At 36.9% G+C, this 144,179-nt stretch overlaps 4 protein-coding genes across 8 annotated transcripts; all 4 read left to right on the forward strand.

Moving 5' to 3' along the window:
* The first annotated feature begins 35,814 nt into the window (after positions 1–35,814).
* On the forward strand, positions 35,815–36,840 carry LOC108997998 (protein FAR1-RELATED SEQUENCE 3-like). The gene is made up of 3 exons (XM_018974409.2): positions 35,815–35,961; positions 36,052–36,209; positions 36,528–36,840. The coding sequence occupies exons 1-3, from the start codon at positions 35,815–35,817 to the stop codon at positions 36,838–36,840; spliced, it is 618 nt and encodes a 205-aa protein (XP_018829954.2).
* A 542-nt stretch (positions 36,841–37,382) lies between these two features.
* LOC118347661 (protein FAR-RED IMPAIRED RESPONSE 1-like) lies at positions 37,383–38,699 on the forward strand. The gene is made up of 2 exons (XM_035687675.1): positions 37,383–38,126; positions 38,355–38,699. Exons 1-2 carry the CDS (start codon positions 37,383–37,385, stop codon positions 38,697–38,699), a joined length of 1,089 nt encoding a protein of 362 aa, XP_035543568.1.
* A 9,136-nt stretch (positions 38,700–47,835) lies between these two features.
* LOC108998007 (molybdenum cofactor sulfurase) lies at positions 47,836–119,100 on the forward strand. 5 transcript variants are annotated; one of them, XM_018974416.2, is made up of 22 exons: positions 47,836–48,021; positions 48,190–48,288; positions 60,462–60,520; positions 60,801–60,961; positions 61,965–62,119; positions 62,876–63,002; positions 74,389–74,491; positions 74,575–74,620; positions 78,452–78,490; positions 78,567–78,723; positions 80,969–81,071; positions 93,296–93,412; positions 95,477–95,554; positions 95,681–95,782; positions 95,994–96,090; positions 99,774–99,881; positions 101,502–101,566; positions 103,478–103,632; positions 116,087–116,313; positions 117,736–117,872; positions 118,436–118,546; positions 118,629–119,100. In XM_018974416.2, exons 1-22 carry the CDS (start codon positions 47,910–47,912, stop codon positions 118,737–118,739), a joined length of 2,469 nt encoding a protein of 822 aa, XP_018829961.2. In that variant the 5' UTR covers positions 47,836–47,909; the 3' UTR covers positions 118,740–119,100. The 5 variants fall into 5 exon arrangements, with proteins under 5 accessions (XP_018829961.2, XP_018829962.2, XP_035543419.1 ...); XM_018974417.2 differs by having other exon boundaries at positions 117,766–117,872; positions 118,629–119,099; XM_035687527.1 differs by lacking the exon at positions 47,836–48,021 and having other exon boundaries at positions 48,245–48,288; positions 60,462–60,580; positions 118,629–119,099.
* A 12,982-nt stretch (positions 119,101–132,082) lies between these two features.
* Positions 132,083–133,992, forward strand: LOC108987166 (transcription factor JUNGBRUNNEN 1-like). The gene is made up of 3 exons (XM_018960036.2): positions 132,083–132,349; positions 132,972–133,300; positions 133,427–133,992. The coding sequence occupies exons 1-3, from the start codon at positions 132,151–132,153 to the stop codon at positions 133,880–133,882; spliced, it is 984 nt and encodes a 327-aa protein (XP_018815581.2). The 5' UTR covers positions 132,083–132,150; the 3' UTR covers positions 133,883–133,992.
* The last annotated feature ends 10,187 nt before the right edge of the window (positions 133,993–144,179 follow it).

Raw genomic sequence — 144,179 nt, forward strand, 5'->3', positions numbered from 1 at the left:
TCAAGCCAGTCGGGCATGAAGAGCTACCACCTTCGGCTGAAGACTGACCATTGATGTTGTAATGACTATGTAAATTATCAATATCACATTTAAACGATCTAATAAACTGATTAGCGTCCTCATCACTAAGAACGTCCCTAATCCAAACTTCTACAATCTCCAACTTATATAGGGGGTCAATGATCGCAACCACAAATAATAATCTATTTATCTTCTCCACATTCCTCAATATTTGTTATATTTGTATTTTATCCTCATAATCATTGCATTGAACAAATCCATACTATCAGCACAACTTTGTTGCAAGTGATCATAAAGTCCCGAGAGCTCCTCAAAGTACATGTTCATAGTAGGATATTTTATCCTAGATATCTGCATAGTTATGTCATAAAATAACTTTAAAAATTGAACAAAATATCTTATATTGACCCAATCAGTTGTGTCCAGCACACTGAGACCCTTTCTCCCCCCCAATTGACTCCAACAAAGCATAGCTCATGCCCCCATCCTCGATCACCATCCGCTCGAACACTATTTGGTACTTCTACGCTACATCCAACATCATGTATGTAGAGTTTCATCGAGTCAGAATGTCCATTTGTAACATACTGAAAGATGGGATCTCAAGTTGTTTGGCTATTGCCTTAAACTAGCAGAGCCATTGGGGGAAGCCCTCACATATCTCACAAGGTTCTAGACTTTAATAATGAAATCATCAGCCTCCTTGAACGCCTAAAAAACTACAAGGTTGATGATATAGGCACAACATTAAACATGGATAAACTAATTCTCATGAATGATATCCTCATTTACCGTTGTATTCTGCCTGAACCAATCAATGGCAATGTATTCACACTAGCATTGTTAACCATGATAGAAAACACTTTTCTGATCCCCCAATACTTTATACAATCATCCATATCCTTGCCAATGAATGACCCCTTGTGATCAACAATTTCTTTGAAACTGATAATACGCTTCTACAATGTCCACTCACTATCAATAAAGTGGGTTGTGATACACATGTAGCCCACATTCTATATGGAGGTCCATATATCAGTCGTAAATGATACTCTCTGACCAGTGGCGACAAACATTTCCTTCATTGCTGCCTTCTCCTTGGCATTCCTCTACAAACAATCGCGCATCACAGTATACTGTGAAGGCATGGGAAATCGTGGCACTAAAGTGTGCACAAATTTACGGAAGCCTGCCTTGTCAATCATGGTAAAAGGCATCTCATCAGTGATGATCATCCCAAGAACATCTCTCAACATATTCTCATTGTATTGAGGGATTGATAACTTCTTAATCTGCGTGCCATCAGTGGTCGTATAAGTCTCGTAACTCAGTTTTGTCTAATTAGTTGCCACCAAGCTTTTGTGTATCTTATACCACTGGCAGCTCTTAAGATGTGTTATTAATACTGACATGCATTGCTTCTTCGAATCACAACCGCATAGTTGCCCACAATAGTGGCACCGAGCCTGCGGGCTCTCATGATCACCGAGATCTTTGGTGAAATGTTCCCATATTTACAAACTTTTTTTACTAGGTCGTGCTGGTGGATACACCTCAACATTTATCAAATCCTCCTCCTCATTAAGCAAATCAACGTCTTATAGATTTATTGGGACTCGACTATTTGCACAGAGGGTTGCTGCTCTAGATGGGGTCTATGGCCCAAAGTACCTGCCGGTGATGCCAACGGATGTGTCATCCGCTTGTGGAGAATTGCGGAAAGATGGTATAGCATCCATAATTTGAACAAATAACTTGAAATAATTAACAAACAATAGTCATTTAACATTTTATGAAAATTATCTACAAATTGAAAACACATTAAAAAGGAAAAATATATGTGTCTATTCGTGTTTGTGATTTTAAAAATAAATAAAACACAAAAAAATGAATGCTTGCTCGAGCCACACTCGAGCGAATAATCTGTGTGATATTTGTTCAAGCCACACTTGAGCGAAGGTTCGACGAACAATTTGTGTGATGTTCGCTCGAGCCACACTCAAGCAAAGGCTCAATCGAAAAATCAGTGTGATATTCATTCGAGTCACTCCGAATTCAACCGACTCAGACTTCGTTGGAGTCAGAGCCTCGTCAGAATTCAATCGAAGTTAGAATCTCAAAAGTTTTGCCCAACCCTAGTCTAGTTTTAGTAGGAATATTCTTTTCAAAAAAATCTTTAACATAAGGCAGATCAACAATATATTTCTTCATATGCCAGAAAGCATTAAGAAGATCATAACAAACATCATCAACAAGTTTTTTTATTCCAACTATCAATTTTTTAATGCAACAATTTACTACATAATTGTTCAACGAGTTTTTTGTATTTGATTTCTTGTTGTAGAAAATTCAAATATTTAGTCGTAGCAGAAATTAAAGCATTTAAACCTTTATCAGTATCAATATCAAACTTTGAAGCAAACTTGAGCTTTACTTTCTACCCAAAAGGGTTAGTAGTAATGTCATCATGTTCAATAAGAAAATGATATAAAAAGAAGATGTAAAAGGCATACCTAGAATTACCTTATCAGTCATACTTTTAACAAGAATGTAAGGAATTTTAAAATAGACATTGTCTTGGCAAACATGAGTATTATTCAGTTCAAATTTAATTTTCATTTGAGAACCATTAGTAGAAAATAAATTTTCAATGGACTTTTCATAGTATTTACTAGGAATTATGCCATCTTGGATACAATTCATATTAGCTCCTGAATCAATCAAAGCAACAACCTTGAACTCAAATTCATGGCAAACAACAATCTTTACTTTGAAAAATCATTTTAAAGGAATGATGCGTTTAATTAAACACACTTTATCAGTATCATAAATAGGTTCTTGATGACTAGGACCTGCACCATCATCTTGCTCATCAGTATCATAAATATTATGCTGATCAAATTGTTTTTAACTTTCAAAAGTAGTAACTCCTATTTAAGAGAGTTATTATCAGTTTTAATATTGTTCAACTCATTTTTGAGTTCAACAATTTCTTTTTTAATAAAAACAACTCACTCTTGGGTTTAACAATTTTCTCTTGGTGTTCTTCACCATGGTTTTCTTGAGCTTTTGGAGGTATTCTTCCTTAAACTCAAGGTTGGTAATTTGGCTAATCAAAATAATCAAAAGCTTTTCTTGTTCTTCACTCCTGGTGAGAACATTAATGGTTTTGCAACAAGAGTCTTTACAACCAAATGTAATAGTAGGAAAATAAGACTCAATTAGCAGAGTGATAGCCAGAATCACGTGTACTAAATTCATCGATACCAAATGATTAAGAAGATCTTGATTCCAAAATGCGAACTAGTTCTTCTTTAACATTGTTATCAATGTTTAGCTGATTTATCCTCTTTTTCATCTTGCTAGGTTTTCTAGTACAGTCTTTACTAACGTGATCATACTTACTCATCATGTTTTTCTCTAATCCTTGTTGCATTTCGTAAGACATACCCTAATTGAGGGGATATCGCTCATGACTTATACTCTAAACGGGACTTATTGTTTGGTGGTCGGAATTCACTTTACAACTAGGGTGGCACCAATAGTGACAAGAAATAGATAGACACAATATAGTAAATGGTGAGGATAGGGAAATAGAAGATAAGAAATAAACAGAAAGAATAGCAACAATTCAACTATCACCAGCCAAATCGAGTTGGCTCGGATACTAGAAAGGAGCAGAAGTAAGTATAAATGTGAAAGAAGGTAACCAAAAAACTGGAGTTCAGGTAACCAAATGATTGAAGTTCAAAGGAACCAAATAACTAGAGTTAGAAGACCAAATAACTAGAGTGATAGTGCATGTAAGTAAATAAAAGTAAGTAAGCAAGTAAATAATTAAATGCTTGGACCAGATAACTAGAGTCCAAAGGGACCAAATGACTGGATTGTAAGTTGTAAGTAATGAATAATTGAAGTAGAAAGAAAGTAAGCAAAATAAAATCCTCAAAATACTCACAAATTAACAATTAAAATAGTTGTAGTTCTCATATTAACATCAATACATGAAAATATTTAAGAATTACAAGGGAGGAGCAAGAAAGTAGGAGAAGAGAAGGGTGATTCATTTCTTTGGTTATGATATCCATGAAGGAAAAATTCGCCCTATCAATAGATCCATCCAATTTGCTGATAAATTTCATGATGTCATCACTGATAAAATCCAATTACAAAGATTCCTTGGTTCATTAAATTATGATGTTGAGTTCTACAAAGACCTCAGGAAACACTATAAACCATTATTTTAGAGGTTACAGTCCAATCCACCTCCCTGGTCAAATATTCATGCTTCCCTTGTTAAGCAAATTAAAACTTATATTTATATATATATATATATATACACACTTTGCAAAATATCGTTTTGCTTGCATCAAACACTTTGAAATGTATGATCATGGCTAGTCATATAACATGCTTTTACAACCTATTCTATGCCACGCAACATATGTCCATCTAGCTCTTTTTAGGCCCCTATATCATGCTTAATCTGCTATATCATGGCATATACATCTTTACATTCAATCTTCAACAATCATTTTATGGATGATTTAATCTATACCTTGATGTCTTATTGCATAATTCAATCATGTAGATTTCATGACATTCAAGCCTAATCTATGTATGCAATTCAATAACCATGTAGGGAAGAGATATACCTTGAAGGATAGAGGACAAAGTGAAGGTTGTAGTGTCACAAGGTAATTGTTATGGGTGATAGTTTGAGTTGCTTCAATTTGCTTCAACTATGGTATAAAGGGTTAGTGTATAGCAAGATAGGAAGAGAGAAAGAGAGAGAGCTATTTTTCTTAGGAGCATGTGCTTTTAAGTGCATGGAGATGGAAGATGAGTAGATGGAGTTTGACTAGAGAGGTGTTTTGGCTAGGATTATGGTGTCCTCTTGAGTTGAAGTGTTTGAGTGTATAGGGATGCTTGTCGCCTTGTGGACCAACTTCTTCCTTTGGTAAGATTACAATTTTAATGCATAGAGAAGACTTGTGAAAGAAGGTGTTTAACTAGGGATCGGTCTCTTTGGTAGTTTTTTAGTTGAGTTGAGGAGTTGAAGTGTTTGAAAAAACTTGGAGTGTGCTAGGCATAAAGGAGATGAGCCTTTGATGAAGGAAATGTTTGATTTACTTACAAGAAGGTTGCTTGGAGTAGAACTCCAATGGTAGTCATGTTGTAGTAGGATGCTTGAAGTAGGAAACCGTAGTGTGCAAAGGACATTGCATAGGGAAAGGACTCTAGCATGCCCAAATTACAGGGGGTGTTTTGAGGTGTTTAGTGCATATGTTTTAGAGTTGGATACCATTGGGTCAAAAGAGATTGTTTTGGCATAAAGTAGGCAATGCCCATGGTAGTTCATTCTTGGTAGAAGTGAGTTGGGTTACTTGGTTAACTATGAAGTGTCCAAGGGGATAACTAGTTTGGTTTTGGTCGTACTTGAAGAAGTATTGTGCACATGAAGTCCTTGAATGATCAATCACTAGAGTATTGGCTAATGTGGGTAATGGGCTAGGCCCCATGTGTGTGGACCGCGCCAGCGATAGGGTTCAAACCACCTTCCAAAAGCAAAAGCAATGCAAAGAAGAGAGCATATCCTTGTCGAGTGGAAGGCAAAGATGACCATTCCTCGCGGTTTGGGTAGAAAACGAGGCAGTGGTCTGCATGATGCAACTTGACTAATAGGAGGGTGAGAAGCACTTAGGCAAGAACGAGGAGTTGAAGAGCTCCTAGTTCTGGAAAAGCTACCTAACGTACAAAGGCAAAGAAAAAGTTGAAGGTGAGCAAGCAACGGTCAAGGACAAGACCATATTTGACACGTATGAACTTTCTCGAACTACATGGAAACGCAGGTGGCAGTGTTGTAAGCAGTAGCCAACACTCCATCTGAAGAGTCACATTCATAGTGGGTCTACTAAAAGGATTGTGACTCGATAGATCATATTGTTTGACCCAAAGGTATGGTCTAATGTCACGTGGGAGAACCTCAGTCGGAGAGTCATTGAGGATTGGATATAAGGAAGACCATAAGGACATACAGACCATGCCCTACCAGTTTGTCTCTATCATCCTACAATGGGACGACCGAGACTAAAGGGCTACTATTCAATCACATCTAAAGTCAGAATGACACCTGACGAACTTGTGCTACAAAAGGCTTAAGGCAAAAGCCAAGATCTCACTTCTGAGATTGTAAACACATGAGAGCCTTGGAGTTAGAATCTTCTGAATGAGCGAGCAACTTTAGAGGAGACCAAGAGAGGAACAGTGCAGTGCCGCCGTAAGTCAGTGAGATAGGTTAGCTTCTGAAACAGTGTTGAGAAATTGGGGGTAAATATTATGTGAGAATGTTATGGAATTTTGGCTCATGTAATCTATAAGTGAGAGTCGATCTGTGTTAGGGTATAGGCAAGTTGACGTGCACCATGTTGGTCGGGTGGGAGAGATTCCTCGATTTCAAAAGATGGAGCAGCTCATCCCCTGTTGTCCCATCAAGCGACGTATGTCTGTGTGACAAATATCTATGTGATAACAGTGAACGATTGTGTGATTGGTGTTATGGACTTTATGAGCTTGAGAAGAGGGTGATTCCTCATCTTGGCAACATACATAACTATATATATATATATATATATTAATGTTTGCGAAGAGAGTAACTCCTTAGAGGTAGATTCTGTGTCATGCACTAATATATGCATTCACCCCTTGTTTATACCACATAAAACTACTTATACGAGCATTGTTTCTCATTAGCAGTATTGTCATAATTGTCTAGCCTACCTATGGTTTTGGTATCAAAACCGTAGACTTTAATGCAAAAGTAGATTCCGGAGTAGTACCCGAGGAGGAAGAGCCCACTTAGCTCAAGCAATAGGCGAGTAGGCCGTTTCTTGTGTAGAATTTTAAATCGTTTGTAACTATTAGGCAAAAGACCATAAGTGTTCAGTCAGCCTTATTTTGGAGTTACAAATTAAATAACTAGTTATGTGTATGAACATTAAAGGACTAATGTGACTTCTGGATATTGTGAGAATATAATTATCGTGTTTAGACTCCTGGTACCATAACGTTTAGTTTTTCAACTAAACCTTTACTTTTTCACTTCCAATCATATATATTTTCCCTACATGTGCACATCCTAGCAAACGTTGCACATCTAAGCCGATTCAAACCTTCGGTGCTGTTATGCGATTAGCGCCCTTGGCACCACGGATCCTCGCTGGTCTCTTTACCGAAGAACAAGATGCCACAACTTGGAATCAAAGCATGTCTATATGGCTCTAGGTAAATCCATATTGTCACAGAGGAAGGGTACTATAAACATAGGATTGATCTTTAGTAGCAAGCTTGAGTCTTATACGTAATATGCATAAATTGTGTTTAAAGTGCGGAAGTTGGGTCGGGAAGTGATAAGTTTGGGTTTTGTGGCAAGGTCTGAGCATGGTGCGACTGATAGTTCTACGAGTGAGCTATCAGTAGTCGTGAGGGAGACTCACTAGGGGAAGAGAGAGATAATGAATTAGCAAGGACACTTAGTCGTATTTCGAACATACTGCAGCAACAACATGAACTTTACACTTGACATATGGTGTAACGACCCGATCTTATATTTAGGAATAAATTACAGATAAAATTCTTTTAATAAGTTAAAGCGAATTATCAGATGATTTTTTTTTTATTATTTAGAGTTAAGTCTCCATTATTATTATTTTATTTTATTTTTAGCTTTTATTCCAAGCACGTGTGTTAGAGTCCAACACTATTCCTACTCTTATTTTTCCTCTTCACGATAAAACTCCTATCTACCGAAAATTTCTTTTAGCAGCCATGCACGTACGCCTCTCAACTCCAAACCCGTACGTTTCTTCTCCTTCGTCACTAGGGTTTTCTTTGGTCTATATATAGAGCTAGACTCATTTCGTCCATCCGGAGCCAATTTCTTTTCCAGCGTGAGCAACCACACTCAGCCCCTTTAAACACAGCAAACTCACGATAACCCCAAGCAAACCCAGACATCAAGCCCTCGCCGCTGCCCACCCACACGAAACCGTAGCCCAGCAAAAGCCTCCGTCTGATAGCCACTGCCCAGCCCGTTGGTAAACTGTGAACCCCACGTAGCCCCACCGCTGCCTCTGTGTTACGACCCCTTAGCGCCGTCCCTTCACCCCAGTTTGTCGTCCAAAAGCCTCTGTTTTTCCTCTCCTAAAACAGAGTGCGATCTCCACCTTGAACCACGCAAACCAGTCAGCCTCCCCCTCGTCATCTCTGCCCGCACAGAGAGCGTCGCCTGACGCTGCACGCCACTCCAAGTTCGTCGTCCTCGCCTTGGTAAGCCACGCCGAACTCCCCCACTGTTTCTTTCCATCGCCCTCCCTCACGCAGTGCTCATCCTCCTCCCATAAATCTCTTTCTCTCACTGCATCGCACCACCATACTCAGTGGAGCCTTCGGTTGCGCCGTCGTGACCCCCTGCCAGCCACCCAGACTACCATCGCAGTGAGCTTCTTCATCCCTCGGTGAGTTTCGGACCATCGCAGAGTCAGTCTCAACTCTGTTTTTGCCTTAGTTTTGGTTAGCCATGTTTCGGGTTCTAGGAAGAACCCTTAGTTTCTGATGGGCCTTGGGCCTTAGGCCCGTATGAGGGTGAGATGGGCTTATTTTCATTTTTGTTTGGACTCAGGTAGTACAGTATTATATTTATGGGCTAGATTTCAACTCTTACAAAATTCTAATGATCTTTAAATAGACTTATATTTTTATTGGACTTGAGGTTAATTAGATTTGTATCATAGTGATAGAGTTGTATTTTTAAGTTCGGCATATAAACTCTAGATATACAGAATTGATGTCAATATTATGGAGTCAATGTGATTTTAGAGTTTGAAAGATCAAAGTTAATGAAAAATATAGATTAAGTTGGAATTTCTAGTTTAATTAAGAGGTATGTCTTTAAGTAGAAATTTACGTAAACTACGTGTCTATCTTATAGGAAATCAGTCGCGCCCGGAAATATTGGATTAGCGCTACGAGGTAAGTAGCATGATCATATCCTTACGCGTATGTACAGTGATCTGTTTGTCTTTTTATAAAAGATATTATGCATGTATGCCCTTTATTGGAAACCCCTTTTTACGTACCCAAAACATGATAAAATTATGAAAAAGTCATGATTTTATGTGAAAGATTATTCATGAAATTATTTATGAAATGCATGATTTTATGTGAAGATTATTCATAAAATTATTTATAAAATGCATGATTTTATGTGAAAGATTATTCATAAAATTATTTAAGAAATGCATGATTTTATAAGAGAGTTATTTCGTAAAATATTTATGAAAAATCATGATTTTATGCGATGAAACATGTATCACGATGTTTATGAAAGAATGCGATTTCGTTTGAAATCTATGATACGATATGACAAGTATGTATGTGATTTCTTTTGAAATCTATGATATGATATGTATGTGATTTCTTTTGAAATCTATGAAATGACAAGTATGCAAGTATGATTTGATAAAATATGTAACGGCCTATGTTATGATATGAAAACGGTACCTATGTTATGGGCATATTGCATTGCCAGGTCGTGCATGCTGGTAGTGCACCCAGTATTGTCTTCCTTATGTATGGATTCCACAACCCGCGGCCACGGGCGGAATCGGAATCTTTTTAGATTCGCTAACCCTAACTCACGGGGGTCAACAGTGGGTAACGGCCTATGATAAGTGAAAGATAAGTTAATGTTCATGCTCATGATTTTTATGCATGTATTTATGAATATGCACGCTTTTCAAGACACCTTATGTTTATTATGTTTACTGTATGATGTGTTGCTTATTGAGTATTCGACTCATTTTAGTTTGTTTCATGTTTTTAAACCCCCCCAGGTGATGACATTTATGAAGATGAGACTGCAGGACAGGACTTGACTCTGGGAGGCAAGGCTGAGGCCTAGACAGATTTTGCTATGATTATTTCTATGGTTTAAATAAATTATTTTGATAAGCACATAAGACTTCTGTATTTTTTAATAAATGCTTCCGCAGACTTTATTTTAAATTTTCAGTATTTATTGAAGTTTGTTATTTTAAGGAATTCTTTCGTATCTGGCGCGTTGTTAAAAAGGAAAAGCTTTTTATATTTAAGTTTAGTAGTAGCACACTGGCTCCTCGAAAATTCTATAATGTCTTTTCGGGAACGGGGTGTTACATATGGAGATCCAACAGGTTAATTCCCCTAGGGAGGAACGACGACGTTGTTCATACGAGCTATTCTTGGTTTATCGTTACTCGGGATTTTTAGGTAACAAGGGCCCAATGAAGGCTTAAAGGTGGATTACGTATATTGAAAGGACTTTCTTTCAAGGTGAGCAGATGCACCAAAAGTCAGAAAGTCCAATACGCGAGCTATTTGCTCCAAGTAGAAGAGGAACTGTGGTGGGGTGCCAAAAGGCAACTCCTTACTATGAAACTGGAAACCATGGAAAGGATCTAGTGGGAACAATTTATAATAAGGAGTTTGACGATCTTTACTTTCCCACTATTATAAGGCAACAAAAGTCGAATGATTTTACTAACTTGGTTCAAAGAAATATGTCTGTAGAGCAGTATGCTACAAAGTTTATGGAGTTAAGAGGTTTGTCCCACACCTTATTACATCGAGAGCTTGTGGGTGGAACAGTTTTAGGATGGGCTTTAGACACGAATTGAGACTCAAGTAGTGTGCCTAGATATTAACGGTTTCCAGAAACTGGTGCACAGGCCTCCATAGCTGATTGAGAGCAACATAATACGTTAGTCATGTCTACGAGCTTTAAGAGGAGGACATTTACTGGTGAGGGAAGCAGTTTGGGTGCCCCTCAAAACTTCATATTTAGGATGGGAGGACAACCGCCAACTACCCCTAGAACACGTATGGGAGGAAGAACACCAATATGCGGTAGTAGTCAAAGGGTTCATGAAGGGGAATGTCACCATATTCCAACCCAGTGTTATCGCTATAAGAGAACAGGATACTACGCAAGAGATTGCCCCATGCAATGTTGATGCAACAAGCAGGGTATGATGAAGGAAGTGGAGATCATAGACAAATGGTGCAAGCAAGAGTGTACACTCACTCCTGGAAAGTCAACTAGGATGCCCTAGAGACCCAGGAAGTTGGCATCATCACAAGTATGAGACCTCAACCCATGGTTGACTAGTCATATTTGTAGGAATGTTGGATAAAGTAGTAAGCTAGTTTTTCCTTTTAGCGCAAGTTTGGGTATCGAATTTCAATGCAAGTGCACTCATTGACTAGGGTGCATCCTAGTTGTTTGTATTTGCTGCATATTCTTGGTAGCCCAAGTGGAATGCATATGATTAGTTGTAAAAATGTGTGTGAGTATGCCATGGATGTTTCTACCTAAAATGCTAATGTTTGAGTATTGTTGATTTATAAAGTGCTATATAACTTATTTAAGCATTTCAAAAAAATGAATGACTGAAAGGGAAGGAAAGACAATTGAAAGATAAGGAAATAATTGAACTGATAGAATGGATATACGTGTAAAAGGTTGACTGTATGAAAACTTAAATGGAGGCCAAATAAGCTTATGGGGTTATGGTTCCAAATGATGAGGGGTGAATTACAATACCAAGATTGACTCACTAGGTGAACATAGCGATGACCATCTCAATAACTATTTTTCATCTATCAATACTAGGTGAAACCTTGGCACAAGTAATGCTAACCCTAACATATAGGGTGTAACAGTGTGCACTAGTCGATGAGAAAGTGAAAAATATTAATGTATATGTAGACGAATGTCATAGAATTGAATATTCTTTTATAAAGAAAAAATTTATTTAATGTATATAAGTTTCTTGTATGGTGTAGTCACTTAATGAGTATTATACTCATTTTGTGGTAAATGTTTTAAATGTCTTGAGTGAGGAGAAGAACGAAACTGTATAGCTAAGCACGACTTTTGGAAAAGAGATCGATACCTATAGCAATGGTGGTGCTAGTCATGTCTTTTGATATTTTCTTTGTTATTTTTGAAATTTCTCTATAAATGGTCTGTTTCTTGTTCCAGTTATAAACTATTCTTTTTTTGTAGAAAGTGTAAAGCTTTTGTCACCTTTATTCTAAACAAGAAGAAATTTTTGTTTTGTATGAAAATTGTCAATCCCTTTAATACTTTAGATTTTACAAAAATGTCATGAAAATAGCAACCCATTCTTTCTCTATGAATGGATTGTTATATTTTCTAATTTTTTTTCTTTGCACGTGGATAATATTCTAATAATAGAAAATAATATGGAGATGATCATTGCCACAAAAAATAAATAATTGTTCTCTACTTTTAACATGAAAGGACTGGATGAAGCAAAATGTTGCTTGGATTTAAAAGTTTGAGAAAATGATCTATGAAGTCTTTTGGTTTATATCAAGAGACTTACATTATGGAAATTTTAGAATAATTTCGTGTGCAAAACTCTATATCCATAGACACTCTAATGTGAATGGTTATACATTGAGCCATGGAAATTGCCCTATGAATGATAAGGAAAGGAAAAAGATGACAAAAAGCACAATTGTAAGTTTATTATATGCTAGTTGAATATATGACTTAACATTTGCTTCGTTAGTCGTTATCACATGAACCGACAGATGTTCATTGACTTCATATAAGAGGATTTTTCGATATCTTCATAGGATAATAGATCTTGTGCTTGGCTATCAAGATCGAGACATGAGATTAAAGGGTTATAATTATGTTGATTGGGTTAATGATAAAGATGGGTGTAAAGCCACAACAGGTTACACATTTCAACCTAGTTGTGGAGCTGTTTCTTGGTGTAGAATGAAAATAGTCATACATTATTTTATCCACGATAAATTCAGAGTATATTGTTCATTCAGTATCTATACAAGACATTATTTGAGTAAGGAGATTCTTTTAGTAGCTAGAAATAACAACTCTTGCAAATGAAACGATTAAGATATGCAATGATAGTATGAAAGCTTTGGCATATTCCAAAGATATAGGCATTTGATTTTAATACATTTGTGATATCACATGAGGAGAGGTGATTGTACAACATATCTCCACTAGCAAGATTGTAATTGATTCTCTTATCAAAGGTATTCCTAGAAATGTATTTCAAACTCATATTAGAAATTTGGTACTTCGTCAAATTTGATATATTTTATACTAAGGATACCTTGTTAACTTGTTGAAAAATTGGAACAATTAGTATCTATTGCATTAATAAGACTTTTTTTTTCTCATACTATGAGTTAATTGACATTATGTGAAAACTACACATTACAATATGTCCCAAGCTAAGATCAGTCTACTCACATGAACGATCACCTTGAAGCTTTAAGACAAAGTGATTACTTTGGCACTGAAAGCCAGTAAACATCTTGATACTTTTGGAGAGATAAATTTAAAGAATGTCAACATAACTTGACTAAGATTAGATTTACAAGAGACACATGAATATTTATACAACGTCATGAATCCTAATTAAAATTAAATGTGAGATTTTAGACAAGAGTTAGATTGAGTGGTTGTACTAAACATCTCAAGTTATGGCAAGTTTATGGTGACTTGACCAAGATTCCTATGACTTAGGAATCTGAAAAGCCTAGTTAAATGGGAGTTCTACTGTGTCATACAATTTATATTGTGTGAGAGCTTATCCGAGCGTTGGGAGGAACCTCCTTACACAACAGCCACATAATAGCATCAACCCTTGCAACTATGGACAAGCAACTGAGAGCCTCAGGTTGGGAAAGGCTTAGGCAAACTGGAATAAGTAAACATGTCACTCAGGCCAGTAAATATTTAAGTGAGCAAAAATAAATAAGTAACGTGTGGGTAAGTAACATAAGTAATACGACATTTTGGGCAAAGCGATAAACGTGAGCGACAAAAGAATGGTCATGTACAATGCAGTGCAGGCAAAAGATATACAACGAGTGAGCAAAGTGCAGAACTAACACAAAAAAGGGGCGAGCAATGATTAATTAAGCAAGTGAATGAGAAAGTTCCAAATAATCCGATACGAGTCCAGGCAAGTGTTCAGAAACATTTTCCTGTCCTACTAAGAGATCGGACTAGTGCTTGAACATGTTACACTCACTGAAATTCGATTTTAAACAAGTGCCCGAAAACTTAGGGTGCCCAAAAGCAATGTGGGGGCACTTAGAAGTGATAAAGTGGCCTCACAAGCCCCTTGTTTCCATCTAAACGACATCACAACAAGAAGAGTCACGAAATCACTATCCATCCGACCATATGCAAGGACTTTATCACCACGTGGATGAAATTCAACTACGGCAAATTGAGAGACCAACCTAGTTTGAGGAGCTCACCTCTCCTTGGCAGAACTTCTGGAATGCGACAGAGCTCGCCATTACAACTATTGTCATCTCCTACAATCTAGCATACACTTGGAAAGCTAGGAACTCACAGAATAATGGACCCCGTAAATGGTGGCAGAAGACCTGTGACATCTTTATTTTCCTTTTTATTCTCAACGACAACCATATCTTTCCCTCGTCTTCCTTTTGAAAACATAGTCTTTCTCTGTCTCTTTCTCTCTCTCGTTCACTCCAGCCTTCATTTCAGAAAAGGAACCCAACTTCCCTAAGACTTAAGCTCACTCACATTAGGATGCTTGAGGTTGTCCACGGACTAACTAGGAAGGCCAACTCAACAACGACCAACCTTAGGGAAAATTTTCTGCATTTAGGTAAGTGTCTACCATGAAGATACTTACCAAATGTGTGGGTGATTGTGAAGTATGCATGTCTTACGTGCATGTTAAGAAGAGACCTCATTATTTAGCATTTCCTCATGCCACTTCTATGTTCTACATGCTATCTTGCTCTTACAATGCCCATGCAAAGGTCGTTCAATCATTTTATAACTTTCCTACTTGTATTTATGGAATAGTTTTCCCATACATTTTACTTAGATTCTACAAAACCTTGTAGTATTATATCTCAGTTTTCTATTGATGTTTGAAAGAGGTATATTCATTGTTTTTAATAGACGGGTGTGTGTGCGTGTGTGTCTCACGACCCCAAGCTGAGATTGGGCATTATTTTAGTAGAGCTCCCTTGGTCACTTAGGAGTGTGTAATAAGGAAGTAACATCCCCTGGATTGACGATGAGCGATCAATAGGCTCAATCAAGATGGAAATGCTTACGAATTGCAATGATTGTCTCTCTATTGGTAGAGGCTAGATAATGCTTTGGTGAAGGAGGGATATGTGAAGCCAAGCATTGCTTGTTACGAAATCATACATGCGATCATTACCCGCGGTCTAATGAAGAGAGCTAGGGCATTGTAACGTCCCTAAAGAAATTCGATAAACCTTAGAAGAATTTATTTAGACCTTAGAAACATCATGAAAATCCGAAAGGGTTTCATGAATCAAGCGATCAATTTGATTTTAATCCGTTAACGTAATCCGATTATGATCACCTACAAAGATGAATTGTCTTTTTATTTATTTGAAGTGCTTAGGAGTCTAATTTGGCTAAAAAAATTTCACAATTAGACTCGTATGAATATTTATGATTTTATGGTGTAATAAAAAGTTTAGAATTTTTCAGGTGAATAGTAAACCCTCAAGAGAGGGCCACATGACATCTAATTCAAACAGCTGCCAAATTGCCATGTAGGATGTCCAAATCAACTTAGGATCACTAGAAAACCTTTTTGGACATATGGAATCATTACAACCATCCATTTTGGAGATCCACTTGACACTTGTCAAGAGGAGTACAAATGTGTAATGCGAGTGGAGTGAAAACCAAGCAAGTCAACATACTTCTTACACAATTTATTATTCCATCAATTCGAGCACTTTTTAACCAACCACAAAGAGGGTTTTAACCGTAATGAAATCTTAAAATTGATGGTAAAATCCAAAATTTCAAATGCTTAGGGTCACCAAAGCCCTAAATCTCCAAACTCTCAACATTGTAACCGATTTTGACTAAGTGTTTCACTCTTGGTTTAAACCACTTCCACAAATAGACAACCACTCAAATACACTCTCTTATACCCTCATCCACTCCTTTACAAGTTGGTACTTTAACTTGACCAAGAAAATTGGATGTGGATTGAAACCCTATCAGAAACCCTATCTAAACCCTAAATGCATGCCATTCGGTTTACTCCATTTAGTTCTAGCCGAAAGCCATAGTTTCCCCAAAGCTTCTCACACAAGCTTCTCCCACTTACATGACCATTCCATGACTAACATTACACCTCATTTTCAGCCCCAAATAGTGTCATTTATGTAAGGTCAAACAAGCAACATATCACTCCTTAAAATCACCATCTCCGTAGCACAAAATCAATCCCCTTTGCAATAGATGTCTTTCTCCTCTTGCACAAGCCACCCTCACATCTTGTGTCATAGAACTCCCCCACTCCAAGTCACATCCTATACCCCCATGCCACCCCTCTCATTTCCCCCACACTTTCATTTTTTCATCCATTTTCCTAAAGAGAAACTGAGTGAGCATTGGAGGAAAACAAAGTTATAGTCATTTGCTTCTTGTGTTCTAGCCCTTGTAAGTTTATTTTCCTAACTCAAATATCTTATATTTTGTTAATATTTGAGTCTTGAATGTGTGAGAGAGGGTTGGTTAATTTTATTAGAGGTTTGAAGGGTGAATGTTGGTATTTTGGTGTTATGATGTTTAGTTTTGGGAGTATGATGTTTAGCTTGGGAGTTTTTGTTGTTTTGTTGAAATGTTTTGTAAATCTCGGTTCCATGTTGTGTTGACATGATTTTTTTGCAAGTTTATGGTTTTATTGATAGCATATTAGGTTTTCATAAATTGGTTTTTGCTTGATCCACAAAGTGTTATAACCAAATCCTTTAAAATGTATTTTGTTGGTTTAGTATGTCTTTTTAGCCTTAGGATCTTGAATCTTTGGTTTCCATTTTTGTAAATTTTATTCTTAAATATTTGAGCTATGGAGTAAGTTGGATTTGTAAATTTTTATGGCTTAGGTCTTCATAGATGTTTTATAAACATTCAAAGAGTATGTTTGTAAGCATGATTTAGAGGCTCAGGCTCTCGGGTTTAGGTTTTGTTTTGTGAGATTATTTGCTATGATATGTTGGATTTGATGCTTAGATCAAGTTAGGACTTGAATGTGAGGTATACGGATGTATTGTTTCAAGCTTTTATGCATGTATATCAAGGATTTAGTCTCTATGTTCAAGGTCATGCATGCTAAGTTTTGGTTTCCATATTTTTCTATGCAAGCCGTTTATCATTTGATGTATAAGTGGATTTTTGTTGTTATTCAAGCATCTTATTTACTAGATTTGAATGATGAACATGTTAGAAGTGAGATTTGTGGACTTTTGGAGTCATTGGTGTTGAAATGCAAGTGATAGATAAACACTAAGATTAGGTTCACTTTGACCTAATCTTGATGTTTTTGTGTGATTCTTTGAAATTGTGATGATTTTTTATAATGCTTGATTTAGCATCTTGACATGATATTATAACTATGAATTTGATATTTGTGAGGTGTTAAATTCGGTTAAGCATGATGATGTGTTTAATGGCCAAATAGCAAGCAAAACATCATTTTTAGCCTAAGCCTAGAGGAGTTCATGTAGTAGGGCTTAGTTTTTGTAAATTCTAAGCCCATAAATGGACATAGCATTAAATTCACATGAGTTATGCAAGTTTTTATAAGTTTTTTAGCTTGTTTGCAATTTTCTTAAGTTGAGAGGCTAATTTGTAATTTTCTAAAAGTTAAGAGGAATTTTACAAATTAAGCCCAAATTTAGTGAATTCTGTTTTTGTTGGAATTAAGTGAGAAATTATAATCTTAGAACATCTCTCATTTCCGCACACACTATGCTTACTTTACAAATGAAAGTTTGTAAAGTAGCTTCTAACTTATGGTATGTTTATGTATGTAAGGTGATAAGGTGCATTAATTATATTCATGTTTTATCTATGCTTAGTTAATTAGTTTACAATATGCCATGCCATGTCATTTTAATATGTTATATGTCTTGAATGTCATGTCATAAGCATACAAGTATGTCACACAAGTATTTCTAAGTCATGCATGAGTCATTTTGTTTTATCACGAACCCAAATTCTAGGATAGGAGATTATCTTAGTGGAACTCCCTTATCCATTCTGGAGTATTCATGTTCATCAAGTATACATGTTATATTACTGTCATGCATGTTTATTTATACTGTTGGTAGCTTAGGAGCTTTAATTACTGAGATTTTATAAATCTCACCATGGTAGTTCAAACTACCATTCCCTTAAGATGATGTATCAGGGAGCGAAGGAACAGCGTGTGAACGACTGGACGAGGTTAAGTAGGATGAGTAGGAGCCTCGAGGAGCTCTTGAAGTCAATACTCCTATTCCTAGATATTATTTTGGAGCTTATAGCTGAACTGTGTGAGCGGCTTGGAGTTCAAATTGGATTTCTATTTTGGTCTATAGCCTTAGAGTTTTGCCTCCAATACTATGTTGTTTAGTTTATAGACTTGACAAATGATTTGACTTTTGATATATGAATATTAATGGAAAAGTATATATGTTTTAGGATTAGCATTCTAGTACATTGTGTATTGCTAAAAAAGATTATCCATTGCGTTTCCTACATATTGTTAGAAGCAAGCTAGGTGCATTACTTACTTAACTGTCATGAATGGGAGTATATGACCTCTTGTTATATGTCCCAACACTTCAAGTTTCGTCAAATCCCAAGCGGAGTTTGGAGGCTTCACTGGTGTGCATTATAGGGGAGGTTGTAGTGCATGTGTATTAAGGAAAATGAGTTGAGATATTTGACTTGGTTAAAGGGAGGGCCTAGGGTCCTCGGTTACTTTGGTTTATGGAGAACCTAGTGTTCTTGTGTTCATGAGTTTAGTGGATACCAGAAAAACTTTTATGGTGTTGGGAATTATATTGATTACATATGCTTAATGTTTTGAGATCATTATTAGTATATGCTCAGTTTCCTCGTTGATTTCAAATTTAAAATCATGCACATAACCATTTGTTCTTGTTGTTCAGGGTGCTACATACCCCGAAGTGAGTATTGGTTTCTAGGTTCCTTTCCTTGGTAAGTTGGTATCATTGCCCAAATTTCTAAATATTTCATTTTCTTCATACTTCTTGTCATCATATATGTTGTATGCCTTGTCTTAGCTCTTAACTTACTGAGATTTCTTAAAATCTCACCGTGGTAGTCCCACTACAGTTTCACTCATCGGAATCATAGACTTTGATGCACATCTAGACAACAAAAGTGGTTATGAGCAAGAAGACCTTCAGAGCTCGTCGGCTCAAAGAATGAGGTGGGACAGTTTGTATCTATAGCTAATTTCGTTGTCTTGATCCCAAGTGATTTGATGAAAAGTTTTACGGGTTGTAATAAGTTAGCAGCTTTGAAGTTAAAGTTTGGTGACTTATGGTGCTTTTAATATTATCTTCAATACTCTAAACTGATAGTTTTCATGACTTTGATATGTTCTCGTTGCGTTTATTTTACACACATGTGCTTAACAAATGACTAATGAGCATGTGAGATTCTCTTTTAAGAGAGATGAGGGATGTGACTTGTGCAGTATGCATCCTCAGCGTCACAATACCCCGCCGAAAAATAAGTGGGGGTTGGGGGCACCACATATTGTATGTGCTAGAGACAATCATATGAGGGAGTGATGGATGGATTCCTATTTCATCACTATTGTGAGCCCTAATGGATCAATGGATGATCTATCCCTATACCTTTGAACGTGAAACTATGTCATGAAAAGAAGTATGTGATTTTAGCATATTATCTAAAGGATATGATTAATGTAGTCTCATAGAGCATATATAAGAAAATGGTCAACTCTGAATGAGTTGACATGAGTGTCTAGGGGAGATTGTTTAAATCCTCAATGTTATTCTATAACTTATAATCCAAACGATTATGTTATTTTGTTTCGATCTAATCATGAGCATATTATATAATATGAGATAAAACATTGCTTTGAGCTTTAAATTCGTGGGGGATTAAAGATACTTGACCTAGTGTGATCAAATAGTTTGTGACATAGACAAGATCTCGTGAGTGGTGTACTATTTAAGTTGGATGGCAACTTAATGTAGTATTCCTACCATATGTCATCTCATTAGATTTCACGTTTCATTTTCTATTTGAGTGGATAATTGGTTGAGAGATTAATAAGAGATGAGAAATGATATTTGCAATCCTAGGGTGTACAAGTTTCATGCACTCATTTGAAAAACAAAACGAGTAAATATACCCACACAAAAAATAATTTTTTTTAATGGTAAACTTCACTACTTTTTTTCAAATAGAATGCATGAGACTTGCACACCTTAAAACTGTATATAGCATTACTCGATAGAATGTAATCTATGTGTATGACATCTATTATGGACAAGTGGGAGAAATTAGTACGTAGTTGGGTTAAAATCCATGGCCCATGGAGTTTTCATGACATGTATTAAGATGAATGGTGTTGTTACCCTAATAACTCCACGTTGGTTAAATAACTCTCCATTAGTAATTTAACTCATACTAGTTTAAAAGAATGAGCCTTATGTTAGTTTTTATATGTGTGAAAAAAAATGAATAGCCTCTCCTCTCTCTATGATTTTTCTAGAGCAATATCTCAATCTTGTGATCTTGAAGTGTATGATTAATTTGGAATACTCTAAGCCTCCCAAGTGATATAAAAGTAAAATCTTAACAATTGGACATGGGTTGTAAGATGAGCAAAAGATCTAACTTGTATGAATTTCAATTCACTTGAGGTGATACTAAGAAACTTCTTCTAACTGTTCAAATGAATGTTTTAGGTCGTGGTGGAGTGGCTTTCTCCCATCATAGCATTCGAAAAAGTGGTGAATTCATTAGATATTTTGATATCAAGGTTGATCTTCTAGATTCTGATTGTTGGATCTATCAAGATGAACTTGATGATTGTCACCTACTTCATGAATTGTCACCTACATCAACTTCGTTTCTTTTCTCACATGATCTTGATCCAACTCTCTCCCCTTGTGGGCCCTTTGTTTTTTGAGGTTTTCACACACCATATAATGTAGGAATAATGAGTCTGATAATTACAACATGACTGATCTTGAACTTAACATTGATGTTTTAATAGATTATTGTATCAAAGATTCTTTCAATCATATGAGCTTGTAAATATAAAAAATTATAGACATAAGCCTCACATTCCTGCATACCATTTAAAAATATGTGATTTTATTTTTTTATCTTCATATTTTTTAATATGTGAAATATAAAATATGAAGATAAAAATATAAAATCATATATTTTTAAATGATATATAGGAGTACAAAACTTCTGTATATCACATCCAATATACATCATTTATTCAAGTCGTTGTCAGCTTCCGGCGTTAGAGTGCAAAGAGTCGACGTACGCGCAGCCTCGTGGGGCTTGACTACTAGAAGTGGGCCAAATAGAGAAAAATGTCTAAATGAAGGTAATCAAACTGCAGCAGCAGATAGAGAGGTTTGTCTGTCATGCGTCGAATCATGGGCTTTATTATTTCTGTTGTCTCCATCCACCTTTAGTTGCAGTACACTGGAAGCAAATGCATGCATTTACCCAAAACTCTTGGCCATTGATATGATTATCATCACTAAAAAGATGTACCAGACAGCATGGACAAAGAGGCCGGGGACAAAAGAAAATGGCATGCATTTTCAACGATCTTGGCTTGACTCTTGTTCATAATTCTCATGTCTGGCAAAAATGTCACCATCATTATATTGGCCGTAACAATGAGAATTAAGTGCCAAGGAAAAGAATCAGGAAGTAGAAAATAATTAATATAATTTGTGTAGTTTTTTTTTTCTCTTCTTGAATGAAAAAATCATATAAATTAAAGAGAAGAAATTATAAATTATATATATATTTTTTAGAGAAATATTTGCTTCACAAAAAGATCTCAAAAAAAAAAAAATTTATACATTAATAGATCTACTTTATGATAAAAAAGAGTTTTACAATCTAATAGATCACATCAAGCTACAATAGTCTATGAGATTTATTTATGAACTTAACATTCTCTTTTTTATTTACATCCAAATTTTCCAATCTAATATAAACTAAGATACTATACGTTAGTGCAATTATGGGGCCTTAATAGAGGGTGCATGCATGCATGCATGTGGTTGACAAATTCTAATGTGACCAAGAAGGCTAGGACAAAACACGAGTTAAGATATCAATTAGCACAAAATTAGCTGAGTTATGATTTAGATGTGTATCTCATTTAACTCATTAATAGATGGCATTAATAGATGGAATTACATATACGTTCGAACACAATTTGACACAATCGAAATCCGAAACCCAAAATCCAAAATTTTTAACCACAACCCGTGAATTAGTTGATACAAACTCAAATAAAATTAGAATGTTAGTATTAAGGGATTTGACTCATTTAATTATATGTGTCAGGTCAGATTGATTCATATATAATTAGTTGTTTGAGGCTGCAAATTAAAGAGTGCAGTGCTGTTACTAATATACTTAAGAGTGAATTTTCCTAAAGAATAATAAATAAAACAAGAGTAACCATCATTAAAGAGTGCAGTGCTGTTATGGCTCGAGAAGGTGCTGGAGTGGAAGATTTCACATGGGAACCTTATTGGAAGCTTCAGCAGCAATTTCCTCACCTTGTGGGCAAGGTGCTTTAAAGGGGGAGGGTGTGTTATGGGTTGAGAAAGTGCTGAAGTGGAAGGATTGCGGTACTGGGGGATGGGAAGATTCTAGTGGGCAAGGTGCTACAATGTTGAGGCAGTTGTTGTGCTGCTGTGTTTGTGCTTGAAGAATAAAAAGGGAAAGGTTGTTGTGGCAGTTATATTCGAGAGGAAAGCTTGGAACAATGTCGTATTGATACATAATTAATTGGTCATGTCTTTAATAGTGCGTTGTCGTTTAATATGTTTTCTTCTTATTAAATGTAACGTGGTCGTTTTGGTTAATTCTGAAGTGTTAGTTGATGTTGTTAAAATGCTGCGTTTTGTAAAACATTCAGTATAAATAAAACAGTTGGAGGGAAAGTCCTCAACTGAAATTCAGTCATGCTACTGAACTCTCTCTTCTCTCTCGACTTCTATTCTCTTCCTCATTCCGTAACTTTTGAAGAGTGACTCTCTCGAACACGTCAATTTGGATCCATTACAAGTGCTCGATGCTTTGGCTAATTATTTAGGGACTCGATTTTTGCATTCAAAGTTGCATTATGGTATGTGAAAACAAAATTGGAATATTGAAAAGTTGTCAATTTTCACAGTCTAATTAAGAGTCGTACGTGTATTTCCGTGGCAATCGTTGGACTGCAAACCATACAAGTCAGGCGCCGTTTCCTTCATTTGATAAAGGAAGGATGACGCGAAGAGTGGGATTGAGAGACTTATTGAACCAATTCCCATCCTAATCATTTCCTTTTGACTTTGGTAAATTTAAAGAAAATTGACCTAATTATTAAGTGGAAAAGAGCACTCTTCCTGCAGCAAAGGTCATTGTCTTAACCATTATTACATCATGTTTATGATCTTGTACTTTAGACTTGTAAACCCACGCTTAATAATAAAGTTTTTATTTATTATTTTTCTTATTATCATTATTTAATTATTCCTCGACATGATATCAAATAATTAAATAATTATTTATTATGTTTTATTTATAATTTGATATCACGTTGGGAGATGATAAAAAGATAATAAATAGAAATTTTAATTTATATATATATTGATTAAAGAAACCTATACGTATGAATGTTCATCCGTTTTTTCCTGACCCGGAACATACCCGAGCCAGTACCCCCATGACTAAAACCAATTTCATCTGGTTCGGGTACCGGATTTTAAACCTAAAACCCGAATTTAAAACCCGGTACCCAGGTTTTTTTTAAAACCCCCATATCAAAATGACATAAGCTCAAAGCCCAAAGGGCAAAGAGTTGAAACCCTTCAGATTCTCGAATTCACTATAATCACTCCATATATATCTCTCTCTCTACAACTTGCGCCGATGTCCTCTCTCATTCTCACTCTCATGCTAAAACCTTAGCCTCATCTGCCTTCATCACCTTCGTTGCTCCATTGTCTCCATCTCTCTCTCTCTCTGATATGAACCCGTGGGAATGAAATCCCTTGAACCCACAATCAATTTGAAAACTCATCCAAAAAAGTCAAAATCAAGTCAATAGATAGAGAACCTAGACCCGTTGAGAACTCACTTCAATAATCTAGATTATATTAAAATCTAGACCCGTTGAAGAACTTGTCTCAAGAACCCAGATTACAAGGAGGAACGCCACAAAAGTTGTGATTTACCTTTGATAAGTTCAAAATTTCAATCAAGAACAAGAGGAGTAAACTCAACTCATAATGAATAAATTCATCAAATTTCATAAACTGATAAAACTAAGGCTACAAAGAGTATTTAAACCAAAACCTAATTAAAACCCTAGCAAAAATAAATCCACATCTTCCAAAAATACCCCTAAGTGAATGGTGTCGCACTACAATATTCGGCTACAGTAACTTACATATCTCGATCCCCCAAAAACCCTAGGTTAACATAAAATCATTTCTCAAAATACCCTTGAGCAAAATACAAGGCCTTCCCAAAAGAAACCCTAGCTGCAAATTAAAATAACTCCTAAACTACCCTTAAAAATTTCTCTTGAAACCCTAGTTCAACAAAATAATAATTTTTTCAATATGCCCTTGAATAGGCGCCCCCCTTAAGTCCTTCTTGTAATAAACTCAATTATTCTAAACTAATAAAATAAGTCTTTTAAATGAATTAAACAAGTTGAAAGTCTTCAAGTGCCCAAAGCCTTGAAGTCATGTTGTTGCCCTATTTCATAGCTTGTATCAAATGAATCAAAACTGAATCTTCACCCCTCAAGCCCATTTTGAATGTTGGACTCTTGCTAGACTCGTCCCAAGTGGATTGCACTAACGCTTGCATTGCCTCCTTCATCTTCTTCGCTCTTGATCTTGTAATTGGTCCATCTGAAACTTGCAAATGATCTTTAAGACTAGGTTCATGTTGGTGCCCATCATTCCCCCTCTCCTCAAAAGGATTCGACCTCAAATATTCACCTACATCAAAAGGAGAAAGGTCAGAAACATTAAAAGTAGTAAACACATTCTACTCACCTGGAGGATCCATTTTATATGTATTGTCATTAATTTTCGCAAGAATTTGAAATGGTTCATCTCCTCAAGGATGCAACTTAGTCCGTCTATGAGTTGGGAATCTTTCTTTGCACATGTGAACCCAAACCCAAACCCAATCTCCTGGTTCAAAGATGACACGCATTCACCCTTTATTGGCTTGAGAAGCAAACCTCTCATTCTTTTGGGTCATTTGAAGTCGTACCCTCTCATGAAGTGACTTCACTAATTCCGCCTTCTTTTTTCCATTCAAGCTACTACTGCCATCAACAAGTAAATGCATCAAATCTAAAGGAGTAAATTGATTAAGTTTATAAATAATTTCGAAAGGTGAAACTTTAACAGTAGCATGAACACTCCAATTATTTGTAAAGTCAATGAATGGCAAATGATACTCTCACAAATGTTCATACAACACGTCTAAAATCTTCTTTGCACCAAAATAACCACATCAATTATATACAAACTCAATAAAAGATAAATAATACTCCCGTAAATGTTCATGCAACAAGTCAATGAATGACAAATGATACCCCCACAAACGTTCATGCAACATGTCTAAAATCTTCTTTACACCAAAATGACCACTCCAATTATATGCAAACTCAATAAAAGGAAAATGATACTTCCATAAACATTCATGCAACAAGCCAATGAATGGAAAATGATACTTCCACAAACGTTAATATAACACGTCTAAAATCTTTTTTACACCAAAATGACCCAACAAGCCATATCCATGCACTAGCAGCTCATGCAAAGACTAGCAGGCTCACAAAGTTTATTCTCTCTAAACAAATATCAATTTAATCTATAGCACTTACCAAACGATATCTTCTCACACGCTCCATAAGCACTAGCAAAGTCATCATCATTAGAATGCAATTCCTTATCATATTCAAATCTCAATAATTTTGCATCTAAAATGAAAACAATGACATACCTTCTTGCTAAAACATCAACCACAAAATTTTCCTTACCTTGTGTGTATTTGATTAAAAGTTTCAATACAATCTTCCCACTTAGCATGCATTCTAGTCAACAAACTTACATTGTCCCTTGAAGTGTGTCAAGGACTCATGTTCCTTAAAGAAAGGTCGGGTAAGAATTGTCGCACTTGGCACAAAATCAATGCAGTGCTCTATCTCCCTAATAGGTGGCAATCCACTAAACACACAGCTAGAAAACACGACCTCATATCCCTGCAACAAAGAGATAACAACACTAGGCAAAGATACATCAAGTTCGTTAGTATTAATAAAATACATTCTCGACCTCACAATTATTTTTCAATTCATTCTCTCTTTTTCTTGAGGTCTCAGCCTTAGCCTCATCTTTTTTTCTCTCTCAGGTCTCACTATTTCTTTTTTTCTCAATCTCACATTCACTCTTGCTTTTCAGCTCAATCTCTTTTTCACTTTTTCTTTTTTGATCACTCTCACTTTCACTCTTTCTTTTTTTATCACTCTCATTTTCACTCTTTATTTTTTGAGCAACCTCACTTTTCAATTTCAGTTGGTCCCCATGGATCTATGTTGGAGTTAAAGGAGCAAATTTGATTTTTTTTTCATCATTTTCAAAACAGTACATGTTCCTTAACCCATCATGGATCACCTTCCTATCATACTGTCATGGCTTCCCCAACAAAATATGGCCAACATGCATAGGCACTACATCACAAAGCAACACGTCCTGATATTTCTCAATTGAAAAATAAACTAACACTTGTTTATTTACCCTAACCTCCCCACAATCATTCAACCACTACAACTTATTTGGTCTAGGGTGTTTCATAGTAGGTAAATTTAATTTCTCAACTAAAGTAGTGCTAGCCAAATTAATACAACTCCTCTCATCAATGATCATAAAAACATCCCTTGTTGTTGATGTGGCATTTAGTATGAAAAATGTTCCCTCTCTGCTGCTATGTATCATCCATCCTAATTTGTGCATTGAGAGTACGCCTGGCAACAAGAGACTCATCATACTCTTCATTCTTACATTTATGTTCAATGCTAGGCTCACGCCTCCTCCTATCTCTCCTACCTTGTAGATTTCTAATCACATTTTCTTGATAATCCATCATATCATTCACTTCACTCAACATAAAGTTCAACAGCTCAAACTGTTGTTGCATGGCTTGCAATACAAAGGATGAGTTATCTGTCATTCCCTTTGGTGATGAATCACTCTAATAAGACATCGTAATGTGCTGCACAAAAAGAATGTTAATTAAAAATCTTACACACTCTCTTACGTGTTTACACTCAAATAATGACACTTCACTCGTGTTTCACTCTTAATTGACTTTTTTCCGATAATAGTCTCACACTTTCTTGCATTTTACCTCAAGAGTTTTGCTGCTCAAGTTCTTTAAGAACTAGTTAAACTAAATCAAGAAAATACAACATCGTTTTATTTCAACCAGTAATATAGATACAAGAAACAAGAACAAGAAATAAGGAAAGAATAAAATGACATAAGACTCAAGGAATTTATACGAGAGAATGAGTAATTATAAAATAAAATATCAACTAGAAAGATGTATTCAGCTCTTTTGATGATAAAGCTCAATCAACAAATGTTTTTATTTCTCTTTGTTGTAACTATATAGCAACTTTTGAATATGCTACATTTTCTTCTTCATTTTTTTTGAATTTTCTTTTCTTTTTCTTTCTTTTCTCTAATTTTCCTTTCCTTTCCTTTCCTTTCTTTTCTTTTCCTTTCTTTTCTTTTCTTTTCTCTTCTTTTCTGTAATTCAAACACAAACAACAATATTCAATTGTGAAAATAAGCAATTGAATTCAAACACACAACAATTGACAATGAAGTAAAAGAGAATCAATGGAACGGCACTCCAAGCAATTGACAAACTTAGAGATAAAAGAAATCCTAGAATTTTGAAACCCTAGGTGATGCAAATTTTAGCCAAACCAAAAACCTAAGAATTTTGGCAGCCTACTTTTTTTTTCTTTTTTTGCAACCCTAGAACAATGAATCCCTAAATTAAAATTTAAAGATACAAGAATTAAAAGAAAGAATCATACTTGATTGGAAACCTGGCTCTGAATGCCAAATGATATGAACATATGGGAATGGAATCCCTTGAACTTACAATCAATTTGAAAACTCACCCAAGAAAGCCAAAATCAAGTCAATGGATGGAGAACCTAAACCCGTTGAGAACTCGTTTCAAAAACTTAGATTATATTAAAATCCAGACCCATTGAAGAACTTGTCTCAAGAATCCAGATTACAGGGAGGAACGCCACAAAGGTTGTGATTTATCTTTGATATGTTCAAAATCAATTAAGAACAAGAGGAGTAAACTCAACTCACAATGAATAAATTCATCAAATTTCATAAACTGATAAAACTAAGGTTACAAATAGTATTTAAACCAAAATCTAATTAAAACCTTAACCAAAATAAATCTCTATCTTTCAAAAATACCCCTTAGTGAATAATGCCGCACTACAGTACTTAACTACAGTAACTTACATATCTCAATCCCCCAAAAACCCTAGGTTAACATAAAATCTTTTTCCAAAATACCCTTGGGCGAAATACAAGGTCTTCCCAAAAGAAACCCTAGCTGCAAATTAAAATAACCCCTAAACTACCCTTCAAAACCTATCTTGAAATCCTAGTTTAACAAAATAATAACTTTCCCAACATGCTCTTGAATAGGTGCCCCCCTTAAGTCATTCTCATAATAAATCCAATTATTCTACTAATAAAATAAATCCATTAAATGCATTAAACAAGTTGAAAGCCATCAAGTGCCCAAAGTCTTGAAATCATGTTGTTGTCCTATTCCATAGCTTGTATCAAATGAATCAAAACTGAATCTTCATCTCTCAAGCCCATCTTGACTGTTGGGCTCTTGCTAGACTCGTCTCAAGTGAATTGCACTAATCATTGCATTGTCTCCTTCATCTTCTTGGCTCTTGACCTTGTAATTGGCCCATCTAGAACTTGCAAAGAATCTTTAAGACTAGGTTCATGTTGATACCCATCACTCTCTCTCTCTCTTCTCTCTCTCACTCTCTCTCGTCAGGGTCCCATTCCCGACCAAGTGAGGGAAATTTCGGTATTTTCTCTCATGGGTTTGAGTTTTAGACTGTTAAGTGCCGAAACCCTAGCTTTCTTCTGCTGAGTGCCGAAACCCTAATACTCTTAGATCTACTCTTAGATTTAAGAGATGGCTTTGAGTTGTTTTTGCTTTTTTTTTTCTAGATCTACTCTTAGATCTCATCCCAAAATTTGCATTATATTTTCTATTTATTTGTAGATCTTAGAATCCTTGATGTGCTCTGATATCTGGGTTGTTTTTTTTTTTTTTTTTTTGGGTTTCTTTTTTACTCATGGAGATCTGGTATATGACTTTGATGTTCTTAGAAAATCAGTTTCTTCCATTATTTCATGGAGATCTGCTTTTCAAACAAAAAAACCTAGTTTAAGAACATAATAATATGAGTTTTTTTCTGGTTGAATAAAGTATCTCCTTCACATGGGTGCTTGTTCTGTTTTTTTAATTTACAAGTGTTGGATTGATATTTGGATCTTATGATGGGTTTGCCCACACTTCTAGTTGGGGATTGCCATTAGAAACATCATATGTTTGATAAAATGGTAGTCTTTTTATAAATATTAAGATTAAATAGACAGCTATGCTTGTAAATAGATATATAAGGATATTAGTAGAAAATGTATATCTAATGTGTTCCCTTTGCCAACTAAGCATAGTAAGAAAGAAGGGTGAGGAGTGGCATGTGTTGGGGCTTCTCATACTTGACTTTCTTGCCTTCTTGTTATTTGGGTTAATTTGTTATGAAGTCCATGGAGTGCTACTATCAATGCTACTATCAAACTCTATATGTAAGAATGACCAGTGCTTAACATACTTCTTCCAATATGATCTTATTCTATCCTCAAGTTAGCTTATATTGAAAATCTTCGATTTCTTTCCCAAAAAAAAGTGATAGTGTAATTCAAAAAGTGAAATCAACATTTTCTTCTGATGCTTAAAAAAGCTGATGCAATATGCAAAAAGTGATAGTGTAACTCTGGTGCTGTTGATAATTTAAAAATAACTGGTAACATGCCTAGAATCAATATCACTTCTACCATCTAAAAACCAGTTAGATGTCATGAGTAATTTTGGACTACATATTTTTTCTCTAGCATGAAGTCATGAACAAAGTCAACAACAAAGCTAACTATGAGATAGCATATTTTTGTTTGTGCTTTTTTCTTTTCTTTTTTTTTTGTGTTTTTGTTTTTTTTTTTTTTGCTCAAAGGTAAGAATACATGAAGGTAGAAGATTTCATATTGTTCAAGCCTTTTGCTTTGTTTTTCTCTCTAAGAGTCTTTTCAGAGTGGATTGAGATTGAGTTTGGGGGATGTTGTGGGATTACAAGCTATTTATTTAACTAATTTCCATGTCTTTTGCTTTATATATATATATATATATATATTAATGGGCAAGGGGATGCCGTGGCATGCCTCTGGTTTCTAGAAGCTCGACATGCTTTGGAATTGTAATAGAAGCTCGACGTGCAAGGGAAGCAATGAAGGAGATCTGGCACCAAGTATTCTATAAGATCTTCCTGATTAAACTGAGGATGATCAATTATGGCTTGTAATTTTGTGTTTTGTAATATAATGTATAAAATATCAAATAATGTAATATGTAGTAGTGAGTTACATTATATGTTGCATGCATTTTATATGATAAATATTGAATTTCTTTTTTTTTATATGCATTTAGTTAAAAAGATAACTAGTTGTTTTATATATAAAAAATATGTTTTTCAAATTTTTTTCTTGAAAAAACTGTAATAGAATATAGGCTTCTAGATTAAAAAAAATTCTTCTCAACATTATCCTTTTATTAAAAAAATTTAATAATATAGCCTTTGTATATAAAATAAAAACTACCCGGGTACAGTCCGGAACCCAAATTTCCAGGTTGTAAAAACTCAGATACATCCGGGTTCCTGCCCAAGTCATAACCCGAGTACACCCGGTTCAGAATCCGACCCAAGTTTGAAATTCGGGTTCCAGGCCGGGTATACCCGAATATCCAATCTAAAACCCAGATGAACAGTCCTGCCTACACAAGTGAAAGATTATATGGGCTTGAAAATTTAAAGCCTTTCTTAGGAGATGTCTTGTTTGTGTAGAATCTTAGTGGGGGGATTGGCTTATGAAAGCCTTGAACTTGACTTATTGCTATTGGTCCTAAGTAGTATTGAAATATACATACATATATAAGGTTTAATTGGACTTGTAATTAAGTGTGCAGGTCGGTTCGTATGGGTGAAATAGGCTTAAGCGGACTTAATGGGCTTTAGGTGAAACGAGCTTGAAGGAGTTCTTGGACCTAAGTAGCTTAATGGGCTTTGTAGTTTAGAAGGAGCATTCGGCATAATAGATATCTATTTAAATAATAATAATATATCAAGAGTAAATTTATTTCTTACATTTTTATCATCATTCTCTTATCATCCCATGACTTATAGTACAAGATGTCGTGAACTCTTTGCATTAAGGCAAATCTTGTTTATTTTTAGTAATGAGTGATACAAGACTATTTTTTACTCTGTTATTAAGTGTTGTTAACGTTTTTATTCTAGAGGTTTTCTTTATATAAAGTACTATGATTTTATGAATTTTTATTATGCAATTATACATGGTGCTAAATTGAGATTTTCTTTTATAAGTAATAAGTGAATGTTATTGGTAAGTAAATAGGTATAGACCAACTTCACAAGAATAATACAAAAGAAAACACATAAATACAAGTTATTGAACTATAATAGGAAATAAACAAATCGTGAATATTATCTTCATTCAATACAAAGTATTAACTCAAAAACACGAACTACTAAAAAAAACTCTCTAAGTTCTCCCATCAAGCTTTCTCTATCTTCAAAGCACCACTCATTTCTTTCCAACCATAAGCACCACATCAAACATGAAGGCATCATTTTCCATATAGAAACAATACGATGACTCCCCTTAAAACCTTACCGACGTGCAAAAAGATACACCACTTGCTTAGGACTCAAGCAATTTTCATCCTATCAAAAGTCTCATCCCACAAAGTCTTGGTTACCTCACAATGAATAAATAGATGGTCAATAGATTCACCATTTTCTTATACATGAAGCATCAATCCACAACAAATAATCCATGTTTTCACAAATTATTCGTGGTCAAAATTTTTCCAAGAGACTCCAACCAGCAAAAAAATGCAACCTTAATAGGCACATTAGATCTCTAAATGCACTTCCTAAGAAGTTTATTAACACAATGACAAGTTAATGCCTTATAAAATGAGCGAACTAAAAATCTGGAATTTCCAGCTAAATCCACAACAAACTATCATCCATTCCTTGAACAATCTTCATATCATATAATCTTCCAAAAAAATCAGAAAGGACATTCACTTCTCAATCATACATATCTCTAATAATATATATATATATATATTCCACTGGAGATTGTTGTTTAAAAAAATAAAGGAATCAACCATTATAGCCTCTTGATCTCTTGCAAACCTAAAGAGGGAAGGATAAACATTCTTAAGAGTCATATCCCCCCACCAAATATCACGCAAAAAATTAACTCTTGTCCCATCACCCACCTTGTATTTAAAATGATTGGCAAATTCCCCTCAACACATCCGAATAGACATCCACAAACCCACCCCCATACACTCCTCTAACTTCATTAGAATACCAACTCCCCCACATCCTCTCATATTTAACATCAATAATATTTTTCCATAATGCGTCCCTCTCAAGGTGATACCGTCATAGCCATTTTCAAGTAGACCTTTGTTGAAATACCTCAAATTTCGAACCCTCAAACTGGGAAGCAACCAGTGAGCATACATTGTTCTAACTTAATAAGTGAAAGTTTATTTCCTCCCCATTACCACCCCATAAGAAATTTCAAAAAATTCTTTCAATTCTATTGGCCACCCTTGAAAAAGAGAAAGGAAATATGTTGAAAGATTAGAGAACTTACTTGTAATCAAAGTAATTTTTTCCCCTTTAGACAAATATATCATTTTCCAACTATCCAACCACCTCTCAAACTTCTCAATCACACCATCCCAAAAAATCAAAGATTTGTAAGCAGCGCCCAAAGAAAGACCAAGATATTTCATAGATAACGATGAGACCTTACAACTCAAGATATTAGCCAAATCCAAAATATTCAATACATAACATCATACTAGAACTATTTCAGACTTAGATAAGCTAACTCTAAGACTATAAACAACTTCAAAACATAACAAGAGTTCAAAGAACTATTCAATTGAGCTATTTTAAACTTAATATCATTCGGTTCCTCTAGATTTACAACCTTGGAGGGACAAAGTGTTCTAGAGGATGATAAAGGTGATAGTTATAAATTGGGATATATATATATATATATATAATATCCTATACTAGGTGTCAAAACAAATTTCCTTTAGGCCATATTTAGGATATGGTTGGATCAACCATTCTTTGGTGTTTCTTGATAAACTACTTAGATTAAAGAAGAAAAAAAGTCATCCGTTTATTAGTACTTAAATCTATATAGGCAGCGGTCCAACCCTTCTTGATCATCCAGAATTCGTTCCGTTCTTCTTTTGAGTTGATCAGTTAGCTTCCAACCGCCCAACCAATCATGTTGATCCTGACCTACAGAAAGGAGTGAATGAGGTAAAGGTTACAAGTAGAATGAAAATTTAGTTAAAAAGAACACAAGAGATGCGGCCTATATTAATACTCATATTTGTACATTAGTTGTAGTGCTTAAGCAGGCAGTCTTTATTTGTGTAGGAAATAAAACAGCTCTTAATTTTTTTTATGCGCAGATTCACATACTCTTAGCGTACGTTCGAATATTGAGATAAGAAGATAAAATTCTCAAAACTTCTTACAATTTATTTCTCAAACATCACTTAAATACAAAATACTTTTCAATTTCAAATTTTCAACTTTTTTTGCATTGGAAAGTAAAAGATAGCTGTAAATTTTCAAAAAATAGAAATTACATATTTAAAAAAAAAACAAACAAACAAACCAAAAGCTGAGAACGAACGTAAACGAGCGGGAGAAAGTGAGAAACATTTTGGGGAAAAAATTTCAGGAACTAGTACTCTTGTAAGCTGTCGACGGCAGTTCGAGCGGAAGGGGAAAACACCCAGTTGTGACCATCTGTCGTGAGTGACCATCTGCATTCCATCTGTCGTCTCTGGAAGGGGAAAATGCCCAGTTGCTGCAACTCATATCCATTTGAAACTGGTAATATACATATCCAGTTGTTGCAATCCATTTCCATCAAGTTACTTGTCATTTGAAAAAATGGAAAAAAGAAACTTATTTTATTTAGATCTTTCTATTTTTTTAGTCTATGTTTTCTTGTTGTTAAGTTTTAATAGAAAATGGTTAGCATTGTCCTGCATCTTGCATCTGAAAGGGAGATTTTTGTTCGAGATGAGCATTTGCATTCAGTTTGAAAAGTGCCCATCTTGATTGTAAAGATTTGCATTCAGTTTGTGTCAAAATATGCTGAGTGAAAAATATAGTAAAAAGTACCGTGAATATATATAAGTGCCCAACTAAATTATTTTTTCTTATTCAAGTATTTATTCAAAGATTTTTCATTTTACTTATATATTTGTAAAGATTGACTTCTCGTATAGAATAAAATTTTAATTTCAAAAGCATAGAATAAATTATGATGCTAAGCTAAGTCCTAAAGGGATATCTTGGTTACCATATATGTGTAATAGAAAAAAAAATATTTTTGTCAGATTGAAAGTCATTTCAATATAATATTGTAGGTGCGTGCATCTTGATTTCATTGTTGAGATAGATGGAAAAAGAGAAAGAAGATGCATCCCGCATAATAGTTCCTATCACCAATCCATCAATCCAGGTATTGTAAACATCTTTCAATAGTTGGTGTGTGTTTATTTTATGTGTAGTCCTTGTCCACTTGGATTGATTAACATTATGTTGTTATATGTTAGGACAACATATCAAGACCACTGTATCCAACTTTTTCAAATTACATGCCAAGTTACTACGGTCCAGTATCTCATGCGTGGTTACCACCTTTTGTGCCTCCTCTAAGTGCCAGTCCATATCTATGGAGCAACCAAGTGATCGTTGGATGGTAAAGCAGTTCATGTATTTTATTTTATGAACTTAAATATTTAGTCCAATTATTTATTTTTATTTTTTGTTGGAAAACTGCTGCAACACCCATGGAGCTCTACTGCCTCTACCACGTCAAGTACTGCTGCCTTGAGTAGTTCTGCTGCCTTGTATAGTTCTGCCATATCAATGATGAGACCTCCTCCAACTGCGTACCCATATCTATGGAACAATCAGATGATCATTTTTTAGAGTATGCCTTTGTAGTTAATGTTGTACTTGAATATTTGGTCTAACTATTTATATTTACATTTTTTTTGGAAAACTGAAGTAACACCCATAGATCTTTACTTCCGCTCCCATGTCTAGTTCTCCAAGTAGTGTCAACTCTAGTGTAGTTGCGAGTTCTAGTGTACAAACCAGCGCTAGCGTCGCTGCTAGCACTTGTTTAGCTTTACCAGCATTTGTTCCTCCAACTTCTATGAACCCATATCTGTGTGGCAGTGAGGTGATGTCTTTGATTCTCCACATGCAGTGTCTTTTACATTATCCAAAACATATTTTTTTTCATTCCATACTTTTTTCTCCTAATTAACAGGAAAATAAAGTGCAGCAAAGTAACTCTATTGAAGAAATTAGTGAGGCCACATCAGACTCAATAGAAGTTGAAGCGCAATCTACTGCCTCTTTAAGTAATACGGTTGATACCAAAGAGGCTAGCACTGAAGGGGTGATACCACTGAGGAGCCAAAGCCAGTGATGACCTTTGAGTCAGAGAATGAGTTGATGAATTACTATAAACATTACGGAAAACGATGTGATTTTGGCATAATGACACAAAGGAGTAAAAGGGAGAAAGGTGGGACTGTGAAATATGTCACTGTGGGATATGCTCGGGGTGGCAAGGCATGAAATAGGGCGTCAAACGTCTCCAAGTCTCAGCCAACAAGCAAGACAGACTGCAAGGCAAAGATGAATGTCATGTTAAAGGATGGGAAGCTATGTCTCATCCGTATTTAACACACACAATCATGGGCTTAGTCTAAGAAAATGCAGATTTTTCAAATGCAACAGAGAAGTTAATGAGTCTGTTAGGAGGGTGTTGGATACTAATGATGAGGTTGGCATACAGATGAATAAAAATTTCCATGCTCTTGTGACTGAGGCGGGTGGGTTTGAGAACGTACCATTTGGAGAAAAAGATTGTCGTAACTATATTGACAAGGCACGACACTTGCGCCTTGGTAAAGATGGTACTCAAGCGCTGTTTGAGTATTTTAGAAGGATGCAATACAAGAATGATGGTTTTTTCAGTCTCATGGAATTGGACGATGATGATAGACTGAAAAATGTGTTTTGGGCGGACGCCCGTAGTAGAGGGGCCTAGAACTACTTTGGAGATGTGGTAACATTCGATACCACATACCTGACAAATAGGTATGGAATGTCATTTGCACCTTTTGTGGGTGTAAACCATCATGGACAGTCAATCATGTTGGGTGCAGGCCTTATTTCAAGTGAGGATACATAATTGTTTGGTTATTTAAAACTTGGCTTGATTGCATGGATGGAAAAACGCCGAATACTATCATTACAGATCAAGATCGCGCAGTGAAAAATGCGATCGATATTTTCTTTCCCAACACGCGGCATAGATATTGCTTGTGACACATATTGCAAAAAGTGCATGAGAAGCTTGGTTCCCATGCTCATTACAAATGTGGCCTGAAAAGTAAGTTGCTATCTTGTGTCTATGGCTCTTTTACAATCGAGGAATTTGAGAATTCTTGGAACAGCCTCTAGGATACTTTCAATTTACATGTAAATGCATGGTTGCAAAGCTTATATGAGGAAAGAGAGTTTTGGGTGCCGGTATATTTAAAGAACTCGTTTTGGGCTAGAATGAGTACAACTTAATGCAATGAGAGTATGAATGCTTTCTTTGATAGTTACATGCATGACAAGACAAACCTTAAAGAGTTTGTTGATCAGTTCGACAATACATTGAAGAAAAAAATTGAGAACGAAAATCAAGCTGACTTCAATTCATTTAACTTCACCATTCCTTGCATATCACAGTTGGCTCTTGAGAAGAAGTTTCAAGATGTATACACAAATTTAAAATTTAGGGAGGTTCAACAAGAGATAATGGGAATGATATATTGTCATTGTCGTTTCGAGAAAATGGATGGAGTAATCGCAACTTACTCGGTCGATGATCAAGTTAAGGCTGAAGATTTCATCAAGAAGGTTACGTATACTCTTTACTTTAATGAGACCGAGTGTGAGGTGAAGTTTGTTTGTGGGTTGTTTGAGATGCGAGGGATAATATGTAGACATATTCTTGCCATCTTTTTAGCTAAGAAAGTTCATGAGTTGCCAGAAAAGTACATATTGGACCGGTGGAGAAAAGACATAAAACGTAAGTATACATTTATTTCGAGGAGTTATGACGTTGTTGATCAGAGACCTGAAACTGTTAGGTATAAACGTATATTGAAAACTTTCAATGTGGCAATAAAAAATACAGTTTCGTGCGATGGGCATACTGAGGAAATGATTTCGAAATTATATACAATGAATGAGGTATGGCGCAATTCGAAGCCCAAGGACATAGATTCCAATGTTAGAGGAAGTACCGTGAATGCATCCATGGAAGGAAGTTCCAAAAAGGTGCTAAGTCTCTATGTTGTCAGAGGTAAGGGAAGACCCCCGTGTAAGAGGAGGATGTCGACGATGGAGGAACAATTGAAGAAAATTAAAACTAAGGCTGCGAATAAAAAAAAAAAGATAAGGGAAAAAACAGACTGGTGAGAGCATAGTTACCTGATGATCATCTTTGAGTATTTGATAATATGCTATTATTTTCACTTGTAAACTAATTATTTTTTATGTTGTCAGAGACGTAAATTGGATACCGAACTATTGGAAAGCAGTGGAAACCAACTCGGGATATCGGGAATAAGGATGCAAGAAAATGTACAAACTCCCAAAATGTTGGATCAAGAAAATGGACAACAAGATATGATGGAGACACCAGAATGTGTACAAACTCCAGTGATAGGGACACAAGAAAGCGTACAATTACCACTTGAATTCATTTTATTGGTTAAACTCGTTATTTTTTATGTGGGTCTTACTTTGACTGCTATTATGTTCACAAATGAAATTAGAAATGGATGGGACACAGCCGGAAATGACAGATGGACTACAGCTGGAGACGGCAGATGGAACGCAGCCAAGTAGCTTCTTGTAGCAAGACATTATATATCCATTATGCCTACTTATGTTGTGTGTTAATAGTGATGATTTGTTGGAATTAGTGTTGGATGTGGTTTGTATGCATTTGTGTGTTAGGGGTGATTTGTAGGAATTTGTGTGTTGGTGTTGGTATGTTGGAGTAAGTATGTTATGTATTAGTGGTGCAAGCATACACTTTGTATCGTATCTTATTATTTGAGCCCACGTTTTGCATATTTTGTATCCAAGTACGCTATTTATGTGGCAGTGAGTTTGTATCCAAGTATTCAATTTATGTGGCAGTGAGTTTGTATCCAAGTACGCTATTTTATGTGGAAGTGAGTTTGTATCCAAGTATTCAATTTATGTGGCATTAGTTTATGAGTTGAGATTATACTGTATTTGATATTGCTTCTTATGTCCAGGTAAAAAAAAGCTAATCAATAAACCTATAATTTAGTCTTGTCAAATATTCTGACAAAATAATATCAGGCTAGTAAGTTATTTTCCCATCATATACATACTCTTTTAATAAGCAATGGCACATTAAAACAAAATAAAGTCTCGGGATTGAAGATCAAATACAAATCAGAATAAAGTCTCAAATATATAATTTTAAAGTCTCAACTTACAAACGCTAAGTTTTCTTAAAATACAGATACAAAGTCGTCAACCCAGTGAGAGTATCAAATACAAGTAAATAACTATGACTATTAGCTAAAATACACGAAATAGTTTGTGTGCATGCTGCATATCGGCTTCCTGAATGCGAAACTGGGCTTGATCATTATGGAGTGCCAACTCCCTTTTCTCAATCTCTTCTTCTCTCTTTTTAAGTTCTTCATGTTTTCTTAATACTTCTGCTTCTCTCTTTTTTAAGTTCTTCATCTTTCCTTAATTCTACTTCTCTATTTTTAAGTTCTTCATCTTTTCTTAATTATGCTTCTCTCTTTTTAAGTTCTTCATCTTTTCTTAATACTTCTGCTTCTCTCTTTTTAAGTTTTTCCTATTTCCTTAATACTTCTACTTCTCTCTTTACAAAGGCTTGCTCTTTGTATTCACTACTATCTGACCACTTGAAAAACTTGCAGTGCGGTAACCCCTGATTATACATAAATAAATGTAAAACTATGTCTAACGTCAAAATTTTGAATAAAACATTAATATGAAAACAAAAAATGGAACTACTATTAATTGCATCTACCTCTTTGTTGTAGAGTAGACACCTAAAGAATGCTTGTCCCTGATTTCTTCGAATATTTGATATTCTAAGTATAACTTGTTTCCCACAGCTACACATTGGGACGTCGCTCAATGTATGATTAAGCAACGATGTTGACGCAACTGATAACGAAATACAACAGCACCTCCAACAATATATTCAATGAGTTTGTATAAGGCTGTTACATATCACATCCAACAATATATTCTAACTACAATAGCACCTCCAGACCATCCATAAAATCCTCTCCAACATAGCAAGATACATAAAAGGCACTTTGTTTTCTAAGAAAGATACATATAAGGTCGTTACATAGCACATCCAACAATATATTCTAAGTACAAGAGCACCTCCAACAATACATTTTATGGAATTGGAAGGATCTAAATAGTACCAGTCTTTATTACTCTTTAGCGTGCAAAATATATAGCAGCTGGACCCTTTGTGAAACGTCGATATTCAGGCGAGGATTCATGGTTGCAGCTACCACATACTGGACTTAGTTAGAGGCAATCTTGTATGAAAGATACCATATATGTAAAAAGAGTTCTCAGAAGATGGAAGCATCCCTTTTTAATGGACTAGAGCATTGATGGCTCAATATTGATGCTATATCTAAATGAAGGGTCATCATCAAAGATACAACACTTTTAACAGTAAAAATACCAACACCAACAAGAATATATATTTAAGAGGTATTAATCAGCTTTCGAAGGTATTAATCAGCATCCTGTTGTTTATTTTGCTTGGGATACTTTGAGAAACAGGAGAGGGGAGGATTAGTCTCACAAGCATAGTAGCCCACCTGGGAGATTGGTCAATATTTGAAACCACCTATATAGCCAAGATCATAATTTACATTTATATGTAAATGTAGAAGTCTTACAAGCTTACTGAATCCACCAATATTTGTAGATTTTGGCCCAACTTTCTCTGCATGAAGAACATACTCGGCATTAATCAAAAGCCTGAAGCTATTCTCTCATTTTTCAAACTATAAGCATACAGAATTTATTATTATTATTATATATATATATATATTTTGTAGTGAGGAGAACGTATACTTCCTTTGCAAGAAATTATGCACTAGTGGAGTGGCAGACTTTGGGGGATCTAATCTTTTTGTCATTTTCATTTCCAATGAGAATAAACAGCCATGTATCTTATCCTGAATTTTCCCTTTCCTATTCCTCTGGATATGGTGGAATTGTACACTTAAGAACTATTTAAGGTGAGTTGAGACAAGACCTTAATCGTGAGTTCAAACTATGTACCCAAAAGATAACTTTGTTCCTTTCTTCAGGTACATAAAGAACTAGAATGGCTTTGATTTTTAAAAACATATCCACAACCTTCTTATAAGAAAATTTTCTGCATCTTGATTCTTAAACTAGGACATACGTGAATGTCATTCAATATATATGTCATTTCCACAACCTTCTTACACTAACATATCCACAACCTTCTTACACTAAAATATCCTGGATATATATATTAGAAATGGGAATGATATATTGATAGCTTTGATTTTTGCAAACATATCCAGGACATACGTGAATGACATTCAATATATATGTCATTTTCTAGATTCATAAAAAATTAAGGAATTACACTAATATATACCGGATAAATAATCGATTTATAGGGTTGGGAAATTTACCTAGGATGGCGCCGCTTGGTGGATAGCTGGAGTGCGAATCTTGCTCGGCATCGCACAACTGCGTTAGGGTTAGATTTAGGTTTGGGAGAGAGGTCGGGCAGGGGAGAGATTCCTGGAAGGAGAAACGAAGAGAAACAAAGAAGGAGAAAGGGGAAGAAAGATCGAGAAACCAAGAGAGAGGAAGAGAAACGAACCTACGATGAATTGAATCCGGGGAGAAACGAAGGAGAAGAGAGCTCTCTTGGGAAGGAGAACCAAAACCCAAAATTGATAAAAAAGTGTAAAACGGTGTGTTTTGGGTCGAAGGCATGCATATCAGTGGATTGAACAGCACCGTTTTATTTACTACAAAACGGTGCGTCTTGAGTCCACGTAGGAAGTCGTCCGCGGGGAGGCCCGAGCCATGCCTTCGTCTAGTATTTTTCATAGTAAAATTGTTTGTAAATAGTAATGAGATTATTTGAATTATGATGTTTAATTAGATTTTGAAAAAGTAAAGAGAAAAAGTTAAATAAAAATATTATAAATTTAAAATATTGTTAAAATATAATTTTTTTAATATTATATTTGTTTAGAGATTTGAAAAAGTTGATTTATTTTTTATATTTTGTCTGAAAATTTAGAAAAGTTGTAGTGATTAGATGAATAAATTTAATATCGAAAAGTATTTGTATTTAAATAATATTTAAGAATGAGATGAGATGAGATGAATTATTCCAAACAACTCTAACATTGCAATCTTGGGTTCAGATCTTTCCTTTTGTTATTCCATCCCACAACATTTGTGGATTTCAGCTTCCACAATATTACCACCGAGTGCGAGGTATGCGCATCATGACGAAAAGAAACTGATCAACCATGGAGTGATTTAAGAGGAGGTTAGGTGATGGAGTTATTTGCAAACTACAAGGAGAAATTAGGCACAGTCCATCAAACAAAGCACGAATGGAAGAAAATTAAACATCCCGGAGGCCCTTATATTCAGTTTGCCCTTTGCCGAACATTTAAACAAAAGAATTGATAATAAGATTTCTGTACTTCTCAAAAAACAAAAGCAAGAAAGATGATTCACTACAACGATCAAACCTTACTCTTACCTTGTCCCCAAACATAATACAACATCAACCATCTTGTAGTGCTTCTTAGCAACCTCATATGTTAACCCCTTTAGGAAAACAGAAGGAGGTCATGAGTAGTAGAGAAACGCCGGTGAAGGGAAGCAAAGCTCAGTGCCTTCCAATTATTTTCCTTGGTCCTTTCGGTCATTTTACTCTCTTCCATGTGGTAGGTGTGGACTATCCATTAAAATTAAGACTTCCTTTTAATAATGAGATAAAATGATATAACATATGAATAATAATAAAATAATTTGTTAATAATAATAAATAGGGGTGGGCAGTGGGGCCTTGCACCCCCGTCTGCCCTGCCCCCGCATGGGTGGGGCGGGGCTCTGTGCTGCAGATGCGGAGGGGGGTGGCCTCGCCCGCATCTGAGGCCTCCAGCAGAGGCTGGGGCCGGAGGGGCCCCAACCCCGCTTATATATATAATATATAAATAATTATATACGTATTTATATATATATATATATATATAAACTCAAGCATAAAACGACGTCGTTTTGTCAAAATGGCGTTGTTCTGGTCATATGTTAAGAGCCCCCCCTCCCCCGTGACTCCCCCACCCTTTGACCCTTTCTGTGAAAAATCTCTCTCTCTCTCTCTCATCTTTGTCGCTGTCCAACGTTGTTGTCGTATGCACTACGTCGTTTGTCTGCATCTCCATTGCCAAGGTAAGAATTGAATCTCAATCCTGGTAGCTCTCTGATTATGTTTATTTTATTTTTTGTTGAGTTATGGAATGGAGATTGGAGGAATGATGGGATTTAATCAGAGTTGGAGGATGGGTTTGTGTGTTTGTGAATTGTGTGCTGTGGAGACTCGATTGTGCATATGTTTTGATCATTGATGTGTGTTAATTTTTGTGCGTGAATCTATGATAGTGATTTTGTGGGTTTCAAAATTCGGATTAGGGTTTCAAAGATTGGAACTCTAAATTAGTTTATGATTCCAATCCAAAACCCTAAATTAATTTGGGATTTCAAAGACAAAGATTGAAACCCCTAAATTACTTTAGGGTTTCGGATTGGTGACATTGATCATGCTGATTTGTTTATCTTGAATTTCATACCATAATATATAATAAGGTACTCTATATACCTTTAATTTGTTCTTGGTCAAGACGTAGCTAGATCATGTAGTCATATTTTCCTTTTTACTTTTTCTAAAGTGCTTTCTAATCAAATATTGATAGTAGATTAGATAATTAAAAGGGAACTAGCTATAAGGAGTTTCCATTGTTTATCACTCCACTAGATCATATATTATTATATATCATGATCTACATTCTAATTAAAGTATTATTTGATCAACATTCTTCTCGTATTGATCACCTTTCCTTTGATAATGAAAAAATTACTTAGCAGTTTGACACTCAATATATTATAGCAAGTTAGCAATACTCTACATAGAGTGCAGATCGATATTGGTAGTTTCTTTGAATTAATAAATTTTTTATTTGTGATCGAAGGAAAACTTAAAGGTGTTTTCCCTCATTTAATATAGAACTATATATAAGTAACCATTATGAAAAGGAAAATCAATATATGTCATGATCAAAAATTAATTAAGATCAGACAATATCATGAAATATTTGTGGTTTATAACATTAATTTCCCCTATATTAATGATTGAAATCTTCACCTCCAGCATTGCACATAGTATTACAAAGAGCTTCAAATTCCCATGTTTCCACAGGAATTTGAAGTTAGCCTAAGTGACACTCTCCAAGGGAGACTCAAGTGGTTAAGGGACTAGGTTTTCGCCAACTTAGATATTTAAGAATTATATTTTATTTTCTCTCACAAATTCTTTTTTACTAATAATAATAGCTCACATTTGTGATGATATAAACTATAAAGTTTAGAACTTTTTTAATGAGTGATTGGTGTTGTGCAAGAGCCAACTAGCTTCATTCATTTTGAGAAGAGGTTCTGCCTAGGTTATGCAATTGGTGTAAGTTGCTGCTTTGCTGCTATTGATAGGACTGAAGTTTATGTGAAAAATGAGTGTGTTGCTATATGCATAGTTGCATTTACTCAAAATTGATCACTTATAACAAAAATTGTTCTGGTTTGACCCTTTTATTGCCAATAGAACTTTTAACTTCAAAGTTACAATGCTATAAATAAATAGGTGAAGGCTGGGTAAAAATTATTAAGTTCTTTATTGTTTTAATGGTTGAAACTACCCAGAAATTAACATATGAATAACATTTACATCATATTGTCATGCATATTGAAATAAAGAAAAAAAAATTATAAAAATTCAGAGTTGATTGTGTTATAGTTATTTGTGCATGCTTATAATATGATGTCTATTTTGATTGTGCATGTTTATTTTATAAAACAAATTATAATAATGAAAAGGTTAGTGTCATGTTTTGATTGTTGATACTTGATCCCTATGTGTTGATTGTTGTTAGTGGCATATTTTTGTTTTAATTTCAGATTTATTGCTTGTTTGGGAGAATGTCTTCCTCCACTTCTTCAGATTTTAGTGAAAGTTGTCCAACCCCAACACCTAACCCTACACCGAGCACTAACCCTAGTGACAGGTGTCTTGCCCCCAAGTCTACACAAATCAAGAAACCTATTTCCATAGTTTGGTCTCACTTTACCAAACTAGAGGGTGGTGATTCCAATAGCCCCAAGCAAAGTGTAACTACTATAGTAAACTCTATGGATGTCACTATAGGAAATATGGCACATCACAATTAAATGTACATTTAGAAGAAAAAGGCAAGAAAAGTTCAATATTAATATCCTTACAAGAGAAGAGTCAATCTAAACTAGAGATTGGACTAAAACAAATGGCGGATGGGAGTAGTAGTGAAGGTTCTACGTTGAAGGAGTATACTAAGTATAACCATGATGAGTGTAGAAGAAAGTTAACTTATACGATTATCATGGATGAGCTTCATTTTCAATTTGTAGAGATGAGATGGTTCCAAGAATATTCCAGTTGTTTGGAACCTAGGTTTAATATTCATTTTCTCCACACTATGACAAAAGATATTAAAAAACATTACCAAAATGAGAAGAATTTTTTGAGGGGCCAATTGGCTGGTCAAGTTGTAAGCTTCACTACCAATACTTAGACATCCATCTAAAATTTTAATTACAAGTCTTTGACTATGCATTTCATTGATTGTGATTGGACGCTACATAAGAAAATTGTGAAGTTTTGTCTAATTTCCTATCACAACGGTGAGACGATTGGAAAAGCCTTGGAGGCCACAATAAAGGAGTGGGGGTTGGCACGGGTTTTGACATTTTTAATTGATAATGCCTCATCTAACGATATCACATTGAGATATCTTAAGATCTATCTTAGATAGACAAATAAGAAAATTTTGAGTGGTAATTGTTTGCATGTTAGATGTGCTGAACATATTTTGAATTTAATTGTATCTGATGGCTTGAGATACAATCTACAAGACGATGCAATTTGGGAGATGGTCAGGGTTAATGTCTCTGTTCAAGGCTTCGACCTCCGATCGGAGTCAGAGTTGGAATGACAATTTTCCTCCGACTTTCGGAGTTAGAGTCAGAGTTAAAAAATAACTACTCCAACTCCGTCGAAGTAAAAACTTAGTCCTAAATGAGGCCGACAAGGAGGAGGGTGGTGATCAGACTGGATCTCGTAATCGTTGATTTCAATATTTCATTTTATTATTTTGATTTATTTTATTTATATTCATTTCATTGGTATTAATTTCAAATTTAATTGTTGTAGCTATACATGATACGACGTCTACCTTTGCTGCAGTATGATTTCACCATATTGAACCCTGACCCACCATTGCCATTATCCATAGATTTGTACAATTAGTATCGTCCCTTAATTTTTTTTCATATTTATATAATCTTTTGTATCTAATTGTTTTTATAATCTTACTGTTATATGCGCACCTCAAGCCTTAATCCTAATTCCAAGCCAAAATTCAAATGATATATTCTCAATATAGCATCTTGATCCCCATCTCATCTTGGTTAGTTCAATTTTAATTCGTAATTTTTTAATTTGTTTATTGTTTATAAGTCTAATTTATCTTTCTATTCAATTGTTAATGTTTTAGGTTTTATGATCTCACGACTCATAGCAGACAGTACTAAATTATATTTCCATCTTTGGCCACCTGCCCCAAATGTGAAAGTCAAAATTCAAAATTCCCCATTGTCACTTTTATAATTTATGTTCAATTGACAATTGTATTTAGATTTTACATACTCAATTCTTTGTAATATTGATAAAATCACAATGTCCATTTTATGTTTGTAATTTTATAATTGTTTTATCTTAATTTGTATTATTGTAATAATTTAGTTATTATAGTTTTATTATAAATTCTATTATTGTAAATTGTAATAGCTTAGGAGTTAGAACTTAGGAGTATTAGTAGTACTTCTTTAATTTTTTTCTCTTAATTTATATTTTTTTTATTGTAAATTCAATTTATTGTTATTTAAAAAATTTAAAATTATACATTTTTTTTTTTGCCCCAAAATGGGCCAGAAACATTGAAATAGACTAGAATGACTCAGAAACAGCTTCTGGGCTCATGACCCATTTGGGGTTGCAGGGGTGAATAAATAGGGTATCCACCTCCATAGCCTGGTACTTGGAAGGGGTATCCCGACCCCGCACCAATGGGGCGGGTGCCGGGTAGAAAAATCTCACCCCCGTCCCATGCGGGGTAAGGGGCGGGGAGGGGGAGCCCCAGTACCGTATAGTGCGGGTAGCATCCCTATAATAAATATTTGAATTAATTTGTTTAATGAGGCTTTAATATAATTTTTATTTTGAGATTTAAAAAGTTGAATTGTTTTTTATATTTTATTTAGATATTTAGAAAAGTTATAATGATTAGATAATGATTAAATAAAAGAATTGAATCTTTGAATTTGAAATTTTTTATATTTGTGGTTTTTGAATATTAAGATAAGATGACTTGAGAGGATTTTATTATCCAAACTAAGTTTAAAAGAAAGTATTACAAATACAGTACATATCTCTACTTAATTAATATATAATTTATTATTTTTATTTAAATATATATTATTTTTAATTAGAGGAAAAAAAATGAAAAATCACGTAAAGTGTACTATCTTAATGGCGGTAGAAGTTTCTAAAATTAGGCTAGAATATAATTTCTTCAAACTTTTCTCCCTGGCTCTCTTGCTGTCTGTCTCTCCCGCGCAGAAAATCTGAAGCACATGGATCCAGACAAGGAAGAGTTTCTCAAAGAATTCGGTGCGGATTACGGGTACCCAAACGGCCCCAAGACTATCGACGAAATCCGAGCTACTGAGTTCAAAAGATTAAATGGTCAGATTTTCTTTTTCTCGATTACAAGGAACACGATACTTTTCAAAGTTTCTCTGTTTTTTTTTTTGATTTGGTTAGTCTCTCTCAAGAAACTATAAACGATTAGTAGTGGTTGAGTATCTTGTTTGTTTATTTCGATTGTTTTGGTTTGAATTTTTGGAATGGTAGGTCTTGTATACCTGGATCATGCTGGGGCTACTCTGTACTCTGAGTTGCAGATGGAGGCAGTCTTTAAAGATCTCGCCACTAACGTTTATGGAAATCCTCGTATCCTGTTTAAGCCTTTGGTAGTGCTTGCTTAAATTTTGAAATTGATTCATGGCGTCTGAGATTCAGATGCGGTTCTTGCTTTGACAAGTAGCTTGAAGTCTCCCCATTTTGTTTTCCCACGTCTTTCCTACTCTTGCTTTGTCTCGTGTACTTGAATATAAAATTGACTTTAGGCTTCATTTGGATAGTGAGAAGAGATGTCGGCCGGTTTGGGTTGAAAAGTCTCCCAATTCATCTCAATTCATTTTATCTAATTATTACAATTTTCTCAAATTCTTATACAAAATATAATAAAAAATTCAAATTTTCAAATCTCAAAACAATAATAATATTAAAAAATAATATTTTATTCAACTTTCAACTTTTATCTCATCTTAACTCACTATCTAAATCTCCCCGAAATGATCTATGAATAGTAGTGAAATAGTTTGTGAATAGTAATGAAATGGTTTGAGTTAAGATATTTTTGGGATTTTGGGAAATGAAAGAGAAAAGTTAAATAAAAATATTATAAAGTTAAAATATTGTTAAAAATATAATTTTTTAATATAATTTTTATTTTGTAATTTGAAAAAATTGAATTGTTTGTTTGTGTTGTTTTTTTTTTTTAAAGTTTGGAAAAATTGTAGTGATTAAGGGGATGCTTGGGGAATGAGATGAGATGAAAATTTAATAAATAATAGTAAGGTAGTTTATGAACAGTAGTTAGATAGTTTGAGTTTAGTATTTATTGGGTTTTGGAAAAAGAGAGATAAAAAGTTGAATAAAAAATATTATAAAGTTAAAATACTGTTAGAATATAATCTTTTTAATATTATTTTTGTTTTGGAATTTGAAAAAGTTGAATTATTTTTTATTTTTTATTTAAAAGTTTGGAAAAGTTGCAATGATTAGTTTGAAAGTGTTTGTGTTTGAATGATGTTTGGAAAGAAAATGAGATGAGATGAGATGAGATGGGATGGGATGAGATGAAAATGTTTTCCAAACATCTCCCAAGTAATGATTAGATGAAAAAGCTGAAGGCTTGAAATTGAAAAGTGTTAATGTTTGTGGGTGTTTGGATATTGAGATGAGATAGGATGAGATGGGAAGAGAAGAGAGGATCTTGCTATCCAAACATGGCCTTATTGAATGTTTTTTTGGTTGCAAGAATAATGTAAAATCGCTAAATTTTTAAACTGCTGTTAAGCGCTTAAACAGTTTAGTTTCAAGTCTTGGGACTTTCAGTTACCATTGGAATTATATGGGTTGTGTTGGGATTTGATGGGCTAACTCTTATCAGTTGGAATGAAGGCTGGATTAGGAGATCATGGTATGGATTGGAGGGGCTTGAGTGCTTTTTTAATTTTTTTCAAAGGTGGTGTGTCAGTTCCTACTATAAGTAACCTGAATGATAACATCACATAAAGAATGGAATAATCCACACTCGCTGCTTTGCTACACATGAACACATTGCTCTTGTCAGGGTTATAAATATCATTGAAAATGACGTAGAACTAACTCTTTTGGGAAATGGATTTGGGATGACTACTTTCTTTTGGTAATTTTAAATGCAAATATTAATAGATTTCAAATCATCCATTTTTCTTACAAAGATAAAACAGATCGTACATTGTAAATCATTCACTTGAACTTTAGATTGGAATCCATTCTTCCCCAAATTATTGATCCAAGCACAAGGTTCCAAAGCTTGAGCTTCCTTTAGCGCAAAAAGTATTTTGAAAATGTTGATAATGGGATGCCTAATGCAGAGTGTAGTGTGTTCAATTTAAATACTGTAGTGGACTGGTTCACTTACTAAGAAATATCGTAATGCCTATAAGATTAGCTCCATCAGACATGTGCAGCATATTTTAGGGTGAAGCTGAGCATATGCAGGAAAATGACTAGTGTCAACTTGGGGAGTTAAAAGGGCAAGTGGATATCTTTGATTAGTAAATTTTCTTTTTCGAACTGACATTATTCGTTAGTCTATTACTTAGCCAAATCTCATATTTGAATAAGAATTTGCTTGGATTTCTCATTGCTAAGATATAACTTAAAGAATTTAGTTTATTTTTTTCCATTAGCATAAGCTTTTTAAGACAGCTATTGATTTAAAACTCATAATGTTGGCTTAAATTGCTAGAGTCACAAATGTTTAAATTAAATGTTTAACCCATAGGGGTTGGCTCAAGTGGTAAAGGCCTTGGACTTAAGGATATGCTCCCCCCAAGTCTAAGGTTCAAATCCCCTTGGTTGCAAACAATCTCTAGGGGCAATCGGACTGAGAGATTTTCTCCTTGAATTACCCGAGTGTACTTGTGGAAAACTCCTTGCCGATGGCCTATGCACTCTTGAGATTAGTTGAGATGCTGTTCCCGGACACCTGGCTCCAATCAAAGGAAAAAAAAGGTTGTTGGATCAAGCCCTTGACTTATGATGCACTCTTGACTTAAATTTAGGTTCCATGGAGACTTTTGAGTTAGTTTGGAAAGAATAGCGGTGTGGTACTCTTGCTCCTTTATCTCCTGTTTAATTCCCTATGATATTTATTGGTAAGTTATGCAAGCACTTGGTGGATCTAGAACATAAGACCTCATTCCCAAATTCATTTTTAGAGGGAGGGAGGGAGAGGTTCATTCGAATATGGAGCTGAAGCAGGTACTTTTGAAGGGCAAGAGAAAGTTCCATTTGAATCAGAATAATTGATTGTACCGATTGCTTTATGGGTTTGGAAAAAGTTTAAGAACAATTTTCGGTGCTCACCGATACCATGTGGTGGATTGGGGGTGCGTAATTTGAGGGTCTTCAACAAAACACTTTTGGGGAAATGATTGTGGAGATATCATAAGGAAAAGGGGAGGGGGTTTGTGGAGAGAATTCATAGATTCTAAATATGGGAGTATTTGGGGGGGCTAGTGTTCTAATGAAGTTAGGGGGACATATGGTGTGGAGTTGTGGAAAGATATTCGATCTGGATGGGAGAGATTCTCCAAGTTTTTCAGTTTTGCGATTGGAAGCGGTCATGGTGTTTATTTTTGGCATGATGTTTGGTGGGGTGAAAGGGCTCTAAAGCAGGTTTTTCCCCTGGTCTACCAAATTTCCAGTGACAAAGAGGCCATTGTGCCTGATTTATTGGTGTTTTCTAATGGTTATGTCCAGTGGAATGTTAGTTTTTCGAGAGCGACTCAATATTGGGAATTGGATATGTTTGCTGATTTCTTTGACTCGTTGTATGCTATGTCGTTTGACAACGTGTAGGATGATTTGGAATCCTGGTAGAAATAAAAAGTTCTCGGTGCGTTCCTTCTATGAGGCTCTCTCGGGTTTTCTAATGATCATTGTTTTCCTTGGAAGGCTATTTGGAACTGTAAGTTACCTCCTAAGATTGCTTTCTTTATATAGACTGCATCTCTTAGGAGAATTCTCACCATTGATAGTTTGAGGAAACAGGTCATATCATTATAGATTGGTACTTTTTGTGCAAGAAAGATGGGAGAATCAGTGAATCATCTTTTGCTACATTGTAAAGTGGCCTGGTGTTTATGGAATGAGATCCTTAATCGGATCGGGGTGGCAAGGGTTATGCCTAGAAGAGTTACGAATATTTTTAAGTGCTGGACAGGTATTAGGGGAAATGTCCACATTGTTGCTGTGTGGAGAATGATCCCTCATTGTATTATGTGGTGTTTGTGGATGGAGAGAAACAAGAGGTGCTTTGAAGACATGGAGCATTCTTTGGATGAGCTAAAGAGATTTTCTTACAATACTTTACTCCCTGTGTACTTGGGCTATGCCTTTTACTATTAATCAAATTTTACTTTACTTATAAAAAAAATTCGGTGCTCATTGGTGGTTAAATCAGATTACTTGGTTTTAAGGAATGAACTCCGATAACTAAAAAAAGGAGTATACAAATGTAATCAAGTTGTGGGGATGTTCTTGTCAAAAAGCAGTGTATGGGCAATAGAAACGACATACATATTTTCTAGTTTAGAATCTAAAGGATTTATTTATATCAAGCGATATTAAGATTGGCGTTGAAGGTGGTTTCCATGGATTTTTGATTGAGATCTAGATGATTGTTTTCTAGTTTTATATTTAAGGATGGGGTTTAGAAAGGTAGTCCTCATAGAAACGAAGTTGTTTGAGATAGTGCATGCAGGAAGTAGAGCATTACGTATCATTGAGAGGGGAAAAAAGGTGACTAAAGAGTTGGTAATCAGTTTTACCATTGCGAAATGGGTTGTGCAGTCTCTTGAAGGCTGTGGTCAAGTGGATGCCAAGAAGGATTACATTAAAACTTTTAGTTATGGCAGCAGTGCCTATATTGCTCAAAGATCCTCTAATGCTTTTGGTAGACATATGACCATTGTGGAATATAGAGGTGGTGGCAGGAGAAGCATCGTCAATGTCCCAGAAGATGTTGGAGGTCTAGGATGGAGATGGCTAGTGTTGGAGATCCGTGAGATGAGTGGTGGTGGGGTGAAAACTGTAGGGGAGAAGTATGGGAGGGAGGTCCCCAGTCATCTTCTTGTACAAAACAACACCTCTGCCAAGACCTATGTTGAGGCCGTAGTTGGTGTTGTTCCAGCCATGAGAGGCGCTGCCAGTAGTCCAGATTTTGAATTGAAGGGCAATGATGGAATTTTGAAGGAGAAGGGTAGAGTGGAAAACCATGGCAGAGATGTTTACACAAGAAGGGATGAAGGCTCTCTGATCAAGGGAGAGTAGCTGAGAAGGTTTCCTTACTTAGAATAAAGGAGGAATTGATAACCGAGAGGGAGATGCTCATTAAGTTAATTGACAGCATTGATTTGGATCTGGGCATGGACCAGGGGTCTGAAATAGTCTGTGGAGCCCCTAAGGGTTTGAGCACACAAGTGGCTGGGTCTAAGATTTCGGGCTCGTAGAAGGTCACGGGGGGAGTTGGTGTATCAGACAAGAATTGGGCTGGTCAGCATGCAGGCCCAGCAACGCATGAGGTTGGCCCGAGGAGCAGGCTTGGAGACGGAGGGGCCGAGAAGCAGACATGGAGATGGAGGGCCAAGCTTTCAACCCATCAACGTACGAGGTTGGGTCCTTGTCCGGTGGTTCTCTACTGGCAATGGACACCCACCGGACATGGCCACCACAGACTCAACGGGGGCAGGCGAACAGGTGGCTGGTTTCCCGGACGAGGGGGGAGTGACGGCGGCGCCATTGTCAAGCTTTAGGGAAATTGGTATGTTTCTCGAGGCAAAAAATGCTTGTGAATCTGGTCCAACAGTCACGGAGCCTCCACAGACCGTGCCGATGGCTGAAATGATGGCCTCTCGATATCGGAAATGGACCCTTCAGAGGTGAGGGGTGGTGAGGCTAACATGGAGGCAACGTGAAACCCTTTGGTGTTGGTTCCTTTCGATTCCTTTGGGACTAAAGGAGAGCCTGATAGTGTAGGGACAGCAGACACAGTCTCCTTGGAGTGTGAAGATGTTTGCTGCTGGGAAGACCCACTCCCACTGGTATCCCTACATCCGTTCAAGACCAGCAATTCTCAAGCTTCAAATTGGGTATTGAACATGGCAAAGGAGATGCAATTTAGTATGGGGATTTTATGCGATGGTTTTGAGGACCAGCTTATTGCCCTCTTTGTAGCTATAGAAGCTGGAAAGAACAGTTTGGGATCACCCAGGGAGTTCGCATCAACTAAGAAGCGAGCAAGAGAACTCTATAGACTTGATTGGACAGTAAATGATGGAGCAAGTGGAAAGAGCTCTAATCGGGGAAAAGTGAGGGGAAGGGTAAAGGATGTGGTTTTATGAAACCAAAGATTGTTTCTTGGAACGTCAGGGGGCTGAATGAGAAAGATAAACGCCTTATAGTTAGAAATCAGCTTCATAAATGGAAGGTGGACGTTGTATGTTTACAAGAAACGAAACTTGCAATTATTTCTCTGCGTATCATTAGAAGTTTGTGTGGTTGTTGTCAAGCGGGATGACATTATTTACCATCCATTGGAGCATCCGGGGGCATATTAGTAATGTGGGACATGAGAGTGGTGGAGAAAATGGAGGATTTTCTGGGAGATTACGTGGCAGCATGCTCGTTTAAGAATGTCATTGATGGGTATCAGTGGGCGTTCGCCAGAGTTTATGCGCCTAACCTTGATCGGTCCAGAAGTTTACTATGGGATGAGTTGGCCGGTATTGGTAGCGTATGGGACCTACCTAGGTGTATCAGTGGTGATTTCAACGTCACTCGTTTTCCGAGTGAAAGATCGGGTGGTTCGGGTTTCAACCCACCTATGGTAGATTTCTCTAACTTCATCTCTGAACAAAATTTACAGGATCTTCCTCTTGCAGGTGGCTCTTTCACTTGATCTAGCAACCGAGATCTTCCATCTTGGTCAAGGCTAGACAGATTTCTAATCTCACTGGATTGGGAGGCTCAGTATTCGGACCTCATTCAAAAGAGATTACCTAGTTTATGTTCAGACCACTTTCCCATCCTTTTGAACTATGGAGGCATTTGAAGAGGTCCAAGATACTTCAAATTTGAGAACATGTGGTTGAAGTCTGATGGTTTTCTGGACAAAATACGTTAGCGGTGGTCATCTTATCATTTTCATCGAAATTCTAGTTATATTCTGGCCTGTAAATTAAAGTCTTTGAAAAATGACTTGAAGGATGGAATACACAAGAGTTTGGTAATGTGGAAAGCGAAAATTTTTTTCTCTTGGAGGAGCTTAAGGGTTTGGAGGGTGTGGAAGATGAGAGGCTACTATCTGAAACTGAGTGGGCGTGCAAAACTCAAGTGACTGCGGACATTGAACGGATCTCTCTTTTGGAAGAAATATCTTGGCAACAAAAATCACGTGCTTTATGGTTGAAGGAAGGGGATAGATGCACCAAGTTTTTCCACCAGGTGGCCAATTCGCATAGGCGGAACAATGCTATTGAAACTCTAATGATAGACGGGGCGGCCTCATCCAACAAAACGGAGAACTCAAATTACATTGTCAATTACTATGATAAGTTGTTTTCGGAACAGTTTTCGTGGAGGCCAAGACTAATGGGCTGGCTTTTGATATGCTTGATCCACAGGCTTTGGAACAACTTGAAAGGCCGTTTGAGGAGGTAGAGGTCAAATTGGTAGTTAAAGGTATGGCGGGCAACAAAGCCCTAGGTCTTGATGGGTTTACCATGACCTTTTTTCAAACTTGTTGGGATGTACTTAAAGAAGATATCATGGGAGTTTTCCATGAATTTCATGGAAGTGGGCGGTTTGAAAAAAGTTTCAATGCAACCTTTTTAGTACTCATCCCTAAAAAGACTGGCGCAATAGAGGTGAAAGATTTTAGTCCTATTAGCCTAGTGAGTGGGTTATACAAAATTTTATCCAAAGTATTGGCGAACAGGCTAAACAAAGTGATGGAAAGTTTGATTTCGAAGCCTCAAAATGCCTTTGTTAAAGGTAGGCAAATCCTTGACTTCGTACTTATTGCCAATGAATGCTTGGAGAGTCGTATTAAGTCGGGCGAGCCGGGGCTTCTATGCAAGTTGGACATGGAGAAAGCTTTTGATCACGTCAATTGGAGATTCTTACTTTATATACTTGAGAGATGTGGCTTTGGCACTAAATGGCGTACTTGGATCCATTACTGTATCTCTACGACTTGTTTTTCTGTATTGGTGAATGGCACGTTAAAAGGCTTTTTCAAAAGCTCCTGAGGATTGCGACAAAGAGATCCTCTTTCTCCACTTCTCTTTGTTTTTCTGATGGAAGCTTTTAGTAAGATGATTGCAGGGGCAGTGGTGGGTGGTTTCTTATCAGGATTCTCAATTGGTGTGGTAGCCTCAGGTTCGCTCAACATCTCGCATCTTTTGGTTGCTGATGATACTCTAATCTTTTGTGATGCCAAACATGAGCAAATTTGAGCTTTGAGGGCTCTTTTATTATGCTTCGAGGCCGTGTCAGGGTTGAAGGTGAATTTGGCCAAATCTGAGGTAGTGCCATTGGAGCTTGTACCCAATGTGGAGAGTTTGGCGTCCATCTTGGCCTGCAAGATATCTCAGCTGCCCATGTAATATCTTGGTCTTCGATTGGGCGCGACTTTTAAATCAAAATCCATGTGGGATGATGTGCTAGAAAAAATGGAACGGAAATTAGCCAGTTGGAAGCGAATGTACTTATACAAAGGGGGTCAGGTGACTCTCTTCAAGAGCACTCTTTCTAACTTACCAACGTACTTCTCATTATTCCCGCTCCCCGCCAAAGTGGCTCATCGCATGGAGAAACTTCAACGTGATTTCCTTTGGAGAGTAATAAAGGATGGGTTTAAATTCCACTTGGTGAAATGGGCCACAATTTGTTCTCCCATCAAAGAAGGAGGCTTGGGTATTCGGAATTTGAAATCTTGCAATAACACTTTGCTAGGCAAATGGTTATGGAGATTCCACAATGAGCGGGAGGCCTTGTGGTGAACCGTCATTGCTTTGAGGCATGGAGAATCATGGGGAGGTTGGTGTTCCAATGAAGTGAGTGGACCTCATGGAGTTGGGCATTGGAAACATATTAGAAGAGGTTGGGACCCATATGCAGCACATACTTGTTTCAAAGTTGGAAATGGAGTGAAGGTAAAATTTTGGCATGATTTATAGTGTGGTGATCAGGCACTCAAGGAAGTTTTTCCTCAAGTTTATGGCTTAGCAAGAAGAAAAGAAGCATCAATAGCGGATTTAGTTCTCATCTCCAATGGCCTTCCACAATGGAACATTATTTTCCTTAGAGATGCACAAGATTGGGAAATGGATGAATTTTCGGTGTTCTTTGACCAGGTGTTCTCCACTTGGGTGTTGGGGGAGGTGAAGACAAGATATATTGGCGCCCTTCCAAGAAGGGAGTTTTCACAGCCCGTTCTTTCTACTGTTCTTTGACCATGCACACCTTAACCCGTTCTTTCCCATGGAAGAGCATCTAGAGGACAAAGGCGCCTTTAAAGGCATCCTTTTTTGTTTGGACAGCCTATTTGGGGAAGATTCTTACTATAGACAACCTAAGGAAATGTGAAATCATAGTTATGGACTGGTGTTATATGTGCAAGAAGAGGGGCGAGTCCACTGACCATCTCTTACTACATTGTGAGATTGCCATGATCTTGTGGAATGAAGTTTTTGCTTGATTGAGTTTAGCTTGGGTGATGCCGGAAAGGGTATGTGACTTTCTAGCCTCGTGGAGAGGTATTCGGGGCAACCCTCAAATTGCATCCATATGGAAACTGATACCTATATGTCTATGGTGGTGCATTTGGAGGGAGAGGAACGCAAGAAGCTTTGAAGATCAAGAGCGATCGATGGAAGAGCTTAGAAATTTGTTTTTCAATACCTTGCTTCATTGGTCGATTGTAATTGATTTCCATGGCATGTCTTTTCATGAATTCCTTGTATCTCTAAACTAGCACGCATAGGCGTTGCTCTTGTATATGTCCCGCGTACTTGGGCATTTTGCCTTCTTTTGATCAATAAAATTTTGTTTACCGATAAAAAAAAAAAGATAATAAATGTTTGAAGGCAATGGGTGAGACATGCTTGAAAGTGACATTTTTGTTATATTGGAACTGCTATTTGTAAGGAATGGAAGATTGCAACACCCCCTTCGTGTCATAACTGAGCACCTAGGATTTTGAAATTAGTGTTCCTATTTTTCTGGTTCAAATGATTTTGAATCTTATCTCAATTTTCCGAATTTCAGTTGCTGTTTGACTGTTTTAAAGAAAAATTTTCCAGAAAGGAGTTGATTTTTATTTGCACTGTTGTAGGAGGAAGAAACTTCCTTAAATAGGAATTCTCTAAATCTAAAATTCTTGATTAAAACCATCAAAGGAAACTTCCTGGAAGCCCTAAAACCCCTATTTTCGTCAGCCCTAATATAGCCCAAGAAAACCATAACTTTTCTTATCAAAAGGAACCTAAACCTCTTTATTTCAACTCAGCCGTAACTCTCCATTGATGCTGCTCCTTTTCAGTCCCTAAAACTCAAAGACTTCCATAAAATTGCAGCCCTTCTCTCACCTTAATATAAATCCTATTTGTTGGCCTCCCTTTGGTGATTTAGGGGAGTTTTACTTAAATTTAAATTTTTGAGTAGTTACGTATGAATAGAAAATCTAGAGCAAAAGTCACTGCCTGCCTTCCAGCAATTAAATCAGTGTGATAACCCTAAGTTTTTTGTCTTTTTTTTTGGCACTCCTATAGCACCTTTTCTAAGTGTGATAATCCCTAGGGGCTGCAACTCTTTGTGCAACCTCTAAGTGAATCCGAGGTAAGTTTTCTAAAGCAATCACCTTAGAACTCGAAATTCCCTATCTTTTACACACTTAACCTATTCCTCATTGTTTTTCTATGTCAAAACACAGAACCCTAAGCCTAGATCATGTAAGAGGCTGAATTTTGTCAAGGAAATGCAAGTGGACAGATACTGTCACTTTGTTTATCTTCACAGTTTACAGCTTTTGGAGGCTAGATAAAGGCTTGTTCATGTTTGATTTCTAACTTACAAGTATGATACTATGATAGCGTATTGGTACATTGCCTACAGAAGTGAGATTTTTGTTATTTCAGTGTTAGATTTTATTCATGCTGTCCAAGAATGAAGTGTTTTTATATGTGTTATAACCGTCTTACATTTAGTTAAAGGCAAGATATAATTAAACAAATTAGCAAACTAACATATCAAAATAAAACATCAGACACAAGTACACATGTATAACACAACTGACCTACTAAAAAGCGTGCATACTTAATACTTATACTAACATAAACATGTAACATGTACTACACACAACTCATTAAACTTATCTTTCCCTTTCTTTAATGGTCAGCACACCTTAACCCCCTTGTGTAGGGTTGTGCACCGATTCCATTGACTGTGGCGGGTAATCGCTTATTTTATCATAACATACTATGGTGGACCATACTTAGGTCCGTAGCTTGCACATCCACCCATAACTGCATTGGTACCATGCATCTCTTGTGGCCATTTTTTGTTTTTACAACACATCTCATCTCATCTCATCTAATCATTACAATTTTTCAAATTCTCACAAAATAAAATAATCAATTCAACATTTTCAAATCTCAAAACAATAATAATATTAAAAAATATATTCTAACAATATTTTTATTCAATTTTTAATTTTTATCTCAACTCATCTCATCTCATCTGCGAAAACAAACAATGCCTTAAAGTTTCTTTCATAACTTGTCTTTTATCTTTCTTACCATGATGCATATAGAATACATAATGACATAGCTTATAGTAATCCTAAATGAAACATATCACGATGCATGTAAAACATATAATAACATGACATTGGAACTCACTTTTATCATATCATAACTGGGTACGTAAAAAGTAGCTTTCAATAAAGGGCCGTACATACATAATACTTAAAAAAACATTATTTGCCATACATGTAAGGGTATGATCATGCTACTTACCTCTCTGGTTCTATTGATAACAAATGCATCAATAATCACCTACTTGAAGTTGCTGGGAAAGGGTTGGACTTAATAGGGTGAGGCTGGCTCTTTTTTCAATCTCCTGAAATTGCAGCAGTTATCTAGGGTTAGGGATTGGTTTTCTTGAAGAACATCACATGGGATTGCTATACAAACTTTCCAGACTCACAGCAGCCTCTGTTTTTTTCTAGTTTTCAGGCCATACAGTCCTTTTAAGGAGACCTGAAAAACCTAATAATAGGGCTGTACGAATTTAGCTCAGTTTGTTTTGGAAAGGGGTTCTAATAATCCTAATGGCTAGGAGTTCTATTCTTTTGATCCATTTAGGAGTCATAAATGGGGCTGGTTTCCACTTATCAGATGGGCTTTGGCTAGAAAATACTTGGCTTTTCCATCCATATATGGGCCTAATGGGCTGAACCTACTCCATTTTGAATCTAGATCCATAATTTCATATCCAATCGTATCTCCTCAATACTAGATCCTCAAATAATAAAGTCTAAAAAGATTGGGCCCATGCTCCAAATTTACAAAGCCAAAACAATTGGGTCTGGATGTTACACTTTTCCCCTTCTTCATTACTTTTCTATGTTATGAATTATCCTATTTTTAGAGGGATGGTATATTGGTATATTTGAATCTTTATGATTGCATTACATCAAGTGAGATGCCTTAATCTAAACCTAGATAGCCAAAGTGACTCCAGCTTTGCTACTTGTGACATTGTGAGGGAAGCCCGACAGCAGGTACCATATGTTATCTTAAGGAGCTTGTGATGCGTGTACATAAGGTTTTGGGAATATCAGGTTCCACCTTTATCTCTGCTTTATTTTAAAGGATCTTAAATTTTTTCTCAAAGTTCATTTTCGAAGTTATCTGCAAACATTACATATGGTTCTCAATGTTCTCAATTATTGGTGGTGACTGATATTATGTTTCCATGTTTCATTTGTATGCAACTGATACTTTGTTCCAAGTTTTAGATTTTCCACGAGTTGTTGACAGTCATGTGTGAGTGCCCAACAGGTCCTTGATTATTTCAATGCATCCCCAAAAGACTACAAATGCATATTCACTTCTGGGGCAACTGCAGCATTAAAGCTAGTTGGGGAGGCATTTCCATGGAGCCACCAGAGCTGTTTTATGTACACAATGGAAAATCACAATAGTGTACTTGGGATCAGAGAGTATCCTACCATTTAAGCTTTCTTGATCATCCTATTATTGGATGGGGCTAAGCACTCTTTTTGATCATTTTGAGTATTTTATGTGTAGTTATGCTTTGCATTTTGCTTAATATGGTAGCCTCTACTAGGAAGGTGACTGCTACCCCGAGCCACCACAAGTTGATATTATAAGCTGTCGGCAATACATGATTGGCTACTTGTAGAAATAAAGATGTGAAGGCAGTTACAAAACCACCAGTTCTCAAGTTTTACAGACACTGATAGCAGGAACCCAAGTTTTATGTTGCTTTGTGTGGGTGAATCGAAATGGAAAAGCTGAGGCATGAGCTTCTCCTACTAAAGTAAATTTGTTGACTAATGTACTGTTTTCTTGAGCTGTAAATGAGCTGAGCCATGTATGAGTAGGTAGAATCTTGGCTCAGTAAGAGCTCATATATTTTGTTTATTTTTGAAGTGGTCCTTGACAGACATTATTATTATTGCTATTATTGTTATTATTATTATTATAAAAAAATTATTATTATTATTATTATTATTATTATTATAATATATGTCAAATATACAAACAAATCTGTGTATATGTATAAAATCCATTTTTATGCATGTGTATTTGTATGTTAGGAATTCTGAAATAAAAGGGAATTACATTGTACGCGACTATTTTGTTAGAAGTTTAGGTGGTGCAATGTTAAAAGTTGTAGCATGTTGAACATATCAACAATCATGAAGTTGATGTTTAAAACTGAAGTAAACCTAGACAACTCACTTGACTCGCCTCTGAATGCTGTTAGAGCATGATATTCTTATGCATGCATATTACCTTGGATATAGTGCTAATCTGGTGATTTCTCTCATGTTTATCTTTTTGCAATGCCTTTGCTGTTGCATAAAACCTCGATTTTGTAGATGAAGTTTTTAATAGCAATGCCATAGTTTCTGAATGATCTCATACTATTTTTTTCTACTATATGCCATGGCTGTATAATCCTTATCAAAATTTTAGATATGCTCTCAGTCACGGTAGCGCAGCCTTTGCAATAGATATTGAAGAGTCTATGGATCATGAAGTATCTAGGGGCAATCTAATGTCTGTCAAGGTATCCCAGCACCAAATACAAAGGAGAAATGAAGCAAGATTCTTTGAAAAAGAGCCAACAGGTAACTCCAAGGTTAATAACGGACACATCTAGTGTTGTTCCATCTCACATCTTACTAAAAATTTTATATAAGCCATCGGCATAGATTATTACATGGTGATCATGATTTTAGTGGTCTTAAATGGATTTTGAATTATTGATGTAGTGATGAATATTTTGCTTCTTAAGGCAGTTCTAGATATCGAAATCATAATGTGCTCTTGTGAGCTTGGAACTTTGATGACTTGCATAAAACTGGCTACGCATTAGCTTTCAATGATTTTAGCTTGTGCCTCACTAAATTCTTAAATTTTTTATTTCGCTGATCATTTTGGTAATAATTCAATCTCTCTCTCATAATTTCCTCCTATATGCTTTACCTACATTGAAGTTCTTGGAGAATTATACATGATTTGCAGAATCTGATGGTTTAGTTATCTTTCCATCTGATCTTTAGTTTCAAAGACTTTCATGTTCATCTAATTTCTCTTCTTTCCTTAATATTTGCCCTTTCTGAAATAAACAGTGCTATTTGCCACTTCATTTACCATCTGCTGCAAACCCATGTGCAACTAACTCTAACAAGTCAGGGTCTTCAGCCCTAGCTTCTTCTCTCAGATTTCAAAAGTCTTCTACCTTTTCTGATAAATTTAAATAATTTGCAACCACAATTAGCATTTTGCACTTAAAAAATCTAAGCTAAGAGTGTATTTTATTATTGTTTTGGTTTTGTTTGGAGTCTTTGACACTATCTCACAATGTACTTTACCTATTGCAGGTGGTGCATATAACCTATTTGCCTTTCCCTCAGAGTGTAATTTCTCAGGATTAAGATTCAGCCTTGACTTGGTGAAGATTATTAAGGAAGATTCAGAAAGAATTTTGGAAGGCTCTCCATTTTGCAGGTATATAACTTGTACCATGTTATGTATTCTTTTTCCTACTTTATTGTCCACTTTTTTCAATGACATATCAGAGTGGTGTGGGCCAGACTCCCCTATAGCAAGTGGGCCTAACACACAAAATATTTAATTAATGGGGTGGAGTGTAGAGTCAGGGTTCGAACTTAGGACCTCTGCTTTGATATTATGTGAAATCACTACTTGTCCTAAAAGTTTAAGCTAATGGGAAGAGGTAGATTTAATTATTTATATCCTTAACAAACATCAACAACTGGAACTAATTCTGATTTTGTCAAGTTGATTTTCAACCTTGACATGGATTCAAAACATAGAAACAAGCTTCCCAAATTGCATAAGTGCTCACAAAAAATTAGTTTCATCTTCAAAAAGAATATAAGATATAAGTAGATTGTCTGTGTTCCTTTGCCAGACTTAAATGAATTCTGTTGTCTGGACATTCATCGGCAATTACGACTGAGTCTAAAATCTGTCTCCCTCTGTTGAATACATTTGGGGCTGACAATCACCTTTTACAATGCGGTTTTCATCCTGCTAGCCACGACTTCGTAATTATTCTCAGAAGGTTGATAAGTCGAAATTTCCTTATCTCCACAGCCTCTTCTTTTTTAGGAATAAGTGCTATAAAAGTGGCATTAAGACCTTGTTCGAATTTGCTTCAAGTCCCTCTGCTATAGGAGTTGTGTTATACTTCCTGCCACGGTGGAGTGGGCCACTGGCTGCTCGTTTACATCCCCAGTTCTGGAAGTATCTCTCATATTCATCACCTTATTGGCTATCTGTGATCTAAACATAGGAGAGCCAACTTCAGAGTCATTGTTGTTGACTTCTGAGCCTTTGGTAGCATCCACAACACAACTGGAGTCTATGGCAAGATCTGGCCTAGGTTCTGACGATCAGCATTATTGATAAACTCATGGTTCGTTTTGAAAGTAGTATGACTGACACACCCAACCCAAACCTGCTACTTTATTAGTCAGATTGAACATTAGAATATCCTTGATCTAAAATCCGGTCTTGGCCTAGGCGCAAAGGTCTTTTAGAACCCTGCCCACATCTTACATTTCACTGTAATGTGGGCTGGTTCTTAATATTGTTCCTTTAGTTTCTATTATGCTGGGCTGGACTTTTTTATAACCTTCACTGAAATAAAACTGCAGGAGCCGGAGGCCATTACAAATAACACCCATGTAAGCCCACCATACCTTGCTATGGCCTTATACTAGATGGATGCTTGAACAGAATTTGAAGATATATGCCTCACTTCCTACCCTGGTGGGCTTTGAAAATCCAGTTAATTCTTTCTTCTGAATGAGCTTCTGTTGTTAATTCAAACTACCATATAGGGCTGACAAAAATCCGAAAATCCGACTCCGACCCTAACTCCGCTCCGAGTCGGAGGTTTTTTCTCTTGAGAAGTCGGAGTCGGAGTTGGAGTCGGAGGTGGAGTTGAACTGACTCCGACTCCGCTCCGATCTGACTTTGATTTGCCGACTCCGACTTCGACTCTGACACTGATATTAAATATATTTTATAAATGTGTTTTTCTATATATTAATCATAAAAATTGTATATAATTATGTTTGATATAGTTAGTTAAACCCTATACTATACTAGCATGAGGTCATTATTATTAAATAATATATTTATAATATATTATATATAGACTAAATTGACTAATAATAATTTATATGTAAACATCATACTATTACAATATTACTACCATGTAACTATACATTACTAATATATAAATATAATAACATGTAATACTAATGTATAAACATTAAAATGCATAATAACATGTAATACTAATCAACTAAATTACTAATGTATAATAACATGTAATACAAATGGATAAACACTAATGACTAATATATAACTTTATAATAATATGTAATACTAATGTATAATAACTAAAGTATAATAACATGTAATAGTAATGTATAATAACTAAAGTATAAAAATATATAATATAATAATAGTATTGTATAATAACCAATGTTCCAATATATAATATATAATCACTAGTAACTAGTATAATAAGTTAAATATAGAATACTAAGTCTAGTATATAATTAAGTTAGAAATTAATATAATAATATGTAATACTTTAGTAGAACAATATGTAACTAACTACTAACGTATAAACACGTAATACTATTATACTAATATATAATACAAATTATACTTTAGCTATTAGTAGGAATAAGTTAGACACTAGTTATAGTAAAAGTATAATGAGTTAATAACTTGTAATTAAACACTTTTTATAAAAACTACAGTACAAGTCTATCGACGATAACATGTAGTTAATCACTATAGTACAAGTCTATAGACTATAACATGTAATTATTTAGTTTTATTTTTTGTTATGTTTTTAGTAAAATTGAAGCAAAAGTGAATTATTTACTTTAAATTTTAAATTTTGAAAAAATTTAACTTTAAAAGCTCACATAAAAAATTCCTTTTTAAAAAGTGTGACAAATATGAAGTTGAAAACAGCCAAATAAAAAAATCCGAAAAAAAGCCCAAAATCCAACTCCGCTCCGACAAGTCGGAGCCAGATTCGGAGTGGAGGATGAATATGTCGGAGTCAGAGGATGGACATGCCGACTCCGACTTGGTTGGTGCTCAGCCCTACTATCATACACCCCTCCTCGGTGCTAAACTCAAAAAGTTTCAATTCAATGATAACTCTGCTAAAAAAACAATCCTTGAACACTATGGTTATGTATTTTGTGAAAGTGAAAGAAAATTTAAGAATTTATGTTTGAACATCTGAGTTGTGTTTTGGTTGGGAAGAAAAATGGCTCTTGTGAAAGCTGTTGTCATTGAGCTAAAAACCTTTGAGGTAGCTAGGGAGGGCCGATGGTTGATTCTCACAGAAAGAGGATGGAAGTTTGTGAGAAACATGAGAATGGAGTTAGCCACTGCACGGTGGTTCAGCAAAGCCCTGGAGGATGGCAGGAGGAAAGGGTTTTATGCTAGTCATCGGGAAGGGGACAGGGATTCACTGTGCAGAGGTGTTCAAATATTCAAGGTACGTTCATGGCGCTGGAAGAGCGTCGAGGGGGCGGGCGTTGTAACTGTATCCTTGTTCTTGAAGACAGAGAAGGGAGGGGATGGTGGAAACTGGCAGAGATGTTAAGGGAGGCTGCTCATACAGGTGGGTAGGCACTACCAACGACAACGGCAACGACGCTTTTGAAAGCTTCGCTGTCGTATAAGGAGGCGCTTCAACAACAGAGGGATTTGGACTTGTCTATTCAACCTGTCAGGTTGCATGGCAGGGGTGTATCACTGCAAAGGCATGGAATAGCCGCGGTTTCTGGAAGGGTTTAGAGAGTAGAAAAGGATGACAGAGGGGAGGTCGGGCTAAATAAGGAAATGTTTCTAAGGGAGCTGAAGGTGATGAAGGGGCAATTGAACGAGATGCAAACTAATATGAACTGGATGATACGGTGCGTTGAAGGAGAAATAGAGATGGGGCTGGGTTTCGGTTTGAATGGAGGGCCGGTGCTGAGTAACTCACATGGACTGGGCCAAGTGAATGGCCGAATGTGGGTATCAAAAGGAAAGGCCCCATGGGCCAAGAGGTTGGGCTCCAACCATTAGGTAAGAAACCCATCTGGAAGAGACGACTCTCAGCTGAAGCAGGCCCATCGACAGAGGGGGCTCAGTCCTTACTGCCGGCGAAGGGTCAGGGGGCTCCGGCGACTGCTGTAGCAACATTCGACGAGGGCCAAGCAGCCAGAGATGACACCCACGAAGCTTCCAATATGCTTGGTCTCGGACGAAATCTCTGGAGTTCCTGCATCTAGAGCTTCGATTGGGTTTGAGGGGTCGGATTCAACACAGATCAAGCCGGCGAAGGTGGTAGCACCATCGACGGGGGCCAGCTTGCCAATATGGCACACGCAGAGAAGTTTTCAAGAATTGATGGGTCGGCAAGTTGTCTCGAGGATCCTGCGATCAGTACTCTTGAGCCGATGGCTCCATCCAAGGCTCAGCAAGTCCCGATTGTTTCTAAGGAAGCCTCAGGAGGGTTAGTGGTGGGGCTCTATGTGCAGGATTTTGAGGAAGGAGAATTGGTGAAAAGATCATTGGGAAAGACAGCCCCAGTGGCTTCTATGGGAAAGGAGATAAGGCTAGGGGATGAGGGTACTAGCCTGTTGAAACACTTGTTGAATTTTGAGGGCAGCAGACAGTCTTGGGAGGTGTCTACAGATTTTCATACAGAATCTGTAAAAGAAGTGGTAGATTCGGATCTACAGATGGAGGTATTTGTAGTAGACAGTGATGAGGAGGAGATGGGTAGTCCGTCACCGTTACATATGCTTCCCCCCCAGATTGCACCTAGAGCATCAGATTGGGTGTTAAAAAAAGTGGAGGAGCTTCAAGGTTGGGTGGGACTATCATGTGATGTCTATGAAGAACAATTCATGGCTCTTTTAGTAGCTTTAGAAGCTGGTCAATCCACGGCCATGAAGTTAGCAGTTCGAAAGGAGAGAGAGTTGAGACGGCTGCATTGCTCTATTAACTATGACAATAAGGAGGGAACTTCGAGGAGAGATAGAGCCAGAGGGAGGGAGTTTACTGTTGATAATGAAGTCTAAAATATTGTCTTGGAATGTAAGAGAGATCAATGACGTGAATAAATGTCTTCGCATTAGATCTCTTCTTCGTAGCTGGAAAATTGACATCGTTTGCTTGCAAGAGACCAAGTTGAGAGGTATTGATAGAAACATTATTCGTCGTTTGTGGGGGTGTTCATTTGTGGGATGGTGCTATTTAGCTTCATCATGGGCTTCAGGAGGTGTGTTGGTGATGTGGGATAAGAGAGTGGTGGAGATGGTAGAGGATTGTACCGGGTCTTATTCAATGGCTGTAATTTTTAGGAATATTGAGGATGGGTGGAGGTGGGCTTTTGCGGGGGTGTATGGGCCTAATGTGAATAGTGATAGAAGCTCTCTGTGGGAAGAGTTGGCAGGTCTATATTCCTTATGGGATTTACCTTGGATTTTTTGTGGGGATTTCAATATTGTTAGGTACCCTAGTGAGAGGGCAGGGGCATCTACGGTGACAGGAGCAATGGAAGACTTCTCAGAGCTGATTTTTTATCTAAATCTTGTGGATCTTCCTTTGGTTGGGAGGGACTATACTTGGTCCAACAATAGAGGGTGGTCAAGGTTGGATAGATTTTTAGTCTCTTCTTCGTGGGAGTCGCATTTTCCGGACCTATGCCAAAAAAGGTTGCCACGGGTATGTTCCGATCATTTTCCAATTTTGCTTGATTGCGGAGGAATTCATGGGGGTAGGCATCCTTTCAAATTTGAGAATATGTGGTTGGAAGTTGAAGGCTTTGTGGAAAAGGTAAGGGCTTGGTGGGAAGCTTATTCTTTTGAGGGTACCCCTATCTTCATAGTGGCGGGAAAACTTAAAGCTCTAAAGGCCAACGTAAAGAAGTGGAATGAGGAAGTCTTTAGACACAGAAGTGTAGAAAAATATTCTCTGGGATGAGTTGCAAGCATTGGAGGAAGGGGATGTTAATGAAGATTCTTTGTTTAGGAAGAATGTGGCGGTGACCAAAATTGAGAAAGTATTGTTGATGGAAGAAATATCTTGGAGGCAAAAATCAAGGGCGCTTAAAATATTCTCTGGGATAAGTTACAAGCATTGGAGGAAGGGGATGTTAATGAAGATTCTTTGTTAAGGAAGAATGTGGTGGTGACCGAAATTGAGAAAGTATTGTTGATGGAAGAAATATCTTGGGGGCAAAAATCAAGGGCACTTTGGTTGAAGGAAGGGGATAAATGCACTAAGTTCTTTCACAAGGTGGCCAATTCTCATAGGCGTAACAATGCTATTGAAGTACTTCACTCAGGTTCAAATGTGTTACATTCCCTTGAAGAGATCCAAGATCATACAGTGTAGTATTATGAGGATCTCTTAGCTGAAAAAATAGAGTGGCGTCCTAAACTTGACGGCTTAAGTTTTGACCAACTGGATCCAGATGTTGCAAGTTGGATGGAGAGACCGTTTGATGAAGGAGGAGGTGCATCCAGTGGTGAGAAGTATGTGCAAAGATAAGCCCCAGGTTCGGATGGCTTTTCTATGGCTTTCTTTTAAGAGTGTTGGGATATAGTGAAGGAGGAAGTGATGCAGATTTTCCATGCTTTTCATTTTAATTTTAGCTTTGAGAAGTCATTAAATGCTACTTTCATTGCACTCATCCCAAATATAGCTGGTGCCCATGACTTGAAAGACTTCCGGCCTATTTGCTTGGTAGGTGGGATCTACAAAATCATTTCAAAGGTATTAGCTAATCGTATGAGTTTGGTGATGGACACACTCATTTCCAAACCTCAAAATACTTTCGTTTGGGGTCAGCAAATTTTGGACTCAATTTTGATAGCAAATGAGTGTTTGGACAGCCGGTTAAGAGAAGGCCTTCCAGAAGTCCTTTGCAAGCTAGACATGGAAAAGGCTTTGGATCATGTTTGTTGGGACTTTCTTTTCTATATGCTTAGAAGATGTGGCTTTGGAGATAGGTGGTATGAATGGGTTAAACATTGTGTTTCGACTGCTCGGTTCTCTTTTAGCCGCATGGTGGAGGCTGTGGTAAGGGGGGGATTTCTTGCAAGTTTTTCGGTGGGAAACAATAGTAATGGTGTCAACTCCATCTCCCACTTACTTTTTGTAGATGATACACTCATCTTTTGTGATGCCGTTGGTGAACAAATTCAAGCTCTAAGGGCGGTTCTGTTGTGCTTTGAAGCGGTTTCGGGACTCAAGGTGAACTTGGGGAAGTTGGAGTTGGTACCGGTGGGGGATGAGTAATATTGCTTCTCTAGCAGAGTTCGGTTGTAAAATTGTCTCTCTTTCTATGAAATATCTTGGACTTTCTTTGGGGGCGTCATTCAAAGCAAAGAGCATTTGGGATGGGGTGGTAGAGAAGATTGAGAAAAGACACTATCGGGGTGGAAGCGGCTATATCTATCAAAAGGGGGGAGATTAACTCTTATCAAAAGTATCCTCTCCAATCTCCCCACTTACCATCTTTCTTTATTCCCATTACCGGTGTGTGTGGCAAACCGGATTAAAAAATTGTTTAGAGCATTCTTGTGGGGTGGCATGGGGGAGGAAACTAAATTTCACCTTGTAAGTTGGCTAAGGGTGAGCTGTCCGATTGCGAATGGTGGGCTAGGGGTGCGAAATTTGAGTACTTTTAATAAGACACTCCTAGGGAATGGTTGTGGAGGTATCAAATGGAAGAGAACTCATTGTGGAGAGCGGTTATTGATCACAAGTATGGTAGTGTGTGGGGTAGATGGTGCTCTAAGGAGGGTATGGGGTCTTATGGAGTAAGTTTATGGAAGTTTATTAGAAAGGGGTGGAACACTTTTGAAAAACATATGAAGTTTGAGGTGGGTGATGGAGTAAGAACCTGCTTTTCGGTGATAGAGTAAGAACCCGATTTTTTCAAGGTGTTTTTGGTGCTCTTCAGGTGTCGTCTCCGGTACTGGGCACCAGAATCGAGCTTGTTGTCATTCTCTGTGCACCCCAGCTAGTTTCTTGTCGTCATTGCCTGCTGGAAGGCCTGTTTGTCACCAGTGACGTCAAAGTCTCGGGGTGTTTGGTTGCAAGTCTCAACTATCCAATCCTTGAGTGCGTATGCCCCCCCAACTTTGAGTAAGAGCTTTTTCCTATCCGGAATAATACCCATTTGGTAATGAGAATACGGTAAACCTAGCTTCACTTATCCTCATTTAGGAGAACTTATTCCTTGTTTAAGGTTATTTTTGAAGCCAGTATCGGCGATACCCGATACAGGCCGGTTTAAGTCCGATACATCCCGGTTCAGACCCTAAACAACTCGGTTCAGACCCGATACAGGCCAATTCTGAGCCAATACGTGCCTGTTTCGACCGGCACAAGTTGATTCCACCCGATACAAATCCGAAATTTGGGTACTTAAGCTGGGTTTCTACTTTTTTAGATTGTGTTTCTTGGTTTTTCATCCAAGTTGTGTGGATTCTTTGTCTTCAAGTTGAATTGTGATATTTTTCTCCATGGCAATTAAATTTGAGTCATTGTCTCTTGCATCAAACTTTAATATGCCAATGACTTTAGTGAAGTTGAATGGAAAAAACTATATGTTGTGGTCAAAATCTGTTGAAATGTTTTTGAAAGGCAAGGGTCTTCGTATCCACTTAGTTTATCCAATGCCTGACTCAACTAGTTCTACATTTGCTCAATGGGAGCAAGAAGATGCTCAAATATTGTCCTAGATGTTGACCAGTATTGAGCCTAATATTTGCACTAGCTTAATACATTTTGACACCGCTCAAGAGTTGTGGAGGCATCTAAAAAATATGTATTCAGGTGTTGGGAACATAACCCTTATTTATGAGTTGTGTCAGCAATTCTTTGGGTTGGAACAAGGTGTTTTGGGTTTTGGAAGAGTATTATTTTCAAGTGTGAGCATATGTGAAGAACTCAAAATGTATCAACCTATCACTTCTGATTTTCAAGTATGCTACAACAATGTGAAGAGTTTAATGTTCGGTTTGTTGTTGGCTTAAAACCTGAGTATCAGTCGGTGTGTTCTCAAATTTTGGCAAGTCCACAACTTCCCTCATTTCTTGATGTGTTCTGCAAACTTCAACGAGCCACATTATCTGGACATGGATCTCTATTGTCTTCTGATTAGAGTAATGAGGGATCTACTTTAGTTGCCTCCTATGTTGCTCCTGGTGGGCGTGGAGGCCTGGGTAGTAGAGGTGCACGTGGGGGACATGATGCCAAAGGTAATCACACTTGAGGTCGTGAATCTCGTAAGTGCACCTATTGTGGTTGCACTACCCACTCAGTGGACTATTGTTGGGATCTACATGGTAGACCATCTCTCGGTCTGCTAATCAGGCCATTTGCCAAGATGTTACATCACCGTCAACGAGCTCCAACCTGACTCTAGAGATGATTAGCATATTGAAGGATGGGTATGATCAGATTTTGGGTCGCGCACGGGCGACTTCATCTTCCATAGCTACTCTTGCCCATTCAGGTACAGCGTATGCATGTCTTGTCTCATCTATTCAAGATCCATGGATTATCGATTCAAGAGCTAATGAACATCTGACTGGTTTGTCTTATTCCTTATCTAAGTTAGATACCATGACATCTCCAAAGAGTATTACTCTTGCTAATGGTTCTCTTGCAAAAGTTACTGGCATTGAATCCACTAAGCTCACTGATTCCATATCATTGTCATATGTTGTATACACTTCTAGTTTTCCCTTTAGTTTGTTGTCCATTAGTAAAATTACTCAAAAGCTTCACTGTTCTGTGACCTTTTATCCCTCTGTATGCATCTTTCATGATCTCAAGACAGGGAAGAAGATTGGTACGAGGAATGAAGCTGGTGGTCTGTATTACCTTGATGTCAAACAATCATCCACTCGAGCCCTCATATCCTCATCATCATCTGCTTTTGAATGGCATTGTTGTCTTAGACACCCATCTCTCTCTCTTTTGAAACGTCAAGTTAGGAATCTTGGAAATGTGTCTTCTTTTCCTTGTGAAGCCTGTTAGCTTAGCAAATACCATCGTATGGTCTTCATAGATGCCAAATATACCACTCGGTATTTCACCTACATAGTGATGCAGGTCATATCTTGTTGGTTGTATATGTGGATGACATTGTAATTATTGGGAGTGACTCAACTGGAATTGCTAGGCTGAAACAATGATCAGTTTCAGACAAAAGACTTGAGAAAACTTAGATACTTTCTTGGAATTGAAGTCGGTAGATTCTAGAAAAGGTATTAACTCATCTCAGAGAAAATATATACTTGACCTTCTGGAAGAAATTGGCATGTTGGGTGCACGGCCTATTGACATTCCTATGGACTCAAATCGTAAACTCTTGAAATAGAAAGGGGAGTAGGTTGGAGATCCAGGTAGGTATCGAAGACTTGTTGGGAAATTGAATTATCTTACTATCACTAGGCCTGATATCTCTTATGCAGTGAGTGTAGTGAGCCAATTTCTACAAATTCCTAGGGTCTCACATTGGGTTGCTGTAATCCATATTCTTCGTTATCTTAAGCGAGCTCCTGACCTTGGATTGTTGTATAGACCAATTGGAAATCTAAGAATTGAAGCATTTTCAGATACTGATTGGGCAGCATCTCCTTCAGATAGAATCTATTACTGGATATTGTACCTTTGTGGGAGGTAACTTGGTTATAAGGAAGAGTAAGAAGCAAATAGTAGTTGCTCGATCTAGTGCATAAACTAAATACAGAGCAATGGCTTACACTATTAGTGAGCTGACATGGTTGCGACACTTGGTTCAAGAGATTGGGTTTCCAACTCCTATCCTGCTTCAAATATTTTGTGATAATCAAGCTACAGTGCATATTGCGTCTAATCCTGTGCTCCATGAGAGGACAAAACACATTGAGATTGATTGTTACTTTGTTCGGGATATGATATTAAGGGTTGGTTTGGGGAGTGAGATGAGAATTTTGTGTTTTGTTTTGAAGTTTAAAATATTATGTTTTAATATTATTATTGTTTTGGGATTTGAAAAATGTGTATTGGGATTTGAAAAAATTGAATTGTTTATTATATTTTGTATGAAGATTTGAAAAATGTGTAATGATGAGATGAGATGAGATGAGATGAGAATTTTGTGTTTTATTTTGGTTACCAAACCTACCCTAAGTGGTGACATCTCTACACCCTTTGTGAAGTCTGTCTGCTGATCAACTTGCAAATATGTTTACCAAACCACTGTGTTATAGTCGGTTAAAGCTTATTTGTTCCATACTAGGTTTATATGATATATATGCCCCAGCTTGAGGGAGAGTGTTAGAGGACATAGTTGTAATTAGTGTAAAGAGGACATGGTTGTAATTAGTGTAACTTATGAGGGTATAATTATCATTTGTATGTAGTATGTATATGCTGTTGAACATCAATGAATAACAAGATGTATTCTATGTACAACTATAATTATAAAGAGACATAAAGGGGTGAAATAGTGAGATGAAGTTGACTGCTAGATTTAAGAAAATGAGATGACTTGACTTGCTGAGAATATGCATAATCTTGAAGAAATAAAATCTTCTGGCGGGCTTTAGCCACGAGTGTTCGTATGCCCTTTTGCAGAATCTTTGATCATGTTGTGCATGCCAATAAGTGCATGAAAGTTTGGTCTGAACTTTGATCGTTAGCATACTTTATTGTTGCTGTTGGTGCATCTAAAAGGATGGCTCTTTGCTAGTATTCTGTTTCCTGAAACTGATTTCAGTGTTTTGTATCATTTGATGAGTCCAAAATTTATCTTCTTATTTCACAACAGCGGACGCTGGATGGTATTAATTGATGCGGCAAAGGGTTGTGCAACACAAACACTTGATTTATCAAAGCATCCTGCGGACTTTGTTGTCATCTCCTTCTATAAAGTGTGTGAGTAGTTATGTAAATCAGCTATAAGAACTACTTCCTTCAGATATTGATCTTTTATCTCCATATTGATTTTTTAAAGCTATTTGGCTATCCAACTGGACTTGGAGCTCTTATCGCTCGAAATGGTAAGTGTTGATGCCAATAGATTGGTTTTTTTAAAATTATTATATTATGGTTGTCTAAGAGGTTTTTCATATACTGTGTGATTGCTTCCCATAGATAAAATTTGCACAGCACATCACATACACACAAGTATACATATGGCGTGAGAATGAGAGGGTATTCCATTAGTTCTTGTTTTATTTTTTATTTTTTTTGTTCACTTTTTACACCCATGATTCTTGCAAAATGTGCTATGCTCTTACAATTTCGATGCCTAGGTAAATGAACCATTGTTTACAAGTATTCACTTTAGTTGTGTCCTTTATGGATTTTATATAATGTAGTAACGATGAGGTCTATCAAGTCCATTGTGAATCAACTCTTGTAGCTCCAGAATTATCTTTGTGATATATATGATGGTTTTATGTATTTAAAACCCATAAGCTACGCACTACCATCTTGGTCACAACTTCCAATTTGTTTTCGCCCCACCATCCACTTCTTAAGTAAATTCTGAAACATCATTTGCTTCTCCTTTCCATTCAACCCTATCCACGACAAAATTCTTGACTTCATTTTAACACAGTTTTGGCCCTTACCCTTAGCTCTGCTCTCGTTTGCCCACTGCCTCCTCTGGTATCATAGTTTACAGAGCAAGTTAGGAGAAATTTCCAAACATTGTTCCTATGCTCGGCTAGCATCAATGGCAGTGAAGATAGCCAACACCTCATCATCAAACCCATCATTGGCATCCCCACAATTTTTTAATTTCTTTTTTTTTACTTTGTGCAACACCCAATTTGAAGAATAATGGCTACAAAAAACAGGAGGACTATTTTCTAATGGCTCACAAAAACTCGTATTACCCCTATTCAAAACCATCTCAGTAGAAGCAAAAGAATTAACCCCAAGGGGTTGCCTCAAGTCATAAGGGCCTTGGTTTAGGGGTGTGCTTGTTGGGGTGTATGTGGAGACTGGTTTTGGAACTGAAAAATGTGTTTGCTGAAAGTTCGCTCGACATGCACTCAACATTGGGCTCGAGTGAAGCTCAAGTCTGAGAATTCACTCGAGTCCCGCTTGACATTCTGCTCGATCGAGACGCAAACCCTAGTGTTCGCTCGAGTCCCGCTCGACACTCCGCTTGAGCCAATGTTGATTTAGTTGTTCGCTCAAGGCGTGCTCGACACGCCGCTCGAACGAAGAACGCTAATTTTGTCAGATTAGGGTTTCCAGCGCCGTTTGCTATAAATATATTATATTAGACATGACTTGCATGACCTTAAGCATATTTTGAGAGAGAATAATTGTCTAGTGAGTGCATATTGTGTTAGAGAACAAAAAACCCTAGAGAGAGTGAGTTGAAATTGAGTGATTGTAATCTCCTCTAGTTAATAAGATTTCTGTAGCTCTGTGGACATAGGCAAGTTGCCGAACCACATATATTGTGCTTCGTGTGCTTGATTGTGATTGCTTTTACTTTATTTGTCATCTTTGGTATGTGTGTTTTGCATAACATTTCACAACAACTGGATACAAAACACACACCAACTGGTATCAAGAGCCAAGGTCCGATCTGAAGGAGAATGATGGCTAGAGATAAAGTGATCGCACCCAAGATCGAGAAGTTAGATGGTACTAATTTTGGGTACTGGAAGATGCAGATCGAGGATTATCTCTATAGAAGATGTTCTACATTCGACTTTTGGGAAAGAAGTCGGAGAGCATGGCTGATGTTGAGTAGACCCTGTTAGATCGACAGGTTCTAGGGTTTATTCAGCTAACCTTATCCATAATAGTGGCACACAATGTTAGTAAGGAGAGAACCACGATGGATCTCATGATGACTTTGTCAGGTATGTATGAAAAGCCATCTGCAAACAATAAAGTGCACTTGATGAAGAAATTATTCAATCTGAAGATGTTGGAAGGTATGTTTGTAGCCCAACACTTGAATGAATTCAATCCGATCACAAATCAACTGTCTTCTGTAGATATTGAGATCAGAGTATTAATTATGTTCGTATCGTTGCCAAATAGTTGGGAGGCCATGAGGATGGTTATAAGTAGTTCAGACGGCAAGACGAAATTGAACTATGACGACATACGTGACATAATCCTTGCTGAAGTGGTACGTAGGAGAGACTCAGGTGAGTTCTCTGGTTCAGGATTTGTCTTGAATGTTGACAATAGGGGTAGAGGATATGACAGGTCAAACTCCAAGAGCAGAGGGAAGAGCAAGAAGACTGAAGGGCGATGTACGTGGAAGACTGAAGTAGCTTGACTTCAGTGCGTCTTCTAGCTTGAAGACGAGAGCTGTGAGCTGCAGAGATGATAGGGCTTGGCTGGAAACAGTGGCTGGCATGTGGAGACCCAGTCTCCAAGTGGGAGGTTGTTGGGGCGTATGTGGAGACTGGTTTTGGAGATGAAAAATGTGTTTGTTGGAAGTGCACTCGACAGTGCGCTCGAGCGAAGATGCAAATCCTAATGTTCGCTCGAGACACGCTCGAGCCCATGTTGATTTGGTTGTTCGCTTGAGGCACGCTCGATGCGTTACTCGAGCGAAAAGCACTGATTTTGCCAGATTAGGATTTTCAGCGCCGTTTGCTATAAATATATTATATTAGACATGTCTTACATAACCTTAAACATATTTTGAGATAGAACAATTGTCTAGTGAGTGCATATTGTGTGAGAGAGCAAAAAGCTCTAGAAAGTGTGAGTTGAGATTGAGTGATTGTAATCTCTTCTGGTTAATAAGATTTATGCAGTTTTGTGGACATAAGCAAGTTGCCGAACCACGTATATTGTGCGTTGTGTGCTTGATTGTGATTGCTTTTACTTTATTTGTCATCGTTGGTGTGTGTGTTTTGCACAACATTTCACAACAATGCTCTCCCCAAGTCAAAGGTTTGGACCCTTGGGTGCAAACAATTTCTTGGGCCCATGTCCCTTAGTGAAAGGCTAATGATTTACCTTATCCGTGTGATGAGAATGCATTACATGGGTCCGGGCTTCACTGGATAAACAACAATGTGTTTCCACAGTCTTCGGGATTCCTCTTCATCAAAAGAAGATGCAAGAGAATTGATATCCATGCCATAGTGATTCAGCCCACTATCAACTCTCAAAACTAGCTCTTGGGCAGTTTTTTTAACTCTCTTTCCCCTCACTACTAACTTCCTCCAGCACTTCCCATTGGTGTACCTCATCAGGCTCCATTACATTGCTAATTGAAAATAAATCCCTAGTTGATGGTCGCTGACTCACTTCCATTTATGAATAACCCATTTCAGCTTCAGTAAGAGGCAAAATATCATCTCCCATGGTATTATCGGCATTCTCTGTGCACTTGCCCCCACTGCTTGCCCCTCCTTAGTATCAGCTTCATTCACTGCAAACCTGTTTGCAGTGAATAACCATGTGTAGTTAAAATTAGATTTATTTTTTAATATTTTGGGGATATCTATATATTATTTTTCAATGATTCAACCACTTTAGTATTTTGTTTCTACCTTCACCTTAACTAGTTCCTGCAACATTATTTTATTAATATTTTTTTATGTTCTGTATGTTGGAAAGGAAACAATTGGTACTATGTATCCACCTATAACATTTATCTATGGTAGTAGTTTTTATTTTTCCCTTATTCTATTTTTTCATTCTTGTACTTTTCATGCTAACATGTCTTATTTGTTTGAGTGTTTGTGTGTGTTTCTTTTAAGGAATTTGATTGTTTTCAGTGTATCATCTGATGAATGTAAGCTTTAGAAGTATGAATTTTATTAGACTTACCAATCTTTGAGAAAAAAAAGATGCCTGCCCTTATTGTTTTCTGTGATTTTTTTAATCTGCAGATGCTGCAAAGTTATTGAAGAAAACCTACTTTAGCGGAGGTTTGTGTGTAGATGTATAATTTGCAATTAGTACACATCATGGTTGTAAGATTGTTTCACCATAAGAGCTTTACAGGCACAGTTGCTGCCTCAATTGCTGACACCGACTTTATTAAAAGAAGAGAAGAGATTGAGGAATTGTTTGAGGATGGAACTACTTCATTCTTGAGCATAGCATCCATTCGTCATGGTTTCAAAATGCTGAATTCCCTTACCACGCCTTCAATATCTAGGTATGTAAAATTGGTTTCTTTATAGTATGTTATCGTTTCTATCTATGATAAAAATGGACGAATCTTTATTTGTTAAACAATATTTGTTTTTATATGTTGTGGTTGATCCTTGATAGAAAAAAAGTTATATTCCTTGTTATTATTGTATTATATTCAAATAATATAGATTGTTTCTTTGAGCCTTTGCTCAAAAACTTCTTTATGGAGGTATTATACTTGTCCGTGTTATAAAATACATCTAGTCCAATGATGGGATTGCATTCACTTGGTTAACGTATTAGTGGAATGGAAAATGGGTGGGAAAATGAGTTAATTAACAATTTCTTGTCATGCAAATTCGTTACATTATATAAGAATATGAAAATCTCTCTCCATCTCTCTCCATCACTCTCTCTCTCTCACTCTCTCAGTGGATGCTTGGAGAATGAGATGAAATGATAATTTTGTGAATAGTAGTAAGATGATTTGTGAATAGTAGTGAGATAGTTTGAGTTAAGTATTTTTTGGGTTTTGGGAAAAGAGAGAAAAAATTGAATAAAAAAATTATAAAATTAAAATATTGTTAGAATATAATTTTTCAATATTATTTTTGTTTTGGAATTTGAAAAAGTTGATTTTTTTTTATTTGAAAGTTTTGAAAAGTTATAATGATTAGTTTAAAAGTGTTAGTGTTTGTATTATGTTTGGGAATGAGATGAGATGGGATGATATGAGATGAGATGAGATGAGATGAGATGGGATGAGATGAAAATAATTTCCAAACATCCCCTTAGAGAATAGAAGATGAGAATCAAATAGAAGAGAACATCTACAACGCATTTTGTGCGTCAAACTTTGAAAGATATACCTCTGAGCTGTATTTTCAAATGAAGAAGGAAAAAGAAAAGAAGTGCAACAAAGAATAAGGGTGCAACAAAGAAGTGCCACCCAGCCCTTGCCCTGCCTGGGCAGGTTGACCATATTCTACCCCACCCCGGCCTTGCCCTAACACCATGAACCCACCCCCGGCAAACGGGTGGGTGGATTTTCCAACCAATTTTCTTGCCTCGTAAATCCAAACACCAAATGCATAGATCCAAACCTTAAACCTAGAGATCTAAACCCCAAATTCATATATCCATAAGAATACCCAGATCCAGAAAATATACACATCAAAACAAAATATACGTAGATAAAAGAAAAGACAGATCTGCATAGATGCGCAGACTGGTTTTGGGTTTGCGCAAAGACCAACGACCAATCATGACCATGAGTCTCCGTAGCGAATCATGGCTCGGCTTGGCTGTGGGTGTGTACTGTGAAAAAGAGGATGAGAAGAAGAGGAAGACAAGGAGGAGATGAAGAAGAAGAAGAACAGGTGAGGAGAAGAAGAGAAGAGTGTGCGGCTGGAAAGAAAAAATGAGGGGGACGGTGGGGAAAAGTCTAGGGTATTTTCAAGCAGGCGGGTAAAAATCTGGGTGGGTACCCTGCTCTCCCATTCCCCATGGGGGCGGAGGGTGACCCGCCCCCTACCCTACAAAGAATGCAACAAAATTAAATGAATGAGTTTGAGTAGAAGCTAGTAAAACATATAACAGTATGTTAGTATGATACACTCTGAAACTATAAGAAAACAAGAAAAAAAATTATCACATCTCACAAAATGGAACTCACAAATAAGATTAGCTGAAGGAAGGAAATGAATGTGTCTTACCAACTACTAGAGAGAAAAGGATCTGTTGTTATTTCATGGTTCTCTACTATGAAGCCATAGTTCCTATTTAATTTATGGCCATAAGACCAAATCATGGTCCATGTTTTATTTAGAATAGGAAAGAATGACCGAAGTGAGTTCATGGATTTTCTCAATCAAGTTACGGGCTAATCATTTAATGCCTACGGCTTTAATTATATGCCACTTCCTGAACTGATTTTAATTTATTTAATTATAGTGGTATTTGTTACTATTTTATGTAAATTCACAAATCAATGTTTTGCCATCAAAGGTCAAGCAAAAAAATGTCTGCCAACTGTTATACTTCTTTTTAAGATGAGTCTGCCACATAACTTAATGATTGGTGCATAAATGTATGTTTATTATTCGCATTGCTGTTCATGCTCTTTCTTTTTTTACTTTATTTCCTTTCCGAGGGTCTGTGCACCCCCGAGATTAGTTGGGACTTTTTTCCAGGCACCCAGTGCCATTAAAAAAAAACTTTATATTATTATGTATTGTTCTAAAGTGTACATCACCATTACCTTTCAGGCATACGACATCACTTACCACATACATGAGGAAGATGCTCTTGGCCTTAAAGCATGAAAATGGAGCCAATGTGTGCACACTTTACAGAAGTGACAATGTGAAGGTTAATTTTGTTACTAAAGTTAATAGCTAATGTTACCATTTTAAAGTCGCCGCAGTATGCACTACAGTCATCTGATAGTTCGTTTATCTACATAATGGTGTGATGCAAAATCATAATCATTGATATCTTTGATATAGTAGATGCTATCACACATACATTCAATCATACTCAATCCTATTGAACTATGTGATGTTAAACTTAAGGGGAAAGGCTGCCAAAGTACTTACTTAAAAGAAGGAATTTATTGAGTATTACTCTGGTTTTTAGGTTGCAGGAGTATTACTCTAAAACAAGGGCAAATCCCTCTTGGTCTTTTGGCCATGAAAGTATTTTTGTAATTTAGGTCTTGTTTGGACACTTGGAATATCACAGAATTCTGTGAATAGTAGTAAAATGGTTTGAGTTAAGATGTTTTCTTGTGTTTTGGAAAATGAGAGAAAAAGTTAAAAACTTGTTTGAATATAATTTTTTTTTATAGGTAAAAGTTCTATTGATATAAGAGACATCGCTCAAAGTACACTGGTAATATACAATGAACATGCCTAATTACATCTAAGCACTAGTGAGAGATACAAACAAATCAACAAGATTGTCCGTATTACAAATAATGGCCGAACCCCAAGAGAGTAAAGTATTGTAAAAAAATCGCTTCAGCTCATCCAATGAATGCTCCGTGTCTTCAAAGTACCTCTTGTTTCTCTCCAGCCACAAGCACCACATAATGCAATGAGAGATCATTCTCCACACAGCGGTGATGTGGGCATTTCCCCCAATGCCTGTCTAGCAGCAGATAATATCCCTAACTCTTCTAGGCATAACCCTTGCCACCACTGTCCTATTAAATATCTCATTCCATAAACACTAGGCTACCTCACAATGTAACAAAAGATGATCTACTGATTCTCCATCACTCTTGCACATAAAGCATTAATCTGAAATAATGAGACCACGTTTTCTCAGATTATCCGAGGTGAGAATCTGCCCAAGAGATGCAGTCCAAATGAAGATAGCGATCTTGGGAGGTACCTTGCACTTCCAAATAGCCTTCCTACGATAGCTATGATCATTAGAAAATCCCAAGAGAGCCTTATAGAAGAGCGCACCAAGAATTTTTTATTTCCACTCGGATTCCACAACAGCCTATCCCCCATCTCATTTCCAGTCAACATTGCATATAACGGATCAAAGAAATTAGCAAACATTTCCAACTCACAATCTTGAGCTGCTCTCGAAAATCTCACATTCCAATGGAGAGCACCATTAGGTAGTACCAATAAATCAGCCACAACAACCTCTTTGTTGCAAGAAATTTGGTATAGCATAGGAAACACCTGCTTTAGAGCCCTTTCACCGCACCACACATCGTGCCAAAAAGTAAACACTAATGCTTCTTCCAATTGCAAATCTGAAAAATTGAGAGAATCTTCCCCATCCAGCTCTTTTATGTTTTTCCACAATCCCACGCCATGTGTCCCCGTAACTTCATTAGAGCACCAAACCCTCAAATACTCTCATACTTAGAATTTATGACTTCTCTCCATATGCCCTCTCCTTTCCTATGATACCTCCACAACCATTTTTCCAAAAGTGTTTTGTTGAAGACCCTTACATTACGCACTCCCAACCCACCACTTGGTATTGGTGAGCAAACTTTGTCCCAATCCACAAGGTGGAACTTAGTTTCCTCCCTCATGCCTCCCCAAAGAAAGTTACAAAAAATCTTCTTAATACGAGAGGCCACACTTGCAGGTAACAGAAATAAGGATAGAAAATAAGTAGGGAGGTTAGCTAAAGTGCTTTTAATGAGAGTTAATCTACCATCCTTGGACAAATATATCTGTTTCCACCCAGCCAATCTTCTTTTAATTTTGTGTTGAAAGCATCCCCCAATGGAAGACCGAGGTAGTTCAGGGGCAGCAAAGCAATCTTACAACCCAAGATAGTTGCCAAGCCCTGAATATTGTTCACACCACCCACATAAACCATTTCAGACTTAGAGAGATTTACCTTCAGGCTTGAAACCACTTCAAAGCAAAGTAATACTGCCCTCATGTACTGCATATGATCATTGTCCGGCTCACAAAATAGTAGCGTGTCATTAGCAAATAGAAGGTGAGATATAGTAATACCTCCATAGAAGGTGAGATATAGTAATACCTCCCACAAAAAATCCAGCAATAAAGCCTCCATTAACAACTGCTCTCAACATATGACTCAATGCTTCCATTACAATGACAAACAGCAAAAGGGAGAGGGGATCCCCTTGTCTTAATCTCCTAGAACTGTTAAAGAATCCTTCCGGTGCTCCATTCACCAAAACCGAATAACGAACCGTAATTATACGATGCCTAATCCATGATATCCATCTATCCCCGAAATTGCACCTCCCAAGTAAATAACATAGAAAATCCTAATTAACATGGCCATATGCCTTTTTCATGTCCAGCTTGCACAAGAGTCCAGGTGTACCCTCCTTGATTCTACAATCTAGGCATTCGTTGTCAATCAACACCGAATTCAAGATTTGTCTCCCCTTCACAAACGTGTTTTGAGATTTTGATATAATACTACTCATAATCTTACTTATGCAATTGACAAGCACATTTGAGATAATCTTATACACCCCATTAATGAGACTAATAGGGCAAAAATCTTTCACCTCCACTGCCCCAACTTTCTTAGGGGTAAAAGCAATAAAAGACGCATTAATGCTTTTTTCGATTTACCAAAGGTGTATAATTCCTGAAAAACCTGCATAATATTCTCCCCCACCACATCCCAACAATCATGATAAAAGGCCATCGAAAATCCATCCGGCCCTGAGGCTTTATCCTTGGTCATCCCATGAATCACCCGAAGAACCTCCTCTGCTTCAAAATGTCTCTCCAACCACAAAGAGCTTACTTGATCAATATTCTCAAAAGGTATATCATCCAATTTGGGTCCTCCATGGGGATTTTTCAGCAAGTAGGTCTTTGTAGAAATTGACAATATGATTCTTAATAGCATCATAATCAGAGTAAACCTATCCCTCAACCTAAAGCACCTCGATAGCATTATTCCTATGGTGAGAATTAGCCATCCGGTGGAAAATTTTCGTACAACGGTCCCCTTCCTTACACCAAAGTGCTCTTGACTTTTGTCTCCACAAGATTTCCTCCATTAGTAACACCATCTCCAGCTCTGAAGTGATAGTTAATTTCTTGCAAGAGTCCTCCTTTGAAAGAGGACTGCTCACCTCCCTTTCCTCCAAGTCCTTTAATTCCTCCATAAGAGACCTTTTTTTACTATTCATGTGTCCGAAGACTTCAATATTCCACCTCTTCAAATCCCTCTCTAGTCTTTCAATTTCCCAGCCAGGATAAAGCTGGGTGAACCCTCCAAAGAATACGAGGACCACCATGACCTCACTTTCTCCACAAAACCCTCAACTTTCAACCACATATTTACAAACTTAAAGTATCTTTTATCCTCGTGAATGCCTCCACAATCCTATACAATGGGAAAATGGTCCAAGCAAACTCTATCCAATCTCTTATGTAGAAAGGTAGAGTAATGTACCTCCCTTGAAGCAGACACAAAAAATCTATCCAAACGAGACCAAGCCTGATTATTAGACCAAGTGTGCACGCTACCAACAAGTGGTAAATCCACTAGATCCATATCGAAAATAAATTCAAAAAACTCATTCATTACTTGGTTATGCCAAACTTCTCCCGATCTTTCACTAGGAAACCTAGTGATATTAAAGTCACCGCCAATACACCACGGTAGGTTCCACCAGCTGTCCAAACCCGCTAACACTTCCCATAAACCCTTCCTATGTGTGTCCACATTTGGCCCATACACACCAACGAAAGCCCAACAAAAACCATCCTCCACATTTTTAAATGCACACGCTATCGTATAATTCTATTAGGGACCCCGATCTTGTCCCTAAACACTAAGGACCACAAGCTCGCCTTGGTGAGGATGATGACCGAGTGACGTTGCCAACTTACTTGGCCTTCAACTTCTGCGACAATGGAGGGTTCCTAGGTTGATGAAGTTTTAGTGTTTGAGTGATGGAATGATGGAGATGATGATGCAATTGGGTGATCTAAGTATTTAGTGGATGCAAAACAATGTGGAACGGCTAGGGCTTGTTCTTTGAGTGTAGTGCCGAGATGATGGAGGCTAGGGTTTATGGAGTGAAGTGAGGTTAGGGTTTATGGAGTGAAGTGAGGTTAGGGTTTTGGGTAGAAGGCAACTAGGGTTGTCAAGTTTGAGATGGTTGGCTAGGGTTTCGGGTGCAAGGCAACTAGGGTTGCCGGAATGGAGGTTGGGAGATGTTTTAGGAAAGATTCCTAAGTGGTATGAATCTTTTTAGGAAGGAAGAGGGATTCGGTTTTGGCTAGTATGGAAAGTCAAGGATTGACTTGGGGAATTTTAGGAAGGGAGAGATTTAAGAAATTGATGATGAATGGCAATTCCTTGAATCAAGGGATTGGATTTGGAAGAAGTCAAGGTTGCCAATAAGGTAAAAGTTACCTTTTATGGACTAAGGGGCTAGACAAGGGTTGGTGAAAGTTGGAAGAAGGAAAGAAATGTGGTTTAACCGAATATGGTAAGTGGAGGATTTCGGCTAGCCCTAAATGGGATGGATGAAGGGTAATTATGGAAGTGGTCAATTATGGAAAGTAGGGCAAACACAAGGATTGGTCGAATAGTGTATGTGGAAAGATCAAATGGGTGGATGGATAGAGTTGTTGGCCGAATAACACTAAGAACTCACAAGAACAATGCACATAAAATAATAAGATCAATGGAGAGAAAATGGAAGACAAGAGATGAACTAAATAATACTTATAAGATTGATAACTTGAATCACAATTATTCACGAATTGTAAAGTGTGATTCTCTCCTTAGGAATTCACGAATTGCACCCCAAAGAGCCCAAGTGCTAAGCACTGAAAATGATCTCAAGAACAATAAGCCGTCCACAAAGGGAATTGTCAAAGGATGTAAAAGAAATGCCTAAGAGTCCTATTTATATAGATTACAAAGTGGAAACCCCCAAAAGGTCCATTGGAAAATAATTAAATAAAAATAAAAGAAAAGCAATAACATAGGTTGCAAGGGCTAAGGTGGCCCGTGGCATGCATTGGCCCATGGATGGGCTAGGTTGGTTCATGGCCCTTGGTTTGGGCTAGTCTGGTCCAACGCTGGTGTGGCGCACGGCATGGTATGCTGGTGGGCATGGCTTGGTGCCATGCATGGGCCTGCTGGTGGGCACGACATGGTGTCGTGCTGGGCTTGCTGTTGATCTAGGCAGGTTGCCATGCGTGTGTGCTGCAAGGCATGGGCTGGAGCCATGCATTGGATGGCATGCCTGGTGGGCATGCCACTAACCTTGCCTTCAGGGCACGGGCTAGCGCCGCGTGTTGGATGGCATGCCTGTGAAGGCATGCCACTAACCTCGCTGGCTGCTGCTGCTGGGGCACACGCAGGGGTGCGTGCGCACATGGGCTTGGGCAGGGGCGCGCAGCTGGGAGTGCACCTGGGCGTGCTGCTGAGTGTTGCGCGGCGCAGAGGCATGCGCATGGGCTTGCAGCACATGGGCGTGCGCAGGGCCATGTAGCGTAGGGGAATGTGCAGGGCATGCGCATGCCAGGCCGTGCACTGAGCTGCACACGGCCACTAGCCTTGCTGTGCCTATGGCTAGGCGTGCGCATGCTGGCCTGCGTGTTGGGCGCTCCATGCGTGTCAAGGCACGGGCCAAGGCACTGGCCACTAGCCTTGCATGTCGAGGTGTGGCCCGGGGCCACTTTCCTAAGGGTTCTAACAAATTCCCAGCACACTTCTCAATAGACTCAACCACCCTCGAGTCTCACATAATTAGGATGCCCCCGGATGCTCCCTCAGAGGCAAGATACACCCATCTCACAAATGGACAGCCCCAAATGCTAGTGATGAAGCTACGATCCATGAATTCCATCTTAGAATTTAAAAAGCTGAAAAAGTTTTTGTGATGAAGCTAATTTTTTGTTTTGAAGTTTGAAAAAGTTGTATTGATTTTTGTGTTTTGTTTTGAAGTTTGTAAAAGCTGTAATGATTAGGTAATGATTAGATGAAAAAGTTGAAAATTTGAATTGAAAAGTGTTTTGTGTTTGAGTGATGTTTGGGAAAGAAATTGTGAGAAGTTTTGAGAATTTCTCATCCCATCTCATTACCCAAATGTACCAATGGTTTAGGGGATTCTGGTCCTATGAAGTCTCACCCATCAGCTTGTCAGTAGGCTTTGGGAATTTTTCTTTTGTGGCTATTATGTGTCATGTTGGGTCAGAGGGGACTGGGCTGGAGGTGGTGGATGTTGGGCTCCTTGGGAGTGAGGTTTTGTTAGTTCCTGAGACTCAATTTCCATCTAGTGATGCTGTGGTTGAATGGGAGAGTAGAAATTTATTTGGGGAGGAAGAAAAGAGGGAGATACATTCTACGCAGTGGGCTTATAGTGTAGGGGAGCCTATCCCATTGAAACGTTTACTTCCAAATGAATCAACTACACCGGATTGGATGCTAAAAAAGGTGAAAGAATTGCAACACTTGATAGGTATGGACTGTGTGGGTTATGAAGAGCAGTTTTTTGCGCTACTTACTGCAATAGAAGCGGGCCACTCACAAGCTAAGAAATCAGGGGCGAAAAAACAGCGGGAGCTCAAGCGCCTTACTTGGTCGTTAAATTATGAAGGAAGTTCAAGCCGAGAAAGATCAAAAGGGAAGGGGCTTGCTTCTCCTTTATGAAGCCAAAAATCATATCTTGGAACGTCCGGGGGCTAAATGAGGCAAATAAGAGGCTTCAAATAAAAAATCTGCTGAGAGAATGGAGGGCGGACATAGTATGTTTACAAGAAACTAAATTGAAAACTATTTCTAGACGACTAGTTTGAAGTGTTTGGAGATGTACTTATGCAGATTGGGTGTATCTAGCTCCAAACGGGGCTTCAGGAGGTATTTTAGTAATGTGGGATAAAAGAGTTGTTGACAAAATGGAGGAGTTTGTGGGGGAATATACAGTGGCATACTCTTTTAAGAGTGTGACAGATGATTTTGCGTGGGCCTTTGCTGGGGTGTATGGTCCAAATGTGGACAAGGACAGAAGATTGTTATGGGAGGAACTTGCCGGGCTACACAGTTGGTGGGAACTTCCGTGGTGTATAGGAGGGGATTTTAATGTCATTAGATCAACAAGTGAACGGTCAGGTGAGAGTAGGATGCGACCTGCAATGATAGAGTTCTCTGATTGTATTTTTGAGTTAAACTTGTTGGATATCCCTCTATTGGGAGGTGCTTTCACTTGGTCGAATAATCAGACATGGTCCCGGCTGGACAGGTTTCTCATCTCATCGGAATGGGAGGTGCACTATCCGGAGGTGTGCCAAAAGAGATTGCCTCGTCTTTGCTCAGATCATTTTCCTATCTTATTGGACTGTGGGGGCATTCGAAGTGGGCGCCGTTATTTTAAGTTTGAAAACATGTGGCTGAAAAGTGAAGGTTTTGTGGATAAGGTGAGGCAATGGTGGTCTTCTTATCAGTTTCATGGTAACCCCTCTTTCATATTAGCCAGTAAACTGAAAGCTTTGAAAAATGACCTTAAGCTTTGGAACATACAATCCTTTGGAGATTTAGGGGAGCGTAAGAAATGCATGGTGGATGAATTACAACAGCTTGAGTATATACTTGAGGTTAGAGCTCTCGCACCGCAGGAAATATTGAGGAAGATTGAGTTGGTTTCAGAATTAGAGAGAGTATTATCATTAGAAGAGATTTCTTGGCGCCAGAAGTCGAGAGCATTGTGGCTGAAAGAAGGGGATCGGAGTACAAAGTTCTTCCATAGAGTTGCCAACTCTCATAGAAGAAATAATACCATTGAAATGTTGAATATAAATGGTATGGTGTGTAATGATGCCCTTGTGATTAGTGAACATGTGGTGGATTTCTATGAACAACTACTTACAGAAAGAGAAGGATGGAGGCCAAAGATGGATGGCCTTGGTTTTGATACTATTGAGCCTCTAGAAGCGGCGTGGTTAGAAAGGCCCTTTGAAGAAGGGGAAGTGTATGAAGTAGTGAGACGTATGGTCAAAGATAAAGCTCCTGGTCCAGATGGTTTCTCGATGGGCTTTTTTCACTCTTGTTGGAAAGTGGTGAAAGAAGATTTAATGAATGTGTTTCAGGAAGTTTCATTGGTTGGGAAGTTTGAGAAAAGTATAAATGCCACTTTTATTGCGTTGATCCCTAAGAAGATTGGGGCGGTGGAGATTAAGGATTTTCGACCCATCAGCCTGGTGAATGGAGTGTATAAAATTATCTCAAAGGTTCTGGCTAACAGATTGGGGGTGGTATTGGGGAAGATTATCACGAAAACACAAAATGTTTTTGTTAAGGGGCGACAAATCTTGGATTCAGTTCTTATTGCAAATGAGGGATTAGATAGCAGATTGAAGGCTGGATCCACAGGGATTCTGTGCAAATTAGATATGGAGAAGACATATGACCATGTAAACTGGGATTTCCTTTTGTATGTGTTGGGTAGATGCGGCTTTGGGGTGAGATGGTGTAGTTGGATCAGGTGGTGTATTTCTACGGCCAGATTTTCAGTCTTGATAAATGGCTGCCCGACTGGCTTCTTTAGCAGCTCTCGTGGTCTCAGACAAGGAGATCCTCTGTCCCCACTTCTTTTCGTTATCGTTATGGAGGCATTGAGTAGGATGATATCGGCGGTGGTCACGCATGGGTTGGTGGCTGGTTTTCCGATTGGTGACCCCAATAGGGGTACTATCATGTTGTCTCACTTACTATTTGCAGATGACACCCTTTTATTTTGCGAGGCGGATCACAACCAGTTGAGGACATTGAAGGCTCTGTTATTATGTTTTGAAGCAGCGTCAGGCCTGAAAATTAATTTTGACAAGTCAAAGTTAGTACCAGTGGGGAATGTGAGCAATACTAGGCAGTTAGCTAGCATCCTTGGGTGTAAGATAGCTTCTCTTCCCATTATCTATTTGGGATTACCTTTGGGGGCTGCTGCTAGGGCCTCATCCATTTGGGATTCTGTTATTGAAAAGATAGGAAGGAAATTGGCAGGATGGAAGAGATTGTATTTATTGAAAGGTGGCCGGGTTACTCTCATTAAGTGTACCCTTTCTAACTTACCTACGTACTTTCTATCTTTGTTTCAATTGCCTGTCAGTGTAGCAGCTCGGATTGAGAAACTATATCGTGATTTTCTATGGAGTGGGATTGGGGATGAATTCAAATTTCATTTAGTTAGCTGGGACAAGGTGTGTAGACCAATCTCGTCAGGTGGGTTGGGCATAAAGAATGTGAGAACATTCAATCGGGCGTTGCTTGGGAAGTGGTTATGGCGGTATAATTTGGAAACCGAAGCTCTATGGAAACTGGTGATTGAGTATAAACATGGAAGCTTATGGGGGGGCTGGTGCACAAAAGAGGTAAATGGGGCAAGTGGAGTGGGGATATGGAAACACATTAAGCGCGGGTGGGGGGACTTTATTACTCATTCTAAAATAGTGTTGGGAAGGGGATCCCGTATTAAGTTTTGGGAGGACATTTGGTGTGGGAGTGAGGCCCTAAAGGATGCATTTCCAGTTGTTTTCCGTGTGGCTCGCAACCAGGAAGCATCCATTGAGGACCTTATGATTATATCAGGGGATCATGTGCAGTGGAACGTGACATTTAGTAGAGCGGCACAAGATTGGGAAGTAGACATTTTTGAAGCCTTTTTCAGTCTCATATATTCTGTGAAGCCGAATAGACAGCAAGCTGATAGCTTATGGTGGAACCCGTCGGGTAAGGGCATCTTCTCAGTTAGATCCTTCTAAAGTCCCTTTCCCACACCACAACCATTCAGTTCCCATGGAAGAGACTTTGGAGAAATAAGGCGCCTCCGAAAGCGGTTTTCTTTACATGGACAGCAGCATGGGGGAAGATTCTGACCACTGACAACCTGAGGAAGCGACGGTTAGTTGTACTAGACTGGTGTTGCTTGTGTAAGAGATCAGGTGAGACAGTGGATCATCTATTGTTACATTGCGAGATAACGAGAGCCTTGTGGGTGGAAGTTTTCAGTCGAGTAGAGCTACCCTTCGTGATGCCAGAAACCGTGGTTGATCTGTTGGCTAGTTGGACACTTCCGAGAGGAGTCCAACAAATTAAGGAGGTGTGGAAAATGATCCCGATCTGTATCATGTGGTGTATTTGGCAAGAGCGCAATGATCGGACTTTTGAAAACAAGGAGCGGTCGCCGGGGGAACTTAGAGCTTTACTTTTCAGTACTTTAATGTTATGGGCCATTGCTATAGATTTTAATGGCCTGAATGTACATGACTTTTTAGCTTCCCTTTCGTTGACCTAGATAGGTTTTATCTCTTGTATTCATCTTGTGTACTTGGGTTTTTGCCTATCTCTATTTATAATATTATCGATTACTTATCAAAAAAAAAAAATGTTGGGTCAGTTTTGTGGTCTTTTGGGTTTGGTTTGGGGCCTGGTATATTGACTCAGATAACTTGGACCGCAATTCTGTTGGTAGCAGTTTATTTATTGACTTGTGATAATTTCTGAAGCTCGTGAAGAATATGGAAAAGCCAATTACTTTATATTTAATGAACCTTTCACATGGGTGTGATGCTCAAACCATAGATGTTATCCTCAGGTACTCCATTGCGATTCTGGGTTTCTTTTGTCTTTCTTTTCCTTCTCTCCTATCTGTTTCTGACCAAGCTTCTATGTTATAATCCAACCTACAAGTGAAACCCAGAACTTCATCTTTTAGCCTTAATCTAATCTTTTCCTTCAAATCTGCCCCAGCCCAAGCCTCCAAAGCTCATTACTTCCCTGAATGAGTTTGAAGGCCCCAAACCAGATTTCAAATGTTCCAGAATGCACAGTGGCTTCCCTGTATCAGTTCTAGTTTCAGAGCTCTCCTACATTAATTATAGTGTGTTCGTGATGCATCTGTACTTTAAGTTCAAAAATTTTTCCATCATAGTGATAGAAATTGCTTAACCATCCATTTTCAAAACATTGGGTTGATTTTGAAAATTGGACGTTCAGAACATGGATGGCTGAAGGCCAAAAGCTTCTTACTCTTGAGAGAACAAGGATGCCTTAATGTTCCAGAATGCTCACTTTCTTCCTCTGTGAACATTCTTGTGAGAAATGAAAAATACATATCATGTTCTCTTTTAGCTTGACCTGTGAATAGAACTTTGACTGTGAAACTCTTTTAGAGCTCCGAATGATCCCTATGTACATCTCTTCCATGAAAAACACATCCGGTCTGAAGGTAACCTCACACTAATTTAGATTCAAAATGTCCCTTCATTTTAACTTTTTAATGATAAAAATTAACACCACGCTATGTGCAGTGCCACCTTCCCCCCCATTCAATATCTTTCATGACAGTATCTACAAAAAGAATATCTATCACCACTGATTTCTGGTGCACTTCTGTTCTTTCTTTCTTTTTCTTTTTTTCTCCAATTTCTTAGGTAAACATTAGTGGGATACTCAAGTTGTTCTTATTGGGTTGTTTCAGTTGTGCAACCAGATGTCGCTTACTCTCCAAAATTATTTTGAACCAGCAAATCCAGCCCCATGTCCATCTCTGCCATGAAAAACACACCAAGCCATCTTTATGTATTTTAAATTAGAGATAACTGCCATTCCTCTCCAGCTGACAGTGACCTCCAGAGACCAAACTCGCTCAAAATTAAACACGCTCTCCAGCCCTGCAGAGATTTAATCTGCTGCCAAAAAAAAAAGAAAAAAAACTCACTCTCCAGATGTCACAAGTCCTGAGCACAGGAACTGACCGTAACCTACAGCGGATCAGATGATGTTTTCGTGTTTGTTTCTGAACAAAGCAGATGGATACAACTGGTTGAAGAAGACAATAGATCTGTTTAGTTCAACTTTTTGGCTGTAGTCCTATGATACACCTTTTTTAAATCATGTCAGCCTCCCATTTAGTGGTGTAAAGTGCGACTTTACACCACGCACTTTACACCACATCCAGTCCAAATGTGGACTCAAATGATATTGCTTGTATAAAGTGATTAGTTTGGAATATTTGCCTTTGGAGGAGTCAAGTAATTATGATGATACCTGCATTTTCATTAATTAGTTTGTGCCTTACACGAGTTTCAAAATTTCTCTGTTAGGTAGTATGTCATGGTTGGGGTCCTATTATTTCATTCAACTTAAGAAGGCCAGATGGTTCTTGGTTTGGATACCGTGAAGTGGAAAAACTGGCATCCTTATCTCAAATTCAGTTACGGGTAATTATTTTACATTGATAAATCAAGCTGACAAGTAATGCTCGCATCAATGATTTTCTTTTACTATTTTAGTTATTTAATTTGCCTGTATGAATTTTTCTGCATACTGAATTGCTAATTTGGTGTTTTTTTCCTCCATTAAGAGTGGGAATATGCATTTGATTTTTGCTGCAAAACCTATATAGTTGATTTTCTGGAGTAGCTGCTATTTTATGTTGAGGATACTGTTGTGTAGGACAAGTTTGAGATCAGCTGGTTTATTAGACTTTAAACTTCTTGAAATTTACAAGTTTAATAGTTTTGCCAAATTCGGTGTGGCTTTACTCGGTCAATAACCATAAACTGCTTAGCTAGTGTCGATGGGTTACCTCCATCTGTGATCTGACATACCATGCTATTTATCTTTCATCCAGGTGCGCCACATTGAGTCTTCCCCCAGGTTGTCATATGAGCAATATAAGATTCAATGAAGTTTCTTTCATGATAGATTCATGGTCCTAATGAGATTAAATCACTACAAATTTGACCATCTCACTCCAGTGCCTTGGGTACTACGCAATGTTTTGAATACCGTACTAGATGTCGTACCGGTCAAGGCACAGGAACGAAATATTTCGGTACCGGTACCGTTTCGGGATAACGTTTCGGGATAGTCGATATATAAATAAATTATATATATAAATATATATAAAAATTATATTCCAAAATAAGAGTCTATATATAAATAAATTATATATAAATACATATATATAAAAATTATAAATAGTCTAATCTGAATTAGGGGTTAAAAAATAAGTTTGTAGTCTGAAAAAACGAAAAAAAAAAAAAAAATAGGCCGAAATATCGGCCGAAATATAGGCCGGTACAGGCCGAAATTTAGTCCGGTATGGCTGGTATGGCCGGTATTTTAGCCGGTACGGAATAGATATAGTATCTGTACCGGCCGGATGGCCAAAACGAAAAATTTTGGCCGTACCGGCCGGTACGGTACGAAATTTAAAACACTGGTACTACGACCCTTAGCCATTTCTATATATTTGGCAGCACATACCCATACCACATCCATGTCTATTACCCAAAGTCATATAGGTCTAATCAAACTCTCTCTCTCTCTCTTTGCAAACAACGGATCTGAGCAAGAAGAGTAAGAATCTGATGAAATTTGAGCTGCAGGACGATTATTGCCTGCAAAAAAAAAAAAAAACCTGCTTGATGTGGTACAAGATCTCAATGTGAGATGGGCCTCAATGAAGAGGAAGAGCAAGACGACTTCACCACCTTTTTATGCTAGATGGTCCCAAAATTTAACAGGCTAGAAATGATCTATATGTTTTATTCAACTTCAAGAGAGAAATAGGAAGAGAGCAAGAAGGATGAGCTGTCCTAGATGAATGAAAGAAGGCTAGTATGATCTGTAGTTTTTATTCTGATACATTTCTCATAAGTACTCTAGATTTATTGATTGTTCTACTAATAGTTTTATTCTCACTATTTTCCACCAATCCGCGTAGCATGTTGACTATGGCTCTTTATTTAGTATGCTATTTGTTATATATTATTAAATATTCTCTTGCACATACCAGCGGCACTGTGGCAGTGTGCAAGCTTTTTGTAGTCATTCCATGATTTTCGCATTTCATATATGCCTATTTCCATCTGTTGATATCTTCTTCTTTTTTTTTTTTTACTTTCATAGCATTGCTATTGTGTTGTATTTTTTTTTTTTTTTACTTTTATTATTCTGTTCTTGCATCATAGTATGCTCACCAAATAATTGGTTCTAATACAACTTTTAAAGACCTTTTCTTTTGTTGCTTTATGTTGTCAAGCCTTAAGCATAATCTGATGGACATTTCCACTGCCCCTAAATATAGATGTTGATTATACATTGTGTTATGTTTTTATATGTTTGTATTGCTAACAAGTTTGAATGTATAATGGACGTTATACTAATATTCATCTATTTCTTGGTACTATGGGTGGAGCAAAATGAAACAAGTGATTTAAATTCTCATATTTTAAGAGAAAATTGATTGGTATCTTTTTGCATGCTTTCGTATGTAGACAGGATGTTTTTGCAATCCTGGGGCATGTGCAAAATATCTTGGCTTGTCTCACTCGGATCTTCTTTCAAATATTGAGGTATTGGTTGTTATTTTTCTATTTTTGGCTAATACTTCCTATCTTCATGCATTAATGACTCCATTGCATATCTCGGCTTGTTGAAAGTTTCTGATACATCGTTAATGGTTGGACTTTTGAGCTTAGGCTGGCCATGTTTGCTGGGATGACTATGACGTGGTTAATGGAAAACCTGCAGGAGCTGTAAGAGTGTCCTTTGGTTATATGTCAACATATGAAGATGCCAAGGTAGATTTCTCTATTCTGAATCAAATTTTTGAGAAGAAAAAACTCTCATGCTCTGCATTCCTTTCATTTGATGGAGGAGTGTTTCTTTGAAATTTCAACAGATGGCTTACTTATTGCGGATGTGGGTACTGTTATAAATCATAAATTTTTCCTATATTTTGTTGGCACTTTCTTTCGAGTCTTATTTTCCTTTTCCTGTTTTATTATGCAGAAATTTATTGATTTTGTGAGAACTTCCTTTGTGTCATTGCCAAATCAAATTGGAAGGTATCACTTGAGAGAGAGGCCCAGCTCCTTTCCAGATGAAGGTTACCTTTTTGTGCTGCTTCATGCTCTACTCCTATTGAATTGAAATTTAGTTCAGATCCAAACCCTTCTGGGCATCAAAGTTCTAGTGTTCTTTTAATTGTTTGTGAGTTATAATTATATTGTCACACTATGGGCTCTCTTACGAAGATAAAAATGGTATGTAGGTTTTATGGCCATTCCTGTCGTGCTTATTCCCCTAGACGATACATAAAAAATATTCTAGATTTGAGCTTCTTCTGCCAAACTTCTTAACTGGGATGAAGCATCTTTTAGGATGTGCATAGAACTAGATGGCATTATGAGTGTTTTGGTTCCTGAAAGTGACAATTACACTTCAACATTACTAGTAACACAAACTGAAATATAGGTGATCTTAAATTGTGGTGAGATGTACAAATATATAACTGAGATGGAGAGATATCAATTGTTGTCTCTCTCTCAAATATAGAACTGAGATGGAGATATTGAAGCCTGATTGACCTATTGCTTGAAGGGGAGACAACAAAATCACAGGCAACCTATTTTAATGGATACTTCAAACATCAAGGGTTCGATAAGATTATTGCTATAGTCCTTGGTCTACTGGATTGTCAATAGAGGATGGTACCAAATAGGATTAACATGATGTTGACATTGATGATGGAACTGAAAAATTGCTATTTTTAACCCCTTATAGTGATGTTTTTGGCCCATATAGTTATTAACGTGCCACCGGTTTTTTTGCCATTCCTCCTTTAACAAACCTAATTTTCCCATCTATAATGTTTTATTACAGTACTTCCTCTTAAAATCTTTGAGATATCTCACTTGAGTATAGATATAACATCACAAATCATTGTATGAAGTCTTGGGCTGCCAGGTGCAAGTCATAGAAAAATTTTGTAGGCTAGCACCGTTTCCAAGTCATCATTGCTATGGTGCACAAGGATCTCTTATTGGGCTTTTCAATGGACTCCAAGAATGGAACAGGGTTAGAATCTCTCATCTATTGTTTGCAGATGACATTTTTGTCTATTGTGAGGCCAACAATGACCACTTCTGCTTCTTATGCTATTTATTCCTATGTTTTGAAGTAGTATCTGTTTGAAGGTGAACATGACCATGTCAAAATTGCTTCTGATTGCTAGAGTTGAGAATGTCGCTGGTTTAGTAGATGTCCTTGGGGGTAAGGTTTCTACTATACCCATGACCTATCTTGGCCTTCCCCTAAGAGCTCCCTTAAGTCAAAGCCCTTTGGGATGGTATTATTGAGAAGATGAAGCATTGTCTTTGTAACAAACCAAGTTAAACTCAAGCCACATCTGGGCTTGTAATCTAAAAGAACTAGCAAATGTTGCAATTGGAGCCTTTGAAATCATATAAAGGGTACAGATTTCTCCCTCCCAAGCAATGTAGGATTCTATTGCCACTGCCTGGACTTCATTCGAAGTATAGGTGGCATGCTCAAGTCTCACCCTTTTGACTGGAACTACTCCGATACCATTTCTAATGACTTAAGAGTAGCCCAATCCACACTTGGGCATATACTCTTAAAGGACTAATCCATGTTACAATTGAAGCCTCTTGCAACCATTCTAAAGGGTAAGAACACCCTCCCATGCAATGTAGGATCCCGTTCATCACTTTTTATCTCAATCCGAGGAATTATAGTCTGGTTGGCTGGAAACTGTTGTATTTATGTAGATGTAGTAGAAGTACGTTGATCAAGAGCACAGTCCAGTTTGCCTTTCTATAGCATGTGAGAGCATAAGATGTCATTTCTTATGCAGAGGAGCATAAGTTCCGTCTTGTGAAGTGGTCAAAGGTGTGTTTTCCAGCTGCCGAAGTTGGGTTGTGAGTGAGAAACTCAATTTTCTTTAACAGAACTCTTAAAATAGTGATATGCCTGTGAGAAAGAGAGCCTCTAGCCGGTGTAGATGCAAGGTATGGAATGATCTGTGATGGGTACGGGTAAGGGGATTTCTTCCACTTTACTAGATATGCGATGGGTAGGGTTTCAAGACTCGTTTTGGAATGATGTGTGGGCACACATTATTTACCTTAGGTATCAAAAAGCAAATGAGGTGATAGCTAATTGTTGTGTAGCATGGACACACATATTCATATTAAGAACTTGGAGTCATTTTTGGCTTATGTTTTTATCACATGTCATGTACTTTTCTATTGCATAAGTACAAATGATTGCTCACTCAAGCATACTTGTTTGCTCACATCCAAATAAAATTCACTTTTAATAACATCTTCTAGTAAAATCTAGTGTTTATTGACTTATGTGTCCACAGTATTGATACACAAGTGTAGCTTCCTGAGATATTTTGGTATTTTATGGACGGCTGGCATTGACTACTATAGTTTTAAGTGGCCTCCTACTTATAATTTGCAAGATTTTCTTAGCCCATGAAGTAAGCTATGTTAATTCTTTTGCTAGTTAGGTCGATCTCTTTTATACTTATGTACTGGGGTACCACTTTCTTTCGTCTTAATAAGATTTAGCTTGCTTATCCAAGAAAAAGAAGAAAGAAAAAAATAACCTGCATTAAAAGTCCATGTCATAGTGAGATCAATATTCCGCTTCCACAATTTGCATGTTTCATCTTTTTAGTACCATTGGTGATTCAAACTTTTTTTAAGAAATTCGTGCATTTTAATGCACATCTTCTGAAGTGGAAGTGATAAATTACCAAAACTTGCTCTCAAAACTTGAAAAGTCCCCTCCAGGTCTAAGGTTCAAATCCTCTTAGGTGCAAACAATTTCTAGGGGCCATCAGATTGGGGGAACTTTCCCTTGAATTACCCGAGGTGCACTTGCGGGAAATTCCTTGCCGAGGGCTTGTGCACCCCATGGATTAGTTAAGACTTTGTTCTTGGACACCTGGTGCCAATAAAAAAAAACTTGGAAAAGTCATTTAGTGATTTGGTTGCAGAAGATTTGAAGATTTTCCCGTCAAAGGGGTAATTTAAGAAATAGAAAGTTTTACATTGGGTTTTTCAAACCTGACATGTTGAGCCTTTGTTTGTGTTTTACTTCTTGGGTTTTACTTCTTGGGCTGTAATAAGTTCTAATATTAAGGGGCGGGGACTACAGCTTTGTTTCTGTGCCTGATTTATACTTAGTTTTAAAGAAAATCCTTTTCTTTGTTAGTTGTTGGTGCTGTCATCAGTTTTGCACTACTTATTCCGTCTCACCATTTTATTTCTTATTTCTGCCAATGGTATTTGTATAATTGATGTATAATCAAGCAATGCAGCCTTTTTTTAATAGACTTTTAGTGCCAGTTTGGGATTGCAGTTGGAAACAAGCTGTCTATATGGTATAGAGTTTTTAATTGTAAAGCTTTACTTTAAAAGTTGTTTACTGTTTGGTAAACATGCACCTAAAAGCACTTTTAAAGTTAATTGCGGTAGTTTTTAAAAAATGTAGCGTTATCTCTAGGAGCTTTTCAACAAAAGATTGAATTTGGTGCTTATAAAAAGGTGGACTTTTTTAGGTGCTTAAATCACTTTTTATGAATTTATCAAACATACCATTTTTTCTTTAAAAGAACTTTTAGGCTGTTAAAATCACTTTGTAAGTGCCCAAACTCAAATCCAAACAGGCACTTACTGTTGATTCTAATGGACAGAAACACCATGCTACTTAATGCATTATCGGTGTATCTGACATCTGCATTATAAATTTCAGGTCCTGGAAAACTCTTGGCTGGTGGTGTCTGCCTCAAGTCCATTACTATCTACCCAATAAAATCATGTGCAGGATTCAGTGCAGCAAGTTGGCCTCTGAGTAGTACTGGTACTAGACACTATAAGAATTCTTCCTTTTTTTGATTTATGTGCGATACACCATTGATTTCTTCATATTAAGATGGGATATCATTTACTTATTTTTTCATGGTATGGTAAAGCCATTTGTTGAGTACCTTGGGTTTTTATATTTCAATGAGAAATGACATATTTAATTTTATTGCTAACTTGTATATCATTTACATTAATTTCTGTCCATTTGTCACTGCTAACAATGAAATCTTTTAATGCTCACACATCACTTTGGATTTTGATAATAATCAGGCAGTATAAATTTTTTGCAAATTGTGCATTATACAGGTTATCTAGTGAAATATTACGCTTCTATACAGTTGCAGTACTCATCCTTTTATTTCTGGTATTCAACATTTTTTATCCGAATTTGTTATAGTTCATAGCATCCTCTTTCACCGACTCGAACAAGAAGAAAATCCTTTATGAGAACCACCCTGACAGGGAGCTGTTTTCCCATTCATTTCCTGCAGTACCCTCAGGTACTTCATTCCCTCAGCTGTCCTCTTCAACCAGCCACTGTCTTTGAATTCAATGAAGAAAATGGGATTCCTTGCACTTTTGGTCTCCTCTCTTCTAATTCATGATTGAATTCCTATCTTCTTTAACCTCCAACTTTGAGAGTACCACCATTAAAAGTGACAAAAAGAGAATGGCTTTCAAATCTTTCCAAAGCATCCTAATCTTGGACTGAATAAGAATGGAATAGAGTAGTAAAGAATCATAGTCCTAGCAGATTTATACAGTCAGATTGATCTTATTTTAAAACCGAACTATAATTAATTATAAGATCACCAATCTCTTCCCAATCTTTTCAGGGTGTAGTATTTTAATTCTCTGAAATCTTTAGTATGTATACTCGTCTGATACACTGGTATGTGTGTAATAGGTACTAGTTTTTTTGAAAATGAAAATGTTTGGGGGGTGGGATGACACACAAAATTCTCATCTCATCATTACACCTTTTTCAAATCCCCATATAAAATATAATAAACAATTCAACTTTTTCAAATCTCAATTCACCTTTTTCAAATCTCAAAACAATAATAATATTAAAATACAATATTTTAAACTTTCAAATAAAACACAAAATTCTCATCTCACCCCTCAAACCTTCTTGTGCTTATTTGACAGACTTTTATTTGTATGAAGTGTTTCCTCTATAAAGTGTGGCGTGTAATAGGGTTTATGACGTATTTGACACTTTCGGTGTGACTGATGCCCTTTTTTAATGAATAGTTCCTTGCTTTATTTATCTACAATAAGTTACAAAATTGAGAGTTTATATATGTGAAAAAAAAAATTATATTTGAGGATTAGATGCATCTGTTTTTTATTTGTCTATGTTTGTGTGTGTGTGTTTCTGTGTACATGTATATTTATGCATATTTTTATCACGTCTGTGCCATAAAGGTAATTATGTAATGTATATCTCTTTCTTATTCCTTTAGCATTCATATATATCAATGCGCATACCGTTTCTGTGTTTCATGGTTTGAAATGAGCATTTTGGCTTTGGTATCCATGACTGTTGTTAAGTTACCATGCAATTAGTTTGAGCAATATTTTCAACTGTACATCTGTGAATTTTGAGCAGGTCTGCAATATGATCGTGAATGGCTTCTTAAAAGCTTAACTGGTGATATTCTTACACAGAAGAAGGTGATTTTTTTTTTTTTTCTTTTAGTGGGTATACGGTTTTATATATAGCTAGTTTCAAACAAGCAATATCAAAGGTGATTGGTGACCTTGAGGTGCCTAGTCCTTGTATTGCCCCAGGATTGACATGATAGAAAGTTATCACCTGAGTAATGAAGACACCAGTTCATAATTGTAAGCTGTATACATAGAATATTCAAACTTCAGTATAGTGGAATAAACTAATTCAATTGTTCTTTTATAGAACGTGCTGAAGTTTCTTTATAATTTAATTGAAGTGAAAAATCAAAAGAAGTGTACTTATAATTATATATGTTTTAGATTACAGGTGGGAGAAAATTGGACATTTTAATAGGTCTTGAAGAACAATACCATCAAATTGTACTGAGATTTTTACAATGGAGTTAGAGAGTGAAATACCACTTGTGGTGTGGTCTTGGGAGGGGAGAGAGGGATAGAGGGGAAAATGCACAAAAAATAAGGGGTTAGTTACCTGGTTGTCGTCCCAATAAAAGGGTCTTCAAGTTTTGGTTGTTGTTATGGTTCTTTTTGCAGTTATTTCTTGGCTATTGGTTTAGTTTGAGTGGAGGCATCAACACCACTTTCTGAGTGGACAAAACTATCCTCCTATTGAACCATAAACAGCCATTCAATGGGGGACTATTTCAGCTGCAAAATAAGGGGGATTTTATGGAGGCCCTTGCCTCATGCACCTGAAAATTCTCCATGTGCTCACCTAGGCACCAGAGGCAAACAACTCACTAACACTGACAAGGCCTGACACTTCTGCGCCTTGATTGGCCAAGTTGCATTGGCATGCAGCTTAAATTACTGTTTTAAATCTCTATGATCTTTCAGCATTGGACACTGCATTAATGACTAAAACGAGCCATACAAGCATTACAAGTCTAATTTGCAAGGAGAATGTTTACGTAAAGAATCTTCTGACTGGCCAATGATCCTTTTTTTTCGTTGTTCTTAACTTGCTTAAACCTCCACCAAGGTATATTAAGAGGTCTAAGGGTGGGTTTGGCAACACAACTATTCTCAAGTATTCTCAGATATTATCATATATTTCCTTCTCAAATATCACTCAAATACAAAACGCTTTCAATTTCAAATCTTCAACTTTTTCATCTAATCATTACCACTGTCCCAAACTCCAAAAAAAGAAACACAAAAGACAATACAACTTTTTCAAATTTCAAAACAAAAATAATATTCAAATTACTTTTTTAACTTTATAATATTTTTATTCAATTTTTTCTCTCCTTTCCCAAAACCCAATAAAACATATTAACTCATTTTACTACTATTCACAGATATATTGAGATATTTTAAATATCCAAACAAGCCCCAAGTGTTGACTAAAGATGTATTTAGCATCTAATATCATTAGCATAATTATTATGTATATAGTGACAGCGTATTTGGAGGTTATCAAAGTGTTGCTCACTATTATTCTTATTATTAATTATTTTTGTTACATCAAGCTACAGAATTGACAGAAAGAAATGGCATATTTCCCCAGTTTTCTGTCATGCACTGAATGCTAAGTCCACAAGTTCTGTGAACAAGATTGTCTTATGTTTGCCATGTTTTTTTTTTTTATATCAGTTATGTACCACTTGACTTCATGTATCTTCACCTTTTGTGATCATTGAAGCTTTGTCGGTGAACATTAATGACTTAGTTTTAGATGAAAGATCTCATCTTTGTTGACATGTTGAACTGGAAAATCTGGGTAGGATAGATGATGCTATTAGGGTTGTCATCCTGCATTGTGCATTGTTAGATATTCCATCGAAAAGTAATTGTTGTTTGACATATAATAACTATTTACTTGAAAGACTTCCATTTCTCATTGTTAGATATTTCAGATTAAATTTTAATCTGTATGACTTGGTTTTTTAGGTTCCTGAAATGTGCCTTATAAGTACTTCAATTGATCTCCATCAAGGAATACTGTTTGTAGAGTCACCACGTTGCAAAGAGAGACTGCAGATTAACCTTAAATCAAATATATGTAATGGTGGTACTGGAGAAGACTTTCATATACATGGCCAGAGGTGAGATATGATATACATGCTAGTTATATTTCCTATTTCTTTTGTTTATTGATAAAAAAAAGTTATATTTCCTATTTCTAGTTCAATTAAAAAGCAATTATCACAAGCATAGGTTTCTTAATCCAAGCACTTTCCTGATCCAAAAACTTTTCTAATCCAACCAATTTCCTAATCTGGCAACTTTGCCATCTGAACTAGTTTCCTAATCCGGACAAAGTTGAATTTCCTTTTAACCTTTATTTTAATACTATCAAAGGAACCACAATTAGATTTAGTTATTTAAGTTTTGTAACGATCCACAAAAAGCCAGATTCACATCTTTGCCTATTTCAAAATGACTAGTCAATGTCACAAATGGAACTCATTTGTAGAAACACATGGGACAAATACTTGCTTTATTCATTGATGTACATCATATATATACACTACATACAATTGACATTTATACCCTCACAGGTTACATTAATTACAACTATGCCCTTTAACACTCTCCCTCAAGCTGGAGCATATATATCATATAAACCCAACTTTAACCAAATAAGCTTTAAATGACTACAACACAATGACTTAGTGAACATATCTGTGAGTTGATCATCAGACTTCACAAAAGGTGTAGAAATGTCACCACTTAGTATCTTATCGCGAATGAAGTGACAATCAATCTCTGTGTTTAGTCCTCTCATGGAACACATGATTAGAGGCAATATGCACTGCAGCTTGATTATCACAAAATAGCTAAAGAGGAACAGGAGTTGGAAACCCAATCTCTCGTAAGAAGTGTTGCAGCCATGTCAGTTCACTAGTAGTGTGATCCATTGCCCTGTATTCGGCTTCTGCACTAGACCAAGCTACTACTGCTTGTTTCTTACTCTTCCATGTAACCAAGTTACATTCCACAAAGGTATAATATCCAGTAGTAGATCTTCTATCTAAAGGAGATCCTGCCTAATCAGCATCTGAAAAGGCTTCAACTTTGAGATGTCCATTTGGTCGATACAACAAGCCAAGGCCAAGAGCTTGCTTAAGATAACGAAGAATATCAATTGCAGCATCCCAATGTGAGACTCGTGGCGTTTGTAAAAACTGACTCAGTACACTCACTGCATAAGAGATGTCCAGTCCAATGATAGTGAGATAATTTAATTTCCCAACAAGTCTTTGATACCTAGTTGGATCTATAAACAACTCCCTCTTTCAAGAATGTACAATTTGGGTCCATAGGAGTGTCAATAGGTCGTGCACCTAACATGCCAGTTTCTTCCAAAAGGTTAAGTACATATGTGATACCCCCCCATATGATAAGGATAAGGGTAGGTGGTGAATGATATCTCACACTATTTAGGAATGAGAAGTTATTGCTCTTTATAAGGTTTCAATGGGGCTCCAATTGTATCATTGACTAGTTCTTTTGGAGTATAGGCTATGTGGTTTGGGTCTTCTATTGGAGTGCTACAACATATTTCCTCTGAGATAGGTTGATACTTTTTTTAGATCTACTCACTTCAATTCCAAGGAAATATCTAAGTTTGTCCAAGTCTTTTGTCTGAAACTGATCATATAAAACTATTTTAGTCTTGCAATTCTAGCAGAGTCACTTCCAGTAATTACAATGTCATCCACATATACAACCAATAGATGTGACTTGCATCATTATGTAAGTGAAATACCAAGTGGTCTGTTTGGCATTTATGAAGGCCAAATGTTAATACAGCATTAGAGAACCTCTCAAACCATACTCGATGAGATTGTTTCAAACCATATAATGTCTTCTTTAACTTGCATACGGTACCTCGATACTCTCCCTGAGCAACAAACCCAAGTGGTTGCTCCATATAAATTTTCTCATGCAAGTCGCCATGTAGAAATGCATTTTTAACATCCAGCTAAAATAAGGGCCAGTCTAAATTAGTAGCAAGAGATATCAACACTCGAACAGAAGAGGTTTTGGCAACTGGGGAGAATGTCTCCCCATAATCAATGCCATAGGTTGGAGTGTAGCCCTTTGCAACCAAGCAGGCTTTCAGATGTTCCATAGAACCATCTGGATGGAATTTGATTGTATATACCCATTTACACCTAACAGGTTGTTTACCAGGTGGTAGTGGAACAAGATCCCATGTCCCGTTGTGGTGAAGGGCATCCATTTCATTTTTCATAGTTGTCCTCCATCCCAGATCAGATAAAGCATCTTGAACTATCTTAGGAACAGAAAGTTTTGAAAGTTGAGATGTTAAACATGAGAATGATGGAGATAAGGCATGATATGAAACAAATTGGCTAATTGGATGTTGTGTAACATAAGAACGATTACCTTTGCGGAGAGCAATAGGTGGAGAGTCTGAAGTACTAGGCAACTCAGGATCTGAAGATGGCGACACGGCTGGTGGGGCCATGGGAGTCGACGGCTGCAAGCGACGCGAGTAAACCTGTAAGGAACTGGGGGAGGGACTGAGGAGGGTTGGGTGAGTGTGAAGGAGATAGGTATAAGAGTAGGTAATGGTGGAGGATCACACTCAACACTTGAAGATGTGTTCGAAAAATAGGATATGGACTCAAAGAAGGTAACATTAGCACTCGTGAAGTAGCGTCTAAGAAGATGACTATAGCAGCGATATCCTTTTTGAGTTCGGGAATAACCAACGAAGAGACTTGGTAGAACGGGGATCAAGTTTGTCAAAGCCTGGGCCAAGGTTATGAACATAGCAAACAAATCCCAAGATTTTTGGTGGAAGAGAAAATGGCAAAGATGAAGGAAACAAGATGGAGAAGGGAGAGGAACGATCAAGAACTGATGAAGGCATACAATTAATAAGGTGACAAGCAATAAGAACACCATCACTCCAAAAACGTTTAGGAACATGCAGTAGCAAAATGCTCGGGTTACATCTAACAAATGACAATTTTTGCATTCAGCCACTCCATTCTATAGGGGTGTATATGAACATGATGTTTGATAAACAATTCCTTTATTACTTAAGTAAGAAGCAAAGGCACTAGATTGATATTCTCTAGCATTATCAGAATGCAAAACTTGAACCTTTTTGTTAAATTGAGTTTTAATTTCTTTCCAGAACACTTTGAATATGAAAAGAAGTTCAAATCTTGTCTTCATAAAAAACAACCATGTCACACGAGAGTAGTTATCAATAAATGTAACAAAATACTGAAATTTGTTTGATTCAATGTTGATTGGTCCTCATATATCAGAGTGAACCAATTCAAAAGGACTCGATGCTCATTTATCAATTCGAGGTACAAAAGACACGATGATGTTTACTAAGCTGACGTGCTTCACAAGAGAAGGGAGACACATTTCCCAAATTCCTAACTTGACACTTCAAAAGAGAAAGAGGGGGGGTGACCAAGGTGATAGTGCAATTCATAAGCAGATGATGAGGGGGATGTAAGGGGGTGACTGTTGAACATCAAGATAATATAGACCACCAGCTTCATGCCCCATACCAATCTTGTTCCCCCGTCTTGAGATCCTAAAAAATACATGAAGAGGGATAAAAGTCATTGAATATTGAAGATTTTGAGTAATCTTACTAATAGACAACAAACTAAAGGGAAAACTATGAGCATTTAGAACAAATGGCAAGGATATAGAGTCGGTGAGCTTAGTGGATCCAATGCCTGTAACTTTAGCAAAATAACCATTAGTAAGAGTGACACTTTTTAGAGATGTTACAGTATTTAACTTAGATAAGGCTAAAAACAAACCGGTCAAATGTTCATTAGCTCCTAAATCAATATACTAATCATATCAGGAGTTGGGATGGAGCTCATTAACTGTGGTGTAGTATCTTGGCAAATGGCTGATTAGCAGACCCAGATGGTCTACCATGTAGATCCCAACAATAGTTCACCGAATGGTTAGTGCGACCACAATGGATGCACTTACAAGGCTCTTAACCTCAAGTGCGATTACCTCTGGCATCACGTCCCCCACATGCACTTATACCACCTCGGCCTCCCATCAGGAGCAACATAAGAGGCAACCAAAGTGGATCTCTCACTAACCGGATTAGAGGACAACTGAGATCCATGCCCAGATAACGTGGCACGTTGAAGTCAGGAGAACACATCAGGAAATTAAGGAAGTTGTGGACTCGCCAAAATTTGAGAACACATGCACTCGTATTTAGGTTTTAAACCAACAAGGAACCGAACAACAGTAAACTCTTCATGCGTTATAGCATACGTGAGACATCATAAGTGATAGGTTGATATATCTTGAGTTCTTCACATATGCTCATCACTTGAGAATAATACTTTTCCAGACCCAAATACCTTGTTCCAACCCAAAGAACTGCTTACATAGCTCATAAATACGGGTTGTGTTCCTAGCACCCGAATACATATGGATGAGATGGCTCCACACCTCTTGGGCAGTGTCAAAATGGATCAAATTAGAGCAAATATTAGGCTCAATACTGGTCAACATCAAGAACAAGATTTGAGCATCCTCTTGCTCCCATCGAACAAATGTAGAGTTATTTGAGTCAGGTTTTGGATCAACCAGGTGGCTAGAAAGTCCCTTGCCTTTCAAAAATATTGTAGCAGATTTTGACCATAGCATATAGTTCTTTCCATCCAATTTAATGGAAGTCATAGGTGTATTAAAGTTTAGTGCAAGCGACTGTGACTCAAATTTAATTGCCATAGGCGCAGAAAAATATCACAATTCCACTCGGAGATAGAAAATTCACACAGAGTATGAAACATTTATAAAAAACCGGGGAATACGATCTGGAAAACTAGAAACCCAACTTGCAGAATTGTGGAAGGAAAAACTGAATATTCCTCTTTCCTATGAAAAAGATTATGTTCCCTTTAAATAGATGATAATTCTCATCTAAATACTCAGGATATTTACAACTTAGTGAAAATAGAATCAATCCTATTTAAAATAGAAAACAATAAAATAGGAAAATACTATCTAAAGGATCAGGTAACATGCTACCCGAATCCCCTAAAATCATGGAACCAAAATGGCTAACAAATCAAATGTTAGCTGTAAATCTCCTAAAGATCAGCCCCTAATAATGACTGATAGATTTCCAATAATTCTACACTCTCCCTCAAGCTGGGCAATAAATATTGATTAGGCCCAGCTTGGAACTCAGATCATCAAAATTCTTTCTTGGCAAAGCCTTAGTAAGGATATCGGTTGTTTGGAGACATGTAGGCACTTACAATATCTTGATTATCCCTTCCTCTATTTTTTCCTTTATGAAATGTTGATTAATCTCCAAGTGTTTTGTTCTATCATGATGCACTGGGTTCTTTGCAATGCTGATGGCGGACTAATTGTCATAGAACATCTTCATAGGTTCTTCACCTGAAATCTTTAATTCCTTCAGAAGCCTTCTTAGCCATATTCCTTTACAGATGTCGTGTGCCATTACCCTGAATTTAGCTTCTACACTGCTTCTTGACACAATTGATTGCTTCTTACTTCGCCATGTAACTAGGTTTCCCCATACATATGTGTAGTACCTAGAAGTTGACCTTCGATCGTGTATTGATCCTGCCCAATCCGCATCACTGAATACTTCAATATCTCTTCTTTGAGTCTTCTCGAAAAATAATCCTTTACTTGGTGTTAGCTTTAGGTATCGTAGAATTCGATAAACTGCCTTCATATGTTCTTCATTGGGATTGTTCATGAATTGACTCACCATACTGACAGAGAAGCCAATATCAGGTCGGATGTGAGACAAGTATATAAGTTTCCCAACTAGTCTTTGATATCAGCCTTTATCCATTGGTGCACTGTCTTCCTTGGCTCCTAGTTTGGTTGTTGAATCCATAGGAGTATCTACCGGCTTGTATCCGAGCATCCCAGTCCCTTTTAAGAGATCCAAAACGTATTTACTTTGGGAGACAAGGTTCCCTTTGTCGACCATGCTACTTCCATGCCTAGGAAGTATTTGAGATTCCCAAGGTCCTTGATTTCGAATTCTTTAGCTAGAAGACTTTTGAGACTACTCATTTCCTCCTCATAATCTCCCGTTAGAATGATGTCGTCCACATATACAATGAGGATAGCAAGTTTTCCTTTAGGAGAGTATTTAACTAATAGTGTATGATCTGTTTGATATTGAGAATAGCCATGCCTCTTGACTACCTTTGTGAATCTCTCGAACCAGGCTCTTGGGGATTGCTTGAGCCCATATAAGGATCTTTTGAGTTTGCAGATTTTGTTGTGTGTAGCTTGTGTCTCGAATCCAGGAGGAATTTCCATGTATACTTCAGCTAGGCCTCCATTGAGGAAGGCATTCTTGACATCTAGTTGGTGAAGAGGCCAGTCTAAATTTGCAGCCAAAGATAGGAGGACCCGCACTGTGTTTAACTTGGCTACAGAGGTAAATGTCTCCTCGTAGTCGATTCCATATGATTGAGTGAATCCCTTCGCTACCAGTCGAGCCTTGAATTGGTTAACACTTCCATCTTCATTGTATTTCACAGTGAATATACATCTGCAACCTACTGGATGTTTTCCAATTGGTAATTTTGTGATCTCCCATGTTCCATTCTTTTCTAGTGCACGGATTTCTTCACAAACTGTAGACTTCCATTCAAGTGTATCAAGAGCTTCTTGTATGTTATTAGGGACCTGGATTTTGTCGAGGCTGGCAACAAAGGTTTTGAAATATGATGACAGTCTCTGATATGACACAAATGTGTATATTGGGTGTTTTGTGCATGATCTCATACCTTTTCTCATAGCAATAGGACAATCACTATCATCATTAGTTAACTCATTATGGGAAGTCTTGGGATTAGAGTTACCTGGTGAATCTTCACTTGATCTAGGATTCGGATCAGTCTCTTGGATTTGCTCAAGAGATGCTCGTTGTTCTATGTCCTTTTGGTTCCTTCTCCTCCATGAATGGGTAATCAACTCATCATTGTTTGTTGGTTGAATAGTGTCTAGATACGAAGGTGGATTTGTAGGAACTGGTAGATCGATGGTTTGATGTCTCACGGGGAGATTCTAAGAAGAGATGTGGAGGAGTAATGGATTCAAGAGTTTGTGATGGGTGAAATGGCCCAAAGCTGGTATTCCTGTGTAAGATTGCTCTCCCCCTGAATATCAAATTTGGGGTAATATGGTTGTTGCTCAAAAAATGTGACATCCATGGAGTGATAATATCTTTTAGTGACCGGTGAATAGCATTTATACCCCTTTTGGTTTGGAGAGTACCCGAGAAAAATGTACTTTAGGGCTCTAGGATCAAGTTTACCCCGGTGTTGATGATGAACATGAACAAAAGCTGAGCACCCAAATACTTTGAAGGGAATAGTGGAGATGAGTTGAGTATTGGGAAAGGACCGAAGTAGAGTTTGACAGGGAGTTTGGAATTTGAGAATGCGAGAGGGCATCCTGTTTATGAGGTAGGCTGCAGTGAGAGAATGGCTTCACCCCTAAAGTGTTTTGGTACATGTGTAGAGAACATGAGGGAGTGGGCAACATCTAGTAGGTGCCGGTTTTTCTTTTGGCAATTTCATTTTGCTGAGGAGAGTCGACACAGGAACTTTGGTGTACTAAACCTTGACTCAAGAGATAATCATCAAGAATGGATTTGAAATATTCTTTGACATTATCAGTTTTCACAATCTGTATTTTTGCTTGGAATTATGTTTGGATCATGGTGTTAATATTTTTGAAAATCTGACCTGCCTCTGACTTTTCTTTCATGAGGAGTACCCATGTAAGTCTAGTGTGATCATCTATAAAAGATATAAACCAGCGAGATCCAGTAATATTCTTGATCCTCGATGGCCCCCACACATCGCTATGAATCATTGAAAAAGGTAGGGATGCTTTGTAGGGTCGGTTAGGATAAGAGTTGTGAACATGTTTTGAAAATTGACAAATCTCACACTGAAAATCACTTGGATTTTTATTATTGAATAATGAAGGAAAAAGTTTCTCGAGATACAAGAAATTTGGATGTCCTAACCTATAGTGCCACAACATAATTGCACTATCATTATTAGAACGAATGACAGAAAATGAACTTTGACTTCTAGACACGAAACTCTCGGATTTGTGAGTTGTTCCTTGAGGAGGATCATTAACCTCGAGAAGATAGAGCCCTGAACACATCTTAGCACTGCCAATCGTCTTCCCCAAATCCAAGACCTAAAATTCACACATATTTGGGAAAAATTTAGTAACACAATTGAGATCCCGAGTGAGTTTACTAATAGACAGTAAATTGCAATCCAAATTTGGCATTAAGAGAACTGAGTTGAGTGTTAGGTTCTCTGAAATTTTAACAGAACTTGTACCAGCCACCTTTGAGAGTGAACCATCTACTATCCTAACTGTTAAATTTTCATAACAAGGACTATAAGTAGAAAACAATTTTCCATCTCCGGTCATATGGTCCGATGCTCCTGAGTCTACAATCCATGGACCTAGCTTCTCCTTTTTAACATTAAGAGCGCTTAAAAAATTACCTTTGTGCACCAAAGAACCGGTACCAACCACAGTGATGGCAGGGGCTGTTGATGATTGGCTGAACATTTTTTGCAATAATTTTAGTTGCTCCTTGCTGAAGAGACCGGGCTCGGGTGGTGTCAGTTTTTCATCTACCAAGGCGAAATTGCCTTGTCCTTCTCTGTCGTTGGCAAAGCAGGAAGGCTTCCAATCTGCAGGTTTATCGTGGATTTTCTAGCAGGTGTCCTTGGAGTGACCAGGACGTCGACAGTGGTGACACCATGGCCGCCCTTTCTTCGGTCTACTGTCACTGTTGTTGTGTGGATTTCCTCGAACTGCAAGGGCTGAACTCTCCAGGTTTGTTGTAGAATCTTGAGGTCCCATCATTATCTTCTTTCGACTCTCCTCTCTGTGAACTGTTGAAAATGCTTCTCGGATGTTTGGCAGTGGTTTGGATCCTAGGATTCTTCCTTGTACTTCATCGAGATTTTTATTTAATCCAATCATAAATTTGTATATTCTTTTCTTTTCAACAATTTGTTTATACCTGATTCCATCTTCGGGACAGCTCCAATTGTGCTCCTCGAATAAGTCCAACTGTTGCCATTAGCTTTTGAGTGTGTTGAAGTATTGGGTCACTGTCAAATCTCCTTGGCAGCTTCCCAAATCTCCTTCTCTGTTCCGTAGAGAAGAAAATTTTCTCCAATGTCATTTGTCTAGGAATTAATGAGCCATGACATGACCATGTTATTTTCCGAATTCTACGTTTTGAACTTCGCATCATCCTTGCTTGATTGGGTTGCAACTCCTGAGAGATAATCATCATTTTCCTTCCCGCATATAAACATCATCACAGAATGGCACCATTGGAGATAGTTATTCCCATTAAGTTTGTGTCCTGTAATGGGCATGAGGCTGCTATTTGAATTGTTGTTGCCTGAAACCATGGTTTCCTGACTGGTGGTGACTTCGGAGATCGAAGAGGTGGAGTCGCATCTCTCGGTGGCCATATCGTATTTGGTCATATGGGAGAATTAGAGTTCAGAGGATGCTCTGATACCATGCGGAATTGTGGAAGGAAAAACTGAATATTCCACTTGCCTATGAAAAAGATTACATTCCCTTTAAATAGATGATAATTCGCATCTAATTACTCGGGATATTTACAACATAGTGAAAATAGAATCAATCCTATTTAAAACAGAAAACAGTAAAATAGGAAAATGCTATCTAAAGGATCGGTTAACATCTACCTGAATCCCCTAAAATCGTGGAACCAAAATGGCTAGCTGTAAATCTCCTAAAGATCAGCCCCAAATAAAGAATGACAGATTTCCAATAATTCTACACAATTCAAGTATCCGAAAAATCAACCTAAATAACCAAATTTCGGCTCTGTATTGGACTAAATAGGTCTGTGTCGGTCAAAACAGGCACGTACCTGCTTGGAACCAGTCTGTATCGGCCCGGAGTTTGACAGCAAGACCTTACTTATTTAGCTTTCCTAATCTGTATATATATACTTCCTTACTTAGACAGATCATGTTCCATACTTAGACAGATTATGTAGATAGTCCTAGTTTCCTTTTGTAAACAGATTTGATTGCTGTAAATTTGGCTTGATTCTAACCTTGTATCACGCACGCTTGTGCCTATATAATAAAAGGAAATCCTCACAAAGGAGGTATTCAATCCAATTTGACATGGTCGGTCGAAATCGGGCCTGTATCGGTCTATATCGGCCGGTATCAATCCATATCGGGTCTGTATCGGTATCGGCCTGTTGCTGTCCTTAAGAACATGGATTTGGTTATCCTAACCAAGAATAAGGGATCTGGGTATTATCTTATCCTCGTTACCAAACAGGTGTTATTTTGGATAGGAATAAACTCTAATTCCAGGTTTTGGTTATTCACACTCGAGGATTTGATAGCTTATACCTGCAACCAGGCGACAGAGACCCTTTCCGGTAGCCGATGACGACGGAAAGCTTCTCGGTAATCACTGAAAATGACGGTGAGTTCACCCCTTGTGCCCAGTACCGGAGACGATACTGGAAACTTGCCGGAAACAACTTCAAACACCTACGGGCAGTCAACAACGAAGAGAGAAGCCACTAGGATGCTTAGAAGACGACAGTGAACTCGGATCTAGCAACTGCAAACACTGGGGGGCTTAGATCCGGCCACAAAAGTTAGATACTACACCAGAAAACACTCCGACGAGTTTAGACAACAGTGAACTCGATTTCGGCATGAACCACCGTACACCACTTACCACCATCCGACAACAGGCATCTCTAACACCATGTAGAAAACATGGGACAAATACTTGCTTTATTCATTGATGTACCATCATATATATACACTATATACAATTGACATTTATATCCTCGCAGGTTACACTAATTACAATCACGTCCTCTAACAGAAATTATTAGGTGCGGTTTGGATAGTGAGATAAGATGAGATGGTTTTAGATAAAAGTTGAATGTTGAATAAAATATTGTTAGAATATTATTTTTTAATATTATTATTGTTTTGGGATTTGAAAAAGTTGAATTGTTTATTATATTTTGTGTGAAAATTTGGAAAAGTTGTAATGATGAGATGAGATGAAACATTTTCACTATCCCCCCGTTTGGATACAGAAAGACTCTCAGCCCATCTCATTTCTTCTCATCATTATAATTTTTCTGAATTTCCATACAAAATATAATAAACAATTCAACTTTTTCAAATTTCAAAATAATAATAATATTAAAAAATAATATTCTAACAATATTTTATTCAACTCATCTAAAACCATCTCATTTCATCTCATCTCAAATCCCAAACAATAATAATATTAAAAAATCATAAATATCCTTTTGACTTTTGTACTCTTAGACCAAAGATCCTCCAAAAATCAAAACATTCAAGATCAAAGAGAACCTAGTTCTACCTAGTAAGGAACCGATGCAATACTTGGCACTCTATGCATCTTTATCATAATTATTCACCTCTATAATTGCTTTGCCACCTAATGTAAATGACTCAGGGAAAATGGTAGCGACATCTATGGTATAACCCCAAAAAGACTAATCAATTTGAAGCTTTCCTATGATCACGTATAAAGCGCAGTTTCACCTAATAAGTAGTCAATGTGGGACGTAGCATCCATGATTGCTTTTTATAACTTACATATGCTATTTTGGATATTCATATTCCTAATATGGGATCGGGTGTGAGAAACTCCTCTTAAATTCCTGATGACCTTGTCAGGGCCATGTTATACAATGCTCCAAAATCACATGGTTGGTCTTACTAAGTGGCTATGATTCCAAATGTAACAACCCAGAAAAAGCTCTTAACTCTGATACCAGTTGTAACAACCCATGGAAAGTCTCAGCCACATCTGAGCTTATACCTGAAAATGATTAGTAATGGTTCTGATTAGAACTCTTAGGAATCATTGTAAGGCCAGAGAATCCACTTTTATTATACTCATTTGCCTCTCATATTTCTCCCACCCAATGTAGGACTTAGTGAGGCATTACAAGTTTTAGGGGCTACTGAAATTCCAAATGATGTAGGGAAAATAATTTCTTGAACTTCTCGATTATACAACCTTGTTCATTGATGTGTAATATGGCGACTGCATAATGACAGAGTTGCCATATAAAATTCTAGGTTTTCAGTTTATTGTCCGTCCTGTAACTTGCTAATAGTATATTCCTATTTACACACCTTACCATATTAGGGTTGCCCGTGTTGAAATCTTAGATTTTACCGATCTCATTTTAAAACCAAAAAAAGTTTAAATGAAAGATAAAAATGATCCTTCTAATTTTATCATTGTTTTAAAATATATTTGAAGTATCACGCATTCATACAACCCTATTTTAAATACAGTGGTTTTTCTGAAAATTGTATAAAAAAAATGCATTCTATTCCTTTTATACATTGTCTTTGTCATATAAAGTTCTCACAGTTGCAATCAAATTGTTGTGCTGGTTAGATATGAAGGCCGGAGTTACAACAACGAAGTAAATATTTGGTTTAGCCAAGCAGTTGGTCGACCTTGCTGTCTGTTGCGGTGTTCAATGTCCAATTATTACTTGAATAATAGCAGATGTGTGGGAATGTGTAGAGATGTCCAGAGCAGATTGAATTTTGTCAATGAGGCTCAGTTCTTATTAATATCCAAGGAGAGCGTATCTGACCTCAATGACAGGTTAAGCTCAAGTATGTATTTGTATTGTATTGACTGTTGTACGAGTCAATTAAATCTGTTACTTTCTAGTTTTCTTTGAAAATGCTCCTTTTTTTGGCACACCTAGGATACTTAGAAATTACTTGAGGATGTATAATATATACCTTCCCTTGGAAGTATTGCATTAATCATTCAATCTAGAAACACTCTACCCTGAATTTTATAGAGTATGAAACCTCTTACTATAGATTAGAAGTTATATCAAGTATTTTAAAAGTTGGTTAGGACCGAGCCAAGATTAGGCAAAAGTTGGATTAGCAGAAAATATTTTTTTTAGGTAAATTAAAATTTTATCAAGTCAAGTAAATAGGTGTTGCCCAAGTACACAGGAAGTACATGAAAAAGAACACCTAGTTACAAGTTAGGTACTAAAAATAATACAAAAATCTTGAAGACTAGTTCCATTGAATTCAATAACAGAAGCCCAAAGAAATAAGGTGTGGAAAAAGAAACCTCTAAGTTCATCCAAAGAACACTCCCTATCTTCAAAACTCTGGTCATTCCTTTCAAGCCAAATGCATCACATGAGACATAAAGGAATCATTCTCCATACAGCAGCCACATGGAGGTTGCCTTGAAGACCTTTCCAACAAGTAAAAAGATCCACCACCCTCCTAGGCATCGCCAATGCAAGTCCAGTCCTCCTAACAATCTTGTCCCATAACACCCTCCTTGCCACCATGCAGTGCAATAATAAATGATTCACAAATTCACCACTTTTTTACATGTAGCACCAATCTATATCAATAAGTCCACGCTTTCTCAAGTTTTCCATAGTCAAGATTTTCCCAAGAGAGGCAGTCCAGCCGAAAAAAGCTATTTTGAGGGCACCTTACTGCAAATGCATTTCCAAGGAAAAGAATATGGCTTTGATATGACAAAACTTGTATAATGATCAAACAGTGAACTTATTTCCATTATGCCTCCAAAGCATCCTGTCTACCTCAATACTACCAATGCTCAAAATGTATAACGAGCTGAAAAGCTCAGAAATAGCTCCAATTTCCCAATCCTGGGCAGGTCTGAGAAAACAAACATTCCACTGAGAAGAGCCATTAGAGCTGTCCAGAAGATCTAACACTGAAGCCTCCTAATCGAGAGCAATCTAGAAAAGGAAGAAAACACATTCTTGAGGGTGGGATTACCGCACCAAGTATCATGCCAAAATCTGATCCTGGATCCCTCTCCAAATGCAAATCTAATATGACTGGAACCCTCCCACCCCCCATGTATTGTGATGCAGTGAAAATTGTTCCTTTAGACTGAGCTGTATAAGAGAATACTAAAATTTGAGCGATAGAAAATTCTCCATGGCTGGACTTTTTTTATGTTTGGAACTTTTGTATCATTTGGTGCTTAGAAATATTTTTGAGTTGTTAAACGTACGGTAGCAGACATGAAAAACAGTGCTCTTGGAGTTGCAGTTGAAGTCAACCCAATGAGATTTCGGCCCAATCTTGTCATATCTGGAGGTGAACCATATGCCGAAGATGGATGGAGAAATCTTAAAATTGGAGACAACTGTTTTACGGTAAGTTCTTGTAACTTTGAACCGTAACCATGGTGTGTCCTAACAGAGAGAGCTAATTCCTGTCATAAACGAAACTTTGGCCTTGTTATGTTGTTCAGCATTAAAGTTGTAATCTCATCTTTCCATAATTCTTCACTTATACAATGCTTGTTGCATACAATGTAATAAATTTGTAGCATCCATTTCTACTATTATTGAATATTTATTTGTATTTTACCACAATCTTGTTCACATTTTGTAGTGTTTACTTGCTGCATACATCATTAAAAGTTGATATAAAGCTTTTCAAGTTTTATTGGTAGTGAATGTTTTGGCCTCATTTTTTTATTCTTCTAGCAGAAAAAGGGGACAAAAATCTTGTTGATGGGAAACTATTTGTTGCTATAAACCTCATAATGCTAAGAATATCGTTATATCTTAAAATGAGTACAAGGAACCTTATGAAGCCAAAATTAATTGCATTCAAAATCATATATATACTTGATTGTCTGAAGGAATATGAAGAGTGTGCACTTTTCAGATTCATAAACTTTTCATTGGTCATCCCTGCCTCTTTTTCTCAGTCACTGGGTGGATGCAACCGCTGCCAGATGATTAATCTTGGTAATGAAGGTGGAAAAATGCAGAAGTCAAATGAGCCTTTGGCTACTTTAGCATCATATAGGAGAGTGAAGGTCAGCCAGAATAGATATTTGAATTTTGATACTTGGTTGATTTTTTTTTCTCTATTCTTAGTGCACCTTTTCATTGAGGCAGGGGAAGATTCTATTTGGGATTCTGCTAAGATACGAGACTGCAGATGAAGTAGAGCAGGAAACTAATCCATGGCTTCAAGTAGGACAGGAAATACATCCAAATTCCTTTTAAATTTGAACAATAAGCGTGGAAGGTGTATCCGTGCTATCTGACAGGGGTGTTACTGTTCTGTTTTGGGAACTTTATGAGGGCATTAACAGTTATATCCACAAATCTAAGTGGTTACAGAGAATTGCAGAAAAATACGAGGCAAAGGTTGGAAATAGAATACTAGTCCTATGTAGAAATTATTCAAATAAAGTATTCAAGTTTATACAGTATATTCATTCTTAAGCCAGTTGCAGTCTCCTTGCTAGCTAGGAGAATGGGATAGAAGATGATACATATTCTTCTCTTAAATTGTAGAGGAAACACATGGTTTGAAATTTGAATTGTCTTGTATGTGGTAAAATTAATTGAAACTATTTAATAAAAAAAAATAAAAACTAGAAACTTTTTGGCCATGTTGCTCTTTTTTCAATTTGCATCATAAAGTCAGTCATAGACAATCAAAGCTATCAACTTGCATAATAAACTATTCAATTTTGATAATTTGCATCATCGTTTAAGATTACGATCTTTAAGGTCAAGTATTAATATTTTATAGTACTAATTGATAATGTCAATAGTTTATGGTTTAGACTTAAAAAGGGAAGTTTGAATATGCGAAAAGTAGTAATTGATAATATTATGAATAAATTCCAATAGCTCTTTGGTTAATATATAAATATATATATATAAATAATGAAGTAGAAGCTGATAATTCCCTCCTGACTGACTATTTTAAGAATGAAAAATTATATACATAAGTCACATATTTCTGCACACCACTTAAAAGTATGTGAATTTATTTTTTTATTCTCATGTTTTATGAAATATGAGGATAAAAAAAGAAAATTATATATTTTTTAAATGATATATAAAGTGTGAGAGTTACGTAACTCTTTTAGAATTGGCATGAACGCCGCCGCCATTTCTTAATCCAAACTCCTCTCCTCGTCAACTATCCCTATATTTTCCAAGATTTTGACCAATGCAAAAGCCTCCACAAAAAATAGTAAAATATAAAGAATTTTGTGGACGCAGGAGAACGAACAGAACCAGAGAAAAACAAAAATAAAAAGTGACCTAGAAACCGAAGGTTCCAAGACCCATTTTCATGGCTCTTGACTAAGGACTTGGACTTTTTCTCAAGCCCCACCTTTTTTCCTGGTCTCTCTTAATGGATCCTTGACTAAAACCCTCTTCATAATATTCAAAGCTATTAGAGAGAGAGAGAGAGAGAGAGCGAGTAATAATACAAAACTCAGATCAACTATTTGTGCTTAGACTTGTACAAATGCTGGACTCTGGACGTAGGGACGAAACTGGGGGGACCAGGTGGCCTTGGACAAGCATTCCCTCCCAATTAGAAATCAATCATGCATAGCCATAATCGTAGAGCTCTAAGGAAAACTAAATCCTAAATTTATTAGCTAAAATAAAAATGTAAGAATTCTAAACTCCCCATAAATGTTTAGGGAATGAGATGAGATGAAAATTTTATAAATAATAGTAAAATAATTTACGAATAATAGTTAGTGAAATTATTTGAGTTAATATATTGTTATAATATTATTTTTAGTTTGAAACTTGAAAAAACAGTATTATTTTTCATATTTTATTTGAAAGTTTAGAAAAATTATAATGATTAGATAATAATCAGATAAAAAAAATCAAAGATTTGAAATTAAAAAGTGTTTGCGTTTGAGTAATATTATTTGGAAAGAAAATTATAAAAAATTTTGAGATGAAATGAGATTCATGTTTCCCAGACAACCCCCATAAGATCGGAGGAAGTTTGTCTACTGGCCTATATGTGGACATGTTGGAAAAGTTTCCAACAAATGGGGAACGAGTTACCAAACGAAATTGTTCATTAATTTTTTGGGTAGAGAAACAAAGTTCTCATATTATGTGAAAGATATAAAAATGGTATATACTATATATACCGTTATCTTATTCTCATCAGACTGTATGTATTGATGTTAGGGTTGGAATTAGAATTTTTTTATTTTTATTTTGGGCAGAATAGACCTAAAAATCCTTTTTGAGTGACGGGCCATGCATTCTATGTATGTAGTTCTGCTTCTGCCCGCTCTTAGTTGATGTGGCATTCTTTATTAACTTTTAAATTTATTGTTTATAAAAAAACAAGAGTTGATGTAATATTGGTTTATGGGTAATTTCACATCTATAAAATATCACGAAAGTGAAATATATAATATAATTTTGTTTTTAAAATAATATTAATAAGATGAGATTAGAAATTGTAATAATTATAAAAGAAGGAGAAAATGGTAGACACAATCACCACACGTGGCTGTAAAATATATGAAGATTTGTGAGAAGAAGAAGAAGAAAATTAGAGATGTTGTGTACGTGGCAAATTGAGAAAGGCTAGGCAGCCAGCCAGCCAGCCATGCAAGCATAAAAGCTAAAGGGACTAAACTGGAATTAATTAATTAGCTGATTAGGAGCTGAGCATTAATATTTGTGGTGATCCACATGCATGTTCTTGACTTTGGCAAAATATGGGCAAATTTTCAATACAAAGATCAAAGAAGGAATTTTTATTATGTGTTTTTATTATGTTGACCGGGCAATACGTAAAAGTCTACCGTCTACCACTTCGTAATTCTCTCGGATACCAACCACACATATGCACATTACCGTTCCGTTTTTGTGTTGTTCTGTTTTGTAGGCTAAATAAGGGGGAACAGCGGCTCTGGTCTTTCCGGCGACAATAGATCAGCACGCGCCTCTCCATGGTGTTGCCCAGCCACCGATCGTCAAGTCTACCGAAGGCGATGCCATCCGGAGTGGCGAGTTGCTCGCACACGCGACCAAAAAACTCGGAGGCGTTCGGCGAGTGGCCTTCTCGCGACGCCGAGAGGCCCTCTACCGTCGCCACGCGCGGCGCCGCTGGGTTCTGTGAGTCCGGAACTTCCAAGATCGGTCGATGGTCTTCTCCCAGGGTGGCGCGTGTTCTGCACGCGCCTCCGCAGCCTTTCGGAGCTTTTTCTTTTTCTGTTGGTTTTAGTTATGTTTCATTATATTTTCTTGTGTTCTGTTTTATAAAAAAAAAAATCAAAAATTTAGTCCCCGCAGACAGTGGTCCGAACTGGTGGTATGTCCCCATCTCTGCTTTGGCGGTGTATGGGATTGGTGTACCCTACCTTGCGTAGTCAGGGTATGGGTTTTGTTTACTCTGTCGGGGACAGAGTTATGTACGACGAATCTCTTAGACTTCGGTCTTTAGAGTTCTGTCGTCTGGGCTAGACCATGTCAGCCACGAAAGTGTGCTGAGGAGCTATTATCGTTTGTAACGGACTTTTTAAGTCAAAATTGTATGTCCTTTTTATAAATAGAATGTGATCATTTATTATCAAAAAAATAATAATTTTAGGATGGAGCCGGCCAACAGTTATTTTTAGGCAATTATTATAAATTTGTTGTTGGGTTTTTTATTGATCAGTCAACAAGAAAGACCTTTTCTTTTTCCCAATCATGCCCATTAATTTTACATCGAGCTATGTTATATCCATTAGTGCGAGCTTGTTTAGATGTTGAGATCATCATGTGAAGAAACTATCTATATGCGAAAGGAAAAGCTGTAATATGAGTGCAACTATATATAGTAGTGATCAATTAATTAATCAGCCTTACAAATGGAAGTTAAAAAGAAAAAAGGTTCCTCGAATATTGAGCCTTTGCCCAATAAGGTTGTTGGAGGGTTCACAAAATGCTATCTTCTCTCTCTATACGTACAAAAAATCTCTCTCTACCTTCTCTCTAAAAACCCAAAAGCTCCCTGATCTCCAGTTAATTTGGAGCTAGCTAGGGGACCAAATCTCCATGATCTGATCCACTTGATCCCCTCTCTATGTTCATACTAGTGTTTCTCTTATCTTTTGCAGTTTTACATTAATATTTATTGAGTATTATTTTATGCAAATAGAGAACTCCTGAAAAATTTGAGGACATGAACGTACGTACTTTGTATGTCACTCTTTCTCTATTCTAAATCAAATTTAATTTATAAAATACTAATATTTCATCATTAAATAAATGATGAAATTTTGTTAAATATTTTTAAAAAAGTATAACTATATAAATAATTAGAGTTTTAACATAATTTAAATATGATAATATTCTTAATTAACTAAAGAGAACTGCTACAACTAATGAAAAAGTAGCCCGAAAATATGTCCTGAATATGTATTTTATTTTTTTATTTTTCTTTTCTTTTTTTTCATGTATTTTTTTAATCATTATAAATATTTTTAAAAAAATAAAAAATTTACAACATTATTAAAAAAATACTTCCTCAATCACTGGATAAAAAAAATAAAAAAGAAAATTAGGCAAACGTCCCTTGGACGTTACCTACTGCTAGTATATATATATATATATATATTATATATATATTATATATATGTATATTTATAATAGCTTTAAAAATAATATTATCCTGATCAAAATATATCTATTTTCGAAATGTCTATTTATATGTATATATATTTAATTATAGAAATTTATTGAAAGAAATTCAAATATTTTAAAAATAAATATTATTTGAGTTTATTAGTTATCATTTTCAAAAGATAAAAAAAATCTACCTATATGGGTTTATTGTTATTTATGGTAAATTAAAATATTTCATATTCCTAAGAATTTTATATAATTAATTTAAAAATTAATTAATGAGTTTTATTATAGTAAATAAGAATTTGCAATTAAAAAATTATTACCTTATAGGGAGTGTCACTTTTTATATTATCATGAACGGTAAGTAAAATAAGAAAAATGATTTTTGATAATAAACAAGCTAGCTATATATAACAAATAACAATGATATAGTAATTAAATCGACAACGTTCGTTAAATCAAATAAAAAATAAAATTACTGTGTAAGATTATCCAAGTCGTCCTAAATGACAATAATACGTCCATCAATCTCTTTCAGTAGAACTATGATGGGCGCAGTGATCCTCTCACAATCCTCTCCATGTCCTAGATCAAAAGTATGCAATGCTCCTCGAGTAGGAATCGTATCTCTTAATAGTAGCCCCTACAGTCTGTCTATCAACACCGGCATCAGTAGAAGTTGGATCACGCTCTATGTCACTATCTTGTCCAGCTGAAACATTCGTGACTCAGATTGAACGCGAAAGAGGAAGTATAAAGGCATATCAACCAGCTCTCCTCGTGCTATTCATAACATAAATCGAGCTTGTTTGATGTCGAAGTCAATCTTGTGTTTCTTCAGATCAATATTAAGGGAAACAATTAAATTCAGCATTTAGAAAAATGCGATACAATCTATCTGTTTGATCAACTTGCTGCCATCATATGGAGGAGCCAAATCGTCATGCATCAACTGATGAATCTCATCATGTGTGGGACCATAATCTGCTGGAGCCTCATCCTCGATGCCATCTTCATTATCTTTCCTTGCAGCCGGTTGTTGTGCAGAGTATGCACCAAGCTTACGTGGGATCCCAAGAAAATCAACAATAATGTCTGCTAAGATAGTTATACTCACTCCATGAATGGTAAACGTGAAGGACTCCTTATTAGCCTCCATCTAACCCATGGTCTGGTAAACTCAGTGACCATGTCTGGATAGGCCACACCTCTCTACTGACAAATCGGGCCACATCCTCTATCGCTGATAATAGAAAAGAGGCTTCATCCATCCCACACAAAATTGCAGAAGTCATTTATAATGATCTCCCGCTCTACCAGTATTGGCCTCCTCATCTCACTAGCATCACTGCTAGGTTAGCCCTCTCTCCCACTTTTTCTTCCCATGTTTGCTACTAGTTCACTGTTCATAAAACCAATTCTAATTATATTAAATATTGTGATTTTCGAATAGAAACAACTTCGTTCGAACAGGAACTAATCTGGTTGAATGATCAGGTATTTAATTCGAATGCTAAATAATACCGTTCAAATAATATCGGTCAGTATTCAAACGGGATTTAACCATTCGAACTATATTTTAACCTGTTTGAACATTTACTACTCGTTCAAACAATTTAAACTATAAATAGGTTGTTCGTATAGTTAAAATCCTATGACCTTTGAACAGCATAAATGTTACGTTCGAATGGAGACCCAAACCTATTCGAACTTTCATCAGCTCAATTTTTAACGTTTGAACTTGTTCTTTCACATCCGAACACTAAAATGGTTGTTTGACAAATTCACGTTCGAACGGGTTTAAAGTCGTTTGAACGCGATTATCCATGAAATTCATGGCTGAGCTGACTCAGCACCGAATGTGGAAATCTAGGATTCTTGAAGAATCTTTGGTTTTAATCAGTCCAAATTTAACATGGAGTGAAGCCTAGACTTCACTCCATTTCTACAACCAAACGCCGTGTGTGGCGGCTAGAAAACACCAAAAAGGGGTTGGATTGGCTTTTCAAATCCATATAAGATAAAAATACAAGCATTCAAGTGAAAGGCTATACCTCTTAGACGGCAAAAAACGGTCTGGTTACGATGAAATTGGTGGCAGTGACTGGCGTACAATGGAGAATGGGTTTCGAACGAAGTTGTACGAATGTAAATCGTTCGAAATTTGAACTGCGTATGCTGGGAGATAGACTTGGAAGAGAATATAAGGAATATGCATGAGCAGTAAAGTTTTTTATAGAATTTGCTTGCATGAGTATTGACAGTCTAGGTTTTATAAGATGTTCGTGCAAAAACCTTAGTTCTTATAACTTGGTGTTAGTGGAGGAGCATTTATATGTCAATGAAACCGATCCTAAATACTCACCATCGATCTTATGTGGCGAACCACTTCCTAAAGGAATTAGATTTGGCACTCAGTCCAATCAAATGGAGGAAGGTAACGACATCAACATAGATGACATAAATGAAGATGTATCTGATGATAGTGATGATAATGTAGAGAATATGATGGAGATGTTAGGCGATCTTGATGCAGGAATGTTTGGGTCGAGAGATGAAGAAGGAACATCTACATAATCATTTGAGGGAAATAGAAATTTTGGAAGATTGTGGGAGGATACACAACGAGAACTGTACGAAGGGTGCACTCGTAATAGCAAATTATCTTTCATAGTGAGATTGCTTCATATTAAGTCTCTATGTCGTATTTCTACAAAAGCCATTGACATGTTACTCAAATTATTTAAAGAGGCTCTCCCACAGAATAACGTATTACCCCGTAATTTTTATGAAGCGAGGGCTAGGATTCATTATAATATCATTCATGCATGTAAGAATGATTGTGTTCTTTCCTGGCAGCAATATGCATAATTTGATTCATGTCCAGTGTGTCATGAGTCAAGATGGACATCCGATAAGTATAATGTACTCCAAAAAGTGTTAAGACATTTTTCGTTGATTCCCAAACTTCGAAGATTGTTTACATCTCAGTCAACTGTGAGAGATATGTCTTGGCATCACACAAAAAGAGTCTGAAATGAAAACTTCCTTTCGCATCCTGCAGATTTTTTACAATGAAAAAAATTTAATGTCGAGTACCCATGATTTTATCAAGAACCTCGCAATGTACGACTTGGGTTAGCAATAGATGATTTTAATCCATTTGGTAACATGAGCACTTCTCATAGTACTTTGTTAGTCATATTAATGCCCTATAATTTGTCACATTACAAGTGCATGAAAGATCCGTACTTTATGATAACTCTACTGATACCAAGGCCAAGGTCACCAGGGAATGAAATTGACATATATATTCAACCACTTATTGTAGAGTTGAAAGAGTTATAGGATCAAAGTGTCAGTACATATGGTGTGACCTCATCGCAGGAGTTCAAGATGCATGTTGTAGTGCTGTGGACAATAAATGATTTTCCAGCATACAAAAACTTGTCTGGGTGGAGCACAAAAGGTAAAATGGCTTGTCCTATCTGTAATAAAGATACTCAGACTCAATGGTTGACAAATAGTAGAAAATTATGTTTCATAGGATACTGTCGATATTTACCACATGATCATAGATCGCGTTCAAATAGACCGATGTTTGATGGAAGGGTTGAGTGCAGGTCATCACCGCCAAGGTTGTCTGGACTAGATATTATCACGCAGTTGATGGATGCTTCAAAAATAGATTTGGAAATGATGCAAGAGCTCGAAAAAGGAAACGACAAGCAGTGGAGTTGAATTGGATAAAAAAAACACATTCTTTTAGTTGTCATACTAATCTACCTTGACATTGCGTCATAATCTAAATGTTATGCACATTGAGAAAAATATATGCGAGAATATACTGGGCACTCTAATATCAATAGAAGAGAAGACAAAAGATACAGCTAACTCTCGTAAAGATTTAAAGGAGTTTGGGATAAAATCGAAATTGCATTTCCAAGATAATGAGTTGTCAGCTTATATGTCCATTGGATGGTATACACTGTCAAAAGATTAGAAAAAAATTATGTGAGTGATTATCAAATCACATTATCTTGCAAATACAAGATATGGTGATAATTCAGAAGAAATTTAAAGTGAACTGTACTCTTCGGCACATGGTCCGTCTAGGCAAGCCATTCAATACTCAGGATGCTTGGTGAGTGGATATAGATTTCACAAGGCTGACAGAGAATGATATAGAAAAAAAAATTGTGGAGTTATAGTTGAAGGAAGCCACAAGGAGAATAATATTGACTTCTACAAAATTGTTAAAGATATCATTGGGTTAAAGTATGTGGGTGGAAATATGATCTTGTTGTTTAAATGTAATTGGTGGGATGTCTCAAATCTTAGGTTGGGAGTGCGTAATGATGAATATTTTGTGAGTGTCAATACATCTCGCACATGGTATAAGGACGATCATTTTGTTCTCGCTTGCCAAGCAAAACAAGTTTTTTATTTAGATAACCCGAAGTATGGAAACCCATGGCGAGTAGTACAAACGTTTGCATCAAAAAATGTATATGATTACATTTCAGAGGCAGATGAACAACATGAAGAATTTGATATCCAATAAATGAATAAGCATATCAAAAAAATGAATCAGACATCAATCTATTTGTTAATTTCAACCAATATGACATGGTTCATTGCGTAGAGAAGATGTTGAAGCATAAGTAATTGAGGGTGGATTGTCAGAAGAACATGAGTCAACTGAAGTGTTTAGTGAGGAAGAGGGCGACTAGTCCAGCAAAACTGATATTGAATAGAATTAAATTTTGTGTAAGTATCATTGTTATGAATATAATAACATTTTTACGAATAATAATTTATTACGGTTTAAAACAGATATACCTCACAAATGCAAAGCAACTCGTGTGCCATCTCTATCCATTACCGACTCCCCAATTGGTTCGCTTGCCATGAATGGTGGGCCAACATCACCAGACCCAGAACAAGATATTTTACCAAAGTAAACTTGATTTTATGTGATGATTTAAGTAATAGTGTTTTAAAAACAAAATATTTTTTTGATATTATGTGTTTTAATTACTGTATAGTTGTTGTAAGTCATCGACGAGGTCGAGGTACTACTAGGGGCGTCTGCATAGAAAAAGTAAGGAAAGCGAAAAAAATTAAAGTTGATATTCTTGATGATCACACTGGTGGCTCTGGGTTTTTGGCAGGTTGGCTTGCTTTTTATGTTGATACCCTTACTCACACATAGGGGTGTAATTGGTCCAGTTTGGTCCGGTTTTGGATAAAATTTGGGATCGAACCAGTATGCACTGGTTTTACATTTTCAAGAACCGATTACGTACCGATTACCCCGCTAAACCATTACTTCCGGTTTTATTATAGTCTATAACACTATAGTGATAATATAATATTATAGACTATAGTGATATATTATAATATAGTGATATAGTATTAGTTTAAGTATTAATACAATAGACTATAGTGATATAAGATTTTAAAAGTTAATATTATATTAATTATTAATTTATCATATAATACAAAACTATTTTATATATAATTATATATTATATATAAAAATTATATACAATATAAAAAATTATAATATATATATGAACTAGTCCGATCCTATTTTAGAAAAAGAAAAATTGAAATCGGACCAATTTTAATCGGTTTTAAGAAAAATAAAATTGGTATTGGACCGAACCAAACTCGGTACCGGACCAAACCCACCGGTTCTGTCCGGTCCAGTTTACCGGTTCACCGATTTGTTTTTACACCCCTACTCTCACATATACACCGATGACTACATCCTCATGGGCTAAAGTTTCCAGAGATATGAAAGATCACATAAAAAATCGTTACCTGGTAATAAGTTACTTAGAAAAAATTAAATATGTTAATTTATAATTAATCTGTATTTAGACTAATCGTTTATAATTTTTTCAAGAATGAGTTTGAACTTAATTTTGGCCGGCGAGGATTGACTAACGGTTGAGGAGCTGATGTCCAATGCATTATGGAAGTACAAAGGTAGATGACATGCACACTATCACAAGTTCAGTAGTGCAATAGAGGCGCGTCAAAATCCATTTCAAGAAATGCCACCAATTGAATAGGAGAAGTTTTGTAATATGTTTGAAGATCCTCGCATATTGGGTAATTTCGCCACTATCTTTATTTATGATATATGATAGATGCATTAAACAAATATAGTAATAGTCTTTTTTTTTTTTAGCAATGGAGTACTGTCAACAAAACAAATAAGGCAAATTTAACGATACACCATCATATGGGTTCTCAATCTTTTCATCAACTATCTAAAAATTTGGTAACGTTATACTAGTTTCTATTAAATATTAACATATCAAAATTTCTGATTGAAATTATAATATAGGTTTTCCTTTTGCAGGAAGAAGAAAGTTCTACTAATTATAATCTGACCCAATTGCATCTTAAATCACATACAAATCATGATGGTGCTTAGATCAGTCCCGAAACATAAACAAATTATGTAAGTTTAAGTTTTTTCTTTGTATTGTGTAATAATATTTTTATTATTTATACTATCTTTAATAATTTTTTATATATATAGAATAAGATGGTATCACTTAAGAAAACTATTGCGACTCACTTAACATGAGTTGCGTCTTATTTTTTTTTTTTTTTTTGAAAAAAGAGGGATCATGATCATTATTCAGATCAATTGGACGGTTGTAGTTAGTTAAAGAGACATTAGATAGGTGGGAGAAACCTGCATGTAGCAGCTAGTCAGTCAGTCAGTCAGTCTTCCCGCCTTTAAACTTTCTTTGTTTTTGCCTTCTTTTTCTATTAATGTACGCGCGCGCGTCTTCCGAAAGCGATCCATATATATTGGAGGAGCCAAAGTCTTCTTTCTTTCTTTTTCTGTTTCTTCTTTTTTTAAAGTGAGCCAAAGTCTTTTTGATTTGGAATATTATATACATATGATCAATAATTCTACGGCCTCTAGAGCTACTAAAAGTCAAAAATATATATTACATACGTACGTACTCACAACCACATAACATATATATACATATACATGACTTTCTAGAAATATTAATCCATGCATATTATACAAAACCACGTGGCAGGCTGCAATATCACTCATCTACAAACAATTAATAATTATAAATTCATTCAAATCCACATGACCCGTAATTTTAGGAAATAAATTTTTTTTATATCTTTTCTTTAATTCATGATGATCTCTCTCTATATATATAAATATTTTCGTTAATAATAATAATAATAATAATAATAATAATAATAATAATAATAATAATAATAATAATAATAATAATAATAATAATAATAATAATAATAATAATAATAATAATCATTATATAAGTATTTTTATTTGTATATACAAGATCAAGATTTTGATTCATTAATTGTGTTGTGATTTTGAAATTGATGATCTTTTATATATAAATATATATATTAAGTTGATGTATATTTCCAATCATTCTGTACCAATTAATATTGAAAAGACTACGTACGTACTTGTAGAATGGGTCCAAATAAAATATTGTACTTACATTAAATTGTGATGTTTTGTCATGTGATGAATTAGTCGGGTCTAGCTAGCTAGCCAGCCAGTACATACATCTTGACGTACGACTCAGCATATATATTAACTAAAACGTACTTAACATTTTGTAATTAATTACTTCGATCGGTTGTATATATGGAGAAAACTTAATAAAGATGTTTCAGTTATTTGATCGAATTAATGGATGGTCTAATATTTGATCTAATATGTGATATAAGATATATTATATATATGAGTTGATCTACTGCTTGTGTAGAATTTTTGGATAATATTATAGACTCCTTTGGATATTTAAAATAATATCTCAAAGTATTTGTGAATAATATTAAAATAATTTAAGTTAAAATGTTTTATTAGGTTTTGAAAAATGAGAGAGAAAAAATTGAATAAAAATATTATAAAGTTATAAGTTTAATTCAATATAATTTTTTAATATAATTCTTATTTTTAAATTTGAACAAGTTGTATATATGTTATTTTGTTATGTTTTGTTTGGAAATTTAAAAAAGTTGAATAATATAATCTTTAGATGAAAAAATGAAGATTTGAAATTGAAAATATTTTACATTTGAATTATGGTTGGAAATAAAATATCTAAAAATACTTGAGAATATCTTATAATATTTATATATATGTTTCCAAACGTACTCTTAGGCTGCGTTTGGATGTTGAGCTGATTTCAATTTTTTATGAATAGTAGTGAGTTGAGTAGTGAATGAAGCTATGTGTGGAGACATCTAAACTAAGTTTAAAGTGTGTTTGGTTGTTAAAATGAGTTTAATACTTTTTATGGGAAGTTAAAAAAAGTTGTGAGTCTTACGTATAAAGATGTGTTAAGTTGAAAAAGATTGTAAATCTCACATATAAAAAGGTTTTGAGTTGAGATGAGTTTAATAATTTGAAAGTTAGATATTTGGATATTAGACTCGGCTTAAAATTAGATTAAAATCAGTTGAATTCAGCTGAGTCTTGCAACCAAATGCAGCCTAATATATGTCTATGATTTGTCTCATGAGTACTATAAGATAATCATCAAGTTCAATTAGGCAAATTAAAGATCTTATTATCCGAGAAAACCCATTAATTTTTTTGTTGGCTGTATTCATGCATGATTGATACTAATTAAGGCAGCTACACTGCAAATGAATTTGTTGATCATTAGACTGGAAACTTTCTTCTGGTTTTAGAGAGTCAAAACTGGGACACAGAGACAATTATTAAAGGAGACTTCTTCTAATATTCTAGCTAGATTGTTCCTTAATTGGGCCCTCCGAAGCCCTAAAAGTCAGCCGACTTGACCTTTTAAAATCCTAGCTCATTATACCTACGATAATATCTCTCTCTCTCATATATATATATATATATATATATATATATGGAATTGGTTCTCTAATTACCATATTAATTGACTACTATATAGCTAGAGAGAGCTGGGAAGAAGCTAGAAAACTTCTCGTGTACTTGGAGAAGATCATGAGCAGTACGATGCAGTTAGATACTAGTACGGAAGACGATGGTCATGATGAAGTTCCACTGCCTGGATTTCGGTTTCATCCAACAGATGAAGAACTCGTTGGCTTTTATCTTCGTCGGAAGGTCGAGAAGAAACCAATACGTCTTGAACTCATCAAACAAATCGATATCTACAAATACGATCCCTGGAATCTTCCAAGTGAGGATTATATAATTAATTATAGTTTTTCTCTCTTTTTTCTCCTTTTTTCTGTCTGTCGATCTGTATAGTACTGCATGATACCTACAAACCTAGTATAATATATATTTGTGTGTATATAATATATATATATATATATATGTATGTATGTATATCGATACTGTCTTTGTTTCAACTTGAAAAACCGATCCATGGGGCTCTGATCAAAATTAGGACTTTCAGAACTAAGCTCTCTTTTTTTTTGGGTTAATTCTTGTGCTGAATTCGTTCCAAATAAAGGACTTGATCTGTTCTCTTTCTTAAGTGCTATGAAACAAATTAAAATAGGATAACTTGATATCCATATATATATAGAAAAGAATTAAAGCGTGCATCCAATTCAGATCATGTACTTACTTACTTTTGCTTTATGGGAATTTACGTACAAAGCATATATTATTTATGTGGGAAAAGGAAGAACCTAAACCCTTGCGTATTCTCTTGCAAAGGAGAGAATAATTTAGGAATATTGCATAGAGAAACGATAATATTAGCTGGTGTAGCAGTTCATTTCCAAAGTGCAGTTTCTGTATTTCTCTCTCTCTCTCTCGACACATTTTGCTTATATATTATTGATTTGCAGAAGCTGCTGGAAGTACTGCAAAAGACACAGAGGAGTACTTCTTTTGCAAAAGGGGGAGAAAGTATAGGAACAGCATACGACCCAACAGAGTAACAGGGTCTGGATTTTGGAAAGCAACAGGCATCGACAAACAAGTCTACTCAGCGAAAGGATCAGCAGATCGTCACAGCCATCATGTCTGCATTGGCCTCAAGAAAACATTAGTATACTACCGCGGAAGTGCAGGAAAAGGCACCAAAACTGACTGGATGATGCATGAGTTTCGCCTTCCTGCTGATCATGACACCAACACCAACCTTTCCAACTCTAAAAGTACTGCACCCGAAGCTGTAAGAAAAAATATACATATATGATCGTTTCATTAAACTGCAGGCTATTCTTATGAAAACGTTTAATTAATTAGCCACCAATTTTGATGCATGCTTTCATGTTGTTTTCAATGCATGCCGTCACAGGAAATTTGGACACTCTGCCGGATTTTCGAGCGAAATGTGTCGCATAGGAAGTACACGCCGGATTGGAGAGCGTTATCTGCTAAACGTCATACAGCTAATTCAGCTAATTACTCAAGCTCTGAAGCATGCAGTTTGGAGTCCAACAATCGAGAAGGTTACATTAATTTTGAGAGTAGTACTACTACTCCGTTCGTATATTATAATGATCATGATCATAATGAAAGAAAGCCTGTTGTTAATCATCTGCATGTTGATGAGATTAGGAACCAGTTGCATGTCGGCCAGTTGAGCACGACGGCGCCGGTGGCTCATGAACGTCCTCCATCATCTTCAGGCTTTCCAATTGGAAGTCCGGATGGACCGGATGAGAATTATCATGCGTTGTTTGATTGTGGGAACTGGGATGATGAGCTTAGATCAGTAGTAGAGTTTGCTCTCAATCCATCTCGTATGTAAATATTTTTATGTAATTATAAAGCATGTCGAATATGGATTTATATATAGACAGTATTGTTTTTATGAATTAATATTTCTTTTACTCCAAAATACAGACCTTATATGGAGTAGAAGTTCGATCATATACTACATATGTTGAGACAATTATCTATAAACCAAGACCACCGTACCCACCACCGTTCTCTTCCTACAAACAAGATTGGATGATCCTCGTTAACGTTGTGTTTTGAACGCTTTTGGATCAGGTTCCAGCAACTAAGATCTTCAAAACTAGGCCTGCGAAAATAAAAAAAAAAAGAATCTAGAAGAGGGCAGCTTTGGGACTAGAGAGTCTTCGCAAGATGTCAAAATCAATAAAGTATTTTAGAATTTTGTAAATAATGAGAGTCTAGTACTTTCTCGTACATGGGGATCACTATTTATACTGGAATTTTTTTTTTGGGGGGGGCGGGGGGAGATCGTGCCTACCCCATGGGACCTACGTCCTTAATATTGCTCCCTTTGTCAGGTTCTTTAATGTGGTGTGCCTTTGCGACTGTGTTATTAATTTGGAGTGTTGCTCGGGTATAGAGTGGTGTCACTAATGCTGCATGTTGCTCGGATAGTGGTGCCATTAATACGGCGTGGTTCTCCAATTTGCCTTACTTTTCTAGTATCTTTGGTGGTCCGTCAACATCACCTTGTCAGAGGATCGAAAGTCCCCCTTGCTTCTTGCTCATTCACGTGGGCAGGTACTCAAGGGCTGGACGCTGTTCAAGGGGTCTCCAAAATGACGAGTCTCATCCCCTGCAGTATGCTCCCACATGGGGGTTGCATCCAAGGAAGTCTACTTAGGGGCCGGGTCGGGGCGCCTATTTGTTCTGGACTGTGCCTTATTTTCTTATTCTCTTAGTTTCTCCTCACAAGCCCACTAAAAAGGGGGGAAAACCCCTTACAATCCAAGTGGGGATTGCTTCCGATATAAGGGTAAGTTCATTAAAGAGTTTCGAGAGTTTTGGTTACACAAACCAAACCATCTTATCTTATATAATCATTACAACTTTTTCAAATTCACACATAAAATATAATAAATAATTCAACTTTTTCAAATTCAAAAACAAAAATTATATTAAAAATTATATTCTAATAATATTTTATTCAACCTAATCTTACTAGGGATATTTATAGCAAGCCTATCTTGTGCGGAAGCTTCCTTTCCTCTTATTCAACTAGTGAAGGGCGCATTTAATGTAGGTCATTTAGCCTAATGGACTTAATGCAGGATGTGGGCAGGGTTACAACCATGGTGAGGCTATCATGCATGTGCTCATCTCAATTCCTAGCTCATGTAATACACTAATTTCTGAATCTTTCCTTCTTCTTATACCAGTGTTGCATTAACAGTATCTGGCGTGACAGACAAATTAATACAATTAGGGAATCTCCCCTGGCTTGGTGTGGCGCCCTCGACCCCCACGTATTATTTTAGTGGAGTTCGTGATACCGGGATGATGACCACACTGATCACGCACCCCATTAACCAGTGCTCAGAGTGTGTACAACATGCAACAAGTGTACAAAATAATATTCGCAGCGGAGAAATCAAAAGGTATTTCTTTATTAAATACCAGAATTTGTTCAAAAACAGTAAAATAACTTTTCTAGGATTAAACAGTCATCCGACAGATAAAAATAAATACAGAAAATAACATAAGGGAAACAAATCCCATAACGCTGAACAGTAACTCAGCAAGTCAAACCTCCGGTAGAACTGATCCCTCAGGCTCATACTCAGGCTCTGCGTCAGAATTTACGGCACCATAAGACGAAACCATAGGGTAAAATACCATAATGAGATTATGACATCTTAGCAAGTAATTAACCAAAATAACATTCAAGAGATATAAAGAAATAACACGCGTCCCCATACGGACATAATATGCGAGAAGGCCTTGCCGAAGGACACGGAGGCATCTGATGAAGCTCGACGTGGACAAAGGTGGCCGCGTGGAAGGGCAGCTGGACAGCTAGCTTTCGGAGCCTCCACCGAAACGACACGGAGAAAGTAGAAGGAAGGAGGAGGTGGCTCACGGCTAAGATGCATGACCATGCGCGTTCGGCGTCGGCAGTAGCTGCGTGGAGGAAGGAGCTCGCTGGAAGAGGAAGAAACAAGAAGAAATGAAGAAGAAAAGAGGAAGAAGGAGAAGAAGAAGGGCGTCCAGCGCAGAGGAGAAGAAGATGGAGCCCTAGCTCCCCATGACCAAAACGGCGCCGTATGGTTTAAGTGAGGGCTGGGTTGCACGGGCTGGGCTTCAGTCTACATGGGCTGGGCTGGGCCGGGTCACACGCACGGACAGGGCTGGGCTTCTCAAACCGGGTTGGATTTTTAAAACTAATCACACACACAGCCCAACTAAGAACATAAAAACATAAGCCCAAATAAAACACTACAAAAATAACACACTTAAAATTAAATTAAATTAACAAAACAACAAAATAAAATTCCAAAATAAATAAAATAACAAACAACATAGTTAACTAACACATTAATTAAAATAACAAAATAACACCTCAATTAAAATAATAATATGGATTAAAATACAAGCTAAAAATTTAGAGATCTCACACTTGGTCTGTCTCAAGAGTGGCAAATTCGATAGGTAGACCTTCAGTTGCTCAAAGGCTTCTTCACATTCCTTGTCTCACTCTTAATTTTTTCGTAACATGAAAAAAGGGAGGCACTTGTCAATCTCCTTTGAGACAAATCAGTTGAGCGCTATCACTTTGCTGGTCAAATTTTGCACTTCATATAGGTTCTTTGGCGATTTCATGTTTATTATGGCATAGATCTTCTCTAGCTTTGCCTCGATCCTCTTTCCAAGACTATAAAGCCAAGAAGCTTCCCTAAATCTACATTGAAGATGAACTTTATCCGATTCAATTTTATACCATACTCTCTTAATACGTATACCATGAACACCTCCCTTAAGCCGCCCATATGTTTGTGGCTCTCATCGCTTTCCATGTGAAGGTCAACAACATGTACCTCTATGTAGTGCCCAAATTGCTTCTTAAACATTGGTTCACCAACCTTTGATAAGCCACTTAGCATTTTTCAACCTAAAGAGCATCACCCGATAACAGTACAAACCTTTGTCCATTGATTCTACCTTTAGATTAATCTGCAATAAGGGAAAGCTATCATTTGGCAAGCTTTGTTCAGGTCCGTAAAGTTTATACACATTCTCCGCTTTTTGTTTGCTTTCTTTACCAACACTATATTTGAAAACTATTTCATTTGCCTTCTTCAGTTCAAGGGCTGCTCAAATTCAGTGTTTGATTATCACTGTATACCTAGCACATCCTAGTGACACCATGCAAGGAAGTCCCTATGTTCAATTAGCAACTGGATCAATTGCTAGCATAACTCTATAGGCATGCGAGTCCCAATCTTGGCAGTCGCCCCCAAGTGGTTCTCCTATAAGTTTATTAGCTCCAAGGGTTCTATAGCCTTTCCTTTTTTTAGGATTTCTCGTCTCAGGTTTCCATTGTCCTATCAATTATTTCTAATGGGGGTGGTAGCTCCATTGGTCAATTGTTTCGGCCTCCTTCATCACCTGCATGTAACATTCTCTCACAAACACCTGCTCCTCTTCAACTTTTCCAACTTCGACCTCCGTAAGGAGTTTTATCTTAAGGTGGTATCTCACCCAACTACATATACTCCTTCGTACCTCACTCCTCCTCAGCACGTCTCATTCCTCCTAAGGCTCCTACTTTCACCTCCTCAGTGATTCTTCTTGCATTCCTTCTCAAATTATCTCGTTCCTACGTCCAGGGGAGGTTGCTTATCCTCAACAAAGTGCTCCAACTTCCCCTTTCGATGCATCTCCTCTATCCAATTCTTGAGGGCACAACAGTCCTCGGTGTAGTGGCCATGCATGCGATGGTAGATGCATAAGTCATTAATCCTAGTCATTTATTCCCATTTCACATCTCTTGTTTGCCTCGTCATCTTTTTATCAAGCTGCATATTCATGGTCACATGTGCACCTCTAACATTGCGAGTTAAAATCTAGACATTTTATCATGCTCATGGTCATGTCCTCTGCACCACACTTTGGTGCTACGTTACTCATGTAGGATCGGGCAACACTGTGGTGCTGCCCAAGGCGAAGTGTCACTACCGAAAGTGAAGCATCGCTACCGAAGGTGAAGCGACGATATCAATGTTGTGCACAGTGCAACACGCACCCTAGAGAGTGAGGTGAGCACTGCAGCGTGCACAATGTCATGCGTATGGTAGGGCACACATACGGTGGCATTGAACATTGCCAATCACCATGACGCGGCGCACTTCTGCCATGGAAGCACTAGAAACTCCACACCGCCACAAGGGGTAGTGCTGGTTGAAAGAAGCGACGGCGCACACCAAAGGTTCTGCAGCATTAGGTGCCGATGCTATAGAACATGTAAGGCCGGGATGTGACTGTGTGCATTGCACTCATACGCACACGATGGTGTAGAGCACCTGAGGTGGCTCGCGGCGTGATCCACTCCTTCACTTTGCACGTTGCACACCAAGGTCGAGATACAAGCTTTGTTGCAAGCAGAGATGCACAACAAGCAGGTGCAACAAGCTTTACTGTCCGCAGAGAGGCACACCAAGCTTGGCAGTAGTAGAACTACCATGAAGCAGTGTACACCACAAACTTCATGTGGTGCTACAAGAAGGGCAACCTTAGTTAAGAAGGGTGGGCCTAGCTGAGAAGGGTGAAATAGGGATATATCTCTAGTTAAGTGCTAAAATGTTGCATACTACATTTGTTGCGCAAAATGATATTTTCTTTTAATGCTTTTAAAGCAATATTAGTGAAAGTCTATACCTAAATTGATTTAAGACTTATTGAAAACAGTTGTGTTAGTAAGAATTTCTAGAGCTTTAGAAATTGGATGGTCACTCATTGACTCAGTGGTATTGTTTCTCGAATAGAGAGATAATATACTAAAATGTGTCATGGAGACATAGGATGATAGGTGCGAAATTTTAGAAATTAAAGATTTTCTCGTTAATGAGATCACTAATGGAGTTATAGGTGAATTATGGCACAAATTAGTTGTTACATCACACTTAGGTTGATGAAAATGGGGTTACAGCCTTAATTCTAACATATCGACCTTAGATCAAGTACATTCATCTTTTAATAAGCTTGAGTGATTATTTTGTGCAAATGTAAATTCAATTAAGGTAAAAATATGGAGGTTCTAAACTTGAATATTTTTTGAATGAATAAAGAAAATTACTCATATTTTCGGTAAGGGTGGGTTATTGTGAATTTTCCTAACATGTTTTTTTAAATAATGGTTTATCCCACATTATCTTAATATTAATATTTTCAAAATTTTTTAAAAGATCCCTGAAAATAGTGGGAGTAAACCTTGAATGAGGGTGTACCACTAATGATAGAAGCTCCCAAGATTTACTAGAATATAAGATCTTCACAATTAGCGTGGTAGTAATATAACAATAACCTATCGTTACTTAGGGACTTGAAGAAAATATTTGTAATATGACTCTGCTAAAAATATTGAATTCATATAGTTGGAGTCCTAACATAGAATTTCAGACTTACTTCACTTATATGATCCAATCTGGAGTTGTTGATCTGATTAACAAAGGAAAAGTGGAGTTGATAGAGGTATAAATCTAGCACTAGTTGAGTTGCCTTTAGATAATCATTGATCACACATTTTATGAAAATTTTTTTCTGAAATGAGTTAAATAGTTGATTCTTGTAGGAGAATTAAACGGTTAGCTTTTGTGATGTTTAGGCGTGAAGTATTTTGAGCACATGATTGTTGCTTGTGTTGTTTTGGTACAAAAAGTGAATGAATGTTACTGCTACTGTTTTCATGTAGCCTAAACAAACCATATGTTCAAATATAGGGTATGTAACTAGTCTTTATTATTGACAACCTATTGAATAAAATGGGGTTATTTGAACATTGTTGAAAATCTTATAAAAGTGTCCTCCTAAGAGAGATGGCGATTTGGTTGTCTTAGATTATTAATTGTCGCCTAATGAGAGTCTTTTCAAAGTACGAGGTAATGGACATGAGTTTATGAAAAGTAGCGCAGATTTCATGTCTTTTGAGACTGTTTATAAGAAAAGTAATTTCTAGGAGCACTTGTTTAAAATCCATTGATAATTAATGAGATGGTGAATACTAAAAAATCTATTTTTACCTATAGTATTTGGTGTTTCCATTACAGTTTGCTCATGGGAGTTAGATATTGAGATTTTATTATAGGGTAAATATGACTTATTTAATTAAGTGAGTTTGTGATACGATTTGGGCAAATCATTAAAAATAATGGTTAGATTGTTATGATTGTCCGTGGGGGCAAGGGCCCTTGTTGCTTTACACTTATAAAAAATAAAAGTTAGTTATCTCACATGCTATTGTTAAGTACGAGATATTCATATGAAAACTTGAAGTTGCATATTAAGTTTGTTGAATGATATATGTGGTCACCTTGTAGATAATTAAAAGTCACAGTTAGACTTGATGACTAGAATCTAAGGTTCATATTGTGAGTTTGACTCTAAGTGAGATTCGTGATGAATCGCTAACTTCATGGTTGTGCAAATGCCTTTTATATATAAATGCAAAGTCTCTTGATAGACACATGTTTTTTTGAAAGGTTACTGCACATGAGATTGCGCATGGAAAGAAATTGTCCTAAAACACGAGTTGAGAGTTGTGGTTTAATTATTTATAGTTGACCATGTGATTTCTCTCCCTCATGGTATTGCTCATCGTGCACATGATCATGATGTGTTCTATGATCATGTGGCATGGCTGGAAGCATTAATGAGCACACAAGCCTTACTATCTTTCTCTCCAACATTCTTAACATACCCCTAATCTTCTTCCTCTAGCTATTGAAATACTTTTTGGAAATTTTCAGCCCTATCCAATATCATATAAATGGATTTCCAATTAGTTGCTACATCTAAGCATATGTGACTTTTACACGTAATATCCTCATTTTTACAACATTGCTTAAACATGCTCCACCTTTGTGGGGAAAATTTATTCTTCACAACCCCTTTAATGCTTGCAATTGATTGATCTAATTCATTCAACCCATCCTGAACAATCAAGTTCAAGATATGAGCACACCATCTCATATGTAAGAACCCATTTTTCAAAATTGTATCCTTTCTATTCTTCATCATTCTTTTTATATATGAAATTACTTTATTATTTGAACTTGCATTATCGAGTGTAATTGTAAATATTTTTTGTCTCCCCCATTCAAGTAAACACATTTCAACTTTCTTACAAAATACATCACCCTTATGGTCTTCCACCTTAAGGGTAAATCTATACGTCAGCCACTATTCCCTAACACGAGACACCTGACGTGGCTTTTTTTCCCTTACCTGCTGAAACGTGTGTTTTATGTCTAGCAGAGCCCCATTTCATTTCGAAATCTCACACCTCCCCGCGTTTGCCCCTCTGCCCAGCACCCCGCGGCAACACTCTCTCTCGAAGACTAATTTTTGTGGCTATCTGATGCGTTAGAGAAGCTATTCTTGCAGATCCTCGAGCGGAAGCTGTGGATCATCAACCAGGTCAAGCACTAGACCTATCTCTTCGACCAACACCTCGTCTCCAAACTCGTAATCGAAGGAATTGCTCCTCCCCCTTGGCTCTTGGCCCATCATATGCCAAAGCTAATTAATTTCACACCCTAATGCTATCATTTCCTCCCCATTATTCTATTTCATTTTTTGTGGTTTTCTCAATCAATTGGAAAGCATTCTTCTTGAACTACTTTTTTTATTCGTTTTGGATTTTGAAACCCTTTTAGTTCATCACTTAATAAGGTTTACGATTTATGCCTAGATTACTTAAAGTTTTGCCTGGATTACGAGAATCAAGTGTTTTGTCTACCTCCATGGGTGTTTATAATTAAGATGGCACTCTATATTCCTTTTAAAGAAGTAAACTTTAGTGCTCTTCATGCTCAGATTTTTGGGAAGATGAAACACAGGGAGATGAGAATTGGGAGAGCAGAGGAGAGGAAGATGAGCATAGGGAGATGAAGCACGAGCAGAGGACGGATTTTGGTGGCAATCGTCATGGGGCATAGGGTAGGGCAGCGGGGCCCCACTGCCCTGCCCCCACATGGGCAGGGTGGGCCTCAGTGCTGCAGATGCAGGGGGCGGGTGGCCCGCCCCCAGCTGAGTCCTCCAACAGAGGCTGGGGCCAGAGGGGGCCCAACCCCACTTCTGGTTTCCCCCGCCGCGCTTATATATATATATATATATATATATATAATATATATTAAAAAAACTCTCCATAGACAAAACGGTGTCGTTTTGTCATTATAGGCAAAACGACACTGTTTCCTTTGGGTTAATTAAACCTCCCCCCCCCTCCCGCGACTCCCCTCCCCCCAGCCCCTCCCCTTCTCTGTCTCTCTCATGTCGCACGAACTCCACGACTCTCAGTTCTCTCTCTATCTCTTTCCGCTCATCTTTGTCACCCTCTATGGTCATCGTCATCGCTCTCGGTGGCCGTCGCATCATCTTCGCCAAAGGTAAGCCCCAAATCCAAACCTCCTAGTTTTAGTATTGTAAGGTTTTTTTTTTTTTTGAGTTATGGAGATTGGAAGAAGGTTGGGATTAAATGGATATAGAGGATGGGATTTGTGAACTATGTGCAGTGGAGAATCTTGATTTTGCATGTGATTTGTGAATGTGCATGGGTTTCGGATGGGAACTTATTTTAGGGTTCCAATCCGAAGCCCTAAATTAATTTAGGAGTTTCAATCTCTGAAAACCCTAAATTAATTTAGGAGTTTCAATCTTTGAGCATATATGGTCAATCACGTTATAATTATTAATTAATTATTGAGTCTACTGGAATATTATATGTCATGTGCCTTGATTCTTTTAAAAACAATGGCTGTTTTTTGTTAGTTTGTTTCTTGTTGCACTATCTGCCTTTTAATCAAGTGCAATTCTTAATTTTTTACTATCCACACTTGAAATACTTGTTAAAAAAAGAAAAGAAAAATTGTCCATACTTAACATCAGTTGACTGCAACTAATATTTTTATTCTGGAATTTGCCGCTCATTATGATTTAATTTATATTAGTTTGCATGCCAATGAACTCAGGTTCTATCTTGGTCTTGTAGGGTAATGGTAATTGAGATTTTATTCGAATATTTAGAGGTGGTCTGAATCATTGGTATGGGGTAAAGTTTCAGATAGAGGTTCGTTTTGTACATCATATTTTTTTGGTGTTTGGGAATGCATGAATTATTGTTTCTTTGCACAGGATAAGATGTCAAGTATAGAACTTTTTATGGGTACTAATATCCAATAGTTAAGAAATATTTTCTAAAAACAACATTAAACAGTCTATAATAAAAAACAACTTAACATAAGGCAAAATTCTAAAAACTGAAAATAGTAAAAAGACAAATAAGAAGCAAATCATTGATGACTTCAATGATGCATTATGTTTATATTGATAAAGGCGAAGCATCTCTCATTGCAAGAATCAATTTCTTTGATTATCTTTTGGCCTTCCATCATCATCATCATCATCATGTTGCATGGTTTTAATTGTTTAAACTTAGTGTGATGTTGTTTCATTTTAGATTTTTGTTAGTTTTGGAGAATGAAAAATCTGTCAGAATGTAGTGCTAGCTCTCCTACCCCTACCCTCACCCCAATACCTATACCTACAGACCCTTGCCCTGCAGCTGCCGAGCCTGCCCCCATGTCCCCACAAAGTAAGATACATATTTCTATAATATGGACCCACTTTACTAAATTAAAGGGTGGTGACCCTAATAACCCTCAAGTTAAGTGTAACTATTGTGGTAAAGTGTATAGATATCACTATAGGAGATATGGCAAATCCCAATTAACGGTACACAAGAACCGTGTAAGAAAAGTCCAATATTAAAATCTTTACAAGAGAAGAATCGATCTAGACTAGAGATTAGACTTAAAAAGATTACGAATGAGAGTAGTGGAGGTGCAACGTTGAAGGAGTATACTAAGTGTGATCCCGAGGAGTGTAGGAGACACCTAACTCGTATGGTCATCATAGAAGAGTTACCTTTTCAGTTTGTGGAGGGAAAAGGGTTCCAAGTATATTCTAAGTATTTTGAACATAGGTTTAATCTTCCTTCTCACCAATTGGCGGGTCAAATGGTTTGCATCACCACCAATACTTGAACATCGATCTAAAATTTTAATTATTATATATCTTTGATTGCACATTTT

The sequence above is a fragment of the Juglans regia genome, chromosome 2, assembly GCF_001411555.2.
Source record: "Juglans regia cultivar Chandler chromosome 2, Walnut 2.0, whole genome shotgun sequence".
Lineage (NCBI taxonomy): Eukaryota > Viridiplantae > Streptophyta > Magnoliopsida > Fagales > Juglandaceae > Juglans > Juglans regia.

What these genes read in the sequence shown, in the direction of transcription:
- LOC108997998 (XM_018974409.2), top strand. Translation starts at nt 35,815, where the DNA reads ATGTCTAGTTCTCCAAGTAGTGTCAACTCTAGTGTAGTTGCGAGTTCT. An exon ending in CATATCTGTGTGGCAGTGAG is followed by an intron (nt 35,962 to 36,051) that starts GTGATGTCTTTG and finishes CCTAATTAACAG; the next exon opens with GAAAATAAAGTGCAGCAAAG. An exon ending in CCACTGAGGAGCCAAAGCCA is followed by an intron (nt 36,210 to 36,527) that starts GTGATGACCTTT and finishes CAAATGCAACAG; the next exon opens with AGAAGTTAATGAGTCTGTTA.
- LOC118347661 (XM_035687675.1), top strand. Translation starts at nt 37,383, where the DNA reads ATGAATGCTTTCTTTGATAGTTACATGCATGACAAGACAAACCTTAAA. An exon ending in TGGAAGGAAGTTCCAAAAAG is followed by an intron (nt 38,127 to 38,354) that starts GTGCTAAGTCTC and finishes TTATGTTGTCAG; the next exon opens with AGACGTAAATTGGATACCGA.
- LOC108998007 (XM_018974416.2), top strand. Translation starts at nt 47,910, where the DNA reads ATGGATCCAGACAAGGAAGAGTTTCTCAAAGAATTCGGTGCGGATTAC. An exon ending in CTTTGAAAAAGAGCCAACAG is followed by an intron (nt 62,120 to 62,875) that starts GTAACTCCAAGG and finishes TACCTATTGCAG; the next exon opens with GTGGTGCATATAACCTATTT. An exon ending in CAGCTCCTTTCCAGATGAAG is followed by an intron (nt 96,091 to 99,773) that starts GTTACCTTTTTG and finishes TATAAATTTCAG; the next exon opens with GTCCTGGAAAACTCTTGGCT.
- LOC108987166 (XM_018960036.2), top strand. Translation starts at nt 132,151, where the DNA reads ATGAGCAGTACGATGCAGTTAGATACTAGTACGGAAGACGATGGTCAT. An exon ending in CGATCCCTGGAATCTTCCAA is followed by an intron (nt 132,350 to 132,971) that starts GTGAGGATTATA and finishes ATTGATTTGCAG; the next exon opens with AAGCTGCTGGAAGTACTGCA. An exon ending in AAAGTACTGCACCCGAAGCT is followed by an intron (nt 133,301 to 133,426) that starts GTAAGAAAAAAT and finishes ATGCCGTCACAG; the next exon opens with GAAATTTGGACACTCTGCCG.